Consider the following 144,179-nt stretch of genomic DNA (forward strand, 5'->3'; position numbering starts at 1 on the left):
CGAGAGCAGCACCAAAACAAACCTAAACCAACAGTCTTGACATTATTCACATAATAAAACCGACTGCTTTTTAATGACAGGAGTGTACTGTGACATTCATAAATATAGTGCATCAGTGAAAATGTTGTGCCTGTACTTCATGCTCCGTTAGAGGGAAATTATTTTATTGTCGTTTTCTTCTGTCCAGATCTAATTGTTCAAGCCAAGTCTGGCACAGGAAAAACCTGCGTGTTCACCACCATCGCTTTGGACTCTCTTATATTGGAAAACACAACCACACAGGTATTACTTTTTCCAATATGCAACGGAATGCAATGTAATGTTTTACTAAATAATGTCATAATTTATAATAATTCTAAAACGGAATAAATGAACTATGAACGTTTGAAAGACTCGTTTATCTTTTGATGTTAAATATAGGCACCTAAAACACGAGTGTGTGCCAGTTTTGACAGTGTCGTGTCCCATCAGGTGCTGGTTCTGGCCCCCACTCGGGAGATTGCGGTGCAGATTCATGCTGTTGTCATGGCAATAGGCCGTGCTATGGAGGGCTTGGAGTGTCACGTGTTCATCGGTGGCACACCTGTCAGTCAAGACAAACTGCACCTGAAAAAATGCCACATTGCCATTGGTTCACCAGGTACGAGCTAGTTGAAATTTTTGTAGACCGAAATGTTAGATGGATTACATTTATAACTGTAACTTAGTTTAGATTTGCTAAAATTACACGTTTAGATGTCTTCATGTGTAGGCTTGATAATCTTTTGGCCTTATTAATACATATTTAAAGTTGATTTGTGTTTTTTTGTCATTACCGTCACCAACTGGAAGTGATATAATAGCTTTTTTCACTGAACACAAAATCTCTAGATTCTGTCTTGTAAAAATGACAGATTTCTGGTCTTGTTGTATTTATAGGTCGTATTAAGCAGCTAATTGAGATGGGAGTCCTGACTACATCCTCCGTTCGCTTGTTTGTCTTGGATGAGGCCGATAAACTGCTGGAGGATGATAGCAGCAGCAGCTTTCAGGAGCAGATCAAGTAAGAGCTGAATAGGTGATTTAGATTCAGACTTCTGTATTGTAATTCAGCAGGTTTGAGTTTATTTTCTCTCTGTCTGTCTTAGCTGGATCTTCTCCTCTTTACCAGTAAACAAACAAATGTTGGCCCTCTCTGCCACCTACCCAGAATCTTTAGCACAATATCTGTCGAGATACATGAGAGAGCCGACGTTTGTGCGACTGAACCCGACAGACCCTGGACTCCTCGGTCAGTCTGCAGTCCTGTCTGATTTTTGATGTATTTCTTCTATGTGAATACCCTTTCAAATCTGAATTGAAATGATATATTCTCTCCTCCAGGGCTAAAGCAATACTATAAAATTGTGCCGTCTCATTCATTACCTCATAAAGTCTTTGAGGAGAAGGTTCAGAGTCTCCTTGAACTCTTCAGCAAAATCCCATTTAACCAAGCGCTGGTATTCTCAAACCTCCATACAAGGCAAGAGCTGACACACGTTTCAACTACTTTCATTATTCTGAAAACATGCTGATGTGTGCAGTTAGAAAACCGATACGGTTACAGCACTGCTTATTATTATTCATAGACTTTAAAGAAAATAATTGTGATGTTTATTGAAAGTAATGAAGGACTGAGTTGATCTGTTGTTCTGCAGAGCTCAGCACCTGGCTGATATCCTCTCCTCTACAGGTTTACCTGCGGTCTGCATCTCAGGTAAGCTTCACCTTAGATCTCTTATATCTTGCTGTATAGTGAACAGACTTTTACTTTGACACCTTTCTAATGGTAAGTAAATTATTTGTAATGATGAGCATATTAAAAAACTCTGCTTTGTCACTCCGAAGCATTTACTAATCCTTTGTTTTCAATGAGTGCTTTGCAGCATCATACTTTTAAAACATTTTTGTAAAATGTCAGCGGTTTGATTTTGTGGGTTTGATCTCAAGTGAATGAAGGAGTATTAAATGTATGGTTGTAACTGATCTCAATGATATCTTTTGAGTTAAAGGTCACTAGAATTGTTTTCTTTAATTTTTACAAATACTTTCTTCAAAAATAAGATTACAAATTAAAATTTTCCTTAAAATTGTCCTTAAAAAAAAAAAAGGAAAAGAACTATAACCAAGTAATAGATTACATAAGGGCCATTCACACAGAACATGTAGACTGAAAGAAAATCCTCTTCAAAGTCTTGATGTTTTTAAAAAGTTAAACTTAACTTTCCCCGCAAGCATTTTAGAAAAAAGTTGCTTGCCACCGCCAGCAATTTTGATGATTTTCACAAAATGGCCAAATGTAATGGCCTACAGTATATTTTGCTGTATGAATACTTGAATATGCAATACACCAAAATAAAGATCAAAGCCTCTACTTTTAAACAAAAAAGCATTCTTTTTTTTCAAAGGGGCTGTAAGTAGGAATTACTCCCATCTAGTGGTGAAATTGTATTTTGCATTCAAACTAATTTTGCTCTCCAGCGCCTCGCTTTTTCAAATGCGCGTTGCATCTACGGTAGGCGATATGTACCAAAAAGCTTTGACAGGATGTCTTCTAATGGCACTTCGTTTTGGCGACGATGTTTTCTTCTCCTGTGGCGCGGCATATGTATGGTCCATAATAAGAATGCAATCCAGACTTTTAAACTTGCCGGTGCAGTTTCAAGCGCCTCTCACTGCTCTGCACCTGCGTTTCTGGCCGAAAACGCGTTGTGGAAACGCGTTGGCTTAGTACTTTTTGTCCCTCTCTGCTATTATAGTTTTGCAAGATGGCGGAACTACATGGAAGCCTCCGTCGACCTACCCGTCCAATGTATATAAAGATAATAAATTCTTCATTTACGATGATTAGTTTAAACATTGGCATAGGTATTTGTACACCATTGAGGGCATATTTATGAATAAAAATATTGATTTTAGATAATAAAATACCTAAAAAGTTACTTATTGTCCCTTTAAATCAAACCCTTGAATCGCAAAAAGTTGAGAAAATCACAATTTTATGAAAAACTACATCTGGAAAATATTCAGTACATTTATCAAAGCATAAATCCAGTAAATTACATCAGGTAACATTTCACAACTCCATGCATTGCAGTCTAGAATGGCCTTCTCCATGAAAGATATATGCAGTGCTGCTTGACTTCAAATAAAAGAAGGCATCTCATCATGGAAGATATATTCTGTGATTAGGTTGCCTATCTTTTGATACTGTGTGTGTGCATATAATGCCTTACAATGCAACCCCTATTAGCAGCTCACTTTGTTTTAGATAAGAAGGATATAATTTAGAACTGGGCATTTAAATGAAAGCCCAACATATATGAAAGCCATTATTAATGGTTATGTTTAAACCCCTTAATGTGTGTTTTGCATGTAGGTGGTTTAAGTCAGGATCAGAGGTTAGAGGCGATGTGGAAGCTGAAACAGTATCAGTGTCGAGTTTTAATATCCACTGATCTGGTGAGGCTCTGAACCCATTATAACACCTACACTGGAAAATATCCAACGCTTAATACCAAATAACATTTCATTTGTGTTAAATCTCTCTGTTCCACAGAGCTCACGTGGTATTGATGCTGAGAAGGTGAACTTGGTGATTAATTTGGATGTTCCTAAGGACTGGGAGACCTACATGCACCGTATTGGTCGTGCTGGACGATTTGGTGTGTCCAATTAGAAAACAATTAAGTAGCAATATATGTGAAGCCTCTACTCTATGGTTTTAATTAATGTGTGTCTTGGGCATTTAAATGAGAGTGCTTAATCAGAGATCATCTGCTCTGAGACAGGTCAGAGTCTGATAGGGCGACTACAGTAATCAGTTTCATAATTAGCTGCTAAACACAAACTCATCAAGAGCTTTTTAATGACCGCCGCACTCCAAAATCAGAATTCATAATTGGAACTTGAGCATGTTGTTGTTGTGGATGAATTTAATCTTCATTGTCATTAGAATTCTAGTAATGGATACGATCAGCAGTGTCTTTCCTCTGGCTGTGACCTCTGTCTGTTGTGTTTCAGGCACTCTGGGGGTTGCTGTGACCTACTGTTGCCATGGAGAAGAGGAGAACAAAATGATGGCCATCGCTCAGAAATGTTCTCTGAATCTCATTCATTTACCAGGTACTTCTAAAAAGTCGAAGGATATTCCTGGGTTCTGTGCCAGTTAAACTGAATCGACAGTGTTTGTGGCATAATGGTGAAAAAATGTAATCTAAAATTTAGGAAACGGTGATGCACTCACAATGGAAGCGAGTAGGGTCTGTACAGACCAGCGGTTCTCAATTTCAGTCCTCACGACACCATGCTCTTAACACCTGATTCAGATAATCAGCTTGTTAGAAGTGAGCTCCGTGCATGACCTGTGTTCCCTTGACATGGTCCCTACACGGTGTTTATTGCTCCCTACTCCCTGAGCAGGGGAATTCTGTTGAAGTTTACCTCACTTTGGAACATTAATTCATGGATTTGTGCTGCACAACATTTTCACACACAGACAAGTGTGACATCATATATCACGGTAAATAAATACAATTTAAATTCACGTCTTGCACACATCAATGCACTTTGTATGTAACAAGTACGTTCGCTTCGAACTGGAATCATGGCGAAATATCCTGTGATGTCCACTTCACAGGGCACTTGCATTCAAATAGAACAAACCCTTTTTAGGTGGGTTTCAGCCCCCCATCTGTCACCCCCAAAACTGTATTAATGATCAGGCCAGTGCTTTTTTCATTCTCACGTGGTTTAAGTCTTGTCGTTTTAAACATAAAAATAATTTTTAAGCCATTTAAGCCCAAGATGCGGTACTTACGTGCTCTTATAGAGCGTCTCTATGCGCGCCACCGCACACCTGAAGTGTACAAACCGATAACCTTCTCAGACTGCCAGTGAATATGGCTGTCTTGACAAATATACTTGCATTGCACAGTCGGTTGTTTTAAGTGAACCCAAACCGTAAAGAAAATATCAAATGTACATCAGTATAACGGATTCATGCACTTCTTATATAAGTAATTTGCATTTATATTAATGTTAATAAAGTAACCCGGTGTGAATACAGTACGGGGGGTGGGGGTGAAATTAGTGAACTTGGGGAGGGGGCGATGTTAACTTTACTGTTAACAACTGTTAACTTTAGCTACATTCATTGCAGATCTTGCTAAATAGCGTATTATTAGGAAAGGCAGTTTACAAAGATTCATATAAAAAATATTTATACTCACTATTTCTGTAGGTGAAGCTGGATCACGAATGATTTGCACAAACATAGACATTTAGGTAGATCAGGGGCACATTCCCTCCAAAACCAAACATAATCCACTGTTTCTTCAGCAGCTAAGATGTGAGGAGTAAATGACAACTGCTGTGTTCTTTATTACATCCAACAACAGATCACTTCAGTCGCTTAGGAGACATTCTTGTCTACACCTGCTCCAGCGTCGAAACAAAGGTGGGCTGTTGATGACAGTCTGTGCTGAAATGTCAGTGAAGAATCTGAATGCCTTGATCTGAGAAAGGGGTTATTTATGGGAATTAAAAAAAAAAAAAAGATTTTTATCATGATAGGGTGGTTGTGTATACATACTGCCAACACATTTCAGTTCAAACAACATGTAAAAGTTAATTTTGCATCCGAAGACCTCTTTACAAAATAATGTATATAAATATATCCAAGTTTCTATATAAAAAGTGTAAATAAAATAAATATACACTAAAATACTAACTTAAACATAGTCCCAAGACGTGTTGGTTAAACTTGATTTTAGCGTAAAAAAAATAAAACAGTTACTTGCAGAGTCCTTCAAGAGCCATGGTGAAGGTAAACTAAATGAGATGGGAGGAAAAATTATATTTTAAAGCTTGCAGTCTCTCACAAATCATTTGCGTTCACTTGAAAAACTTTTGCATCCCCCAAGAACCTTTCCACACAACACCTTTTTGAAAACAGTTTCAGTGCTTTTGCAAATAAAAAAGAATGCAAAGTTTCTCAGATGAACTTTGGCTAGTAAATACAAAATATATATATTTTTTTAATTATGTCCTGACACCCAAAGTATTAATTGGCTGCCTGTGTTCTGGGACGGTCTGCACGCTGTCCTTGTGATTTCATGTTCATCATCAGGAATGTCCCCGGACGCCCAGAAAAGAAATATACCCTGGCCTTGACTTTTTCCTCTGAAGTTAACTTTGTTGCCATGGCAACACAATACTGTGAACCCTAAAATGGCTGTAAAAATGAATAAAGTTCTGGTTGAACTTTCAGTGAACCTATACTGTTACTTTAACTTGACCTGAAGGATGTTATGCGTGTTTTCTTACCTTGTGTTACAGATCCAATCCCTCCAGGGATCATGGAAGAGGCTTGTGACTGGGATGTGATAATTGAACCACCTTCAAAACCCACTCAGAAAATTCCTGACATTCCCAAACCAGAGAAGAAGAAACAAGCGAAATTTGAAAAGCCGACATTGAAACCCACCAGGGAGCCTCGCATCTCGACAGTCATCCCAGAAAGGACAACAGGTGATGAATCCTACAGTGGAGCTGAAACCAAGGTTAAAAAGCACTCAACCGAACCTGGAAGGCAAAAACCAATACAGTCAACTACAAACCTCAAGCATGACTCGACTCTTACTCCAAATGAACAGAATCACACCCTTCCCAGAATTCCTCCACTATCGTCTTTTAAGTTGCATGCGCGGAAACCCATGACTTTCAGTGAGGCTATGGCAGATTATGAGAATTTCATAACAGAAGGTCCGGGAAGATCTGTTGAAATCATTCGCCAATATGAAGGATTCAACAGGAGTGGAGATGCAGTTAATGGATTGCATAATGTTCATGATGATGGGGAAGATACTGTTAAGGTTTATAAATCATATGCTCATGAAGAATCGCACTCCCATCAAGATCTTCCTCCACCACAGGAGTTTTCAGAATTGTCCTCGGAGCAGAAGACTCGTACTGTGTTATCTGATGAAGATTCTTCAGAGTGTGAGATGGAGGAGGAGAGTCAATCCAGCTCTTCTGTCCCCGCTCAGTCTTCACATCACACACCGGCTCCTCCAGACAGAAGAGTCTCAGAATTGAAAAAATCTCCTTTACCTTCAGCCAGAGTATCACAACAGACTAGTGGAAACAAGCAAAGGCCTAGTAAACCTCAATGCCAGAATCCTGATAACCACCACAGCCTCTCCCAGAAACACCGGCCGGCTTCCAGCAGGAAGGCTGCCTCGGCAGGACAGAAGAGGAGAAAAAGAGAGACTGATGAACTGGAAGAGGAAGTGGCCGGGCAGGATTATTGGAGTTCATACAGAGCCTGGGTTGAATATTACAATTCATATTATCATCGCTCACCCTATAACTGGATGACTGCGTTTTATATGAATTCTGTCTACATAAAAGAAATGATGAAGCACTAAAAAAGTTGCCATATATATGACTTGAGTTTGGTAATGTTCTCGTTTGCATTGTGCATGTGATGTTCTCTAATAAAAATAATTCTTAACCACTTGAGCTGTTATTTTGATTTTTTGAGAATTAGGCATATGCAATATTGGACCCACCAGTGGGTCCCCAGAGTTGATGTGGTTAAGATGTTACGTACAGTCATCGGAAATATTTTTTACATCTAACTGCAGTTTTATCAAAATATCTGTAACTATAATTATGAGTACATAATGAGCATTTTACATAAACATCTCATATGGAAACAAAACCTTCAGTGTTTTTTTGCAATCAGAGAAACCACGCCCAGCCATCTGAACATCCTGTTGCATAATAGCACTGATATGTAGAAATAAATTAGTGCTCTCCTAATTATCTTCTAGTAATAACAAGAATAAAGGCTAGGTGACCTTTCTAGACCAGTTCACGAAAAGACAAGGACCTTTGAGCTGTTGATAGTACATGGCTCTCTGGAATATTTGATACTGACTGGTCAATTACGGAAGCCCATAATTTCTGTAATGATAATTATATACAATTTGTTATATATTAATAAAAATGTTATGTATAATAAATAATGTTTGAAAGAATAATGACCAAAGTAGTCCTCTTAGGCCTAGTTTTCCCAAATATATATGTGTATATATGAGTTCTGTCTCTATTGTCAACTTATAAAATAATTGAACCATTAAATATTTATGTCAAATCAAGTTGGTCTTTTATGTTCATTTATGTATTTGGTAAGCAGATAATTTGTCAGTCGGTCATTGTCAGTTTTCAACATTAGGATTAGTTAAGCATTTTTTGGAAGTGTTTTCTTCTCACATAAGTTCAGCATTTCTCTATTCAACAAACACATACAACCACAGCAGGCATAAACTAGGGCAATTTGAAGGCAGAATATACAGCCACAGTTGAGGCTTTAAGTTAAGTTAAGTTTAATTTTAGTCTAGATCAAACACAAGCAGTCCTTTGCATGTCAAGACACCACCTTTATCATCTATAATCCCATCTGCATAAACAGCATTATAATATTGTATAACAACACTTAAAGCCTGTAAATAATCATTTTTTCCCCACAAACCATGCCCCTCCACACATTTTTGACTGACTGAAGTACAGTCCCACTTGTTGAAACCATAATTCCTAAAATGGGACCGTACATTTTATTTAAATATAAAATACATAGTTTATACATACAAAGTTATGCTATTTTTTGAAGGACAGCCATTTAATAAGCACCTTAGGCCAAAAAGTTGCAGGATTGTTTTGTTTAAAATGAATGTATCCTTAATATCAAGTTTGTCAAAACTCTATGTCACTGACCTTTGGGCGGTCTTCACACAATGTGCTTCCAGTTTGATTATTCCTCCACCCTCATTTGAGAGGTGATGTGATTTTGATCACCACAGCTTTGGTAACCCAGACTTTCACTGGAATTAATGTATTTATGGGGGAGCTACAAACAAGAAACCTTAAGTGTCCCACATTAGGCAGCATCCCACTTTAGAGCAATTCACCCTAATGATGAGAACCCGCCATTTTTGCTAAAGAAATTAACTCAATACAAGACCCTCATGTCTCATACATCCTCTTGTGCAAATTGTTGCTCAATATGAAATTATTGCTGGTGACATGGGGGAATAAGTGGGGTGGGGGGTCAGAAGAGTCTTAAACCGAACATGCAGGGCAGTCCGACATAATCGCTGATTCATACACAGGTTTATGCGATGGGAAATATAACACCTGTGACGACAACATACTGGAATGAACCATCCAGCACGCGCTTTCTGATCTTTAATTAATTATTCCTTAGTTAGACGTTTTTATTCGGAACCTCAGCAAACGCGCTGGTTTTCTGCGCTGTTCTCAGAAGTTTTGCAGACAACGCGCTGCTGCTGAATTGATCCGCTGTGGCTTTATTCAAATGTTGTTTAGATTCACTGGTGTTTTTATTGGTTTATTGGTTTTAATTGATTTAATTGATTAATAAAATTTTATTTTATTTTATTGGTGAGATTCTGTTGGACATTTGACGTGTTGCATTCAGCAGTTCACTTTCTCTCTGTGCAGCACTGTGCAGTTTCTGACACTCGTGCTTATTGGCCATCGCCTTTCCCTTCAAAAAGAGGACCGAGAAAATAGTGATATAGATATTGTGCATTTGTGTTTGTGGGATTTTCATCGCAGTTCTGTCTCTTTATGCGCGATAGACTAATTCCTGTTACGTGATGTGCCAGCATTTACAGAATGCGCCAGGGTCACGCACGGACACCTTTGGTGTGTAGCCTGTTTCCCGTCTGGGGCTTGTCTGATACTGACAAGTGACAATCTTTCACTATTTCCGCATCCTTTCTGTTGTGACAGCATACCAACAAAATCTCTGACACAGGTGTTTAGACCTTACTTTGGAAAGCATTTTCCTAGTTAGGACAGAGAGGCGTCTTCAGCAGAAATCCCTCAGCTCCTCTGTCACAGACCCGTGAGAAGCAGAATCAGCGCATTACTGGGGCGGTGTGTTTTCTGACCCCAGCGGCCCGTGAGCTGGGCAAGAAGAGGCTCGGGGTCCGCGTGGCGAATAGATTTGGCTACTACAGTATCATATACACAGCCACTGTTTATCATCCTCGTGCTGAACCTATGAGGAGTTTATACAGAATCACGAGAACTAGCCTACAACCCTTTTTTTTATTTATGGTCTCACGACAAAACTAGGCTAATTTTTATTTTTATATGTTTAGGCGGAGCGTGTGTAAGGCTAAATTCAAGTGGCCACGGGGACTTGGGGCAAAAATGTCCCTGCATAAACAAATATCTATAACGTCTGTTACTTACAAAGTGAATATTATGGCGTTATTTTACAAACAAATGTCATTCGCGCATTATTGTAGCGCGAAAGCACATTATACGAGCGCGAGTCTCTCCGCTCGAGCGCGTTATTTCCTTTGCGCACAAAACCGAACGCGCCGCTCAGATATACGCTGTTCTCGCCCGGAGGGAGTGCGCGCACTTAAAACGTGTCTTCTCTCACTCAAACTGTGTCCTGTGCGCGCTCAAATGATCTGGTCTCATGCGCTATAGATATTAATTATTTTCGCACCTGAATTAAACGTTGTCAAAGGTTATCATTATGCACTTTTAAAAAGTAGCCTAGTCTCAAAACAGATTTGTGCAGGGCCTTTCCTTGATTTTTTATTGTTGTATTTTAGTTTTAACATAATGGTTATTGTAGCTACTTTGTTTTACTATATCTCTTGTTTTTGATATTTTCTCTCTGAGATATGCATCTCTCTCGCTGCTTTGTTAACACTGTTTTAAAAGGTACTATAAATAAAGTACAACTGACCAATGCAGGTGCTACGTGAAATATTATTGGCTGAGTGAACTGAACCTGGAATTCTTTTGAAAATCAAAGATGGATCTTAAATTTCTTTCCAGTTTTATAACATTTAGCAATGTTAATGAAATAGAAATGGGCAGGAATTGGGTGCTTGGATGGTTTGTACATAACCTCTGTCCAACTGATTGGTCTATGAGCAGTTTATCTAAAAACAAAATATTATTATAGCCTATGGCCCTAAATACTTTATATAAAACATCAATGTAATGTCACAACATTACAGTCAGATAGATACCTCAAATTAATTTAAAATCATATAGCAACAAATTCTCAGTTGTTATGATGGCATTAATAAGTAGAAACTCAAATCAAAACCAAATATATGTAAATGATGCAAGATATAACAATAAATGCTCTAATAGCTTTGCTGTTTAATTTTTTATTAATTTTTAATCTGGTGTTTGTTTTCAGTTCTGATTTTCTTTAATGAAAATCCACTTAATATTAGAAATACATTCAAAGGCACTTCAATGGCTACAGTAATATGATAGATATTTAATTACATTGTCTGCAAATGTATAAAACCCATATAATATAATGTAGTAATGTTATGGCAAATATGAACTTTTCATTATAGTGTTATATTTGGTCTCCAAATCTTAAGTATAGGTTTAGGGAATAGTGCAACACACACACACACACACACACACACACACACACACACACACACACACACACACACACACACACATATATCAATCCAAGTACACAATTTATATATAGGCCTACTGTATATGACCACATTAGTTTTAAGAATAATATGCTTTTTTGTTTTGTTTAGATAAATTGTTCAGAAGGGTTTAAAGGTTAAATGTTATTTACAAAACATCCAAACACCTGATTCATTTCTAATATTATGACTAAATAGTATTAAAGTAGTAAATTGTAAAGAAATTACAGATTCATCTTTGAAATCTGATCTTGAAAAAAAAATTGAAAGCCTATTTGACAGAGAGATACATGTGCGAAGAAAATATCAAAATACAAGAGATTTAGTAAAACAAAGTAGCTACAATAACCATTTATGTTAAAACAAAAATACAACAATAAAAAAACCAAGGAAAGGCCATTTACACGCTGCTTCAACTCCACAAACTGATGTGAAATTCAGCCAAGTATGGTGACCCATACTCAGAATTTGTGCTCTGCATTTACCCATCCAAAGTGCTCACACACAAACAGTGAACACACACCCTGAGCAGTGGGCACCTAAATCATGGTATTGCCAGCCTGAGACTCGAGCCCACAACCCTAGGGTTAACAGTCAAACTCTCTAACCACTAGGCCACAACTTCCTAACACACTCATCAAAAATGGCTGATGGACAGAAGCAGCTTTAAACATGTTTTTTTCGTGATACAGGTAATTCATTTGTAATGTTATAGTCAGATGTGTAAAAGTAATATAGGCTATAGCCTATTAATTGAATGTACATACAACTTATATCTTAAGAACCACATAATCTGACTACTTTGTCAACTTTATTAATTTTTAATGTGTCACTTAAAAGGCAAGATAAATGAAACATGTAGGTTATGGACAGATGACCCGAAAATAAAAATTTTATCATCAGCTCACCCCATGGATAAAATATTTAGAGAAATGCCTTCACTGTTTTTTTCCCTGTAAGAATGTAGGTTAATGGTAATCAAAAATGTATGGATACCAACATAATCTTCAAAATATCTTCTTTTTCCACAGAAGAAGGAAAGTCATACAGGTTTGGAGTGACATGAGGGTGTGTAAATGATGACAGAAATGTCATTTTTGGGTGAAGTTTCTGATTCACAAGGCTTGGTAACTTTAAGAACACAATCATTTAAATTTTTTAGTAAACAATTATCAATCTTCTATTAATCTATAAACTTTAAACTGCATTACAACATTTTTGTCAGCAAATAAAGTAATTTAAACAGATTTAGATGAAAATATCAGTTGAATAAAGCCTAAGAGGTTTTCCTGATGGTTTTTCCTACCCATAATGTAGGTCCGGAATGGAGGGTAATTGTTACAAATGTTTTTCCCCCCTAAACAAAAAATCAATCTAAAACTCTCAGATTAATGCCATCAGAGCTGCATGTGGCTAATGTTAATAATACAAAACCCAAAGTGACAAAATGGTAGTGTGGCAAATAATGTTTTTAAATGATGCTTTGATATGGAATGGTTTATATATATATATAAGATATAAGATGCTGAGATAAATTCACGTTTATGACGGAGTCTGAAAGGCCCAGTTCCCCAACTTATCTATTTGCTGTGATGTCATATCTATACTTTATTTCATCTCCATAATATTGTTATGAGTTTGTGATTTCATCATTAAACTGTTGTTAGCTTGTGGTTCAGCATTGTTGAAGGAACGAAATAAACAGCAGATGTATTTGTGGCAGATACAATTCATTTATCAGGCGTTTCACAACTGTGACACAAGACAAGATCATAAATAATATTTAACATCTGACAGTGAACAGGAATCTGCTGAATTGAACAACAAGACTATCTATATAAAAAAAAAAGTAAGTGAAAAAGTTAAACAAGCACAGACACACAGAGGAAGAAAGAAGACCCTCAACAGGTATGTAGATGCGCACATACAGATCTCCACTTGGTAGGCTAATATATTCAAACAACCATCTGAAGGAACTGCACAAATGAATTATTACAAAGCTGTTAGGATTCTAGAGTCACTTCTATTACATGATGGTTCTGTAGTGTCCCCTGCTGGGCTGGAAGTAAAGACAAAGCAAAAGAAAAACTCCAACACATTACTGCTCGCCAATGACCACAGGTGATCCAATACTCAACATTTATTATCTTAAAATTTAGAATATATTGGCCACGCCTTCTCCCCCCATTAATTAAACATTAGATCATTTTCTATCTATTATGTACACATGGAAATCACTAAATCACAAAGGGACCAAACATCATTTGGACCATAAAATCAGATCATTAGAGATTTGCTATGGATTGTATGTACAACAAACAGGAAGATAATCATCATATGAACACATGGGCCATCAAAGAACATTTCGGTTAGAACGGTGTGGGCCGGATACCCTGATATTCCTAAATGTCACAATGTGCTTTTCCCTGTAATACTTGTGTCATGTCCAACTCGTGTTTGTGTAACTGGACTTCCACTTCGGCTTTAAAATTCAAGTATAGGATATGCATCTGTTATGCAATTATTTAATCGTATGTTTCTTTCTGGAAAATATGGCTTATTCTATCTAAAAAGGGCCAAAACAAGATTAAATATATGGATATGAGGTCTAGTGTGTGTTTCATTGCACTGAACACTAAAACTCTGGCCCTGGAGCAATAACGTCCTGAGGGGAGGGAGGGATGGAGGGGGCACTTTCTATGTATGCTGGTGTAAGAGGCACAAGTGAGTGGGGTTCAAGGAGATGGGTGGGGTTTAGAGTCCTGGGATGGCGGTTATGGTACAGAAAGTGGAGCTCAGGGGATCATGCGGTTGCTGGCAGTGAGTTATAAACGACAGATGAAACAGGGACTTTCCGCCGACGACCACAAGTTTTCTCATTGGCAATGCCATTCTTGTGAACATGGCTGACAAATAAGGACAAAGACAGTAAAGGAGGGAGAAAAGAGGTGGAGAATATCTCTAATTGATTCGCACGGTTGACAGTTTCTCCTCTAACAGCAACGCAGACTGGAAACCTAGATAACAAAAACATTCACTGTTAATGAAAAACACAAACATCAAAAGTTTCCTACCCATGTAGTTTTACGCAAACTAGACACATTTTTAAATACCCATTGAGCGATAATGACAATAACACTTAGATCAGAACAACTACAGGAAGCAGGCCAGCAGTGGACAGAGGAAAGGGGCGGGGCAGACATAAAGGGACAGGGCGGACCAAAAGGGGGCGGGGTAGGCAGCTGCTCTGGTTTCGCCAAACAATGGCTAAATGTTACAAAATATTCTATCAACAATATTCACAGTTAAACCAAGGCTTGATACACATTGTAATCACAAAATCTCAGCGATGCCTTGTGCTTGTAGTCACAGAGTTTTGAAAAACACTTTCATGTTTCTTCCTCTCTCTCTCTCTCTTTTTGGTTCTATATTACATAGTAATGTCTGATAGGTCACAACTAACGTTACAAAGTCGGCTAAACGTTTTGGACATAGGGAGAGACAGTGGCTTAAAGAAGAAGGAAACTCTCCTTCCTCTGAGAGGCACGAACTGTGTGAGAGGCTGAGAGTTTGAGGGACAATTCAGTAATTCTTACACACACGCTCACACACACGGGGCAGAAACATTCAAGTTAGACCTTATTCTGACCAATCACACATATTCCCAAAATAAAAATTAGCACAGTCTAAGAAACGCTGTCACACTCATACGGTCTCCAACCTAAAGATGATTTTCTCTTATCCTTAAGGAATTTACTCTAGATCAAAATACAACTTAGTTGGGATAAAGAAAGCCGAGGCTTTGAGAGGCTGTCTGCGATGTTGAAACAGATTAACGGACTGATAATAAACAAACAGTACTCACGGATGAAAACAATCAAAATAATAATAAAAAAACAGTATGCTATGACCCAACAGAAAACTAAGAGGAAAAAGAAGAAGAAATGTTTTATGCACAGTGACACCCTCATCTATATGAGTCCTGATGGAGAGTGATCGAATACTCATGGCTGTCCTTCTTTGCTTTCGCCGTCTCTCTCTCATTTACACAAGACGCATCGTAGTTGATCTTCTATTTCTTTTCAGAGAGTCCGAGTCCGTGCACTCCTTCTCCCACTAGGGGGCAGGCTACTCATCAGTTTCTCTTCCTGAGTTCTGTTTTCTCCTACAGCGCAGAGATTTTCACCACATCATTGCCGGTGTTCGGAAGAGGCGGAGCGTCGGGGTTGGGAGGGGGCGGAGCGTCGGGACTGGCTCGATAGTTGTTCGAGGGAGGAGTTGGGATACTGATGATTGCCGTGGTAACCAGTCCACTGCTCTTGCAGTTCAGACTCCCTGATTCATCCGACATCAGATTGAGACTGGAACGACTGAGACAGAGAGAGAGAAAGAAAGAGACAGGTCTTAAAACTCTTTTCATTCTCTCTTGTTTATTTAATTTGGCTGCTAAATGTTTATTAAATGTCTCTTGGACTAACAGAGGACATGCATGTATCCCTTATTTGAATCTAAACCAAAAAATGTCATCTATATTAAAAAAATAAAAAAATAATATATATATATATATATTATTTGAAAATATCTGTGGGTGTAAATTACAAATTTTGAAACGTTTATAAAATGGCAGATTCCTTAGATTTGCTAAGGTTAATTTCAAAGGTAGCATTTCATAAACAATAATAAACACACGTTTTGCCTTATTTTACAGAAATTAGAGCTTGATTGGAAATGATGCATCAAATATGCAGTTATATAAATTTTAACACTCACCTTCTATTGAGACTGACTTTACATTTTATGCTTTGGGCCCTAATAATAATATTAAAATGGTTTATGTTTATTTTACACTTTGTTTAGACTGTCCTAGTTTTTTGAATTTAGAAATTAATATTTTCACATAGTAAGATGTAAAGCCTGGATCTGTGAAAATGGTAAGCAATTACAATTATACATTAAAAAGCATTTTGGAAAGAGAAAAATTATGAAGGCATGGTTATTTGTTTTTGTTATTTATAACAGACGTCATGTGACGTTTATAGTCATCTTATGTTGTAATGCAAAAGTAAGCTATCTTCTGTGAATGAGTGAGACTTCTGTTTATTACTGTCTGTTTATGATTATGATAATACATTAAAATTATATGATAACAAATACCAGTTTGTAACATTAAGCAGCATAACAAACTGTTTTTTGTACAGCAGTCACAAATGGCTACACCTGATCTAATGTGAAAACAAAAAAAACCTAATAACAAGGTGGAAAATATAAAAAAATGGAAGTCTTTTAGCTCTAATAAACATCAATCATTTGAACAATGTTGTGCATAAAATGAGTGCTAACCTGGTGTTTAGTGGTTGCTGTTCCCCACACTGGATGTGTAATGCGCTGAGCTCCTGCAGGTTGTGTGTGTGTGAGTGTGTGTGTGTGGCACTGAGAGGCTGCATGCTCTTCTTGGTTCTCCGAGAGCAGCAGGTGCCAGTGATGCCCTCTTCACTGGAGAGAGATGGACTCTGCGATGGGAAGTTCTGTAGTGCTGTCTGCAGGTACCCTTGTTCATACAGCCGCTCGTCCACAAACTCATGATTCTGTTCACAGAAACACAAAGATTATTAGTTTCTGATGTTTTTTTTACTGTCAAAAGCATTTTTCTCTTATCCCCTTTACTTCAAAGACTTTGCAAGCTTGTTAAACACTTAAATAGAAAGAGAATATGAAACAGCATTGATGCATTTTTACTTCAGTGTTGCATAACAAATGAGAACAAATCAGAATCAAATCAATTCATTTTTATGTCAGTTACATAAGAGTAGTTTGTGGATGTATTATTAAAAGCATCTCTAAAGAGAATATTCAGTGGTTATTATTGTAGGGTGGGACTTGATTTGATTGAATTGGCAAAGTGTGAAACTACTAGATATAATATTGGTTCATATATTTTTTTCATGTCCACATGAAGGGAATTGCAGAGGAAGAGAAAATTATTACATTTTGATGAAAGATTATTAAAACAAACTTTTTTCTATTGTCTTAGACCTGACGCAATAAAGCATAGTCTCTAGAGCAACACCTAGCTACATTTTGTATGTTGTACCTACCTTTAAATATCATCCTTGTGTTTTGTGTAAAGATATTTTATTTATAAATAATATTTATAAATAGTTTTATTGACATGGTTTTAATTTAACCTTTACATTAATTCAACTCCAAGTACTGTGTCATTTACAATGTTACAACTTTATTTCAAACCTTAAAACAACTGAAAAAAGTAGTCTCTAAAATTCTCAATCTATAATTCATTTGCTATAATTTGCGTTTACTTGTTTCATTTATTATTTATAATAATAATAATAATTTTTTTTTTGTGAGAGGCTATTTTCTATAGGCTATTATGTCTTTATCAATGTATGATGCTTGGATTTATTCGATTATCATAAAATTATAATGCCAGTTTGTTTTTTGAAAAGGTTAATTATTCATTCATCGTTCGTTCGTTTATTAAGCCGCTTGTACGACACTTCTGCGGCGTTGCGATGAAAAGTCCCGCCCACACCGAAATAAAATTGGACCGAAATAATCATGAGGTGAGGTGTGATTGATTGTGGGAGTTGACAAACACTGGATTATACACACACACACACACACAAAAAATAAAAATAGGACAATTCAAATCAATTAACTATATTTCTCCTTTTAGTATTATACACACTTAAGTATAAAATTCATTAAAGTAATTAAAAAAATACCTAGTCTACATTATAAAACTGACCTGAGATCAGCTAGACGCTTGTTAATGGGCTCACCAACACAATGGCATCTAGTGTGAAGTCTATGAATTTTGAAATGTTTTGAAACCAAGTGTCAAAACAATATTATGAAGCCTTGTTTGTTGAAACCGTGTGGCATGGCGAGCTCAAGCACATTCTGAACCACTGATTCGAAGCAAAAAGATTTGTAAAGTTTCACGAAACGCTGTTTTAAACGCACTACTTCTGACTGACCGTGGTCTTCTCCAGGCAGTGCAGAAGATGGTGATGTTGACTCTCCAGCAGAGATGTGGTCTTCTTCAGTTGTTGGTCCTCCTCCAAGGAGCCCTGCAGAAACACACACACAGACATTCACAAAATTTTTAAGGAATCAGCTCATTTCATGCATGAATAATGAAGTGGAGAGAGGGACAGAGTGTGTGTTGTTTGGCTCAGTACCTGTGGTGAAAGTTTCATCTTGTAATAGGGGAGCTGCTGTTGTGTAAGAGTGGGAGGGAAAGACATGGAGAGTGGTTTACTGCTTTTGGAAGGAACTTCATCCATAACAGAGCAACACAATATATCATCCATAATTTAAATAAACAAAGCTTGAGAGAAAGGAAGGACGAGGGGCCTCAGAGGATTGGGGGAATCAGAGTGATTCCACTTTTCTGTTTCACAAATCCATTGGTACGGTTACTAAAACTCCACATATCTGTCTCTTTTATTGTAGAGCTTTTGTCTGGGAGCTTGTGCTCGCGTACTGGGCCCTCCGGCTGAACGCACATACACTGCTCCACATTTTCACCACTTCCACAACATCTTAACACGACGCGAGCACCAAAATAACGTGAGTGAGTGATGTGTGGGAGGAGAGAGAGACAGAAGGAAAAAAAAGATATTGATAGAAATGAAGAGAGAGCAAAATTGGGTGTCTTACAGTAACATCCCCCGAGTACTCTTATTCTGAGCAGTCTGCGTGTTTGCATGTGATCTGCGTGGTATTTATGAGCTATTCAGACAGGCTAACCTAGAAGCAGCTTCTTCAGGCTGATGCAAAGTCAGACCACTCTTGGGTGAATCACATTAAGAAACCTCAATTTAACCCCAAAATCAATGGATTCAAGAAATCAGGAAGACAAAGCCTATTTTTAGGGCCGTTTCTAATTTTTCCATTGTGACATTATTTTCATGACAGTTAAGCACATTTTCCACCATTTTGAGTGTTCTTGTGTGATTCACCCACAAGAGCCTGTTTTTTGGAGAGGAAAAACCTGATGTGTATTTTGAACCCTATTTTTTTTCTGTTGAAAAATTGACTGAAAGGGAAAGGAAAAAATTTACTGTTTAAATATTTGGAGACTATGTTATGTATGTAAAATTGTATTGCTTATTGCCATTTCTCTTTTTTTTATATGTTCCCTTGATCTGATCCAGACTTAGTAGACTATTAATAGTCTAATATGAATTGCATTATTTTATGTTTTTTTATAGCAGGAGTCTAATTTGTTGTTGCATAAATTGGATAAAATCTGCCAAATGTAAAAGTGAAAATAAATTAAGTAGTATTTTTTTGGGAGTTCATTTTTTTTTTTTTAATAATTATATCCAGTATTAAGCATATCTATATATATATATATATTTAGTAGCCTATATATATTTGCTTCACTCTCTGGACCTCTCTGAGGATGTTCTGTGAAACTGGATAGCTCTCTTTGGAGCGGCCTGCAATCTGTCTTCGTACTCGCTGTTCAATCTCAGCATGTTCCTCGCTCCTCAAATGAATTCAACGCATTCAGAGAATCGCTGCCTTCTTTTTCCAGGAAGGCATTTTATAGGAGCTGGACAGCCTCAAACAACCGCAGTAATAAAGACCAGATCTCCCTTTCTCACACATATGCTCACAGCCTACTCACTGATGAGGGTGTTTAGCAACACATTAAGACATTTTTTGTTCATCATTCTGTCCTGATAAATTGGATGTCATTGAGTTAATTGAGCTGATGCTTGTGCAAATATACAAACACGAAATCTCATAATCGCTCTTAAGTGCTGAAAATTGGATCACCCCATGTGAATCTCTAGCTTTACACACCTTTAAAGCAAAACAACCTGACACTTTTTGTCTGTGCACTAAAGCACTGTCTACAAGAGTTATTGTTGAAAACCATGCATAATTTATGGCAAACAAAAAAGAAGCCACCAGAAGTCAAACAGAAACAAAATATGGGAAAAAATGAGCATGAATGTGTGTGTGTTTGAATTTGTGAAACAATGTGTGTGAGTGTGTGTTTCTTACCGTTAGCTCCAGTGATTGGTTGAGCCCATTTCGTTTGCTATGCGGGAAGGCGCTAGAGCTGCCACTCTTGGTAATTCTCATTCGGGACAGTCGGGCTTTCTGTCAACACACATACACAAAGGAAGTTACAACTCAGTCCATATCACAAAGGTCTGCGTTTCAATCTGATCCCTGTCGAAAGAGCCATTCAGATCAAAGTACTTGAAGAAGCAAAATGGATTTTCACATAGATTGCTGTTCGTCATGAGATGATGAAAAATTTAAGTGGCTTCAAAAAAACTACTGAACCAATTCCTGACAGCCATGCAGTGAAAATGTGCACATATCAGGGGAGAAGAAAGCGGTTGCTTGCTCACTCTACAAAGCATAAAAGAATGGTAATTTTGAGAAACGCAGCTGGGTAATGGTTAATTACAGTAAACGTCTTGTGTAATGCTGAATTACAGTTAGAGCAGCTGTGTAACGATAAATGATAGAGCAGCGGTGCGCATTCCCTCAGTCTATGTCATTTTTATAGGCACAGCATGGATGATGGGTGGAAACCAGCAGTCAAATCCTCAGCAGAACATCAAATTTTAATATTTACAATGAATGAGAGTATTTTAATCTCCTCAGATCCAGAGGCATCAGATGATCTGATTTTCACTCTCATTCTCTCGTCATCTCATTGAAAACTGATCCTCTCTTTCATTTTGGCTCCCTTAAGATGTAAGAAGCTTTATTGACATGATAAAAAGAGTTTACGTTGGCAAAACATTAATAAATATGATGTATACACTAGTTTTTTTGTGTGCGTGTGAATGTTTTAGGGTGTTGTGGCTGGTTGTTACTTGTCAGGGTGTTTATTTGTGGTCACTAAGGATTTCTGACTGGATTTTAGTAAATTAATTTGCAGTTGCTAGATTAATGTGGTTAGTTTCTTGGGTATTTATAGGATAAGTTAAAAGAGCCAATTTAAGACTTTAATTTATTCATTTTCCAGTGGATTGTGTTGCTCCTTAATATTTATACTATTTACACTAGCGCTGGGAGAGACGCGTAGTAGAGACTTTTTGACGTGATCGACCCGAGTTCGAATCAACCTTTTGCCGAAATAATTCTTCTCCCTTTTCACATCACATATCAGATCAGAAAGGCATTTATTTTCAATAAAATGAAGGAAGTAATTGAAAAGTGGAAAATAAAGTGCCTTACGGGTGTTTATGGGTTAGGGGTAGGTGTAGGGAGGGCTTTATTGTCCCAAGAAGAAGACATCCATTTAATAAGTTTAATAAAAATGATAATTTATACTCAATACGTTATTTTTTTTTTAATGCACTACAATACTGAGGTGCAAATATCTGCCTCTTGCACTAAATAGTATAAACAAGTTCAAGGTCAAGTCTAACTAATCTAACTAAAGTCCGGTCCACACGGAGAACCGTTTAGCTGTATACAATTTTTTTTGTTTGGTAATTGTGTTTTATCCAGACCGATCCGGTGTTTAGGGAACCTGAAACTGCTGAAAATACTGCTATTTTTACATAGTGTAAACAGCATCTATTGCTGCTGCCAGTAATCTCCAGGCAGGAATAATTAGTAAAAGTATTCAAACATTCTTATATTTAAATAAAGAGAAAATTAACAAAATTAACTTTAAGCCGAATGATGCACGATAATATAAAGTATAATATATGTAATTAATTTGATATCTTTAAGATAATTTTTTAAAAAATAAATCTAACAAACTTTAGCAAGGTTTATACCTAAAGCAAGAAAAAAAAAGTGCAGCTAAAACAAGAAATATTACTATCATTTGTCAGGCAAGAATAATTAGTAAAAATATCGAAACATTCTTCAAGGAAGAGAAAAAAGAAAACTTGATTTAAAGCTAAATTATGAAGGACAAAATAGAATATTACATGTAATCTGAGATATGATTTATTCTTATGTATAAATATAAATACATATCTTATATGTAAATATATCTTATATGTTAATACAAATATATATTGTTTTAAAGGAATATTACACCCAAAAATGAAAATTCTGTCATCATTTACTCCCCTTTAGGTTATTCCAAGGCTGAGTTTCCTTCTTTTGCTGGACACAAAATATATTTAGAAGAATGTTGCTTACATATGTTTATTCTTCAAAATATATCTTCTTCAGTGTTCATCTGAAGAAAGAAACTCATATCGATTTGAAACAACATGAGGGTGAGTGAATGGTGACAGAATTGTAATTTTTGGGTGAACTATTCCTTTAAGAATGTCTCAGAGAAGATGATAAAAATGATTTTCTTATTTCCTGCAGGGTGGTATTAGTGTTTTAATAATCTAGCTGTGTTTTCATTCTCTCAAGCACAAAGACGCTTTTGTGTGGCCCCCATCAGGTGTGTAACAGGACCATGTAGCTTGATTTTCTTGTTCATGAAGCTTGTCATCTTCACACACAGGTGGTAAGTGTTCATGGCCTGGACTGTTAATAGCACAGCTAAATGCTGGATTTCAGCTTCATGGGTATAACAGCAAAACACTGAGAGGGAGACTAACAGTGTTTTGCACACCTATAGTCACAGTACGTTGTGAACAACACCACCTCTTGTCCACCTTTAGGTGTCATCGGTTTACCCACCACAACTGATCTAGGCCAATTGGATGCTCTTTCTCGAATGCGGGTACACAAATGCATTTCATCCCGAAGAGGGTTTGTATGCTTGTGTGCATTTTTAAATTATTGAAGAGGAACAAATTGTGTCTCAATTGCATCAGAGACCTCACCGAGATCAAACTGTTATTCTGATGTTCATTAATTTCTCACACACACTTGAACACGGATTGAAAGAACACACACCATCATTAATACCCTCACACACAAACACACACGCGAGTCCCTGTGGGTGAGTGCCAACTCTGCTCTTTTCACAAGAGATTGCCATCACATAATGGAATCAGTTTGGGCCTCTGAGACCGTTTGTGTTTCCAACAAATGCTGCAACAATTTTCGGCAATCGCGGAAAAAAATGAGGGACATTTTTCCTGGGGATCTGCCCCTGCAGAACGTGAGATGGGGAACGGCCGTAGTAATGCTGAGGTTCTTTATCAGTGTGACACAGAATATTGGTGCTGAGAACTGTTGTTCAGGACTAGGCTGAAGCTACCCGCACTGTGCTGAGATCAGATAGGCCAAACAATGCAACAAATTCACAGATTACATTTCAGTTATACACATAAAGCCCTCTGTGGCACACCTCATGGCAGTGGTAAGGCCAGAAGTCTTCTCTCTGATTTCATCAGGAATATTATGAAGTGAATGGCTTTATGAGGTAAATTTGTGGTCTGTGACCAATTTCAATTCACTGTAATCATATCAAAGTGTTCCTGTTGAATTAAAAATAAATTTTTCACACTATGTATTCAACAGAAACATAAAAAAGGCCATAAAAGGCAGCTTAATTTTATTTTCAAGCTATTGTTTTTCTGGTAGATTTGATTGGGTAGACAATACTTTTGTCCAGGTAGATGGTGTTCCTTCCCTTTTGAAAAATAAGGGCCCTGTTTAGCACACTTTTAAAATACTTTTAATATGCTTTAAAATAATATACTTGTGTGTAAATTTAATATAATGTTTTCAGACACTTTAAATTAATTTAAAGGACAACTATTATGGCCTTTTTTTGTTTTACAAGATATAAGTCTCTATATAAGTCAATATAAGTCTCCAGAATGTGTTTGTGAATTTTCAGCTCAAAATGTCCCACAGATCATTTATTATAGCATTTTTAAAATGCCTGTTTTGAGTGGATGCTGTTTTCGTGCATGTCTCTTTAAATGCAAATGAGATGCTGCTACTCGCCCCCTTTTCCAGAATAGGGCTGCGTCTTTACAGCTTTTACTTCAGACACTCTGCCAAAAACATGTTTGGTTTTGATTATAATAGGGCTGGGCAATATGGCAAAAAATTAAAATATCAATTTTTACTGTATGTCTGATCGATTCTCTCATTTTTTTTAAATAGTCAACTTGAAAATGTAACTACAACATGAGTAACGTTTTCTTTATTAAAGAAAATTCTATTCCAAGTACATCGCACATGATGTCAACATGATGCAAATGTTAAACCAATCACTTGTTAAATATCTTTGCAGAAAAGATGCATAAACTACAACTACATCTTGTACAAACTTGTTATACATATTATATGTCCAGAAATAATGTGAGGAAAATACTTAAAAAAACAATAACAATAAATGTTCTGTAAAAACAACAGCAGCTTTCAGCCTGTCACCATGATGCAAATATGAAATATCAGACATACAGTAGTAGTTCTTCACAGGTTTTGTATTTGATCGTGCTACTTTTCCATAGTTTTTTTTCACTGGCATATTGTCAAAGTGTCTAATTCTAACATTTTGTAATATTTCTATTCAAAATTGCAAATCCTCGATTTCTAAAATAATTAAATTGTGTCAAAATATTAAATAATGAAATCAGGACAATCACCAGCCCTAGATTATAATGTCTATCGTGGTGATAATACGCTTTTTAAAGCCTTATCGGTTTAAACTCCTGATGTACGGTTTTCTGAGTGCACACATTCGAAGCATGCAAACCGAAAGCATCTGTCACACGGCATGTGAGCACTAAACTAATTTCTCTTTCACACACAAGTTTGTTTAAAAAAAAACGTGTAAGTTACAAATACACATTAGGTTATGTCATGTGATTTCTTTTCAAATTGTTTAACTTCACATGTTTATATTAGATTTGTGCATTAAATGAGGGCATTTAACACTCTAGCGTGAAGATAAACATGGCGGATTGTGTGCAGCTCAATCAAGGTGGGGGTCTCTGTTAATACAGCAGTGTCCGTCAACAGTTGTCGACGGGGCTTGTAAAATGTGATGTCACAGATTCCGTGAATGGCTTGTTTTGAGCCACTGCTTATGATCTATGTTTTTTTTTTTTAAAGAGTGGGTGAATTTTTATCATTAAAGGGTGGTTGTGTACAAACACTGCCAACACATTTATGTTCAAGTAACAAGTAAAAGGGAATTTTGCATAATAGGGGCCCTTTAAAAGTTCAGTTCACCCAAAAATGAAAACATTTTTGTCAAAATTGGCAAGTTTGTTTATATAGCACATTTTGTACACAGTGATAATTCAAAATGCTTTACATAAAAGAAAGTAAAATAATCATTAAAAAGAAAATAATAATAATCACAAAAATATAACAAGGAATTTAAAAATGATTTAAAATGAGTTAAAGACAGTGCAAAATAAGACTAAGTGAATAAGAATAAGTGCAATCATTTCGGGTTGCATTAAATACAGTGCACCGTACTCACCGTCACATTGTTTCAAACCTGTATGAGTTTCTTTCTTCTGCTGAGGACAAAAGATATGTGGGTAATAAAAACATTGCTGGTTCCCATTGACTTTCATAATATGGAAAAAAATACTACGGAAGTCAAAGAGTTTGTGTGTGTGTGTGTTCAGCAGAAAAAGAAACTCATACAGGTTTGGGACAACCTTAAGGGTGAGAGATCTAGCCCTTGGTGATCTATCCTTTTAAGTGCACTTCTTCTTCACAAGGGTTACTTTGTCTGTATACCTTCAATCTCTACCCTCCAGCAGAATCAGCCGAGTTTTTCATTAAAGTTTGTGCTCAAGTGTTGCTGTTTTGTCCCACAGGATCAGATTTCTGTGGAGTGGAAAAGTGTGCAAAATTGAAACACGTAGACGTCACTGTGAATAGGGGAGATTTCAGAATCTTACACCTTGGATTGTGATTGGATGGTTTGATCATGTGTCACAGTATTTAATTCCCTTTATAAATGAAATTGTTACTAGGGATGCTGTCTAGCATGCGCCATGCACAAGTTGTTTATGCCTGAAGCATTGGCTCTAGTACAAACCACCAAAGACTGGTGCTGAGAGGCGCTTTCTTCATTGCACTGTTCTGTGAAATGACAGGCAGCAGTATATGCTGTACTTAAGCATATATGTTTTTCTGAACAGCTTGCAAGAGTCTCAAGATGCTTTCAACTTAAAGGAGCATTGCGTAGGTTCTGAAATTTCTAACCGTTACTGACACCAGTGGCCGTTAGAAGAACTGCAGCCAGTCTCATGCTCGTTCTCATGTTCTCATCATTTATTTTTAACTTACGAGGAGTGTCCGTGGGTGTCTGAATTGTGCTGGAGGCTGGTCGCTTCTTTCCATCCGCAGAGTCCATTTGTAAACACTATTGCCGCTCCTTACTATAATGGCTGGCGTGCCGTACGGTTGTAAGCCCAAGTAGACGAGAACGCGCATGACGTCACATTTTGTGAATTTTCGCGCCAATTCGGGCCCGACTCCTCCACACACAATTGAGCCTACAGGCTGATAGAGGCAACCGTGGTGGACAGTCGAGGTCTCATTCTTTTTTTTACATCATGGTTGGCTCATACATGTACAAATGAAAACTCTATCTTAAAGATTTTTTTTAAGTAAAAACCTCCACATAGCTCATTTAAATATAAAATTAAATTTATTTATTATTTATTTATTATACAGTGAAGGGTATATTTTTATTTTAATAATTTTACTTAGCTGTTGAAGGTAGTGGCCAAATACTTTATTGCTATAAATGTCAGGAAACATTTTCTTTTAATGTAAAAAAAAATGCTTCTAGCTTGTCTAGCTGGGGCGAGGAATTGGTTCTCAACCTTTTTGACTCCGAAGCCCAAAGCTGAATTATTCAATGACTTCTAGTTTCTGTAAATTACATGTGAGCGTTCCAAAAGATTTAAGAACTTCAATGTTCTTCAAGGTTCAAACGTTTTTTAACCAGTTATTTTGACTTTTCCAGACAAGAGTGAACATTACTTTTCTAGATAAGGTTTAAGAATAAGCATCTGTAAAAGTTCTATTCACAGTAGAATATTTTAAGACTTGGCATAACTAGAAAAATATAAATTAATTATTATGATTGCATTTACATGGCTTTACCAAGTCTAGAAATCACATTTTTTGTATGTGAAAACATGGAACATCTCTTTATTTAAATTTTAAAAAGATTGAAACCAAACCTTTGTTGTTGGGTGTAGTAGAGAACGATACCTAGAGCTGCAATATAATTACAAAACTGGAGGACCTGAACAAATCTATTAATCAGTTCAATGACATCCATAATACCTACATCCTTTTGCTTTACTGTAGTTTCTACAGCCGTGAAACAAAAACATTGACAGAAATGGTAGCTCAGGAAGCGTAAGTGGATTATTTATGTCAATTAAACAAAATCCCTCCATGCTCTCTCAGTGTTTGCTCAGTGCAGTTCAGTCCACAACAAAGAGCAGATATGTTAGATGTCAGTGCTGTGAATATAATTTTGAAGAAAATTATATTGTGAGAGGGTTGTTGTGCTTGCTAAAGTGTTTAGATTATTTTGTAGACTGCTTGGGTTCTTTTTTTAGTGCAAGTCTGTGGAATTTTTTTTGTCTGTTTTATGATGGCTTAGAGAGGCAAGAGCACTTCTCCTTAACAAGCAGAATTATTTGAAGTATTGTTCATGCCCGTAGCTCAAACAGAGCATGACGAGTTTCGTGTGAATCAAAGCTTAATAGTGGAAAAACCTTGCCATAACATTCACCACTATGTAATGATGTTAAAATGAAATCACAGATAATTTGCATTGTGTGTGCATGTAAAGCAAGTACTGAATTAATAATAAATCATTAACATGCAGTGAAGTAGCACAGCTAACACTTCCATTCTCAGGACTAATAATTCAGCCCCAATTACTAGACCAACTTTGATCAAAACTCCTTTGTATCAACCATGAGAGTTTGAGCATAATGAGACCATTGAGTGATCAGTCATGAAAGAATTGTGTGATGTCTAGGAAATGATCTGTTCTTTTTAGTTTGCTGGCTGTGCAATTTTGCATTAGTTATTAATAAGCTGCCCCGGTATATGTAGATTTCTGTAGTCCCTAAAAAAAAAAACCTGCAGCATGTTCGTGAGGTGAGACACAATCAGCCAAAGGAACACTAAATCAGCGTATCAAATCTGAAGCTTTCCCACTTTGATCAAAGTTTCATTAAGCTGATGCTCACTTCGATGGTTCTGCATCAAACCCAGCTGTCATGTCTGCAGTGCTCTTAATTCAGAGTCTTCTGGAAAGCCCTGGAGTGCTCTAGAAGTAGGCTAAAGCCCTTGAACTGAACAAATCTCATCAGGCTAGTACAGATGTGGCAGAAACCGATGATGTTGCGCTCTAACAGGTGTCTATGCAACACTGGAAAAATAGTTAAAGAGGTAGTTCAGCAAAAAATGACAATATGCACTCAGAAAAACTTTTGGAATGACATTATGGTGAGTAAATTTGGACAAACTCTGAAAAAAATGACAAATGCAGTCACTGGGGCAGTACCCTTTCAACAGTTACTAATATGCAATAATATTTTGACATCATTTACTCACCTTCAAGTCATTCAAAACCAATATGGCTGACTTTCTTTTGTAAATCTGGCCTATATTGTGACCCAAATATTTAATTGCTGATGTTGTTATTATTGTTATGCTATTATAAGTCAGTAAATGTTTTAGTACTGCCATAACAACAATTAGTAGATGGTAATAGTAAACACACCCACATATACATATAAATGCACTTCTTCTAACACTCTCACATATGCATATTTTGTTTAACTGCACATGGTTAGGAGAGCTAATTCAGTTCTTCAGTTCATCATATACGGATTGGGATGAATCTAGATTGCATCCAGTAATATGAGATCTGTAATATTAAAGTTTGAGGATGTTTCAGTAATAATGGTCTATTGACTTGGTTTATTAATACAGATACATGGTTTTGGTGCAGTATCATGCTGTTTTTTGGCTTCTGGGCGACAGGTGAGAAGGACGAAGGTCATCTCCCAAAAGTGACTGCTGAAATAAACAAACCCCTCCCCACAGGTCTCGTCTGGGCGAGCTATTTGTGGAAGGACTGTCATTAGGATGAACATCCCTACTGGCTCTCTTTCCCTCTCCATGTCTTCCTCTGTCTCTCTCACATGCCCTTTGGACAGAAAGCACAGCTGTTCCTGTGGTGGAGGTTAACACGGGGCTCGAGGCAGGTTTGTGCACTTAGGCCACTCTCTTATTAGTTAACCATGGGATGTGTTTAAACACCCACCCACACACACAGAGCACATTTTTTGAAGATGGTCCTAAGAGGTTTGGTCGCATCTGGCAGCTTTAGTTTGGACTTGAAACTGAACTCGCATCCCCTGCGGCTGTGCAGAGTAAGGACAGAAAATGTTTGGCGACGGATATTTCACATCAAAACACGGTTTAGGCTGATCCAAGCTGAGATAATGTGCAGAACGGGCACTGCTGCAATGTGAAAGCAAAGAATTCTGGGTAATAATCTGCTATACTGGATAAAGTTTAAATTAACACTAAGTAAAATGCTAAAGCCACTGGGAATCTTGCCTGCGGAGAAAAGGCAGCCCTGTAAACCCACCCAAAACCTTAGCATACATTAATTCCTCATTAGCATATATTAAATCCATGACTGCGAGCATAACATACCACTGAGTGCAAGAGCTGACGTCTATCTCTTTGCACACGCGGGATGTCATAGGAGTTGGCTTGGTGTTGTTTTTCTGTGATCAAGCTAATCTCCAGTAACATTCGCAATTATTAGCATAGCAAAAGCAAGCTGAGAGGCCCGTGGTGATTTAACAGATAATTACACCCAAACTAAATAACCTTCAGAGAGAGATATAGAGACATTTCGGAGGAGGACAGGGAGGGATGGAGTGATAGATGGATAGACGCAGGGCATGTAACCCCATTAAACGAGTGACAGGTCATCCCTTCATTCCCCAGGGGAGAAGAGAAAGGCTTAATTTAACATTAAGGCTGTTTGTTTGAGGTGTTATTTCGTACGAGGACGGGAAAGGATGGCGGAGTAGTACTATTATCCTTCATGCACCCGGAAACAAACAAGTTTAATAACCTTATTCATCAGACAAGGGTAAAGAGCAGCAATATGGCTGAGTGAATATTAACTGAGAAAAGAAATTAAGAGCTATAAAACACTGGTGGTAAGACAAGACGATTGCAAGAGAAGACATTCCCCTCAACCCACCTCAGCTGCTCAGACTATCAAGCTAAAAGCAGATTTGGGATTTTCTGCAAGGGATTATGTATTTTATTGTGAAGCAGGTATAAGATCATCAGTGCCCTGGCAACAATAAAAAAAAGCCATGGCAGTACCATTATATTTTTGGATTCACCTTGATAAATACCATGGAAAAATTAATATGGTAATCATTCAGTACCATGGGATATACAATAGCGTTCAAAATGTTTGTTAAAAAAGTTTCTGGAAGAGGTCTCCTGCATTTACATCGTTGATGTGAAATATTATTACAATTTAAAATAAACTATCTATTGTAATATCTTTTATAATGCAATTAATTCTGTGACGGCAAAGCTGAATTTTCAGCAGCAATTACTGCAGCCTTCAGTGTCACATGATCCTTAAAAAAATCATTATAATATGATGATCTGCTTCTTATTGCTTTCAATGTTGAAAGCAGGTGGTTTTTGTGGAGATTCTTTAATGAATAGAAAGTTCGAAATGTTTTTAATGTCACTTTTGATTGATTTAATGTTTCTGTCCTTGGTAACCCCAAACTTTTGAATAGTAGTGTATTTTAGAGTGGCGTCTGATACTGTCTATCTATCACTTTACCAATGCCGCCACAGGGAAATGACATCTGTCACCTGATTTTACCCACAAACCTCATGTCATTTCTCCACCCTAGGCTAGTAGCTTTCAAAACTGCTCTCGGGACTCTAAGGCAATCACTTATCTTTATTTAATCATAAGATGGAAAAGGATATAATGTAATTTAAAAAGAGCATTACACAGAGGTAAATATTAGTGACCTGCTTCTCAGCCAAAGCAGTTTCGGTCAGAGGAGTCAATGCCCCTCAGGGAGTTTTGAGCACCACTAACCTGAACTTTCTGAGCCCGACGCTTGTCAGCTCTCTGGTTCTGATGGTAGATGCGGCTGAAGTTGGAAACGATGACGGGAACAGGCAGAGCAATGACCAGCACCCCACTGAGAGAACAGATGGAGCCAAAGATCTTTCCTGCTATGGTTTTAGGGACCATGTCTCCGTATCTGCAGAGAAATAGCAAGAAATAGAGACATTAGTAACTAAAATATGTACAAGCTGCTTTTACACATGTTCTTTCTGGCTAGCAGCAATAAAAAGCAGACAGATACATGATATCACACCTACATAACTGTAGCTCCTCGTACTAATTATATTCCATCTGTTTGTATTATTACATTCCAAATGTAATGAATAATCACCAACTCTGACAATGGTTTACACTTTCACATGCCACCCTGTAGACAAAGCAGAAGAATTAGTGTGATACTGACATTAGAGGTGCCAGATTTTAAATGCAATGAATTATTATTGAAACAGGAGGTGACAGAGGCATCAGTGGGACCACACTTTTATTGGAATATCCATTTGTTTAAAGAGACATTAGTCTGCAAAGCTGTTTGTTTGGAAAGTCCTTTATTTTGACAGTGAATTTGGAAAGTCTTTTATTTACTAAACGATTTGTTTGGAGAGTATTGAAAACGGTTTGTTTGGAGAAAGTTTTTATTTTATTTATTTTTGCTAGTAAGCCATTGTTTGGAAAGTTTTTTTTATTTAGGGATCAATTTGTTTTTTTTATTTAGAGATCAAAGTGTTTTATTTCAAAAGCTATTTGTTTGGAAAGTTATTTCATTTGATTGTTTGCAGAGTCATTTGTTTGTTCTCTGTCCCAGAGCCATTTGTTTAGAAACAAAATCTTTGTCTAATGAGAGAGGAGTATAGATGAATAACATGTCCCTCAAGATGAGGCCAATACTATCACCATGCTGTGAACATCTTTTAAAAATGGGATGAACTGAACAGAACAGGAGCAAAAGCCAGCAGAGAATGAGAAAGTCATTTAAGATGTTTAAATTAGGGCATTTAAATCCCTCAATCCAATGCTCTGGCTACTTCAAGGACATCAAATACAATTCGATACAGCTATTTAAAATGAAAATACAATTACACGCACCACTGTAGATCTTCCCCTGGCTTACCATCTGAATTAAGGCAGTGAGGAGTGGAAGTAGGTTTTTTTTATTTATTTATTTATTTATTTTTAGATAAGAAAGTGGTTGACCAAATATCTATTCAAACAAATTTGGTTCAAGGTGGCTTTAGCAAAAAGGAACACATTAATTCAAAAAGCTACAGACTGGATACTGACAGAATACTAGCACAAAGCGAACAAGAAAATAAGACAGACACCTGGTGGAACGGAAACAATGTAAACAACCATAATTTACACATATGCATTGTTTTAAATACATATGTACAGATGCTTAGAACTGAAACAGTTTTCTTTTCAGCTAATCCAAGTCCATGCAGTGACTTCCAGTGAGGATTTAATTAATAATGCATAATCCTGTTCCTTCATTAAATTAACTTGGTGCAAGTGAGGCACAATTCAAACAAACACAATCAGTAAACATGCAGCCAGCCGAGAATTTGTAAAGAGACACTAAAGTTGGAATTTTAAATGTCTCAAATAATAAGAATAGCTCATTAGGAAGCAATGCTGTTGTGGGTCATTAAAATAGTGAAAGAAATATTCTGGGTTCAATACAAGTTAAGCTCAAATGACATACAGTATCAAGGTTATAGTCAAATGGGAATGAATTAAGGGCATTTTTGGAGGATTTTAAAAGCAGAAATGTGAAGCTTACAATTTGGTAAATGCTAACATCAAGATTGTTCTAGGTTATAAAAATTATTCTTCTGTATTTGACCTGTAGAGACATTCTTGGCATTTTTATGGTCATTTTAGAAGTTATGCTGCCATTAGCAAGTTGTAAAGTAAACATTTATACAAAATAGCATTATGTGGCTTTACTATTAAAACAATATTTTAACCCCACATATTGGCCCCATTTACTTCCACTGTAATTGACTTACTGTAACCCAGATTTTTTGCTTTTTTAAAGAAAAGGAGGGACAAGTCTAAATGAATTTTTGTGGTAATCAACATTATGCCACAAGTTATGCTCATTGAATTTAACTCGAATTGAACCTGGAATATCCCGTGCTACTGTTCACATTCACATAAAAGCCCTCCAGTCTGACAGTTGAACACAAGTTAATCACTAGGCCGATGAGGGATGATTCAAAGAACTCTTTGTCAACACTACGACAAAGAAAGGGATTATTCACAAATCCGTGCCATTATTTGTCTTATTTTTGGAGGCTCATTTAACACTTTCCCAAACTAATTTCAAGAGTCGCTTAGAGTGTCATTCTAACAGGACTGGATCGTGCCCATGTGGGAATATTTCTGAGCGAGAGATCTGAGCGTGTGATAGTGTGTTATAGAATCTAAACTAATTTACACTTTACACATGCAGTATAGAAGAAGACAATACAATATGGGACACAGAGATGATACACACACACACAAAAACCACAACTAAACACCCAGCAGGACAGAGTGCTTAACAGCGCAGACTATACAACTAGAGGCCAAACAAAAACTCCCTCTGGACTGAGTTAATGATTACGGCTAACTTCTAAATAACCCCATTTATTCCATTCTCATTCTGCTTTGATCTAAGAAGGCAAATGTGTGTGTCTATGTACCTAGCACTTTTCTAAATTATCAGGAAGTGTATTTTGGACCTGAACAACCTGGAGCGAATCACTGTTTGAGAGAAGAATCGCACCTGAACGGTGTGTTTACCCCAAAAGACAAAAGCCGTAATTGCTTGAAATGGTGTCTGTGTGAAATATTCAGAAGCTGGAATTGGATACGTTAACACAGACAGCAAAATTCAGTGTTTATTTCAGTAGCATATTTTCTAACATAAATAAATGTCATATTAAAGGCGTTAATTTTGAATTCCATTGCTCAGAAATAATATCACAGAGAACTGCATTTCAAAGAGGCATTTGTAATTCAGCTAAATGAGAAAATTGGTTAAGGGTTTCAATGCATTTGCAAGCCATTGTGTATGAGTGCATATGCTCAAAGCAAATGCGCTTTGATGTGAAAAATAGACGTGCAGGCTCTGGCGGCTGATGCGCTTGTGTACGCCGTTCCTTCCATGTCTCGCTTAATACATACGCAGAGACGGTTCAAGTATTTGAGGTTTCTGATTAGGCCGTTGCAAGAGATTTAATGGTGTTTGTAATCAAGGCTTTGACCTTTATTCATTCAGCTGAATCTTAAATGGATACATTAGACGATTAGATCCTCAGCCATGTATTGATTGTAATCAAAATGCAGTATGCAGAATACTAGCTCGTGCACATAGAAAAACTCATCACATGTAATCTTTTTTTTTTCCTCTGCTTTCTTTACATTCCTCTCTGATCCTCAAGTGTATCAGCCTACTGAGGTTTATGCCATATTATCCATTTATTCTACACCTTCCTATCTGCTTTGGATCTGACTGAAAGTGGAATATTAATGGAAGAGTGAAAACAAAAGAGAGAAACAAATGAGTGTTAGTTGTTTTGACTGTCAGAGCAAAGTTATCCACATGCTACACTGAGCTAGATGTTTGTTCAGAGATTTCACTGAAGTTTTCTTTCATTTATAGAGCTAATAAGGAGCTCCGCTCCTCTTGACATCAGGGGACTGATTCAAACCCAACTCTGGATCACAGAGAAGTAGCTCACATTATAGCTTATTGTGTCTGTATAAAGACAATAATGGGGTTTGGTGCAGACTCCAGCTGGTAGATGCCATAACTACACCATTATGGGGGCACAAAGGTAACAGTGTACACTGATGGAATTTTTTTTGTAGGCAATATATAAATTGTAAACATTATGTTGTAGTAGATATATAAAAACACTACTGTTAAAAAAACCTGCAGTCTGCAAGCTCTTTTTCTCTCTAATGCTCACCAGGGCTGCATTTATTTGATGAAAAATACAGTTAAAAAGTAATATTATGAAATAATGTTAAAGATTTGCTGTTTTCTATTTTAATATATTTTACACAATTAACATATTGTGCAGTTGTGCTGCTTAATATTTTTGGGTGAAAACTGTTATTTTCCAAGATTCTTTGATGAATAGAAATAATAGCATTTATTTAAAAATAGAAATTAGGCTAGGTGAAACACTTGAAGATATCCAGCTTTATAGTTGTAAAACAGTTAAAAGCTTAACTTTTGAACTTGGATTTGGTATTTATTGACCTTTATCTTGCTGGTGAATAATCAAATGGCATTTACAGGTAAAAAACACCTGCACCTCCCACCTGTACTCTTAAAAAAAGTTAGCAAAGTTATCTTCATATTTCCTGCTGAGTAACAGTCAAGGACAGCTCCCTCCAGCTATTATAGACCTCCTTGGTCTTCCTGTGTGTATTACAGTGTTTAAGATGCAGGAATCAGCATTTAAACACCCAGGTGAAGGACAGTTTCTCTATAACAAAGTTAAAGCAGCCACATTATTCATGATTTTGAACTGAAACCAATGAAAAAGGACAGATTTAGAACCAACGAGTGAGTGAGAGTGCAAAAAAAAAAAATATATATAATGCTGAACACTTGCACAAGCTGTTCATATCTATAAATTCGTTCCTTGCCCTTGAAACAGTCAGTCCATGAAGCTGCATAGCATATCAAAAGAGAAACCAGAGGATTGTGAAACAAATCTGATGCCAAACTCTCAGTTTTAGAGTCTCACGAGTCTTTAAGCTTTACAAAACCTCGCAGGATCTGATGCAGTTGTCATAAAGGACAGAATCTGAACGTCACATGGAGTTAGCGTCTCTTTAACACACACAGTCGCATACAGTTTCTGTTATGCTTGATGACTGCTTGATTTGACTGCTTTTATTGCTGCTGCGACTCCACTGGTGTGGTAATGAGGAGAGGGATGCTGTTAGACTTTTAGCGCTGCGGGCCACAGACTCACAGTTAGCGAGCGATGCGTTACAGCCTGACTGCTGTTACACAACACGCAAACTCCCAAACCCAAACTCTCATCCCACACACATCTCAAGCTCTGTCCCATCCTCCTCAATCCTTTCTTTCCCTCTTCCCACCCCCTCTCGCTTTCAGATCCGCCTCCCACGGTGAGTCGGTGTTACCCGCTTGGAGCCACAATTCCATCCGAAATTCATGAGCCCCAGTGATGTCTGAAACAACAATTCGACAGCAGATTAGCTCAGTTCATTCACCAGTAAATCTGCTGTATGAGCACAGAAGGATTCCAGTGAATAAACTGAAGTCATACCAATCACCTCTATGTAAACAACCTCCGCTTTTGTGAGGAATTGGACCGGCTGCAGGGCTTCACATGCATTATTGAGCTTTTGAGCAAGAGTCTGTAGTAGGGTTGTTGTCACGGTACTAATATTTCAGCAGTTCATACCAAAAACAGTGAGGTTTTACGATTTTCTGTGTTTTCAGAGGCTGCTTTTATTGTCTTTAGGCCTAAATGTTGTGATCTGGACTCATGCGTGAGTGGTGTTCTCTTTTTCTCATCGATATTTTTCTTCATTAATGTAAACAACATAATGGGCATTAGCAGGTCAATAAGCTACACACTGCAAGACTTGTTGCACAGATCTAATATTTTGACATGTATTGGATTTTTGTGTTTCGCTTGTTTGCATTCACTTCAGACACATTACCTTACTGCTTGTAGACAACTGAAACCCTTGTCAGACTGTCAAGGGTTTTCAAACTGGGGTCTAGAAACAATGTATATCTCAAAAATATATCTCTGTCTTTATAATATTATGCTTAATAATTCAGCTTCATATATAATATTCTGCTTCATATATAAAGTTTTATTCTGTGTGAAAAAATAAGTACCTGCTTTTATGTTTTAGGAAGGGACCCTTACAACGGGACCATGTTTGAGGATCCTTGGCATCAAAATGTTTGAAAAAAATTCCTGCACAGATACTGAATTCTGTCAGTGCTCAGTATTAACTGAAAGATTGGGCTCAGACCTGACAGACTCATCATGTTGATACTCTGGCTAAAGGGATCTAAACCCTAAGGTTGCTCACACACCAGAAATGTAAACTTGCCACCTGCTCAGATCCAGTAAAGTGTCAGTTTCTGGGGCGATTGGCTTCATTTCAGACATGCACACATATACACACATTCTAACATTTGGCATAGATTCAGCCACAAACATTCCTAAAGGACTCGTCAGCTCATCTGAATTCCACCGCCCGCTTAAGTTTTGAAGTTTGTAAGTAGGTTGCTAAAGAAACTAGGCCACTCCTTCACCACCGCGCTCCAGACGCAATTTTTCTTCCTTCTCTGTCCTCCGTCGAGGAGACCTACCACCCCAGTTTTTATTCACCTCATTACACAAATACACACATAAACACTCTCAATCTACTTTAGATGTGACATCCTGGAAAATGGAAAATGCCTGCAATACAGGATGAGAGAAAAAAAATCACCTGTACACATCTGAATACACATTCCACATGAAACCTGTTGCTCAACCCTGTATCTTCTTTATCAGTATTTTGCTTAATTTCCCAGTAAAAATAACTATTTATTTATTTTTCATATTATATTATATTGATTTTATTACCCCCCCACCCCAATTTTAAGTCAAATCACATTTATATAGTGCTTTATACAATAGAAGCTTCACATAATAAACAAGAAAATATCAGTATGAATGCTGAAATGAATACAATTTTAGCTGTAAAGCAGCTCTAAAAAGACAGTAGTTTCATTATCTAGCTCATTTTAGTTAGTGTTTGTTAATTTAATGAATATTGCAAAGTTTACTAGTTATTCAGCAAACACAGTTCAACTATAAAGCAGCTCGAAAGAAGATAATATTGACATTTTCAGCTCAAGTTAGTTCAGTGTTGATTTAAGTTTAGTTCAATAAGTTTTTTAAAAAAGCAAGCGGGTCATTCCGTGTCAACTCAACCAGAGGTCCCTAATTCAAATTTCAGATTTTTTTTCTTAAGATAAAGAAAAACATGTATAGTGAGGAAAGCCAAAATATTAAATGTTGTGAATTCATATTTACGGAGTAGTCAACTATTTTGTAAGGGGACTTTTCAAGTTTTTTTTTTCATTCTTCTCCAAAGTTTGCATAACTATAACTCAAGAAATATTAAGGATAAGGATGTAAAGGTTTATATAAAGGTTATTGGAGTACGTTTACAAGACAGTACTAGCTATTTCATTTGGTCGTCTTCACAATTTAACATTTCATTACATTGCTTGTTTTTTTTTTCTTGTGAAATTTACTAGCAATTTGTGACAGTTGTCTCTTCTTTTGCTGTATGCATGCCTGAAAACACATTTTCTCCATCGTTGGTGTCATCTTCTGTCCCATTCCAGGTCTGAGGTGAGAACCTCATCCATATCATCAATACTCATCTCCAATGGTCAATCCAATCAAGGCTACCACACCCTCTCCTGACAGCAGCGTCTGTGTCTTATCAAATGCAGATGCGTCACAGTCCCGATCTGCAGTATCATGACTAATTCATCCGTCTTCTTTCACTCAGCTAAATAATGCTGCCCTCTGAACCTGTGCTGTTTCTTTTTGGCGAAGGATCGGTTACACATGCAGGTCTCAGTAAAATGATACACAGTCCAGCAAACGCTGGAAAGGAAGCTAATATCCTAGGACACGCATTTTCGGGCCAGTCAGAATGGAAATGTGGGTTAACGCAGGAATCACCAGAGCGATGTGCAGCGCTAATTGATCTTTGACCCAGGCAGCAGCGCAGCATCACCCGGCTCTAAGCCAGTGATCGAATTTACTGATTGGCTTTTAATGAAACCACAGGCAGTCATCAATACTAATCAAAGCAGCTTCAGTTACAGCTACAGATATGCAGTTAGCGCACTGGCGCACACCTGATGCCTCTGTTTGTTTCTCAGCAGATTTCAGCGCCCTTAAACTGGCATGTAATTGGTGATGACAGCCACCTGTCATCTGCCAGAATCTTATCAGCAGTCAGTCAGATTGCACTTATTCACAGCAGGGTTGGCCATTTTACGACATTGTGCACCTTCATGCATATTTGAAAAACTGGCAGGCTCAATGGAACGAACACCGGGTCTCAATAACACGATCCAGAATTAAATGTGCCCGAGGTTGATGATGTCATGGCGGAAGGTTTTAGCACCACAGTTGTCCTGTTCCTGTCCCGAACAGCAATCAAAATGACCTAAGAACATGAATAAACTAGATATGTATTTCCTGATGAAAATACTGTTTGCAAGGCTGAACACAGACCAATGCTTGGTTCAGGAAGTATTCTCCATTCATTTTCTCCACAGGGGGTTTAAACAGGTCTTTTAGTTCCAGAGTTTCAGAGTTCCGAGCTGTGAACCAAGTCAACCAGCTCTGGGATGAATCACAACATTGCAAACTTTGATTTGAAGCAAAAAAAGGTACAGTTCTGTGCACTTTAACTTTTTTTGAGGTAGTGAAATTCTATGGAGCATTGCGAAAGATGTAATGGAATCAAATGGTACACAACCAATGGTATAATACAAAACTGTTGACCCATAGTTTATAATACAATATATCTGAAGCTTATTGCAACATGTGTAAATAGATACAAGTAAATATGTTGTTTAGAGAAGAGTAAAGAAACTGACATGAATCACAATGATTTATGAGAAGGACGGTAGCTGCTAACCTTTGGTGGGACTTATCATTTTAATTATTATTTGGAAATAGCTTTTATTATTATTATTATTATTATTATTATTATTATTATTATTATTATTATTACTACTACTACTACTTTTCATATAGAATTAGTTTTCATTATTATTTTTTGCTTGTGTAATTTTTAATGTTCTGTGCTATTGTCATTTTCTTTAGTTATTTAAAATATATACTGAACTACTTTTAGTTAATGATAATATTTCTGCTTGAATCCACTTTAATACTGCTTAACCTTGGAGATCTGTCTTGAAAGTTTTATTGGGAGCAAGTTTGCATAATTTTAAAGTTTCAAAAGAGTACTTTTAATTTCTTTTTGCATCAGACTGTCTTAATGAGGAAAAACATACTTGGAGCATCTTTTAACTTCAAACCTCAAACCAGGATGTCTGAGGAATGCCCTTTTATGTGCTCCATAAAGGGAGTTTGTAGAGGAGAGGTGCCTTTTGGTGGTGTACTGCAAGATACATATCCCACTTACATAGTGTCGCAGTCTCTCAATGTGGCATGATACATTTGGTGAATGAATATGTTAATTTTTAACAATGCAATTAGTTGCCAAGGTGACAGAATAAGACTGAAGGAAGACTGCTGTGTTATGCTTGTTGCAAGTACCAGAAGCAGCAGTATATTAGAAACATTTGTCTCTCTCTTTGATCTTCTACCTCTGCTTGAGACATTAACCGTGAAAGAAACGGGGGCAGAGGAACGCTCTCCGTCTCCCGTTTCCTTAAAGACAATTCCTCTTGACATCTGGAATCATTACCATGACTCCGATACCCAGGGTCTCAAACACCGGCACCAATCAATACGTGTCTCCATGGTGACTTAAACAGCAGGGGCCTTAGCTGAAACCTGCTCTTTCATCTTATTATGCCGACCATCATCCATAATCAATGATGGCCTGTATCATTCACCCATTCTTACTTTGTGTCTGTGTCCACAAGCGCTCGCCTGCACATATGTGTTTAAAGTAGTCGAAGGTACAGCAGATGCCCCATTAATGGATTCTCATCGATTGGAACGGAAAACGTTCCAACTTCAGCGCAAGCTGGCAACTGATGTCCTTTATCTGTGTCTGTCTTTCTCCTCATTCTTATCCAAGTCTGTCTGTCTGTCTGTCTCTCTTTCAGCTCACGTCTAGTCAGCCTACTCCCAGGGTTTCCTTCGCTCGGGACGAACTGTCTCTGTACGTGTGTGTTTTTTGTCTTTCTACTTCTATATTGACTACATTAAGCGGAAGGTGTTGATCTAAATGAATCATGGGGCTTTATGAATACTGTAACATTGAGGACACATAAAAAAGGGCTGTGAAGGGTGTATACACCATTTCCGACATACATCTTAGGATTTATTTAAAACAAACTCGACTTGAGAATGTCCATGCAGCCAACTTACTGGTGTCTGCATTTTAGTGTCATGAATACCTCAAAAATGCACTTTTCAGTCAGAAGTGATAGGCTGCTATTGACAGTTTTACATATTTGACAGCAATAAGTGAATAAGTGAATTTTTTTTTCACATTCATAAGAAATATTCTATCTGTCTGTCTGTCTATCTATCTATCTGTCTGTGCTTTTTCTTTCTTTTTTCCCCTTATTTTTTAATCTTAAAAAAAGACTATCTAATAATAGTGTAGACAGACAACTCTTGGGTCAAGTTGCCCAAGTTACTAAAATATTTACTATTAGCTAATTATGATGATGATGATTTTTTAATAAAAAGTCAGAATTGCAAGGTATAAATGGGCAGGTCTGACTTTTTTTGATTTGCATGATTTAAACTTGCAGTTATTATAAGTAACAAAGCTGGTGTTGTGTGATATGAACTCAAAAATGAGAAATAAAGTTGCAATTGTGACTTCTTTGTCAGAACTGTGAGATATAAACTCGCAATTCTGAGAACATAGCAGTTTTTTTCCCCCTCAAAATTGGACTTTATATTTTGCAACTGCATTTGTAAGAAAAAAAATTGAGTTTTTATATCATGCAATTCTGAGAAAAAAAAAGTCAGAAATGAAAAAGAACTTGCAATTTCGAGAAAAAGTCAGAACTGTGAGAAAGTTGCAAGTACCTTTTTTGAATCTTTTTTTATTTTATTTTTATTATTATTCTTGTCAAACCCCCCCGCCCCCCAAAAAAAACCAACCAACCCAAAAGAATTCTTAGAAATGTATTTAATAATAAAAATGCACATTATCTATTAAAAATTATATATCTGCTTCACAGTCAAGTGATCAAAAATAGTGGACATCTTTGTGATGTTTGACTGTGAAATGACAACAGGAACCAGTTAAACCCTGGTTTCTCATACTAATCACCAATAACCACATGTTTCATGTATGAGACCCTGTGAGTCTGTGTTGAAGGGAGAGAAAATCTGTCTCTGTTAACCCTTTTACAGATCATTCACAATGTTATTTTTCTGTTCCAATTCCTCTTCCAGGCTTGTGTGTTACTGAAAGCTAATCAATGGGACAAGGAGTCTCTTGAACACACAAACACCTCCACTTTCTCCCCTCTCTGCCCTCTGTTCATTGATGTCCCTGTCTGTGATCTCAACTGATAGAGAGAGACAGGAAGAAAGAAAGAGAAAGAGGGAGCACGAATGTGGTTTCAATAATGCAACAAAGAGCAGCCACACTTGTGGCATAGAGGCCAAAGCGGGATCAGAGCCCGGTGAGGAGCAACTCTCCTGTGTGTGAAAAATAAAAATCTCCTCCCTCATAAAACTGACCTTCAGAAGCCCAGCAGAACATAGAACTGAGACGTCAAATGCAAACACAGTTAGCTGGTGCTATACTGTACAATCATAAGTAACACATTACAGTAAAGTCCCATTCATTAAAATTGACTACATTTGACTACATCAATAATGGACAAGAACTGTTGATTCTGATGACTGAGTGGGATGTGACCCAGACAGATTTGTGTAATGTGTAATGTGAAAATATGAAAAATATCTTGTGCCATAATGTTCCATCAGTCCTCTATCACTGACTACAGCTCTTCACACTGTACTAGTCCAGCAGTTGATCTCATCGTGTTCTAGAATGACAATGTAAGTGCCGAAGAAAAAATGGACACAGATGAATTTGTTGTTATATAATGGTAAGGGCTTTCATTGATGTTTTTTTTTTCATATTAAGCTAATTATTATTGCAAATGTTATTTATTTATTTATTTTTTAACAACACAGCTACAGTAGCCCAATTGGAAACATTTGTATTTTATTTTAATGATGCCATAATTTAGTCTCTTTATTAAAGCCAACCTTTATTTTGTCTCTATGTTATGGTTATTGGAAGGGAGCAGTTGAAAAATAATATTTTTGTGATTTTAGCCAAAAAGGAAACTTGTCTTAGAAGTTGAGCAAGTTATTACACTTTGATAAACTTTTTATATTTCGAATAATGTGCAGTGGAGAGTTGTTTAAGACCAGTAACGAGTGTATGGAAAGTAAACACAATTTTGTCAATGTAGATCATTTCACAGTAGATTATTTCAGACTGTCATTGTGGGGAAATTTGGTTCCCACAAAGACCACCAAACCTGACCCATGGTGTATTCAATGCACATTCTACAGCCTGAGCCCTTAACAAACTATAAACTATATAGATGGAAAACACAAAAATATACACAACCTGACTGTAGACAGCTATTGAGAGGACAGCTCTGTAATTAAACAGCAACCTGCTGTCAAAACATTTCAGCATTACGACTTGAAACCCAAGAGACTGACTATGTGAGTGTGTTTGTCCCGTCTCTGTGTCTGTCTGGTGTGGTGCATTCAGAAAGGTGTCAGTGTGTACTTTCTTTTTCGCTCTCTTTCTGTCTGGATATTGACCGTCTATGGAGAGTGCAGCGAGCAGTAAATAATTTAGCCACTGTCTTCTCTGAGAATCAGGGCGTATGAACAGCAAACATCAAAAGATGAGAGTGAGGCAGCATTTTTAAGTTAGTTTTCTTTAGAAAATTGCAATAGTTAACTCACTTTTTCTGTTATGTTGTAAAAAATATATTTTTTGAAGTTGTAAGTAATAATAATAAACAGATTATTTCAGTATGTTTTACAAGAAAATAGTATTTCAGTTTTTTTTACTTCAATTTTAAAATCTAATTCAGCATGTCCCTAAGTAATATATTTAAAATACTTAAACTAATATATTTATTTCATCTGTGTGTGTGTGTGTGTGTGTGTGTGTGTGTGTATGTATATATATGTACTGTATGTGTGTGTGTGTGTGTGTGTATATATAAAAATATACTGGGATCATCCTAAAGTTGTAACAAGCTGGGGTGTGTCACTTCAGTATTTTTTTATATAAAAATTTAGAAATATTAAGAATTATATAGAATAAAAAAAAAAAATTATTTAAAAGAAAATCCTTACTGTTTTGTTGTTATGATTTTGTGCCCCCCAAAAACATCATCTTGCTCTTATATCTTACCAACCATAACCCAGAAACTGGTTTCTGCACCAAGTCATTGGTATATAATTAATGTGAATCATGTACAGTATTAAAACATCACAGACAGCGTGTGCAAATGTACAACACTATCAGTGGGTTCAGTTTATTCACAGAATTTCCCCTTAATGTGCTTGTACTAGAGAGGAGCCCTGGAAAAACAAAGCTTATTTTATGGTGAAAGGTGAGAGGAAAGGGGAAAAAAAGAAGAGTCCAGCAACACTTCAAGCACGTTCACTTTATGTCAAGAGGTTGGAAATCTAGTGACAGGGAGTCAATACCAGCAGCTGTAAATAACTTTGCCATTTCCTCTTTCTATCTATATCTTTCTTCCTCCATCTCTCTTGCTCTCCTTCTCTCTCTCCTCTCAACCTTCTTTTGAGAGATCCATTAACATGCGGGACAAAGAGCAGAATGTTCCTGTAGAATGTAATGACATTGAAGTGAGAGTCTGAAGCTAAAACTAGCAGCTCTTAAGGTTCATGAGGCCCAGGTGGGAACTAAAACGCTGTTCGGATTCGGCTCTTTACAGAGATACGAGACAAATGTGTGTCAAAACTCTACATCTCGCTGGTCTTTAACAGATGTGTTTGGAGCAGAGGAAGTTTAATGTTTCCTGCAAGAGGAAAAAGGTCTGAAAGCAAAGCACAGTATCATCAGCTGGAAACTCAAAATACTGGCCATTTCAATGGTCTTCAAAAAACAAACAATTTTACTCACTCTCAGGTTTTTAATCTGTTTAATCCTTTTATATATTTTGTGAGCAGCTGCATCCAGGTGATATTTCTATGAAGCGATTCCAGTCAGCTCAGAATAGATTACTGCTGACATTTAACCAAAATGTGTTGGCTAATTCAGTCAAGGGCTTTAGAGAGGCCAGACGGGCCTGGCAGAGGACCAGACTCACACAGGACCGCAGAGCAGAGACAGATCGGGACATTAAGAGAATCTGATAGAACCTGTCCTTATTAACCCAGCAGCTGAAAGGGAGCAGTGGAAGATGTTTTCCAGGATTTTCATGAAAAAAATCTGCTTGTCGGTCACCGATGAATTATGGGTAAAAGCTTTCTCAGTGATCTTCTGATTACACTGGAGATTAACAGTCAGGGAGTGGATTCGCTTTGATAAATCTGACCCGTGCTGGAGAGGTTTAGCAGGTAGAGGTTATCTGCATAGGGCACGAATGCTTTGAATCTTAAAATAGTTGAAAAGTTTTCATACAGGTATGTGTGGCCTAAATTCAGTCATCTTCATTTGCTTGAGGTTACAGTTTTTCATTTAAAACTATAATAAATGCTGATTGTCGTATTCGTCTTTAGATCGAAGTCATTATGTCATTATACAATTTCTGGACTTGTTTTTGACTTTCCTACAAGTCCTTTTTATTCATTCCAACCAACAGGCAAATGTTATTATCGTGAGAAGACCACTAGACCCTCATGATTGCTTGTGGAGGTCAATAGGCTTACGCATTATTATATACATATTTGTACATATTTTTATGTTATACATAATAATTTTGTATTTTTATGTATATTATAAATTCTGGTTTACTGAACAAACTGTTCTTTCTTTAAATAAATTCAATTATAATAAAAATTTTCTTTGGGAATTTTTTTTACCTCAGCTTCTCTCTCTCCTTCTCTCTCTCTCTATATATGTTAATACAATATGAATATACAGTATTTTTTGTTGTTGTTAAAAATATAGATTTAGTATGTAGCCAAGTGTATTCAAAGCATAAGGAAAAGTATGTATTACTGTGTACAAGACAGTGAGGTATTAAAACAAAATAGCAAACAAAAACAAGAAGAAATGTGAGAAATAAAGCAACATGTCCTATGCATGTAAAAAGAAAGAGAATGTAAGAGAGAGAGACAGAGAGTGAGGGAGAGATGCTTGGATAACAGACTGGGAAAAATGTCAGATCCAACACAATCCCAGAGTCCAAAAGTATAAGCTCAGAATGAAAAAGAAAACCTAAAGCAGAACAACGGTTACAGTCTTTCTCTCTGTCTCTCTGCTGGAAGCCATGACCTTTCAGCAGTCTCTCTCTCTCTCTTTCTGTGAGCAGAATCCCACTTCTGAACCATTCATCAATCTTGCTGTTTGTTATTTTGCTTTTTTATTCTTTATGATCTTTAGCTCTTTGCTGCTTTTTTGTTTTTGTTTTTATTGTTGTGCTCTGATTCTGTATTACTCAGACATAATCTGTGCATTGCAATTAAAATAAAGTATACTTAAATATCTACTTTATTAAAGTACATATTTAATTCCATATACTGTAGTATTACCAAATAAAATGTATGATTTAGAATTTCAATGGTAATTTTTTTATTTTATTGAATCTTTTTGAAAAATATGACTTCTTAAAGATTAATTTCAGTTTATATTAATTTCAGTAGGACCTTTTTCTGTCTGAATTTGCACATATATTTGCAGCTGAACATAGTTAAATAAGTCAAAGTGTTTGAAGTAAACAAACATGTAGTAATTTTCTGAGTGATGGGCATTCTGCAGACCTGTTTATCTGCAACTCTGTTTTCAAGAAATATTTCTCTGATGGTACACACACAAACACATTCACATTCAATGCTTTCTTTCTCTTTGTAGCTTTCAGGTTGAGTTTTTTCAAGTCCAATGCTGCTTTATTTGTATGACTGTCAAACCGCAGCGGTGCAAAGCACTGTAGCGTAATCTATGAATTAAACAGCAGAAATAATTTAATAAATAAAATACATATAAATATATTCACAAGCATGAAAAGAAATAACATTAAAGAAAGAAAAATTAATATGTTTAGAAAACAAACTGTGAATGCACTCTTTGAGATTATGTATGCAGTATGGGTATTTTTAATACAGTAAGGGAATTTTTCTATTTTGCATAGTTTAAAAAGTTACTGGCAAGTTTTAGAAATGTTACCTCCATTTAGAACATTTATGGCTATATGTACTTAAATACTTATGAATACTTCAGTTTAAATTTAAGGTGCTCACTAAATCCCCATAGCACAACTCTTATTTATCAGTGACAGAGAAAAAGGACCAAATTACTTTCTAAATGAAATCCAAATTGCACTAATAAAAGTGAAGTCATTTGCATTTTTTTTGTATGGCTGAATTTAGCTTGTTTTACTCAGGTTTGGTGTGATTGCTCTGTTATATGTGAGATCCCCTGAAAAGGTGAACCTTGGTCCACTTCCAAACAATTTATATTATGATAACAATATATTACCCTTATGCCTGTTGTTTAGTATATTTAGGTTTGTTGTTAAAAATGACAGTGTGAACAGTGTGTCAGTGTGAACACACCCTCATTTACTGATTTCTGTGTGTTGTCATAGTGGCTTCAACTTTTTTGCCAATCATACAGAACAGATTAAATCATTATAATGTTGAATTTGGCAAATGTGTGAGCAGCATTAAATAAATGCAATATAAAACATTTAATGTAATTTACTGTAAATAAAACAAAACCAACATTCTGTGATCCTCAAAGAACTTGTAACATTTGTACAGTTCTATTTGTTGTACATGCCTTTAATACCTTGGCATTGTATGTTTCAGTGTTTATCTAAATTTATAAAAATGTATGTATGCTAATAAAACACTTAATGTTCAAATACTGTACCTATGCATGCAAATGAGATTGCGTTGCTCTGACAGACAAGATAATAGAGAGCAATATAAGGCTAATAGAGATTCTGAACTTTCTCCGATTTCTTTTAATTAGTATTGCCACTATGACCTCTGCTCTCTCTGTCTAACCTACAGATGACTGTTTCTTTCTTTCTGACTGTTTCTACCATGCATTTAGCATGAAAGTAAAGTAATGCCTGTTTGAGTTTCACATTGAGCACTCAGCTCTTTTATCTTGATTAGACCACACTGACTTTTCTTTTTTGACCCCTTTTATTCATCCATATCTCTCTCTCTCTCTCTCTCTCTCTCTCTCTGAATTTGGCTTTAACTCTGAGCTGTTCTGTGGCGTGTATGATTATTTTTTATGTTTAATGCTGTACCACTCTAGTAATGTGTGTGGCTGTGTAGGAAATCATGGCCTATGGCTCAATATTAATCCAACAGATGAAAACACTCGAGCGACCCTATATTTCCTGTTTTAGCTGTATGAATGGAGTGTGTGTGTGTGTGGGAGGACCAAAGCACAGAATCTGAACTGAAATAAATCACACGCCGCTTACAGCTGCCAAAAACAGGTGGAGGGTTTAAGTCAGGATAATCACTACGGGAGAGAGAATTTCACAGTTTCGGTTTCTAGCCTGTTAGTGCGTTTCCGTTGGATTTTTCTTCTTATTTGCGTACCAACAGGTTTTTACTTTCTATCAGATCAGAAATTACAGTAAAACACACCTTTTCTCAAGACATTACTTAAATTAGCGATGCGTGCAAGAGCTGTGTACGTGTAAGAAATGCGTAATGAAGATCACGTTTGTTAGAGATGTGAGAGTCTACAAGTGTGGGTACGAGATCAGCCTGAAATATCAGCAAGATGTGTTTCTGTACAGATGACATCATTATTCTCAGCTATGAGTGTCTATATATATATATATATATATATATATATATATATATATATATATATATGAGTATATGTATGTATGTATGTGTGTGTGTGTGTGTGTGTGTGTGTTCAGACAGGGAAAGAGAGAGAATCTTTTGTTTAAGGGAAAGCATTATTAAAGTTCTCTATTTTTGCGCTCTAATTTTGAACTTAACATACATAAAATGATTACTTCTTAAAATAAACTTAAGATCACCCAAGTGTACTTTTAACATATTATCTCCGTATTTAAAATATTTATTTAGTTACATGTAGTACACTTGAACCATCTTTCACACTCAAGTGTTCAACAAGTGGTGACTAAATACATGTTTTAAAATACAAAGAGAGTATGTTAAAAGCTCATTTTAGTTTATAATCATGGTGTCCCAGAATAGCAGTTGAGTACACTTAGATGATCTTAAGTTTATCTTAAGAAGTACTAAAGAATTAATTGTATTATATTAAGTACAAAATTTGTGTACAAACATAGAGCACTTTAAGTACATTATTGGAAATAATAATATATATATATATATATATATATATATATATATATATTTTATCTGGGTACACTTAAGTGGCCTTTTATTTAAATAATAGGTAATACTTTAGAATAGGGAACACATATCCACTATTAACTATGACTTCCCCCTCAATAAACTCCTAATTTGCTGCTTATTATCATGCAAATTAAGGCATTAATATGTGGTTTATAAAATACTTATAAACAGCCAATGTGCTAGCAATATGAATGCTTATACTGTAAGCAACGTCTGTAATAACAAGAATAGGTCCTTAAAATAAAGTGTTTTACCAAATAATATTATATTATATTATATGAAAGTATGTATACGTCTTTTTCACAAAAGATCAGTTGCCAATATAAAACATTTTACATAGATTTTTTTTTAGATAAAACCAATACATTTTCCCTTGGTTTCATAGACAATCTCTTAAACCTAGTCCGGACTAAAATGTAATTCTGAACGATTTCAATTAAAAGAAACTTACACTGACTGATTTTAAAATACTATCAGTTTTTTTTTTGTCTCAAGATGCATTACACCAGTGATGTTTTTTTTAAGGCATGTTAATAAAAATGACTTAAATGTCCTCATTGAATTATGGCCTAATCCTGGTTTAATCTAAGCCCTGTCTGTGAAACCAGACCTATATATTGTTATGTTGTGTTACATCATGTTAGGTAGACTTCCACAAGCTGGTGTAAAGTCATTAAAAGTGGCTTAGAATGTTAATTCTCAGAAAAGGTCTAGAATAATTCATTTGCAGATGCCACCTGGTATTTTGTTATGTAATGTAATGAAATTCATACATTTTAAATTTGACTTGAGTGCCTGAAAGTGTCCACATAATTTGTGAGGCAACTGTAAATCACATCAATGGCCCTGCGGTATGACAGTACCACATACTCTCCAACCAGGAGGCAGGGCACTGCAATAAGCTGTTGAACCTTTAGTTAATATCCCAGACTTCAAAATCGAGTTATAACTAAACAGCACCCATGAGAAGTTTCCTGAAAATATTAAAATGGCTCTGGGAAAGAACAGAGTGGAGATGATGATGACTCTTCTGATGGCATCAAATGGCTGATGGATTCGTTTTACAGGCATCTGTTCAGTTCAAGCCTCAAGTATGACTCTCTGGCCAGAGGATGATTCAGCACGGAAGATTATGTGAACAAAACCCACACTGTCAAAGATCTTTCTACTCTCAGGTTTAGCTGTGGAAAAGCAGATGAAATGATGGGTTCAAACACTCTCTCTCTGTTTAGAGAGAAGTGTTGCTTCCTGTCCTGAATGAACCACTGCTGTTAGCACAATGTGAGAGCGGCACTTACCTGGATGGAGGTTCAGATGAAACACAGCATAGAAAGAATACAGAGACAATAAGGTTTCATCCAGCAAATCGAAGTAAGTGCTCTGTAAAGTTTTAGAACTCGTTCTTTTGAGGAGGGCCCATCTTTCTAGCTTGAAGAACATTTGGTCATGTGTTTCTTCTTTGCTAGTTTTTGGCTTCCTATTTTTTTAACATACAGTCCGGCAATCACACCAGTTATGCTGACATGCCTAACAGTTATGTTTTTTTGACAGTTTAATTTTATTCCTGCCCTCTGTTGATGCATTTCATTTTAAAACACTACGTTTTGGCAGGGCTTGTCCCATGATGCTTCCCAATTCATCTATTTATACTTTGTTTAAACAGTACGACTTATTACAGGCATCCAGTCACAGTAAACTGGCCTGTCAATCATCTTGTCACAGTTAACCTCCTCATATACACATTCCACAATACACGGCAGGTTTGAACTTTCTCACGTTTGTGGTTGTGAACCGAATCGTCCTTCAAAGCATTGGGTTTTGGGCAATATTAGCCGTAAGAGTGTGCATGGATCTGCGCTCCGAAACTCCACCAGAAAAAGAAGACCATCTGAGTATCTTTGGAATACTCATTTCAACATACTATCATTTGGGACACAGTAATTCTAATCTCAGATACTATTTAGGGCAGATAGCATGTGAATTGGGACGCAGGGCCTTTTTTAGGCTTTTAGTTACATCACAGTCATTAACTATCATTTTCAAGTGAGTTGCAGGTGAGGGACATTATCATTTTAGAACCATTTGATTGGACAGTGGTGCAGGATGAGTCATCAATATTTTTCATCCATTATTTACAATTATAAGTGTGAATAAAAAAATGTGTCCAAGCTGGGTCTTTCAAGTGATCTTTTTGTGGTTCTTGGATGTCTATTTTAAGTGCAATTACTGTACAGGAGAATTTTTCTTTTTTATGGACTGAGAGAGTCAAAATAATTATATAGATTGAATTATAGAGCTTAACTTGTGTATAGCCTGCAATATTCCTTTAAATCCAGAAAGTATGTGTTCATCCCACAAATACCTCTGATCCCCACTGTTACATAACTTACACTGGACTTATCCCACATTACAGAACTACACACACACTCGTTGAAGTTTGTAACAGCAATGCAAGCACAAGCTGATTTTTAATACATCCTCAGAAAAAGTCTGGGACAAAAAGGAGAGAGGTTCTGAAGGTCTGAGTATGTGATTATGGAATTTGCTGTCTGCTTGACTAATATCCTGAGAAATCACTTCAGCATAACTGACTTAACTTTTTCTAATGAAATATAAATAAACACAAACTTTTCCCCTAATTCTACGTACTCATTATAACAACAATTCTGTGAATATTCGTAACAGCCTGGCATTAAGTGAAAGATAAAATTCAGCTAAAATTCACTTCTCGTCTCTTCTAAGCTTTTATCAGAACTGGAAAGCCTCTAACGCAGCAGAGTGGATTTTGCATAAGAAATAAGAGTTTTACCCTGTTTGACCCTCTTAAAATCTATGTCTTTTGTATCAAAATCAGATCTGGGAAATCGTTTGTCTCAGTTGCATGCAGTGTATGCTAATTGCAGATTATTAAAACCATAAGCGGTCCATTTCAGTAATAAAATGAATTTCTTTAGCCCTCCCAAAAGAGAATGCTACAGGCAGAACTAGCGCTAACATGCTAATACCTCTTACAACTCTCCATTTAGTGGATTTTAATTTACTACATTCTGGGACACTGATGACATAAAATTAAGCAAAGTACAATTTTCTGACAATGTAATTATCATATTATATTATAAACATACATACAGGTATACTTGCAAATTCATCTACTTCTTAAAAAAAAACTAGCAAGATTGTGTTTGAATAGATATTGGGGTAAAAATGATTCAGACTGTAGAAAAATATTACTATTAATTCAGTAAGAAATAAAATGCTTACAAAACAAATTTTATATTATTTTATATTATACAATTCATATATGAAATAATACATTTATTTATTTACATTTTCTTGTAATCTCAAATTGCTCTTTAATAATTAAAAGCTTGCACTATTGTTTCTCTTTTATGCACATAAGGAAGGATCATTAAAAACTGAATAATGTGAAAGAAAACACTTGGTCTTTATGTATTCAAACTTGAGCTCGTCCTCCAGGGCACTTGAAAGACTTGAGAGGGCATGACAACATTTCCAGTAAGTGAATCCAGGGAGCAGCTGATACTCACTGGCTTTTAAAGTTCATTCTGGGAATTTCTACAAACCCTTTAGACCCTAGAAATGGCCTACTCCCCAGGCAGGGCAATTGCCATTGAACTAGGGAGTTGATTGAGACACACCCGGCATCTTGAAAGACCTCTATTACGAGCGTCAATAGTGCCGATAGCACTCGTACAACACAAAGACGTCTATCTGAAGTGTGCATTTTCATCTGGAAGATGTTATTTTTAGAGCATGTTCTCATCTGCAATACGTCACTACGACACTCCCAGTTGATGTGAGAATGGCATTGAGCAGATGTTTACACAGCGATTATGAATCAGAATGTGTGTGATTTTTCTGTTTTGACGCAATCATGACACTAGAACTCAGTGTGTCTCTGTATGTGTGCATACTAAACAGGAACACAGAATGCCATGTCTCCAATTCAGTACAGTGACTGAATGCATCTGATCCCAGCCATGTAAATGTTAACAATGTTGCCAGACAGAACTGTATTTGAAGTGAAAATAGGATGAGACACAGTTATCTTTGTATTGAGTATGAGGTTAATACAATTCCAGGCTGTGCCATTTCCTGAACCCATCTTCTCCCACGGGCCTACTGCTAGTGAATATGAAGCGTTGTATGTGCTGATCTCTGTCAGGCTGCGATAATAGTCGCATGTATCTGTCCGTCTACCAGGACACATTTCATTTTCAGCTTTTGTCTGTGCCCAAGCCTCATTTTAAAGATGACTATCTAGTAAAGATGCTTGGAGGTAAATATACAATAGGTCAGAAGTATTAGCGAAGCACTCCTCCCTTTTTCCTAAGAAAGAAAGAAAGAGGTATTTAAAAGGAAAACGGGCTAGCTGTGTGCTAATTTTAGCTTCCCCTATCATTAGCATGTTCTTAACTCTCAAAGAGCATGAGTCTGAAATAAACATCTCAAAACGTTACCAGCTCCCTCCCTCTGGAGATCATATACTTCACAGAAAAAGAAAAAAGACCTCAGCTAAGTCCGCTATGCACCCCCACCTCGTTTCTTTTTCTGATTGTCGCTTGTCAGATTGTACGATATGACCTGAGCCAAGGCAGACTATTGCACATTAATACTCTTTTGTGTCAGACTGTACGATATACATCTTAGGGACTTGGTCACGATTGACACCGTCGGCTGGGCGATCAATTGTGTCATGTAACAGACAACCTAATTTACCCATGAAACTGAAATGGTACCATGTGAATCCAAGCAAGCCTTGGTGCAAATTTTTTGCTTTGAATAGAAGACAAAAAGTCAGTGTCTTGGCCAAAGAGGACAAAGTGTGAAAGCACCGTATGGTGCATGTAGTATGGATGAGCTTTCTTTTATGTTCAGCCTGTGCAATTAAATGCTTTTCTGCGCTTTAGCTACTGGCTGTCGATAAAATCATTTGAAGGTGCATTATGGTTTTCAATAACAATCATCCTACATTGGTGCTTCTACAGTGATGAAGTCAGACAGGTTCTGCTGCAGATCAAGAGCTCTGTTATGAATGAAGACTGAGAGTGACAGTGAGAGGTTTGAAGTTTGGAAGTTCAGAGGAGTCAGTGAATATTGCAACACTGGTAACAGAGGTGCTGTATGTTTGCTCTGAGCTGTTTAATGGGCCAAACACCAAACAAACCCAGAGACTGATGAAAGGATGAGTGGTTTAGAGGATTAAATGTACTGAATTTTTTTAGCCGATTTTATGCAACCTGCAGTACTACATAGGGAATTGAATGTAAAAATCCTGCTGCATCAACAAGCTTCGGCAAACATGAAAAATCGTGTCGTAGTTTTCAGATATCACTACTTAAAGGTAAATACATAATACAGCACATCAGCACATAAATGTAGAGTTTTAAATTGTATTTAAATAATTGTGATTATATATATATATATATATATATATATATATATATATATATATATATATATATATATATATATATATATATATATATATATATATATATATATATATTTCCATATACATATATATACATATACATACATACACTCAGAAGTTTGGGGTCAGTAAAATCAGCAAGGCATTTATTTAATCAAAAATACAGTATAAACGGTTGTATTGTAAAATACTATTACAATTGAACTGATTTGTTTTTATATTTTTTAAAATGTCATTTATTCTCTTTCGGTACTCAAAATATTTCATATTATCAGTATTCACAAAAATATAAAATAACCCAAATTGTAACACATCATTTGATGAATAGAAAGATCAAGTAAACAGCATTTATTTGAAATGAAATTATTTAGCAACACTGCAAACGTCTTTACTATTTTCCCTGAACCTACCCAGTTCTTAAATTTAACAACTACTGATTTGCTGCTTATTAATAGTTAGTAAGTTAGCTTATTGAGGCAAAAGTCGTAGTTATTGGTTTGTTAATATAGCGAGAATTGGACCTTAAAATAAAGTATGATTGAAATATTATTTAGAAATAAACAAAATAAAAAATAATAATTAGCACTACGTGTAGGCCAATTTTTTGAAAAAAAAAAAAAATATCTACAATATAACCCAGCATCAGTCAACCTCTTTCAGGTTCTACAGCTTGCAGGAATAATTCAACAGTCTGCAGCTGAATCCATGTTAAGCAGCTTTTAATGATGCTAATGTTTCCTGAATGGCTGGCTGTGGCAGAGCTTGATTCAACTTCATGCACCATCAATTGCACAGTATGTTGCTAAATGTGTCATTTTGCATTTAGATTTAACCTTTATATTTAATATTTAAAGTTTAGATTAAACTTTTCGATTTTTGATTATGCAGGTTATTATAACCTAACTTTTTTAAAGGTGTAGGAAATGCTCTAAAAGCATAAAATATGACATTTAAAAATTGCATATTTTTAATATTTGTTCCACTAAGTCTGGCAAAATTCAGAAATTTGTTTGCAGTGCAATCCATATTTCATGTCTTATTCGTGAGCTGCACACCTTAGTAGAAAAGAATAACACATTGGCTGAAAATAAAACACCTTTTTTGCTGCCCCCCCCCCCCCCCCTCTAGCAGTACTATTTTTCAAAGTCACTTTGAAATGTCCATATTTCCATTACTACTGACTCTTGTTTATGTTTCTACTTTTTTCCTTTTGTACTTGTTTTGTTGTGCCAAAGGTCAAAATGTAGCTTGACAGTATGTCAGAAATGACTGAATGCCAGCGGCTAATGAATCTAAATTGTGTAATTTAATTATAGATCTATATAACTGTAATGAAAACACATTTATGTAATAGGCTCCTCTCTGGGGTGTTTGGAATAAGCAAAATGGCCTTGATATCTGTGTTAATGTCAAAAATAAGCCTCCTGCAGTACAGACATGTGATTCGTTCTAATCGTGTCAAGTGCACCATCAGACAGCACAGTGTCTGACATTGAAACAGCCGGAGTTGCCTTGAGCAGAATGAATTTTCCATAATCTAATAAGAAAGTTATTACATTTCCTTACAACATAAATCACTGTTAGCAACAGCAGTATCAACATCCCTGCAAACACACACAGGCAGAGGAAATTGTCTATGGAGAAAACGTGAGCCCCTCTGTGAATCTCTGCTGAACAAATGAGCAAGAAACAGCACGATGTTACAACTGTGCAAACGCGCGCTGGCTGAGGAACATCAACAGAGCAAGAAAAAATTAGACGTCATTTCTAATAACAGCATAACATGAGTACAACCTTATTGAGCTCTTAGAAGAGAGATCAATCTGTAGCGGGACACACGGTTAGAGGGGCTATGGGGTGGGACACAAGTGCTTCTCAAGAGGGAGAGCCGAGGACATGCAGTACAAATGATTTTTTCAATGTGACCGACCTCCTTTACAGAGATGTGCACCATATAGAAACTGAATTAAAGGAATAGTTACCCTAAAATTAAAAGCCTGTCATCATTTACTCACCCTCACATCTCTTCAAGTCTGCGTGACTTCTTCTGTAGAGTATAAAAGATGTTTTGAGAAATGTCTCATTGTCATTGACTTAAATTGGCTTAAAATGGAGGTCAGTGTTAATCAAAAAGGTTTAGGTTCAAACATTCTTCAAAATATCTTCTTTTTTGTTCCACTAAAGAAAGTCAAACAGGTTTGGGTATAAGGCTGTCAAACGCTTAATTGCAAATAATCACATCCAAAATAAAAGTCTGTGTTAACATAATAAATGAGTGTGCACTGTGTATATTTATCATACTGTATATACATAGAAATACACACACATACATGCATTTTTAAAAATAAATGTGTGTGTGTGTATATATATTTTTTAGTTATTTTGGATGCGATTAACTGCAATTAATTGTTTGACAGCCTGATTTAACTTAACGTTCAATTTGTGAATTTTTATTGAATTCAGGTAGCATATAGGCTGAATTGTTCAAACATTTATAAAAGTAAAATGGAATGAAATCCAAAGTTGAAGCAAATTTTATTATTATATTATTAATGAAGTTTTGGAAATGTTTATATAAATAATCAATTGTATTTAATTAATATTCATTTATTTAAAATGATTTAATGCATAAAAGAGAGTGAGAAAGCACTTGTGATGTTTCTGAGGTGTCCATGTTAACCATCCAAAGAGTGTTAACCAGTTCTCACATTGTTTGGGTGCATTATGTGCGTCCTTTTTGTGTTTATGTATGTGCGGCACATGTTTACAATCATATTTTAGAGAGAGTATAAGATAATGAAAAAACAGTAGGGAAGATGAACCAAGAAATCAGGGATAAAGAGTTCGCAGCCAGGGCAATAAGAAGAAGAGATGAGAAAAGGATGAAGGAAGAGAATCCGGCAAACAGATGGATAAAAAGAGACAGTGTTATTGCTCCAGATCTGTGGGTGGCGTGACATGTCTCTTCATAATGCTGGAGCACAAAGCCAGGAGAGAGGAGGCTGACCCTGGATCAGTGCTTCAAGATGTACTCCAGCTGTATGATCCCTGCAGCTGTCTGGCGGTCAGGGTTAATGTGCGCTCTATAAATAAGCAGCGTTTGGCATTTGATCAACATCTTTTCTCAGAGGTATGTGATCATGGCAGGGCTCCAGTCATTACGAGACCACAGACAGACGTGCACAAAGACAGGTATACGCACGTGATCCGCACACACACACAGACACACACACACACACAAACACAGACACACACACACACACGCACACACACGCACACACACACACACACACACACACACACACACACACACACACACACACACACACACACACACACACACACACACACACACTTCTCACCTCTCGGAGAGCACGGCAAACGACCAAAGCTCCTCTGGGAACACCTGTTGCTAGGACATGAGAGATTACCAAGCAATCAGATTTACAAAATGACATAATAGCTTTATGGTGGAGAAAAAAACATAAAAGGAGACAGATAGAGCGGGACAGGGAGAAGAAAAAAAACGACAATTTGTCTGTCTTGAGGGAGATTTGCTATTATGAGAAGATATAATGCATGAGATGGATCTCCATCAGAGCTTGTAAACCCACAGGATGACAATCATACCTCACACATCCTCTAACTACAGCACCACGAGTTTAGGCACATCTGAGCTGATATAGGTCTCCACGCGATTAATAAAGGATCAGCCGAGACCCTTTGGGGAGCTTCAGTTCTTACTAGTTTCTTGGGATCAGATGATCTAATCCCTGATGCACAAACAGTCTGAATGAACCCAGCTAGCTGGACGGTGCCACACATACACCAATATACAAGTGCCAATGCAAGCTTCATAAGCAGCCATTCAGAAATTAACATAAGTGAGTGAGAAAGAAACTAGCTTTAACTGTCCAAAATAATAATAATAATAATTTAGAAGCAAATATGAGACTATTTCATTTCAAATGCCAGGCAAGAACATATTAAAGGGATGGTTCATCCAAAAATGAAAACACTTTTTTCTCAAAGATCGAGGCACTGGTGTTTCTTCATCATGCAGTTACAGTAAACGGGGACTTAAGCTTGAAGGCAAAAAATAAATAAAAAATCTAATCAAAAAAATAAATAAATGTAGGCCTATATATATAAATATTTCATACAAATAGTCCAGACCTCTTGTGCACAGTTTAATTTGTTATTCACTGAACATTTGGACATCCACCTTGCTATTTCCCTTTTCTAGGAGAGAATCATTCTTTTGATTCAGTTGAATTACAAAACTTTTCTGAAAATCAGGCTCATCCAGTTCTCAAGTTCAGCTCAAGGTTGACATCTGTAAACAGCTGCCTGGAGGAGACATTTACAATTATATAAAACAGTTTACAGAAACAAACAAGTTGAGATGAAATTAAATGCACTTGATGTTAATTAGACACAATTAGTCATAATTTTAAGATGATCAATGAACAATGACTAACTAAATTCTTTGACTTAAATTATATTGTATTCTGTTGCTCACGCACCTCACTTGACTTCAGAAGACTTGAAGTTTTATAGACTGCTTTTATGATATTTTTATGGTGCCTTTGTGTCCTTTTAAAAGGAGTCATATGATGCGTTTGCAATTTTCCCTTTCTCTTTGGAGTGGTACAAGCTCTTGGTGCATGAAGAAGATCTGTAAAGTTGCAAAGACTCAAATCAAAAAAGATATTCCACCCCCCCCCCCCCCCCCCTAAAATGGCATGTCTACGTCACTATGTGGAAATATTTGCATAATGCTGCCCAAATGTTCACGCAAAGAAAGAAGGTGTGGTCTCAGTAACCGCAGTTAGTGTGAAGCACCCATGTCAGGGAGATGCTGTGTGTATTTAGGTGAAAGCAAAATCACTTTATTTGGCCTTCCGAAAGTAGATGCATTTAGGAATCTTTAAGATTACTTAATTAATCACAATGCACTGGGTCAGTTGGCCAATCAGAGCAGACTGCACTTGTCGGAAGGAGAGATTATGTAGGAAATGACACATTTGAGAGAGGCGGGGCACAGAGGACAATAATGTACAGTATTTTAATTAAAATTAAATTTATGCATTTAGCAGACGCTTTTATCCAAAGCAACTTACAGTGAATTCAGGCTAACATTTTTTACCTAACATGTGTTCCCTGGGAATCAAATATTTATGTTTGAGACAGATTTAAAACAACATGAGGATGAGTAATTGATGACATAGTTTCATTTTAGGGGGGAACTTTTCTTAGAATTTCCAAAAATTCTAAATAAATAAATAAATAAAAAAGAAAATCATACAAAACACTAAATTATTAATAAATTATTATATAATTAAATTATAATTAAATAAGTAAATTATTAAAAGACCAAAAGTAGGACTTCAAGAGATCTAAAATCTTATAAATGACAAAAAGATTGCTGTCCTGAAAGCATTCTAGGTTCTGGCTGGTTTCCTGACATCTGAGGCTAAAAGCTCATTACTCCAAATCATACAAGGAAAGTTAAATCTTTAGAAACAGGCGTTTGTGCGAGTGCCTGTCTTGGGGTGATATTTAACAGCATTTTAAATCATCAGATTAGAAGATGTGCTATGGCCTGACTACAAATGGCTGTCTTCCAAATCACTAAATCAAGGAGGAAATGTACTTGTTACTCATACAGCATAAAAAAGAAGAAATACTGAACTTCAGTGAACTAAAAGCATCTGACTCAGTGTGTTATAGTAGATTGTACTGTAAACACATTCAAGCATATGTATTTATGCATAAGTGTCGTGATATGTATTAATTATATTCAGACAGAAATTGTTCTGAACGGTCATTCACTAGTAAACCTAATAAATCAAGACTAGTCAACAACACTGCTTAGTCAAGAACAACAGAATGAGTCTGCATTTTCTTGACATTTCTGTATTTGAAAGCATGTTACAGTATATTAAAGAAGTTTTATTTCAGACATGCCGCAATTGCTGTGTGTGCATTTACAGGTGCTTCTCAATAAATTATAATGTTGTGAAAAAGTTCATTTATTTCAGTAATTTAACTAAAACTGTAAAACTTGTGTATTAAATATATTCAATGCAAACAGACTGAAGTAGTTTAAGTCTTTGGTTCTTTTAATTGTGATGATTTTGTCTCACATTTAACAAAAACCCACCAATCTCAACAAATTTGAATACTTCATAAGATCAATAAAAAAAAAAACATTTTAGTGATTGTTGGCTTTCTGGAAAGTATGTTCATTTACTGTACATGTACTCAATACTTGGAAGGGCTCCATTTGCTTTAATTACTGTCTCAATTCAGCGTGGCATGGAGGTGATCAGTTTGTGGCATTGCTGAGGTGGTCTGGAAGCCCAGGTTTCTTTGACAGTGGCCTTCAGCTCATCTGCATTTTTTGGTCTCTTGTTTCTCATTCTCACAATGGACCAACACCAGTAGATGACAGTGCTCCCCAAATCATCACAGACTGTGTAAACTTAACACTGGACTTCAAGCAACTTGGCTATGAGCTTCTCCATCCTTCCTCCAGACTCTTCCTCCTCTCATCTGAAAAGAGGACTTTGGACCATTGGGCAACAGTCCAGTTCTTCTTCTCCTTAACCAAGGTAAGATGCCACTGACGTTGTCTGTGGTTCAGCAAATTCCTTGACATGTCTGTGTGTGGTGGCTTTTGATGCCTTAACCCCAGCCTTAGTCCATTCCTTGTGAAGTTCACTAAAATTCTTGAATTGATTTTGCTTGACAATCCTGCGGTTTCTCTCAGTTGGTTGTGCATCTTTTTCTTCCACACTTTTTCCTTCCACTCAACTTTCTGTTAACATGCTTAGATACAGCACTCTGTGAACAGCCAGCTTCTTTGGCAATGATTGTTTGTGGCTTACCCTCCTTGTGAAGGTAGTCAATGATTGTCTTCTGGACAAAGAAAGAATATCATGTTGTGTCTTCAAAACAATATTAATATGCTGGGAGATTTGAAAACTGATGCTTTTGAACATTAATATCGTACATATCCAGCTTCACATCTATGGGTTTTCAGGGGCGGTAGGTTTGTTTGGTAGCTCATGGAGTTCAGAGTTGGACTTCAGAGGCGAGGAGCTCTGTTTCGAATCCCATGTAACTACGGTTTGACAAAGCAGTTCAAATCTGCATATAAGTTAGTTGAAACGACATCAACAAATGCATTTTTATATCAGTTTTGCATTTGTTAACCACTTCAGCTGTTATTTAGATTTTTTGAGAATTAGGCATATGCAATATTGGACCCACCGGTGGGTCCCCAGAGTTGATGTGGTTAACACTATCGGGTAGGTTTAGGGTTGGGTTTGGTGTAGGGCATAACTTTTAGCGATGATCCCCTGCAGTGGCAGATCTAGAGATTTTTTCCTGGAGTGGCAAAGGGGTGGCATGAGGTTTCAGGAGGGGGGCTATGGACATTATACATAATTTAACCCTTTCGCACGTGAGTTTAAAATATTCTAGCTGAGACCCCGGTGTGAGTTTTTTAGACGACCGTTATTTTAGAATGTGTGTTGCCTTATTGTTTCCATGGTGACACATCATGCTTGTCATGTGACATAACAACACAGCCGCAATAGATCTGTATGACGCATGGATCGCTTTTATTTCATTTTTCCTGTTTTATTAAAAATGTTCTCAAAACATGCTCACTATATTATGAAAAATCCGATATTCCAATTCTGAAATATGTGCAAGTAAATAAATTTGGTAGCTGAATCCGAGCTGTGGGATTTTCAACACGCACATTCATCCTCTCCTCCCGAAAACGCATAAAAGAAGTCCGCGGTAAACTGGGAGAAGGGCAGAATAAACCTTAGTTACCTACACAATCTGTATATGATATCAATAAAAACATATCGTCAGATTATATTTGTAAGGATCATTATTGTAGAGCTGAAGATATTTGCCCGAACCCAACAGGACCCGATGAGACCCGACGGGTTCAGGCTTAATTTATATCATCTTACACGGGCTCGGGCTTGCGCTCTGGTTTGCGAGGTAAATGAGTGGTCATGTGATGCGTTTCAATTAGCGCGAGAAAGATGCGAAAATGGATGCTTGAGTAGGTGTAACGGAGGCTTGCCTCTGGCGATTACATTTTGGTTGGACCAGCAAAGTCTGAGGTGTGGAAAAGTTTTGACCATGTTTATAATGAGAACAATGAGTGAATAATGACGCATCATCAGTGAGAGCAGGAACGTGCTGAAGCCATCTACAGTGGATTCAATCATTTTCCTCCAAAAAACATGTAGGTTCATCCTAATCTCTGTGAGTAAAGGTTTTTCAAATTATAACTAAATATTCATTGAGTCTAAAATGCATAATGTGGACAAAGTATTTACACTAATGTTGGCATTATTCTTTTATTAAATGTCAGCTGCTAGTGGCGAAGCAAATCCGACGGATCCTTCATCTTAATTTCGTTATTGCCAAATACACATCTTAATTCAAAATGTATCTTAATTTAATTTGTTAAAAAGACTCGTTTTATTGGTGCGTTGGTCTATTTATAGGCTAAATGAACCTATGTCTATTTAGAGTGTTGAGATGTTAAGAAGTCACAGAGGACTTATTTTATTTCTTTATTCCAACTTCCAAGTGGTCTATTCTATGTTAGTTCTGAATAAATTATGTTAAAACGTGTATAAATGATTCATTCTTGACAAAAGGCAAAAGAGCTGTGTGTGTGCGCACATTTGAATAAATGTCGGGCTGTAAATGGGTTCGGGCTTTTAAAAAGCTGTCAATCAAAATGTACTTGACGGGCTCTGGCCGAAACCTGTCGGGCTCGGGTTCTGTCGGGCCTAACTTTTATGGCTCGATTACAGCTCTACATTATTGCCGTTTCCACAGACATCTGCTAATATCTTACAAACTGTAAATGTGTTTTTGCAAGTAGGCTACTCATGTTTATTTAAATGGCTTAAACTTTAAATAAGCATTAAATGGTTGAAAACGCTGAATATCTGTGATAATATGACCAGTGCTCAGCGTGTCCGATCTGGCTCTGCGTCAGTCAAAGCGCGAAAGCGGTTTTAAATTCAGCAGTTGATGTTGTGACGCACTGAAAGTTCTAAGATCGTATGCTTCAGGGACCAGCCACGACTGATCACACCGGCGTGATCGTATGCTTCAGGGACCAGCCAAGACTGATCACACCGGCGTGATCGTACGCTTCATGGACCAGCCAAGACTGATCACACCGGCGTGATCGTAAGCTTCAGGGACCAGCCAAGACTGATCACACCGGCGTGATCGTACGCTTCAGGGACCAGCCAAGACTGATCACACCGGCGTGATCGTACGCTTCAGGGACCAGCCAAGACTGATCACACCGGCGTGATCGTACTCTTCAGGGACCAGCCAAGACTGATCACACCAGTGTGATCGTACGCTTCAGGGACCAGCCAAGACTGATCACACAGGTGTGATCGTACACGTTAAAAGGGGTTAAAATGCTTCGGTTTTCATTGAATGTGTTTTGTTCTCTACACTACACACAAAGAGCTAGACTAATGTTAGACCCTTATCTGACCTGACGATCATAGAAAAATTCGATGAGACAATAAAGTATTGCGGATGTAAATAACGTAACAATGTGGTTGTGGCAGGGTTAACTGTCTGCTTATGGACTTTTTCGACTTGGTGTCAAACTTACCTCTAAACTCTAACTGCTTATCAACCTCTCTTCTCCGAGACACTGCGTACTGCAGACAGATGTACTGTGCAGTCTGCCTGGGCCCTGCTGCCACTGACAGGTGAAATTTCGCGGGGGTTGCTGCTGTGCTGGTGATGGGTGAAACCATTGTGACTGTGAGGGGGAGGAGATTCTAAATCGGCGATTTCTGTTTGAGAGGAGTTTGGTGCGGGTCTCCTTGGCCTTCAACGTGTAGGCTATGAACATAAAATATACTTAAAGATTATCTGATTTATAAATGGGGTGGCAACAGGGGTGGCAAGACTGTATCCCAGGGCTGGCAGCTGCTACCCTTTGCCACCCCGTAGATCCCCCTCTGGTCCCCGGGTATTTGAATTCTGAACCGCCGCAACCAGACGCAACATAAAAAAAACGTAGCAATACGTAACTAGATTAACTAGATTAATCAAAACGGGCCAGTGGTTCACGTATTAAACCTGTGTTTTAGCGCCACTCAGTGTACATTTCTCTTTGAAACTGTTGCGAAACGTGCAGTGAGGTACATAAAAACGGTCTTGCAGAAACGTACTCAGAGGTACGTATTTTTATGAGACTGGGTTGGTATATACATATATATTTTTTTAATTATTGCATATTTTATATGCATTTCTATTATTATTATAGTCTTTGTACAAAAACAAAAGAAGTCTAATGTATGCCTTCATCTAAGAAAACTTGAATGGTGGATCAGATCCTGAAGAGCCCTAGCCCAGAAATAAACACAAACATGAATATGCATTTTACAATACTGTTTCTCTAGTGTGTCTGTGCTAAAAAAGAAGAATACAACACCCTGCTTTAACACCTACTGCATCTTGTCTTGGTACAACATTGAATCGGTTGCTTGGCAACCAAAAGGCAGAGCATACAATATACAAAATGAGGGGGAGATAAATAAGCTGAAAGCAGTTAAACAGAAAAGAGGACACAAAACACTAATATACAGGCTCTAAAGTTCATGTGGAGTAAACAAGCACAATAGTAGACAGAGAGGGACAAAATAAACAGAGAGAGATGGGAGATGAAGGGCGGGAGCAGAGAGATGAAGAGATGGAACTAAGCTTGCTGTGCCCTTTAAATCTGAAGGGTACATCAAAATATCAGAGACCTGATGGAAAAAGAGGGACAAATAAAAAAAGTGTGTGTGTGTATGCAGGCACTCAACATGATCTTTCTGGCCCTATAATCTGTGGAGTTCTTCATAATCATGATGAGAGGACATGACTGCACCAGACTGGAAATGGTGCAGAAATGCATCAAATCCTACTACTTAGTTTGTTTACTGGATCTAACAACTTCTTTGATGTAACAATTGTGAGTGTGATGTTGCTATTATACAACAACTTAATAATAAAAGAGAAATTAATATTGAGAAAAGTATATTTTAGACAAAATATTGCCAGTTAAAGGTGCTGTTCGCAATTTCGTTTGTAATATGAAAACACTAAAAGTTTGCAGATATTTTCAAAAGTTCACATACTTCTCCAGAAAACAATGTTACAGCTAGTAATTCGACTTTGAACTTGTTTTGTATCAGAATGTCTGTTTTGGACTCTATGATTCTTGCTACTCCCAATTTAAACAATAGTATTTCAACTCTCCAGGTTGCCTGGTGGTGGAAAACAGCATATTGTAGCCATGGAAGTCAGAAAACAAACTGTGTTAGAGATCACAAATTCTACCCAACCTAAAAAGCTCTATGACCAGAGGCATATTAAAATGTGACTAAATCTAAAATAACAAAAGGTATTGTTTTCAAAATTATAGACATTGGTACCAATCAATACTGAAATAATAATAATAAAAAAACTAATTTCCTGCTAGAATTTGAGTCCTGTTGAGCGGATTATTAAACACTGCTGATTGGCCAATGTGTCTACACCCTCAATAGACATGACTGTGAAAAACATTTGATTTTTTAGTGCAGTAGCCATTTCATTCGTTAGCTGTGAACACACTGCACCTTACCTAACAAAATAGTTCCACAATAGAATTAACCCCTGCACGTCTCCACAAAAACACAAAGGTTGTGTCCAAAATCACATACTCTCTGAGTGGGTGCTTCTTTTGAGTAAGGAATTACTTTACGGCCGTTAAAAAAGTATACTTTATATCACTTGAATACACTGTATGAATAGAACTCAGACAAAACACATCCATCGTGTTGTCATTGTCATGTGACCTACCAATCCTATCATATGGCCTCATGGGATAACAAAATACAACAGATGAGCACTTTAGAAACTCGCTTGAACCAGTGAGTCAATTTATGCCTATTATTTTTCGAATAATGTGAATTCACTTTTCACATACTGTTCCTCACCTACTGTACAGAAGGGTAGCACAAATTTGGATTCAGCCAAAGTTGTGTTTTTTCATTCCTGAATATGTTTTTGAATTCATTAGATGAGTGAATGATTCAGATTCACTCAGATCACTTGGCAATATGCATCAGACGAACTGTAGGTGGTCTGTAGGTGTTAAGTCTAAGACTAGTCATAGTTGTTATGTGATGTCTGTGCACATTGGTGCTACTGTATGATCATTGGCTGCATATATTGCTATATTTGTAACATTTCTAAATGTGTGGCAGTGGCTGAGCTGCATTAATTTAGCACACATGGATATAATCCCTTGAGATAAGCGCAATCTGGCATTAGTAAATAACACCAGCCATTTGTGTCCAAACAAAGCAATCATTATGTGACTCTTGTAACTAATAGCTCCACTCAGTGAATGATGCCATAATCAGAGAGAAAACCAACACAAAACAACTATAACCTCTGACTTGAGCCATATGGTACTGCAGTCAATGTCTGAGCTAATGTGCAGTAGAGGATAAAATGCCATGTTCGTATCTGTCATGTTGAATCTACATAAAACGAAATGAAAATCAGTTCAGTCATTTATGCTCACAACATGAAACCGAGGTGAAGTGGTTTGAATGAGGGCACAAAAGCCCATGCCCGCCCGCTGTGAGGGGTCTCAACAAGGGGTCAGGCTTTAGTATGCTGACCGCACAAACCACAGGACATGCCTTGGCGGCCTTTTAGCACAAAAGCTCATGCATAAAACAAGATGTGGCTCTGTGTGCATGTGTGTGCCTCTGTGTAGAAGGAGACTGGGGGAAGATGTGTCAGTTAGTGAACTGTCGCACCCTAATATAGAAAAATACACAGATTTTGACCATGAGCTACACGTGACAAGTGATAATAACTTGTTATTCTTATAAACTGTTTTGATGCATCAAAAATAATTATCCAAGGTTCCATGTTATCCAGGTTTATTTATTTATTTATTTAAATATTTCAGCTCTAATACATATATGTGACCCTGGACCACAAAACCAGTCTTAAGTGTCCATGTTTTTCAAAATTGAGATTTATACATCATATGAAAGCCAAATTAATAAGTTTTCCATTGATGTATGGTTTATTAGGATCAGACAATATTTTGCTGAGATACAACTATTAGAAAATCTGGAATCTGAGATAATCGCCTTTGAAGTTGTCCAAATGAATTCTTAGCAATGCATATTACGAATCAAAAATTAGTTTTTGATATATTTATGGTAGGAAATGTACTAAATATCTTCATGGAACATGATCTTTAATGTCCTAATGATTTTTGGCATAAAAGAAAAATCAATAATTTTGACCCATACAATGTTTTTTTGGGTTATTGCTAAAAATATACCCCAGCGACTTTAAGGCTGGTTTTGTGTTCCAGGGTCACATATAACACACACACAAAATATAGATCTATAATTCTGAGTGCCAGATTTCTTTGAAGAATCAGAGATAGGAATGGCAAAGAAAAACTCAACTTTAAAAGAAAATGATCAAGGACGTTTTCCTGTGAAGTTTTGTCTGAAACTACTTCAGACTCATAAAGTTGGAGAAAGTGTAAGGAAAGGAGTATTTTTCATATTTTCCTTCATCTTTGATGGTTGGAATGTGGAATAATAATGACTGTTCTTGTTCTTTATCTATCTATCTATCTATCTATCTATCTATCTATCTATCTATCTATCTATCTATCTATCTATCTATCTATATATATATATTATATATATATATATATATATATATATATACAGTACAGACCAAAAGTTTGGACACACCTTCTCATTCAAAGAGTTTTCACACAAAGGTGTGTCCAAACTTTTGGTCTGTACTGTATGTATATATATATATATATATATATATATATATATATATATATATATATATATATATATATATATATATATATATATATATAATCTTTTGGTAACACTTTAGTATAGAGACCAACTCTCACTAATAACTAGTTGCTCATTAGTATGCCTATTATAAACATATTGGCTGTCTATTAGTTCTTATAAAGTACATATTCTGCATGACCATATTCTACATCCCTAATCCTACCTAATACCTAAACTTAACAACTACCTTACTAACTATTAATATGCAGCGAATTAGATATTTATTGAGGCAAAGGTCTTTGTTAATGGTTTGTGAGTGAGAATTGGACCTTAAAATAAAGTGAGTAGATTCTTTTATATGAAATAATAATTTAATGTTAATAATTTAATTTAATTTTTTTTCTGTTAGAGTGATACTTTGGACACTTATTATTATTATAATTTTATATTCACAATTTTATTTCAGATTCATTCATCTAGTCCCCCAACTTGTTTTTCGGCATGACAGTTTTTATACATAAACATTTTTTTTAGGATGCTTTCTTTAAACTCTGGCTAGGAGACATTCTGAACTATAAAGTATTAATTTAAACCTTGCCCTTTTTCCTTTCATGAAGTACAAATAGTGAAACTTGTAAAAAGTGGCACAGCTTACCCCACACTCCCCCACATATGTGTGATCTGATAGCCTCAGCGTGTTTGTCTTGTGGAGGTGAGATTGAGGACAAAAGTCAGCTCTCCCTCATTAACCTTTGTGGACTTGCAAGGCATTTTGGGATACAGTCGTGTGGGTGTGTTTCTGGAGTGTTTTTAACCTTTTAACCTCATTGGCCGCTCAGATGAGATAAATACAGCAACACTCTTCTCACCCGGACTTTTCGTTCTAAAAGCATTCTGTTTAACAAAGCTTAAACAGCTTGATTGAAAGTAGTTTGAACTTTGATTGTAACCGTGTTAGCTCAGCGTCTGTAAACATTTAAGTGCTAATTAGGTGCTAATTAATGGCAAACATCTGCTAAAAATACCTGTATTTCCGGCACTGATGTTGTCAGAAAGGCAGGGATGAACTTTTCACAGTGAGAAAACACAGAAGAAGAACTAAAGGCTGGTGTCTGCACATTGCTTCAGTAGTTAAGCGCATTGAAGACTTAGTATTAGCGTTTAAGTGTTACCCCGATGGCACATTAGCTGGATGTGCTCCAGTCCACTCTTGATTTCTTATTACTCTCTAATGCAGGGGGCGGGACTCAGTGATCCAGTAATAAATTAGTCGTGTGCACTCTGGGATGGCTGCCGGATGGTTGGGCATGGCTCCAGACACTGTGGCATCAGACGGTGATGGTGGTTTACAGTCACCAGCGGAAGCTGCCCAGTGTGAGAGCATTTCTTCGCTGTTGTACATGTCAGTCTGAACATAAGGGTCCAGATTGTGCAAACACATGCTGCTGATCAGCAGAGCGCTCTTCCCTGCGGGTCCTGTGGTGGTGACCACAAGACAACAACACACAGGTAAAGATGATGATTCTTTTCTGGAACCCTGTCATTCCGACCTCATTTACACACCCCAAACAGACACACACGCACATTCACAAACAACAGATTTTGCCCTGTGTATTTGTGTGTTATGGTCATGGAATTTGTTGCATTCTTTCAAACTATGAGGTATGAGTAATAATAAGGTAATAATGGCAGCACTATTTTTATTATTACTGTAATTATTAATTGTGTAAATAAAAATAAATAAAAATGCTGTTCGATTATAACATTATAACAATTATTTAAAAACATACACACTGTGTTTCATTTGGTATTTTTTGAATCCCATCCCATTGTTATTAATGAAGTGGTTTTACATGACAGTTTGAGCCTTCAGTTCAGTGATCTTTCAAATGTTCGGTGAATAATTCATAGCTAATGTTTCCTGGTAAGATAATGGGAGTGTTTTAGTTTTGCTGTGTCACTACATTGCAAGCGAATGGAACGGCAGCTGGTGAATCCACAGGTGACATTTCTTCAGCACTGCTGTTTGTGTGTCACTGAGAAAGGATGTGAAATATAAAGCATCTGTGGATCAGTCGTACTTGTTTATCTTTAGTGGTAGGCCTAAAATTACTTCAGAAGCCTCAGATCGGTCCTTGCATTGATGCACACAAACCGGCATGCTTATGATTGGTTACTTTGATCAACTGCTGCTACAAAAACATGAAAACAGAACATTTTGATGCAGAAGAGGAAGTAACCTTAATATAAGATAAAAAGAGCACTCTCCAATCGGACAAATTCAAGTCAAATTTCCTAGACCCCTAGCTGACCTTAGTTGACAGGGTTAGTGCTTAATATTATAAATAGATATTCTTAACAGCTCATTTCACTAACTTGGATTAACGTAATGTTTATCTCAAAGACATTAAACTCATTGTACATATTTATAGCTAGAGAGAGAGAATCATGGCATTTGCTTTATGAATCACACTATACAAGAGGCTTTACTAGATTTTAGCCTTAGGGGGACTCAGCCCCACTTAGATCTTAAAGATGTGGTGTAGAGGAACATGGTGCTTCATGTGCAAAACAAACTGAACACTTACATTATTATACCATATTCTTAAAATAAAGAAAAATTAGAAAATGACATAAAAAATTTTTTTGGATACTATCTATTTAAGGTGGTTCAAAGGTGTAGAAAGCTCAGATCTGTATGGATTGAAAAGGCTGATGTCCCCTAAATAGGGTCTAGAATCGCAACACTCTTCCAAAAGGCGGTTTACACAGTGATGCCATAAAAGAACAATTTTGGGTTCCTCAAAGAACCTTTCAGTAAACAGTTCTTAAAATAAAGTTTGTCTTGGTTTGAAGAACATAAAAAAAAAACATTTCTAGTTTCCTAGAAGTTGTTTAGATTACTAGTTCCAGTTACTTTTAAGAGTGTAAACTGAAGTATTCAGTCAAAACTGTCATCATATTTGCTTATTATTTTGAACTCAAGACTAGCTACAGATATTCACTGCACACAAACACACACAATCTGATCATATTTCTGTCTGTCCTCTCGCAGGCAGTAATTACCTGCATTGTTTGGTAATTAATCAGAGCGTCCAGTGGCGAGTGAAATCAGCTTGAGCTTCTGTGGCCCTAAAGGGTTTTCTCCTCTCTCTTTGTTTCTGTTGCATTTCTTTAAATGTGTCCTCAAATATTCGAACCACAATGCTTGTACAGTAAGAGCAGAGAAGATGAATACATTTCTGTTCTTTTAGGGAGAAACAGACTGAAAGAGTAGAGTGGTCTTCAGCGATAGTGTGTGTGTGTGTGTGTGTGTGTGCGCGCAAGAGGGTAGGTGTCATTAGCTCGAGAGCTTGTCTCTATCTATTTTTAATGAAGGCTGAGGCAAGCTTGTCTCTGTTAATAGAGAATTAAAGATGATCAGTGCAACACATGAAACGCGTCTGTTGCAGCACTGCTTGAAGCAGCACCCTGTTCCTTGGTGTGTTTAATGACTGTGGACTGACTTGCATGAATGCACTGAAGACGGTGAAAGTGGTAAGCTTAATGAAAAGTAATAGTCATGGCTGAAATCCGTATCTTTATCTCCTCGTAATGGTGGCTAACATCTAAAGCTCAGCAAGATCTTCGGTCTCTCATCACAGAACTTAATTCAACTCCAGATGTCTCCAGAACTCACGCCGTTATAACAAATGGCATGGTGGCAGAACATATACAGGTACAGTTCCTACAAAGCGATACATCTTTCCAAGTAGCAACTCTGAAGGGAGTCTGTGAATTAGGAACACAATCTGCAGTCTTCTGGAACTCGCAACTCCATCACCAGAATAGAATGAAGGAAGAAGATGAGTTTACAGTACAGTGCTTCAGGAATAAAGCAGAACAATTTTCTCATTATTTATTGATTGATTATTTATAGATTCCACTCAAAAGTTTAAAAAGTGCTCACTAAGGCTGCATTTATTTGATCAAAACATATTCAAAATGAATTAGTGTTTTGCATATTTTAAAAAGTCATGTATTCCTGTGATGACAAACCTGAATTTTCAGCAGCCTTAACTCTAGTCTTCAGTGTCACATAATCATTGAGAAATCATTATAATATGCCGATCTGTTGCCCAAGAAACATTTCTTATTATTATGCTTAATATTTTTGTGGGAACTCTGAACAGAAATCTCAAAATAATAGCATTTATTTGAATTTTTTTAAGGTTTATCTGTAACTGTTGATTAATTTTATTTATTCTTCCTTTTTATTCTAGAGAGGAAAGAAATTCATAATGCATAATTTGCTATGGAAAAAACAAACACACACATACACACAGAGTACCTAAGGTCTTCGCTTTTCCTCAAGGCAGTCCTAAGGGGAATTGGGTCATGTTCTAATCCCAAAGAGCAAAACTGAGATAAAGTGACAAAAGCAGAGAAATAATTGCTGCCCATAGCTTAAGAAGAGTTCAGGATTCCCCTCCGAGGAGCCCCAGCCACTAACAAAGAGCCAGTAAGCAGATCACCCTTTAATGCTGATATCCTCACATCATTCTTATTTTCTTTTATTGATTTAGAAATTAACACTTTCTAAAAAACATTTCAAATGTTAAGAGTAATGCAAGTAGGTGACATGAAAATAAGTGGTATGTCTCATCTCTAGAAGGCATCATGAGCTGCTGCCAAATACATATGTAACCACCAAAATATTCCATCACAGCTGAGTGTCCTCTGTTGACGACTAGATGCCTCAAATACAGCCTCTGAACATATCAACCTCATGACATCAGCCCCCAGAACCTCGTTTCTTTCCATCTGTTCCTCTCTGACCCCTGACTCCTCCTGGTTTGAGTGTGTTGTTCTGTGTGTGACACTCTGTGATCATTCCAAGCCCGTTATTACAATCAGTGGGATTCAATTCTATTCATGCTGTTTCACACAGCAGTTGACCTCGCTGTCTTTGACTATTCTCATCTCCCTATCCGTCTCCTTTTTTTTATCAAGTCTGTGAACCATCTGTCTTAGTCTTTCCTGCCAAAAGCTTGCTGTGCTGTATGAACCTGTACTCAGTCATTTAGGTCAGTATTAACCTTTAGGGCCTTTGGATTCAGCCTGCGCTCACAGTAGCCAGATTCTTAAGTACTGATTCTAAATATAGTATCCCTTGGAAGGTCAGTCTGAGAGTGGAGTTTTCGAGAGAAAAGGCTTGAATTTGACTGGAAATTAATTCACTTAATCAACAATTAAGTGAAGCAGTGCTGATGATAAATAACTAAAGGCAGAGATTCTTTTGGCAGTAGTAAAATATTGCTTCTCCAGTATTTATTTTATTTTAGTAAGTCAAATAAGTGTATCGAGTTGTTTTTCTTCATACTGTATATACTTCTTAAGAAATTGTTATTGTTTATGTTATTGATAGTACAGCGATTAGTGACTCCAAAATATATCTATATAAAGGTACATTGTAACATATCGTTGTTTTTAATTTTTTCAGCTTTTATTTTTTATTTTTATTATTGTTGGAAAAATTTTATATTTAGATTTAAGGATAAGGTTAAGTGATATAATATATATATAATGGTAAAAAAGTAAATAAATATATTTATGATATAAATTTATATTCTATGTTCCAGTATCTGTAAAAATTTTATACTGCTTATGTTTTAGATGATGTCAGTATATTTGTATTGTACAACCTGATCTCATGACCAAACAATTTACCTGTGGGAACTTTATCACAAGACGTGAAATACATAGCTATATGTACGTTTCATGACATATTCGAAGTGAAATGTCCACTGAGTGGTGTTAAAAGAGTGTTTGTTTTTTCCCTGGAACAGATGAACGTACATGTAGTATGTTTTATGCGACGTTGGTTTTGTACGTTGAAATGTCCATTGAGTGGTGCTATAAGTGTAATGCTCCGTGACGTTTAAAAATAATGTACCATCTGCATTACACCTAAACATACCCAATAGTATGAACAAAAGCAAATGTGACATAAAAACGCAATTGCAAGCATATAATTTTTGCTTCTTTTTAAATCTCTCATCTTGCAGCTCTTTCATTGTGAAAGCTTGTTATGTTCGGAAAGTGAAATGTATGGAGTTGTAATCATTACAAGTGCTCACTGTTTTACCTCTTCTAGAGTTAATTTTTGTTGGAAACTGCAGTGATATGTATCTATTGGTACATATTTCATGTCTTGCGAAAGTTCCCACAGGTACGTTTTTATCATAAGATCAGGTAGGTATTGTACATTTCAGCATCTATACCCAAATGTATAAAAATTAAATCATGTACAAATACACCAATAAGTGCTTTGGTAAATGGTTATTTTTTTCACTATGTTTTCTCATTGTTTATGTAAACTGGGTGACTTTCAGTTTTATTAGTTCAGGTTTGATGATGGCGCCCTAATTTAGAAAATCCTCATATCTGATAAATACTCTACTGATTCTTTAAAGTCGACATAAAACATTGTTATCCATTTTATGTCTGTTATATGATGAATTTCCAAGTGAAACAGGATATTAAATGGGGAAAAATTGGCAGGGTTTGATTTTATCAAGTGTAAATGGTTTGAATCATGAGAACTGGGTGTTCCATATCAGAATTGAGTCAAATGTAATTATGCCCTGAAACAATGAGTTTAGAGCAGACTAGCTGACCAAGACACTGAGGCTTAAGGCAAGCTTGGCAAGCTAAAGCTTTCAACTAAACCTCCCCGACACTGCAGTAGAGATATTTTTGCTGCTAGCTTGATGAGTGCTTTTGCTAATGATATTAGACTAATTTTGCTGTTTCCCTGACAGTATTAGGGAAGATAGATCGTACTAAACGTAAACGTAACCTCGGTTCTCTCTAGAAGAGCGAACGAGTACTGCGTCTTAGCTAAGACGCTACGGGAAAAGTCTCTTTTCACGATATACTGAAGTAAAAAATTATCCTTAATTTTGTATTTTTGTAAAGCGCATTTGCAGCAGTACACAGCCATAGGCGAGACGGCTCGTTCGCTCATTGGCTTGTTCTGCGGCAACTGCACAGCCTATCGAGCGCGGGCTGATGCAACATCAGACCAATAAGGGCGCTTCGCGCCATTCTTGCCACTTCCCGCCGAAACGGGTGTGGCCCAACCTATAAAAGGAGCTCGAAAAGGCTGACTCACCTGATTTATTTCATCGCCGAAGCGAACCAGAGTGAATCGTGCGCACGGCAGAGAACGCAGTACTCATTCGCTCTTCTAGAGAGAACCGAGGTTACATTTAGTAACCGAGTACATTCTTTTACGAGAGCTCTCTCGTACTGCGTCTTAGCTAAGACTAAGCTAAGACTCAGTCACCTGAGGGACTCACAGAGAGTCCAGGACAGAAAAGGGAAAAAGCCCTCCGTCCTATATCTAGCAGCATCCGTAGATGCGGCAATATGACATCACACAGCCGAGGCAAGGCCTGACCAATGTGGCAATGCGGGTCTTACGCAATACTGCCCATATAACAGTCGGCAGCGCATAGCGCTCGTGAACTCAGAATTCCCCTCAGGGCCCTGATTTGACTATACCGACAACAGCCTTGCTGGCAAGGCGGGGACCTCCAGGTTATAGAACCTGATAAATGTAGACGGCGAGGCCCAACCTGCCGCCATACATATATCCTGCAAGGAGATCCCAGTAGACCACACCCACGACGAGGCGACGCCTCTTGTGGAGTGTGCTCTGACGCCCAACGGGCACTGAAGGCCCCTGGAAGCGTAAGCTAACGCTATGGCGTCAACTATCCATCTGGATAGAGTCTGTCTCGAAACAGCCATTCCCTTGGAACGTCCACCGAACGAGACAAACAGCTGCTCCGTCTGCCGAAAGGCAGCAGAGCGAGACACATAAGCTCTTAAAACCCTGACAGGGCAAAGAAGACTCGAGTCTCCATCCTCCCCTGACACCCGGGCAGGGCAGGCAGGGCAATAACCTGAGCCCGAAATGGTGTGTTGAGGGATTTCGGCACATAACCGTGCCTAGGTTTGAGTATGACCCTTGAGTCATTGGGCCCAAACTCCAAGCACGACTGGCTCACCGAGAGCGCGTGCAAATCACCCACACGCTTCACAGAAGCGAGAGCCAACAAGAATACTGTCTTGAACGACAGATGCTGAAGGCTAACCGATTGGATAGGCCGCGAGGTAGTTCCTGTTTTTAGCATCATCAGTGTGGAGAATGCTAGTGAGTTCGCGCTGAATATGGAGCGTTCCAAGCCTTCGCCACCTCTTCGTGAAGCTCAGGAAGAAATGAGGCGGGCTTTGAGAAGTACGCTCATCCGAAAAGGAAATACCATCCAGCCGGGAACGAGAGGGGGGGCGCTGGTGCAAACCACTCGCGGCCGAGACTCATCGCGGCCAACACGAGCATTCGCCCTGGCTCCTTCTCGATGTCAGCTCGTCTGCTGGGCTTCTGAGCAGAAGGCACGAGATCCTCGGAGCTCGCCCAGCCCTCACTGCCTGAAGCTAGCAGAGAGCGCGTGTCCTCTTCCTCCGACGCGGCCCTGAGATCGACTTCCTCGGACGACGCGCCGGCAAACAGCGGGCGCCGGCAAACAGCGGGCGCTGCCCACCGGGAAGCGATGCAGGGGGGCCGGTGAAGCAGGGCGAACCGGCGAGCTCGGTTGAGCTGAAGACGGTTCCGGAATCCGCTGGAAGCGATGCTTTTACGGCGCCTCAGCGCAGCGGAGAATGCAGGCTCAGAGAAAAAGGCCAGGCGAGTCCTCAGAGTCACCATGGCAACAGCTCGCAGTGGGGGCATCCGCCGTCAGCAAGCGCGAGCGCTGCATGATCTTCACCCAGGCAGGAGACACAGATGACGTACCGGTCTCCCTCGCTGAGTGGGGCTCTGACGAGCCGCAGGAAGGCATCTTAAAAAAGACGCGAGCTCTTTTACGAGTGTGTGTCGCAGGGCGAACACACACACACACATAAAGAACAGCTTGGATATAACAGAATTGAAAGGATATAGGCGCCGGATAGCGCAGCAGGAACGGCAGTGGAAGGCGGCGATGCCAGCAGCTTCAGAATGGCTCGTCCTGCTGATGTGCTTTCTCAGACGGCGCTTGCTTCCTTCGTGATCCAGCGATGCGTGAGCTTCGCTGAAGAGAGGAAAAATCAGGTGAGTCAGCCTTTTCGAGCTCCTTTTATAGGTTGGGCCACACCCGTTTCGGCGGGAAGTGGCAAGAAGGGCGCGAAGCGCCCTTATTGGTCTGATGTTGCATCAGCCCGCGCTCGATAGGCTGTGCAGTTGCCGCAGAACAAGCCAATGAGCGAACGAGCCGTCTCGTCTATGGCTGTGTACTGCTGCAAATGCGCTTTACAAAAATACAAAATTAAGGATAATTTTTTGCTTCAGTATTTCGTGAAAAGAGACTTTTCCCGTAGCGTCTTAGCTAAGACGCAGTACGAGAGAGCTCTCGTAAGAGAACTGGTCTTTACTCAGAGGTGATGCCCTCCACAATGTTCAGTGATGGTTAAATCTTGGACTGGCTTCTATTATCCTCTATATGTCTCTTTGTCTTACTCTCAGGCAAGTGTTGCTAAGGAGAAAGGGTGGAGTGTAATTTTATTTTATATAATAGGCTCATTGGAAAAACATGCATCTACATTTCTGCAAAACTCCAAAAATGTATTTAGACATACAGTTCAGTGCAGTTTCCAGCTAAAATGGACACTAGAGGCAGTAAAATACCAACAAATGATGACTTCAGGGCCAGATTATCGACTAATAAAGACTAATTTTTACACAGTTCCTTGCACAATGCTATTTTATGAACTCAAAACAGTTTTAGTATTTCCTAGTGCATGATTTATTAACTGCATCACATAACCAGCTTGACTTTTTTTTGACACTTGCTTGATAGTTCACCTGGTACAGCACTGCACTTGCAATGCATGAGTCCCGTGAAACACAAGTCTCGATTAAAGAGCTCAAATGCTTATAGAAGAAAGCTAAAATGGCATGTTTGCTTTAGCAAATTTGTTGTTACAGAGTTTACTGTAGGTAGTACATAATTTTCAAAATGCATTAACCTTTTAGAGCCATTCACTGGACAGTTGATTTTTAAACGTCATGATATGCATCACAACAAATGCAATAGAAGATGTCAGTTCCATGTTCATCTGCTGGTAAACCTAAACACATTTTAGCAGCACTTACAGGACATTTTACTTTGAAAGTGTCATAAAACATGCAAGAAGCAACATAATGTCATTTTTCAGATATGTCATCACAGGGAGGTTTTTTGCTGGGTTGGGAATTTCACTGGGACAATGCAAGTAAGCTTGATAAATCTAATGCATCTAATATAGCAATTTCTGATGCAGTTGGTAAAAGTCTTTGCAGATACTCTACCTCTGCCAGGTGCTTCATTGTTGGAGGAGGCTGATTTTACCAGGCTGATTCTCATCATACTGACTCTCTCTTTTTGTCAGGTTGTAGTAGATGGGAACCCATTAAAGATGCATACTTAGGGAAATGGAAAAGTCAGACTTTAGTGCATTAAAATTACGCTCTATTATTTGGCTGTGAAGAAACACAAAGGAACAAGACCATCACAAGGCAAAATGCAGCAATGAGGTGCATTTTCAACATCTTTCCTACATTCAGCCTTTGTCACAATCAAAGACACTGAATGATTCTGATGAGGCGAATCAAGTTTAGGCCTAATATTCATGTGAATGATATTTTAAAATAGAACATGAATATTTTCTTATAGATCATCTAATGTCTAGTGGGAAAAAGTTTGTTGGATTTCCGCTTTGATTATTTATAAACATACTTTATGCTTGCACATACTTACATTTAGTTTTATTGTTTTATTGTATTTACTTGAGTAAGATTGACGACTTTTATGACACTTTTTTGTGGCTTTTTTATTATTTTTGAAGCTCAACGGGCCTGGTCACTCACCATTAACTTTCATTATATGGAAGAGAACAGCATGAACACCCTGTTAAACATCTCCTTATGTGTTTCACAGAGGAAAGTAAAAGAGAGTGTAAAAATAATGACTTTTTTAATGAGTTGAATTTTTGCCTGAATTATCAGCTCAAACTACTAAAACAAATGACTTTATCAGCATTATTATAATTAACAAATCTGTATCAAATTTTTCCAAATGTTTATGTAATTAATAAAAAGGAATACTAAAACTACGAAAGAACTACAGAACTAAGAATTGCATAGGAAAAATACTCTAGTTCTTGTGTTTTCAATCAGTGCTGAATAATGTGTCATGATCTGAGCTGACAGGAACGGCGTGTGTGTTGCAGTGTGACGACTTTTCATCTTTGCCACTTGCATGTTTTCCCTCTAACTGGAGATGACTTACAAGAGTGGAGCAGTAACTCTCAGACAGCCATAGTTGAGCTGACTGTACATACGAATACACACTCCAAACTTTACAAATGTTTGAGTCCCTGCATATAAATGCAGAAGGCTGTGCGATATCAAATCAGTTCATGAAGCCCATGGGTGTTTAGCCAGTCAGAGCTATGGGAAATTAAGGTGTTTGACCAATCAGAGCGCAGGAGCCTCAGGGTACCCGACTAATTCGCCAGAGCTTGATAGGAGTATTACATCACTCTGTGAACCGTATATCAGGCACTGAATAATGCAAACCCTGCCCATTCCAATGAACATAGCGAAGACAGAAAAACGAGTCCCCTTGGTCCGTTTTCTCAGCGAGGGAGAGAGAGAGAGAAAAACGAGAGTGAACGACAGGATAATCCATCATTATTATTGTGCGGGTGACACTATGACAAAGTCATGAATGTAAGGATGTTTCTCCTGTCTGATGAAATAAGCAGAGGATTATGTAGCAATATAACATTCGCACTGTATTTGCAGGACGTTTGTACAGCTGATGTAATTAAAAAGAAATCCTGCTTCAAAGATTACGATGAAACTTCCAGCACCACAAATTACACTGCTGACTGTGATATTTAATATTCATATTAAAAATGTTTCTAATTGAATATGAATGAGAGGTTATGCACAAGCACCGACAGCAGTGAACTTTCACTGTGTATGCGCTGAGTCTTTAACACACATTAATTAAGACACTCAGAAGACAAAGAGAGAGACACTGCGAGGGAGAGAGAGAACAGAGACCTAACAGAAGAATACAGGTGTCTAGATGAGGAAAAGAGAAATAGGCCAGGACAAATCAATACTGGGAAAGAGCCAAGGTGGATTTAGCTCAGAGTGGAGGACAGGCCAGTGCTCGGACAGATGGCTTCAATGTAAAAATTTACTATTATATTCAATATCTATGGCATACTCCATAGGGGTGAATAAACTGATGCACTGATATAAAAAAATCTGATCATTAAACCACTTTTTTTCCCTTTTCATATTATGGCCAACATATGGCTCATATGAAAACTTTGTAATAATGTTTACAATTTAAATGAAACATAAAATAGATAATTTTAGATGCTACAAGGGAATTTAGGCACTGCAACAATTGATATAAAAATGTGATATTGTCTGATAAACTCAGAATTATTTTCATGTTATGGCCAATAACTGAAACAATTCTATAATAGTATAGAAAATAAAACACTACAAAATTTGAAATCGGTCATTTTAATTACTACAAGTGAATTTAGGCATTGCAGCATTCAATATTCTGAAAGATAAGCCATTTATTATTTTATTTTATGGCCAATAACTGATAAATGGCCGATATTAAAATTCTATAATAATTTGTCAAAAATGAGACACTAAGATCAGTCATTTTAAATGCTATTTATGCATTGCTATACTGTACATTATAAAAACATTTTTACTAATTTGTACATTATTAAATCTGAAATTATTTTGAGATTTAATCAAATTACATTTTAACAGTGTCGTTAAATTAGCAGTGTTTTTAAAGATTAAGTGAGCATTAGATGGCAAAAATAATCTAAATGTAGAAAAGGTGGAAAATGAGCAAATAATTAAATATTATATACAGATATCAGTATGCAGTGCAGTATTATTTTATTTAGCATCTGCAATACAGCTTCACCAGGTGCTAAATCCTCTGAAATGGAATTTCCTTCAAATCCTCTGTTTTATCTGAGTCTGAATATATTTGCGGTGATTCTGAGTATGTATGTATGTTTATGTGTGTGTGTGTGGTGGCTGGGTGAGAAGGACAGAAGATTGAGCAGATAGAATCTTCAGGACTGATGAAAGCAGCATGTGACCTTTAACCTCGGCTGCGTGTGAAGCCTGAGGTTGCCACACTATTTTTAGCATCTAAAGAAAAATCATTCTGAGCCGAGAGCATGTGTGCAAAAGACAGATAGAGAAACAGCGAGATGGAGATAGAGACAAAAAAGGGACCTCCAACCTACTTGGATCTCATCTAATGTGTGTGTCTGTGAGAGTGAAAGAGAGATGAGAATGAAACAGAGAGAATAGGCAAGAAAAAAATGTGAATGCAATGCAGTGAGTAGTCCATAAAAGACTTAAAAAGGAAAAAATAATACATTCAAGATAAAGTAATTAGCCTAAGACTAGTCCAGGTCCAGGTGTAAGCGTGCCAGAGACTCACCATGAAAAAGATTAAAAACTGAAAAGCTGATTTGATGACCATTTTATGCTGCATGTGACTGTTTTATCTCTCAGGAATATTCTATGAGGAAAATCAGGAGATGTTTTACCGCCTTGATCAAGTTCTTTTTTAATCTCTTATTTATTTAATATAAAACAAGGCAACGATGGGGGGAAAAACAACAACAGAGCCTCCAGTCGCCACTGCACCATTATTTTAGAATTTAAATGTAACTTGAACAAAGTGTTTTTTCTTTAGAGATTTACACATTAGTGGTCAGTAAACTCTACTTTCCTTTAATAAAATTAAAGAATTAAAATAATAAAAGACACAAATACACTGCACAAGTCATGTTGACTACTTTCAGATACTTTTATGCCTTTACATCCTTTTAAAGCTTAAAAGCCTCAGTTAAAAGCCCAATTTATTGCAGCTGGGATTTATTGTAACTTAACTTTGACCGAACATGGCCAGATCATTTATTAAATCAAAATAAGAGGGCTAAAATAATAATCATAACATATTCATAATGACCTTATATTTAGAATACTAAAAAACTGATTATGCATGTATGTATTTATACAAGCGAGTGTATGTGTATTTTAGTTGCCTGTCAGTGCTGCCCTCACTTTGCCATGTTTAATAGAGAGCAGTGAGATGATAGTATAAAACAGCCATCGTCTTAGCAAAAGTATCTGTCCACACACACAGTCCTCTTTGCTGTGACTGCTGCAATGTTATCACAGACCCCTTCTAATTAAATACTGACAGCCGGGTTTGGATTAACCACACTTTCTCTCTCTCTTAGATACACACAGGCAGGAAGAGATGAAAAAAGAGAGAGGGAGTGATAGAGAGAGCAAGAGAGACAGAAAGAGAGATGAGTGGGTTTGGGTGCATTGAGTTTATTCTTTGCTTCTCTGTGTTGCAGCACCTTTCATTCTCTTTCCCTCTCACGAACACAAACGGCTGGCTCATAGTAAATGTGTAAGAGTGATGTATGACTGCATGTAGACGAGTGTAATTATTATGAAGGTTTGTGAATGTGTGTTCAGTGTTTAAATCGACTGTCACTGAATGGAAACTACATTTTCAAAATATCTTAAGTCATTCAAGTTAGTTACGTTATGGGTAAATGACAGAATTATATATTCTGAGTGAAATGTCCCTTTAAATCTCAGAGACGTGTAAGGTAACATACAGGTAAGCAAGTGTTCTGTCATCACATACAGTACTCATTATTGGCTGTGTGCTACTTTACCTCACAGCATTATTCATTAGCTGTTATGCTGGGGAAGTGCTATTTTCGTATTGTTTATATGTATATATTATATATATAGTTTTATAATTTAACTGCAAGTATTAGTAATTTTATCTGCTTTTCTCATTTTTATTAGTTTATATATTTCTATGTAGCTTTATTTTTGTTTTTAAGTTTTAATATTTATAGATCTAATATTTATAATCTACTTTGTTTCAGCTTTATTTCAGTTAAAAATCATTATTTTTGTCAGTTTTTTTTTGTCTTGATTTCCAGTCTGAATATGTAAACATCCTTAAAAAAATACCTAAGCAAAATAATGCAAGTTGACATAACATGCCACCAAAAACTGACATGGTTTAGCATCCCTAGTAAAAAAGTAATATATTTAAAATAGAATTTTCATACTAAGTATAGTTTTACTTGTGCACAGTTTCTTAATATTAAGTCTTAAGCGTGTTTTAATCTCACTATTATTATTATATGATCTTTGAAAAATGTTTGTATTTAAATGCAAGATATTTAAAGTGTACCTGACGTATACTTGCAATAGTTCCACTTTAGCACAATCAGATATATTTTAGTAGTATAATGTATCTTTAGTTGGACTTAAGCACTATTGCCACACTTTAAGTATACCAATTTAGTATACGAAAAGTATTGCAGGGTATTTTTAAGTATATAAATATATAAATGTAATTGTAGTGTACTTGGCATGAAATAAATATATTTCAAATATATTTTAGTATAGGATTTGGCGGTTGACTGTGTTGATCACTAACAAAACTTCAACCAGAAGCATGGTCTTTCTGAAGTCCACCTCAAATCCACCAGATTTGTTTTACCTGTGTCAGATAACTGAAGTTTTGTCAATAAATCTGACCTTGCAGCTATTGAACTATCCAGCAGAAGTCGAACTCAATTAGTAAGAGCAGTCTGTGGTTTGGGAACCTGCATTCAGAATCTATAGTCTGTGGATTTGACGGGGCTAGAATTCATCATTCGTTTGTTTTTTTACTCAGTATATTGTACATTTGCAATGTTATGATGCATTTGCAATCTACTTAAAGCGATTAACAATAATAGGACATGTTATTGGTTCAACTCCTTATCTGATTATTAATTAGGTAAACCGGAACCGGAAACACTTCCCATAACACCCTATGTACTTGCTACATCATTAGAAGAATGGCATCTACGCTAATATTTGTCTGTTTCTCTCTTATTCCGAGGTCACCGTAGCCACCAGATCCAGTCTGTATCCAGATCAGAGGGTCACTGCAGTCACCCGGATCCAGTACGTATCCAGACCAGATGGTGGATCAGCACCTAGAAAGGACCTCTACATCCCTGAAAGACAGCGGAGACCAGGACAACTAGAGCCCCAGATACAGATCCCCTGTAAAGACCTTGTCTCAGAGGACCACCAGGACAAGACCACAGGAAACAGAAGATTTTTCTGCACTGCCTGGAATTGAACTGGTGGTTTCGTCTGGCTAGAGGAGAACTGACCCCCGACTGAGCCTGGTTTCTCCCAAGGTTTTTTTCTCCATTCTGTCACCGAAGGAGTTTCGGTTCCTTGCCGCTGTCGCCATTTTCATTTGCAATTCATTTGCAGTGATATCGTTGACTTGATTGCAAATAAATGCACGGACACTATTTAACTGAACAGAGATGACATCACTGAATTCAATGATGAACTGCCTTTAACTATCATTTTGCATTATTGACACTGTTTTCCTAATGAATGTTGTTCAGTTGCTTTGACGCAATGTATTTTGTTTAAAGCGCTATATCAATAAAGGTGACTTGACTTGACTTGATGTTGCTAAACAGGGTCTGTATATTACCTTGAGTAAGTTGTTATATATTTCCTATTGATTAACATAGAATCTCGCCATTTCCTGCAGACCAACATTTAATTCTGACAGTCAAATCTAATCAGTTTGAGAGTCAATGGAAAATCGTTTACAGAGATTAAAGCAGAGATAAATAGGGAGAAAAAAATCAATCAAGGGTTAACCAGTGGTGTCAGAGATGTTTCCACAAGTGAGTGAAGAAAGAGGAAGTTGAGGCATATAAGTCCATTCAGAGGATGTGTAGCAACAGCCCAAACATTTTAAAATTATAATTGAACTGTTTTTATCACAGCAATAAATATCCTCCTAATACATATCCTGCTAATAAAAATGCAAACAGATGGCCATTAAGTGCATTTACATGCACTTTAAAAGTTTAAATTCAATCAAATTAAAAAGCAATTTAAAAGCAACAATTTAATCAGTCTGACTGAAATCATTCCAGTCTGGTTTTTGTAAAGTTAGACTATGGTCCAAGACAAGACTAGCCTTCGTCCAGCATGTATACCTATTAATTAGACAAAAACTTGCCTTGTCCGTGTGTTTTGAAAGACAGATGTTACAAGCGATGTGTATTTAATCCTTCAGATATTCAATTACTTATGTGTCATGTATACAGACAGATTATAACAGTGCTTGTAAACATATTATTATTAATCTGGTCTGAGATCAGATGTGCTGCATCTGCTTTGATTGTTCAGTATTTATCCTTGAATGTGTGACCGGGATCAGCAGTTTTTGGCTGTGGAGATGGACACGAGATCAGGAGCAGAAGCGGCCCATCTGCCTGTTTACAAACGCATTTGGTGCCCTGGAGTGTGTGTGTTTGTAAGTTTATGTAAGTGAACGTGCATGTTTGTGAACGAGTTTGGCTGCTAAAATAGCAGCAGCTTGGCTGAGAGAGTGATTTGAATATCTGTAGTTTGGCAAGAGTGTGTTTATAATGTGCATTCTGTGGACGTGTGTGTGTGTGTGCCTTTTTGCAGTGAGTTCAATGCAGGGCTTGAAACTTGCTCAACTGACAACATTTTTAAATAAACATTTAAAAGAAGCATCTGTTTGCCAGTAGATGAATCAGTAATGGTAGCAAATTTGGTTGCTTTTAAATTGTGATTTCACTGAAGCAGAGCAGTGTTTGGAATTATTTATATATTATTATAGTGTTTTATTATAGTATTTTAAATTAGCTTTAGTTAAATTTTTGTAATTATATTATGTGCTTCTGCCATTTTTATTACTTGTTAATATGGATGGATGCACTTTATTGACTAATTTTGCACTGTTGTACAACCCCCCCCCCCCACCCCACCCCATGCCATTACAAAGCTTGTAAGAGCAAGGAAATTTTTTTTTTTTAAAGAATACATTTTTTTTTCTGAAAGAAGAAAAATCATATATAACTAGGATACCTTGAGGGCGAGTAAAACAGACTAATTTTTTTATTTTTGGGTGAACTAACCCTTTTATTTAACAAACTATAGTATTTTTAATGATTGTAGCAACTGTTTTCAGCATACCTAACTCCCAATCCGTAATCACAGATTTCTAGGGAGGCTGAGATGAAAGACAGAGTGCTGAAACCTTCCTAAATGTTTCTGAACAAGCGTTTACCTAAAACAAAAGCATCACGTGACTGATGATGTGTCATGAGTGCATTTGATTGGATCGAGCTCTGTGCGTCATGGATGATGTTGCGGTTCTGCTGAAGGTGTCAGTGGAATTGGCTGCATTTTGACCGGCCTTGTGTGTTTGCTTCAAGCTGTTTAACCACATTTGTGTGAAGCAGGGACACCTGAGAGGACAGCGTTGTGACCGCAGAGAGATGAGGTCCCACCGGGATACTGATGTTCAGTTTGTTTGACCAGATTCACCTTGACTCACCGCAGTCCAGCTACTGATACTGTACTGATGAAGAGAGAACAGGATGATTGTACAGAAGGAGTATAAATGTGCAAAAAATGGTCAATGGATACAGATGCAGTTAAAAAGAACAGGATGTTGTGTGCAGATGTCCTGTGGTGTAATTGCGTAATGCTTAAATAAAGATAAAAGCTGTGGAAAATAACACAGGTGAGAGAGAAGTACACTTGTGTTTACTGCTCTCAGTTTTAGTAATAAATAAAACCACACACATATAGTCACAATCTCATAAACTCAAAAGCAAATTGCAAATTGTAATCTGTTACTGATTCCTAATTACGTGACAAAAATTGTAGTAAGTAAGGGAATCCATTATATTACACATTTTAGGTAACACAATCACCGTACTTTTAGATTACTTTTGACCTATATCGTTTTTCACAATAATTTAAATAGGATAATATTGTACCGTACTGATATAAAAATACAAATAGTAAAAAATATATTCCATTTGTTTTTAACAACGTGAAGTGCATTAAACATGTATAATGTCAAAGTTTCCCAGACTGGGTTTGTGAAGGAACTGCAGGGGGTTTATGAGTTCAATGAAAAGCTAATAATAAATTAAATCATAAAAAGGTTAAAGTAAAACAAATAGTTCTAAAATGAATCAAATTAAAGCGCTTACTGAAACTCAGTTAAACTTTGTTTACCTGCATGTCATGTGACCATGACCAATGTCAGAGCACCATGAACATGCAAATGTGATACTTCATTATTCAAATATTTATTTTACTACCCAGCTCTGCATACTATCTTACTGTTTCTGCAATATATACTGTAGCATGAAACAAAGTCAAATGAATTTGGTGTGCATAGACTGTATGGACAACCTACATTTGCAAAATTTGCAGTACACTGTTAGGAACATATGAGAATGACTTTTTTTTGTTTAACTCAGCTCTGTATTAAATTAAAATAAAACAGCAATTTTAAACTTTAATAATATTTCACAATTTTGTTGTTTTTAGTGTATTTTTTAATAAAATAAATGCTGCCTAGTTGAGATTTCTTTCAAAAACATGAAAAAATCTTACCAACCCCAAACTTTTGAACATTAGTTTAAAAAATACTGAAGCATTTTAAGATGAAGGTGAAGATAAGTAAAGATGTCCTCTAGATGACACTCGCAGAAACCTACATGTTCCAGCATAAAAAATTTAGCTGTAAACACTTAGATTTATACTTGACAGTGGGGTAATAAAAGTAAACTTAAAGGGTTAGTTCAGCCAAAAATTTAAATTAATTCATAAATTACTCACCCTGAAGTCATCCTTGGTGTATATGACTTTCTTCTTTCAGACGAATCGGCTGGAGTTATTTAAAAAATTGTCTTTGATCTTTCAAGCTGTTTGATGCAACTTAGCGGGTGTTTAAAGCGTTAATTCACCCAAAAATTATGTCATTAATAACTCACCCTCATGTCGTTCCAAACCAGTAAAATTCCAAACCAGTAAAATGTATCTTCGGAACACAGTTTAATTTAGTTTAATTTAATTAACAGTTTTAATTTAGTCCGAGAGCTCTCATTCCCTCCATTGAAACTGTGTGAACGGTATACTGTCCATGTCCAGAAAGGTAAGAAAAACATCTTCAAATTAGTCCATGTGACATCAGAGGGTCAGTTAGAATTTCATGGACAGTATACCATACACACAGTTTCAATGGAGGGACTGAGATCTCTCGGACTAAATCTAAAATATCTTAAACCAACCCTTTAATATTTAAGTTTAATATATAGCGGATCTATTGAAAAAAAAGTGTCTCACGCTACTCCGGGTGTTTTTTAAGAAAAATGTCCATATTAAAAACTTAATAATCACTTTAATCTAGCTGGCACTCACTTTTGTAAAACGGAAGCAGTTCCGGAGGAATGACGTGTGAGGCCAGTGTTGCGTATGCGCCGGTGAGTCTCGTAAAAACCACTGTTTGTTAACAGGAGCAAAGGAAACTTTATTTTAGTAAAGAAAAACCAGTCTTCTCTTGGCATATATCAAAATCCTCCGATAATCTTCTTTACAAATCCTCGTTCTCTACTTCTAATTATATGAAACTTCTCATGGACCGATGGAGTGCAACACTTGATAAGTTGCATCAAACGGCTTGAAAGATCAAAGACAATTTTTTAATAACTCTTACCGAATTCGTCTGAAAGAAGAAAAGTCATATACACCTAGGATGACTTCATGGTGAGTAATTTATGCCTTAATATAATTTTTGACTAAACTAACCCTTTAATTCAAGATATATTCAGCTTTTTTCTACCATTTTCTCCAAAGATCACTAAAGGGTTGGTAGGTGCAACAAACCACATTTTCACTCTGGAGTCCATCTGTTTAAAACTAGATATTTGTTTTAATGAGCACTAGTTCAGAGCAGCAGGAGCTATCACTGCAGAGTCATTAATTAATTTGTTATGTCTGTATTATGTTAACTAATATCAGGAGTAAACATAAACACCACACAGAAGTGATGATTGTTTAGTGACACTAGCACCAGCATCAACCAGCTGGGGCCGGAAAGGATCCACAGGAGACAGAAGTATAGCTGCGTGTGTGTGCTTGCATGTGTGTCTGCGAGTGTGTGTTGGCTTGTGCGTCTGCATCAGTATGTATGAAGTGTTGCTGCTGCAGTCATGTGACTGTCAAACCATCCATTTCACGTCTCTGAACGAGTCACTAATGATGATTAAACTGAAGCCCAAAGACAAAAACAACAGACATTTATCCCAGTTTATTCAATGCAGCACAAGCAAAGTTTTGATCCCGTCACACACATATGCACATAAAAAACACACACACACACACACACAGAAACATATGCACAGCCCAGAGCAGCAGCAGCTGGTGGTGGTTTGGAGTGAAATCATTATTCAGTGTGACAGTAGCAGATTCATTACCAGCAGTTAAGATGACAGTGGTCAATGACCAAGTGCATTAAACAGAAACATTGAGAGGAAGAGACATTTATTTCTGTCAGTCACAGACTCTTCCTCTTCCTCTGTGCATTTCTTCTTACTCTCTTTTAGATTTGAATAGAAAAGCATAGAATAGAATACATTGGCATATGACTAAAACAATCCTAGCTTTTCATCCTTATTCTTTATTAATACAAATATCTGTCCTAACCAGCAAAGTTGCCTCACCTACACTTCAGACCAGATCAGAAAAATGTCAAAGATCCAGAAAAATGTCAAATAATTGAATGTAATAATAATAATAACAATCACAATAAAAGCTAAATGCATAAAATATTATTTAATGTTACTATCATTGTTGTTATTATTATAATAATTATTATTCTAAAATAAGCCAAATTTGACATTTATTTTTGTTTCATTCTAAATAGTTCTTGGATCATAAGACTAAGACAATTATTTTAATCTACTGACAGCTGTAGATTTATCTTTTTAGGTATTCAGGTTTTTAAATGTATATTTAATCTTTCCATACAATGTGATCCTATCTGTCAAATCCAAGCTCAAGTCTCAAAACCTAATTATGAGAAAACAAGCATCAAAGTGTGATTTCAATCATTAATTTGACTATGATTTCAGTCTTTGACATGGCCTTACTTATATTAAAGATATCAAGGTTACATTTTCATAGAATGTTCTTTGCCTTATGAAAGAAGATTTTATGTAGTAAATATTTTGGGATTCTGTGGCATCAGAAAATCTGAAAAAGGTATTAAACATCGCACATGGATAAGGGGAGATTGATTCCTTATAAAAGCCTTAAAACAATATTTTAAGATATTTTAGTTCGTTTTTATTTTACTTGGATACAGTAAAAAACAGAACCTGTATTCTGTAAAAGGGAGCGCTTTTTCGGCAATGAATTAAGTTTTGAAATGTATTCACTATGCTGTCTTTCCATGTCGTGAGACTAATCTGTCAGACATCTGCTCTTAACTACTCTACGTGTTTGAGTGACAAATAACCTTCTGAAACCTTCACGATTCAGTGTGTAGATCAGCTAGAGAGACAGAAACCCAGACACGAAGAGATTACAGTCGAAAATAGCACAGGAGAGAGCAAAATCATACGTTAACAACACACACAGAAAGGCTCTCAGGGGAAAATGTGAGTGTCTGTATGTAAGCAGGACGATACTGTTATTGTCATATTTAAGATGATCACACAGCTGTGTAACTTTAGCACGGTCATTTGCACATAGTGGCACAAAAAAAAATCATCAGCATCATCATTCATTCATTCTCTATGTAGTTTTAATGAGCTTTTTATGACAATGAACACACAGATTCTCTCCATACAAACATTATGGGTTAATGAATACTCTCATATATGACTTCCAAGAGCCTCTATATATCAGCTTATGGGAATTTCCGCAGGAAACAATGATCATTTCCCGTGCTGAGAAAAAGGATGTCAATTTGTATACCTGTCATAAGCACTCTATATACAGCATACAATCAGGGTCGGGGCTACAGGGGGGCATCCACGGGCATTGCTCCATCAGCCATACCATCAAAAATGTCATATTTGACCAAACTATTATGTCTTTCTCAATGCATTTTACTCTATTTAATAGCCACAGTGTGCGACTCCTCTACAAAATGAATGCATCAGTAAATTATTTGTGCAAGAATTTGCTATGAGCAGTGGCGGATCCTGGCATATGCGATATACTGTACAGAGTGACCTAGAGCAGTAGCGTTCTCTGGGGCAACGAGGGGTGCACACATACAGCTTTGAGATAAATATTCGGGCAGTTTGACAGGACTGAAAATGAATTGTGTCCTAGTGGGTATCTTTCTCTGAGCAGCTCCCTAGGCTTTAGTTCACTGCCCCCTTACTTCGGCTGCTATGTGTCTGTTCCATAGAAATAGGATAAGTGCTCATGAAAAAAAAGCCTCTTTACCTGCTAGAAGCCTAAAATGGAAGAGAGATGATAAAAGCGGCATATAGTACAGGTCAAGGTTATCACAAACTTGTTCCCCGACAAAAAGGAAATGGGACTTGAAACCTTTATCAGTCTGTAGTGACATTCACACCACTGTATCAGCAAGAATCAATGTGACTTTATTGATAATCCTTTGTATTTTTTACATTTCTAATTGCATTTATTAATCTTATTCCTATGTATTTAGCTAGCACAACAGAAACATATGGATTTTAGTTGAAACTTAGGCTCAAAATAAAACAAAATAATATAAAGAAAATGAAGAAATATATGTGTAGGGTTTTTATTTTTGGATGCCAACTCTGCGCACATTTTACAGCACAGTATCATTTATATTTTCACATCTCTGAACTCAGAGTTGATCATCAGAGTTGATAGCATACTTGGATTTTTCTGAGTGGTATTTTTTTGAGATTTCAAAGGTCAGATGTTCCTTTGACTGTCACTTTCCTCCCAAGACCTTTCATTAAAGTGGAGAGCTTGACCTAACACCTGTAATCTTTCCTCATACCTTCTGTCGACAGCTTTAAATGAGTTGAAAGCACAAACAAAGGCACGGCAAATCGGTATAAAACCCTCCGAAATCCAGACATCTATGACCGGTGACCACTAGATCAACTGAAATTGGCATTGGGTTGAAAGCTTGTTGAAATAAATGCACGGGTAATGGATTTAATTCTCTTTTTACTGGATGCAGGGTAACAATACCTTCCTTCATTGATGCTCCCATTACATGTCATCAGATCAGATCGCTAATGGGGGAAGTGTGTGTTTATGGAAGGCTGATGGGATGAAACGGCGGCAATTTGGCCATCATAGAAACTCTAAACCTCCTGGAACACAGAGCCTTTGAATGAAGAGAGGCAAAAGCCCAAACAAACAAATGAATCTTTATCTTTATTTTTTCTCATTTGAATTTCATAGATTCTCTCTGTGCTGCATGATGAAATGCACCACATGAAAATTGTACAGATAAAGAGAGGCTGCTATTGACTTAATTTTATTTATTTCTTTTTTTACAGATGGATAGGGATATGAATGTAGCATCTAGAGAGCTCAAGGTTAGAATTCACTATGCGTGGGGGAAGAACAGCCAGTCGTTTGTTACTGCTTTAAAGGATTAGTTCTCCCAAAAATGATACTTCTGTCATTATTTTCTTAAACCCATATGAGTTTCTTTTTTCTATGGAATACCTTCTGAAAAATTGTGCAGTTTGATTTCCCCCCATGCAGGTACATTGGGCACTGGATCTCTGAAGCTTCAAAAACATGAAACACAACGAATAACAAGAAACTTGAAACAACATGAAAGTATTATAAAAGTGGTCCATACTACTTGTGCGCTTTATTGCAAGTCTTCTGAAGCCATACTGTCTGATTTGTCATTAAGTATTGCAATCTGTAGTGTAGAAGATGCAATCAGTTTTTTCACTAAATTAACTGTAATTGATATGACTGATCATTGATAAATTAGACAAATACTGATACCTGAAAGACCTACTATTGATTTTCATTTGGTAATGAGTATTTGATGATTAATTCAACATTGTTCTTAAAAAGAATCACTATTTTAATGTTTTTGAAGTTAGTTATGCTCAACTAGGCTGCATTTATTTGATAAAAAAACAAGTAAAATGGAAATTTGTGGAGATTAAGTGCATTGTGAGTTCAACAAATCGAAATGCATTATTTGCAAATTGACTGTTAAGATATACATTTTGCACAATTTGTTATATGTAATACAATTATAGCCACTGGATGCCTTTATTGCTAAGAAATTGTCATCACACATACATTTATTTTATTACATTTAGATTTGGATATGTTTAGATATTATAAACGGCTGTCTTTATCTGTTTTTTGTTCAATTGTTTTGTTGTTCTTGTGTCAGTTATTGTTTTATTATTTCAGTCAAACCTATAAAACCCTTTACCTCAAACTACTGTACATTTAAAAGCCTGATCAGTGGCATAAAAGTAATCAGAATGCAGCTACTTGTTCCTTTGTTACTCATTAGCATGTGAACTTCCCCTTTAAATAACATGATGATCTGCCCTCTATGTGTATGACGCTGTTCCCATCAAGTGCTATTGGAAGCGAAATAATCAATTCAGCATTTCGACACTTTCATAAAGATGCATTAAATCCGACAAAGCGGTTTAATAAAGGATGTATTGATCTTGTGAATTAAAGCAATAAGCCCCAAGAAGCTGTGGTTCACAATGAACTTATCGACACGAAGCGGAGTGCCTAAAACTCTCTTAGCTGTTATAAAATCACTGTAAATCACGGCTTCATTGTATTTGCATTGTATTATTGTATTTATAAAACGGTTATTCCATATAAGTAGTAAGGTTTCACAGAGTAAAATAAAGTGTAATTATATAAATAAAAACAGTATTCTTCCAACAAACAATGTAGTTCCTAAGAAACGGTGTAGTTCCAACAAAGTGGTTGCCAAGCAACACACAGGTGTATGTTTGTAGTGTAATTTACAACAACTTTGAACTCGGCTCAGCCAATCAGAATCAAGGACCGGAACTATGTTTTATAATAGCAAATTTTACCACACCAATTATTATTAAAAAAAATTTTTCGTTTTAAATGGGAATATTACACAACACACTGATTCTTTAACAATGTATTGGTTGCACACCTTTTGGACCAATTGCACAACATGATTTCTCGATTGCCACAAATACTGCCTAAACAAAATACTAATTTTGTGCACTTTTTGGGGAGAGTCTTAAAAAATTATAAAGAATATCTATTTGGATTTGAGACTTTAGTCTTTGCTACTTTACAGATCTTCTTTATGCACCAAAAGCTTGTAACACTCCAAAGAGAAAGCAAAAATCTTCGCATCATATGACCCCATTAAATTGGTCTTTGAACTTATCTTTATTACATGGCACATAAAAAGCCTTACCTTGCCAAAGCACTGACAGAACCCATTGATCTAATGGGATTGTTGAGTGCTCCAAATACAAACTTTGCATACAACAATCAGAGGCAGCAATTGACAGCACTCTAATCCAATGGCAAATAGGCATCATCAGATTGAAAGTACTCTAGTCAAATGATGTTGGGGGATCCAGTGGGGCAGCAATAATATTTCAGGATGGCTGTGCCACTCTTTATCATAACAATGCTAAAATGTAGCACCAGTATGCACGCTCATTGGTGCCCCCTCCATCTGGTGGCACCCTAAGCAACCACCTACTGTGGCTTGCCTATGCATAGAAATGGTACTGTCTCACTTTTTTGGGGGGAATTATAAGACCCTGAAGTATTTTGTACATACATATACATACATATATATAGGCTATATTTCCATTTAAACACACTCACACGGTATCTGCTTCAGAGCATGATGTTGAGAATTTCACATCTCGATGTACTGCACAGCAGATCAAGAGCATTAGCAACACAAAAGTCTCCTTCGTGTGACTGGAAGTCGATTTCTACTGATTTTTGTACTCTGCTGCTCCTACACAACCCCTGACAGCAAACATCATGAGAGAAACAGCTATTCTGAACTCAGTGACCCCCCACGCACACACAGAGACATATGTTGCCTTACCGATCCGAAACACTTCGGTTTGACACCCTGCAGCTGTGGGTGATTATCATCATTCACCCTGGCTAATGGATTTAACCTCATTCCTCTGTCTGTCCCTTATCCTCTTCTCCCTCATCCTTTGTTCATTTTAATCAATGTTTCTGATCAGTATCCACAGAGCATGTTCACCTACTAACAGAGCAATAGAAGCAATGTTGAATAAAGACAGAGTCAACCATGTATTGGGGCAGAATGGTGAGTTTGGATCTATTCAAATGACGGCGTGAATTTTGAGTGTCATGTTAATTAAAGCTTGTGGTAACAACTGAAAGCCCTCATTAGCAGGGTGATTTTCTTCACAGCAACATAAGCGTGCTGAATGCATAGGTCCGTAACATAGGGAGCATATCTAAAAAAAAAACTACTACTGCAAGGCAAGAGGCTGATAAGGTACCAATACACAGAATTCGAGAGAGAGGGGGAATGAAAATGATATTTCAGGTGCATCTCTTATAAGTCGCTGTGTTGTAAAGCACACTAGAGATTTGTGTTTCTCTTTAAAGGTCATTTTGAATATGCTACTCCACTTAAAGGTCAAAACCATCTTATTAACACAAATAAATAAATCAATAAACAAACATCCATTCTCTGTAAATCCCCAATCCCCCAGCAGCCTCCTGTTTTTACAGAAGAAACACAAGTGTAAAACCTCAAAGTAATTTCAAAACAGACTCTGCCCTCATACGGTCCAAATCTCTCTCTCTTTAACGGCATTAAAACACAGATAAAACCCTGCCTGGATCTGACGTGGATGTTCCAGCACTGTGTTCAGGGCCAGATTAACAAATGGACCATGATGCAACTGAATCAGTGCTTGGACAATTTATGCAACACAAAATCTAATGTTTCACTGTAGGACACGCAACATAGGGTTCGCAGTCATTCAGACTCATTCACTCATATGCCAAAGGTTAATCCCGTAGCAAAGAAAAATCACAAAAGAGATGACATTAATATCTCAGTTGTTTCTCTTAGATAGCAATGTGATTATATGGTGAGCAAATGGAGCCAAGAGTCCCCTGCTGTAGAAATGTATTTTATAAAAATAAGAAAAAAACTTTGCACACAAAGTTTGCAATCAAAAAGATGAAGATTTCAAATATTTATCAAATTCTTCATGTTTGTTTGAATTAGACTTCACGTTGATTTTTATTGCACTGGACTCTCATTGTATGTCAACAGTCTCATTACTGTACTTTTTTAAAATTTCTTCTATGGAATTTTAAGAGACTTAATTGATTTTTCAGTAATGCTTGTGTTTAAATATCAGCTTTGTCTTTGTTTCCCCTAAACTTCCTAGGGATGCACTGATACTTCTCGCTAATATTACTAAACTTATAATTATTTACATTATAGCTGATAACCCGTAAATGCAAATGTAAAATGCTACAATGTCGTCTAGTAAAAACAAAAACACTAAAATCAATGGTTTAACATCAATCTAGGCATCACATTATAATTCACAGTATGAAATTATTTTTTTTATATTTGTAAAAGATTTATTTTACATTTAACAGTGTTATTAAATTATTAGTGTTTTAAAGATTAACTTTACATGAGTGTTAGGCAGCTAAGGTAATCTAATTTAACCTAACCCTTTAAATATCCAATATACCATTAAAGTGGTCATATGATGCTTTTTTAAAGATAATTATTTTGTGTATTTGGTTCAAAAGAATAAGTTTGATGACATGATTTAATGTTCAAAAAACACATAATGTTTTTAAATACTGTACATTATTGTAGGTCCTCTATGCCCCGCCTCTCTCAAATGTGTCATTTTATACAAAGTCCCTCCTGCTGACAAGCGCAGTCTGCTCTGATTGGCAAACTGACCCAGTGCATTAGCTGAACACCGCAAGCACTCATCGGAAATGCTCCTTTTCATAATCGTTAACTTCATCTTTCAATATAAATTTAAAGACAGTTAATAATGTCCTTAGTTTTACCATCAGTTCAAGCCCGAAAGGGGAACAGAGTAACATGACAGACACAGCGATGAAGCTCATATGTGTTTGCAGTACACAAGCCACAGACGGTTAAGACAGCTGACTCCACTGTGTGACCCAGTCTCTCTCTCTCTCTCTCAGACACACACACAAACACGCCCACACGCACACACACACAACGCTCAAAACTCTGCATTTGAACATTCAATACCCAGAGGTAGTAACGAGTTACATTTACTTCGTTACATTTACTTGAGTAATTTTTTGGGGTAACGAATACTTTTCGGAGTATATTTAAAGATGGGTACTTTATACTCTTACTTGAGTAAATTTTTGGGGAAAAATCTGTACTTTTACTTCGTTACTGTGGGCGACGCTGCTCTCAGTTACTTTATCTTAATGCAATAAATGTTATAAATGCTTCAGTTTATTCCAAACGCGCCGTCTACTTTTCTCTGGGCAATGAGCGATGCCCATTCGCGAATGATTCATTCTTTTGAGTCAATTCTGTTCAAAGGCTTGATCAAACCAATTAGCAAACGAGTGAATTGGTTCATGAATCAGTTTGAATGAGTCGTTCAGTTCCCTGCCGCACGCGCTGAGCGTCTGAAGTGGTTCACTCGGAGTTGTGACGTTTAAGAACAGAAAGAGCGTTGAAAACGTGGCTGGAACTGCACTAAATTGAAATCTGCAAAGGTTATTATTTGCTAGCGATGGAGATCCTTATTAGATGAACACCGCGTGTGCTGTCTACTGTTTAACAGGTAATAACTTGGGCTACATTCGATTACAGTACACGATACCACTGTGACATTAGTTTGTTGTACGTGTGTGGCTTATAACAGAGGGGAGTCAAGTTGAATGCAGCTTCCAAAAGACAAAAAATAGCCGATTAAGATTTTATTAATTTTAATACAATCACACTGGTGCAAGTACGTTCAGCGAGTCATATTATCAGCTGCTAAATTCAGATCTGTGATTGCTTGCTGGCGCTTTGCCAGAGATAGATGTGTTTATACAGCGCTGCGCATTATAACAAATCACACATGATTCTTTTGAGCTTATTATAGCATTGGCCAATCAGAGGCGTTCAGATGAGTCATCGCTAAAATGCCGGTGATTCCTTCACTCGCTCACTGACTGAATACCTCTTTCTGGCGAATTCTCTCGCAGGAACAACAAAGTGCAGATGTGTGTACGAATCTTTAATCAAGATATTGATTTCACAGTGTTAACAGTTTCAGTGATTTTAATGGGAGTTTCTGAGAGTGATTGAAATCTAGACTGTCAGTGAAAATTATCTTTAATAATGTAAATGTTATTTGCTCTCTTTCTGAACAATGAAAGATTAGTAGCAATAGTTATATCACATTAACTTTCAATGTTAAATTCACATTTAATATAAAGTCAGTCGTATTAAAAATATGTTATGGCATGACACCTATATCTGTTACTTAAGTAAACAGACAGGGTTTTATAATAAATTACATAAATTGGAGTAAAGGCTGATGAAATATATACATTTATACACGCACACATACATTACATACATTTTATCTATATATCTAAATAAAAATAGGCTCAGTATATATGACCCAAAGTAACTAGTAACTAACTACTTGAGTAGATTTTTTATCCGATACTCTTTTACTCTTACTCAAGTAACTATTAAAGACTAGTACTTTTACTTTTACTTGAGTTAATATTTCTAGAAGTATTTTTACTTTTACTTGAGTACAGTTTTTGGGTACTCTACCCACCTCTGTCAATAGCAAATACTTAAACTAATAACAAAACATACTGACAGTAGCTGATTCAGAAGTGCCAGATTGTCATAGAAAATTCAGAATTACCTCCTCTCCTAGGTTCACGAAACGGCCGTCCATAAAATTCGTTGCTGTTCTGTTGTAAGTAATCTTAAAGATTCCTAAATGCATCTACTTTCGGAAGGCCAAATAAAGTGATTTTGCTTTTGCCTAGATACACACGGCATCTCCCTGACATGGCTGCTTCAACACTAACTGCGGTACTGAAACCACGCCTTCTTTCTTTGCGTGAAATTTAGGCAGATTTAACAAAATATTTCCACATAGTGATGTAGACATATGGGGGCGTGTTAGAATGAGCTGTTTTAGAGGGGCGTGACAGAGTCTTAACTTTGATAAAGAATATCTCTTTGAATTTGAGACTTTAGTCTTTGCAACTTTACAGATCTTTTTCATGCACCAAGAGCTTGTAACTATCCAAAGAGAAGAGGAAAATTGAAATCACATCATATGACCTCTTTAAATAAATAAAATACACATTAAATAACTGACTAATAAACAATAGGGTTCAAATATAGCTTATCATGCATCCCTAAAATAAGTAAGAGCAATGTCCAAGCAATACAATTTTCTTTCACCCTCTCTTCTCTCTTGCAATCTTTTGTTTTACTTCAAGTCTTATCCAGCCGTCTTGCAAAGAGAAAACACAGAGCCATGAAATTCAACAGTAGAACAGCTAAATTAAATGTTACCGGTGTAAACAATACAGAGGAGGAGGAAAACACTTCAGATGACAGGACAGAGAAGAACAGTTAACCATTCACTCACAATATATGCTGGATATTTCTGATTAACTGATTTGATTATTGCTCTAATGAGGACTAGTTCTCCTAGCTGACATGCTGAGTGTTCATAGGGCAGCAGGTCCGTGTTTTATATGGTAATGCAATGTCTCAGTCTAACCAGAGAAGCTGAATTGCAGTGCTGTATTTCACTCTGACTGAGTGAGTTGGAGACCGCAATAATGTGCACATCAGTGTGAAAGAATCAATGAATAAAAGAAGCACCAGGCGTGAAAATAACACTACTGCATTGGTCAAGAGTACAGACGGGATGCCTCAGAATCAACAGGTGTGTTATGATGGGATACAAACCTGAACCGGCTGGCACAATCAACTGTGCAAAACTGCTGGGATGCGAAAATGAACCCTTATATTTGGATTGAGCTGAATGGGAAACACTCCCACACACAGGCAGTGAGAACACATGACGTCAGTGGGGTTGGAAATGTCATAGTGGTTTACATTGTTCAGCACATGTACCTGAGAACATTAGTCACAGTGACACACACTTCTGCAGCGTGTTTTATTGATGAGAAGAGTCTCTCTCGCTCTCATCTCAGGTCAAGTCTCAGATGCGAGTGGAGACTGGATCTCTGGTGTGAATGTAGTATTGTGTAATGGGATCTGCGCTATCCTGAAATCTATGTAAAAATAGCCAACACATTAACACAACAATAAGGACAATATGTAGGGTTATAGTTCAACATAATGCCCACAATGGCCTGTTAAGAGATTCGGTCATGCACATATACACAGATAGCTCTCAAACGAAAGCCTAAAGAAGTAATTATGTGTCTAACCATTTGTAATTCTACCTCAGAAAAAGACAGTCACCTGAACACAGACCCAACTGTATTCATCAATGACCAAACCATTTGGCAATGTAACATTCATGAGTTACTGTCCACAATAAGTGAAGTCCTTAATCTTGTTGTTTTGGGGTCACAGGGCTCACCGACCTCACACAGGTGCTTCAGCCAATGATCATCCATCTAAACAGGAAGTCAAAGACTGTTTTGACTTCAGCTCTGCTTTCAAAGCCACAGTGACACAGCAGCTACATATAGTAAATACAATAGTAGCTGTAGCAGCATATATATAGCTGATTACTCAAGTCATACACTATAATCACTCAAAATAATCACCTAAATTAATCCTCCACATTTTCTTAAAACCAACTGTGTCAAACGTCTATTCGCATCAGTCTTGAACACACAAATAAATGGTCTGTGAATTATGAGGGGCAGGGTTTAAGTAAATGGGGCTATACAGCTCTGCAGTTGCCTTCTGTTGTTAATGTGTGGGAGAAATGCTGAAGGATGTTCTTCTGCTTGCTTCACACATGCTTAAATATTAATTGGTGCATAATAGGGATGAATAAAGTCTTGCCTGGGGCAGCGAGTTAAATCCAAACCTACCGCTGCTTCAGGCAGGCATGACTGCAGTCAGCAATCATGGTCATTAGGGTTAGATGCTAATAGCAGTTAACTCAGAAAAGAAAGAAAATCCACAAGCTGCAGGGAAACGGATTCTCTTTCGATGAGGTGTAATGTTATACTGTAAACAGTTGTGTTTTTTTAAGTTGCACTTTGGTGGTTTAAAAAACCTTGTACATGGGTGTACTTAAAGGGATAGTTCACCCAAAAAAGAAAATTCTGTCATCATTTACTCACCCACATGATGCTCCAAATGTGTATGACTTACTTTATTGTGCATAACAATAAAAGTTATATGTACCCCTAATATTCTATTTTGAACCCCTTAGGGGTAAATAAGGTACAAAGTTGTCCCTTTAAGGTGGCACGCTCCTCTACCACTGAAGGTACAATTTCTGCACACAGTGATGGGTGGACTATCCCTTTAAGCCTTACCCTCTAAATTGCATGAGGGGTGTTACTTGATGTGCATTCAGGGTTAAAAAGTGTAAAAATATACAGAGAGAAGTCATTCGGAGACAAAATGACTCACCCCAGTGTTGTCATGGTTACAATGGTGTACCAGAAGGAGGCCGGGATGCTGGTGAACTTGCTGGACGAGGAGCCTTTCTCAGCGTAGAACATGACTGTGGCAAAGATGATGATGGCCATGGTGAGGGAGAAGAGGAGGAAACCGAGCTCGGATGCACAGCTCTTCAGCGTGTAGCCAAGGATCCGGAGACCCTGGGAGTGGCGGGAGAATTTAAAGATCCGGAAGACGCGGAACACCCGTAGCGTGACAAAAGCTCCGCTTACGTCCTCGTTGTTGGTCATGACGAGCCCAATGTAATACGGCAAGATGGCCACCACATCGATAATGCTCATCACGCTTCTCATGAAGCGGTACCTGCTGGGCGCCGCGAACAGTCGCATCAGATACTCCACCGTAAAGATCATTACGCAAGCTGTGTCCATGCAGAAAAACGCCTCTGTGTAGCGCTCACCGCAAGGGATGTCTCTCTGGTTCGGCATATAACCGCAAGGAACCGTTTCAACCACGTTGGTGATGACAGATATGGCGATGAAGAATCCGGTTACATAGTAGAAAACCAGCGCCATGGTGCTAGTGTGTGGGTTCTCAAAGGCCCTCCACATGGTCTCGCGGAAAGTCATGTTGGGGAGTTTGCTGTCTTTGTTGTCCTCAAGGTCATCCATAAGACGCTCCACGTTCTCCCTCTTGCGGTCCTTGTACTCTTCATAACAGCAGTCGCTGATGATTTCGGGAATGATTCCAAAGAATGCCAGCTCCTCGTCGTAAGCAGAGATGCACTCATAGCGTGGGTAGTGCAGCTTTCCTGTGCGGTAGAAGTTAAGAATACTTCTGAAAACATCCGGATCTCGGTCAAAGAAATACTCCCTAGTTTCCTCATTGAAGAAGAATTCTTTTTCAGAGCTCCCCAGGAGTGTATCAGGGTAACGGTCTAGCGTGTTGCGCCAGGTCTGGAAGCGTCGTCCACTGACGTTGAGGATAATAAGTTCGTCCTGATGCTTGTTCTTATTAGACGGTGCGACGGGCATGGGCAGGTTGGCCACGGGCATCCATCCTATGGCCGCCGCCCGAGCAAAGGGGAGCCAGGCTGCCACTCCAGCAGCCATGGGGACTCCGGCTGGGGTCGAGGGGACCAGATCAAACACCTTCACAACCAGCTTGACATTAGATTAGACCCCATCTACATAGAGAGAGACAGGAAGATGGGAAGATAGGAGCGAGTGAGAGGTTGGCAAATGTGGGAGGACAGGAAGAGGAAAGAGTTCCAGTGGGAGAGAGTGAGACAGATGTGAAATGGGAGTGAAAAGATGGCAAGAACGAACAGGATGCCAGAAGAATAGAGAGGCAGAGGTAAAGGGGAAGCAATCCTGTAGAGTACAGTAAAAAGAAGTACAGAAAAACAAAAATACAAGATATGGACAGGAAAGAACGGGCAAAAAATGGTAGACTCTATCAGACCTCAAACATTAAACCTATTATTTAGAATCACGCTTTTTCCCTCAAAGCAAAGTACAAAATAGATAAAACAGCAAAACAAGACAGTTGTCTATTTTTATCATTCATAGCCCATAATTTGCATTAAAGGGTGCAGATAAAACAATGCATATATTCTGACACTAATATATTGTATTCTAACATACTGTGACTCTGCAATAATAGTATAGTTTTAAAGACTATTGAATAACATCTGTTTTACCAGACAGGTTTTACCATGTCTGTTTTTATAGTAACAGCCAACATACAACATTATAGAACACATGCATCATGACAATTCGTAAAGAAAGCTGATTTTAAAACTATTTATTCTCAGCTCATGTAAGAGAGACCCCAGAGGGTAAGAGACGGTTTGTGCTCGAGACACAGTGCCCTTCAGCAACTGCAGTTAGAAACAGATGCGAACCTGTTGAGTTTAATGCAAAACAATAAAACGCCACGAAATATCGGTCGCTAAACACTGACAGTGCTGTAGGCTAGTTCGTACTTTACGAGCATCAAGACGGGCACTGTTAACACTTTTACTGCTGTTATCCGCAGCTGCGCCTTAATAAATATAGTATAATATGAACAAGGCTAATCAATAGTATTGTTATTACAGTAATTATAATAATGATAATAATTATTAGTATTAATGGTCCAAATGGTAAAACACAGCAAACTCGTTTTCAACAGTTGAATTTTTAGTTACTTACCCATGAAAAATCTTTGAACTTTTCATTCATTCAGCTACATTTATGACATTTCCTCCTGACATCACTTCGAAACTGTTCGCCGAAACATCCGCACATTAATGATGAAAAGAGAAAACAAAAACCCTGGTGAAAGAAAAAAACAAGTGACTAACCAGCGTAATTGGGAGCGGTGAAAAATAATACTTTATTATTTTTTTTTCTGGGTCCCTCAGTCACATCCTGCGCTGTTTAATGATCCATTTGCTCGGACGGGCAGAAATGCCGCACCGACAGCTCGCGCGCTCGAAGTGACTTCCCCGAGGATGCTCGACTGATGGATAGAGGTGGTAGTCTTTTTCCAACCTCTCTCTCTCTCTCTCTCTCTCTCTCTCGTTTTCTTTCTCTCTCTCTTCTCTACATACACCAGCACACTCCCTTTCTCCCGCCCCGAGGTCTCTCCGCTACCAGGTCTCGCGCTCTCTAGTTAGAAGCTGCGCGCACGATCCGTGTTCGTGGAGCAGAGAGAGCGCGAGACGCACAGAGGCAGTATATACTCGCTTTCGCACCACTCACACTGTTTGACAGCGAGCTGATTTCACCTTACTTTATAGTGGGCTCACCCTGCTTGCCGCAGCTGTGTTACCTGAAAACAATATAAAAATGACGACGAGGTAATTGATTTGCAAAGTCATTCGCAGCCCAGGTTTTAGCTATCCATATTCTAAAATGACATTTAAAACACCCTGTACGACTTCTCGATCATTTTATTCGTTATGCTAAATTTAAGAAAAGCTTAAATCAGAAAGTATTAAGGCAGATGTATCAGAAGTAAGCTAAACTGTAAGGATTAAAAAAAGATTTGTGCATGTGTAACTTTAAATGTAAAAAAGATAATGTTCATCTGAGTGTTATGGTGGTCTCGCTCAGCCAGACCTCTGACTAGACTTCAAAAGGTCGGGTCGATAGCTTATTTTAGCCAACAGCCGCCCACTTATACAGAAAGAGCTGTTTGAGTGATGTGGGTCCCAATCAATCACACTTCGTTTTGCTTATGCATGTTAGGTATGAGGGTTTTTGAATTATTTTGTAAGGCAATTATAGGCTGATATTCAAAAAATACTGAAATAATGACGCAGCTGTAACTGTCACCCCCCATTTTTTAAATAGGCATTGTATGTGCACTATCCAAACTAAAATTACTGTAATTTATGAACACTTTGGAATATAAACATAAGGTTGGTCTCTTTTTAAAGAAGAAAATTAGCAGATTAGTAGAATTTCTTCAAAAAATTGAAGTATCAAAAAGTTATAGAAGTTTAAATGTACTGATAATAATATGCGCTATATTTATTTTATTTTATTTATTATAAATATTTTACATAACAGGTTTTACTCTAAAATTGGTAAAAAATTGGTAAAGCCTTGTGTCTAAATAAGTTATGTTATAAATTTGAAGTTGATATGAAAAAAAATGAGGTTCCTGTGAGATTTTATTTAGGGCGTCATACCACACACAGCCACTAGGAGTCATCAAAACTATTTTGAATTTTGCTTAACGAATTTTTCTCTAGATTTCTCTGTGAATTTTGCTTCTATCTCATAATAACTACCAAATATGAAATCCTGAGACTCAGACCTTTCCAATGATATGTTTGTTGCCAAGATTATAAAAAGTTTTGGTTCTAGAAGACCGTAATGCATTATGTTTTATGACACTTGACCCTGCCCACTAAGGGGGAGGTGACCGCCATTCGATTTTAAAGTACCATTTCCATGGTAAAGCAATGTCCGATTTCAAAATGGTTCATTCACAGGATGAATCTTGGGCTTCTAAGCTTTCAAATGATAAATGGGTTATGATGATTACTAAAAGATTTTATAGAGAAAAAGACAACAACGAGTGCCAAGCGTCCCACAGGTGGGACGGTGACAGTTATGGGGTTAAGAAATAGCCGAAAATGTGTAAATACTAGGCCTATTATGTTGTGGAAAAATAAGTAAACAATTCATAAAACAAATCATTCTCTCTAGTTTAATTGCTATTAAGTGCCTCAGGCAAAACTTATTATCTTTTAAAGATTTGATGTCACTGTCTTGACAAACTTTGGAAAATCCAGTGATTATTTTGCTTGTATCCTGGAATAATAATTCTGTGGGCATTCGTGCATTCATAATTATCCTTCTGCTGTCATTTAATAGCAATTAATTTGTGTTTTTGTACCAAAATCTTAACCAGTCCTGCAAATTAATGAGCAAACACAAAGTTATATGCACTGCTGTTCTCCAGGCCCAAAATCAGGCCACTGGAACTTCATTTCCGTTCTCTTCATATTGTGTACGTATGAATTATTTATATCCTTCTTTTTTTCTCTCCTTCAAACGTGGCTCAATGGATGAGTCCTCAGCAGTTATCAGCTTTGGAAATCCTTGATGGATTTAGCGTGCTGGCGTGCCTTGTGATGGAAGCGTGTTGTTGAGTGTGGAGCGGGTTCTGATATGTGTATCCACAGATTCGCTGCTTCAGTAAGCAAAATAAAGCCTAATTAACTCTGCTGGGACTCTTAGCTCTCAAAGTGGGCCTGAAGGTTCTGAAGAATACCAATAAACTCAGATCAGTGGCGACAGTGTAAAAATGCACCCTAATGCATACTTTTTCAGTTGAGTAAACTGCGGTACTTTTTCTAAAAGCACTCACTTAACTTGACACTGGCGAAGAAATACAACTACACAAAATATCTTTGTAATACACTTATTAGTTCCTGAAGTATTTATAAAGCCTGTAGTCTAGTGTAACTTTTTTCGGACAGACACAAGAAGGCAATATCAGAGTAAGGAAAGAGTTTTGCCTGAAGGCCCCTCTAAAATATCCTGTCAAAGAGAATAGACTGATCAATAGCATCCAACAATGTGTTTAAATTTACAATCACAGGCATGGAAACACGTCCACTGTCTGCGGTTAGAAGGAAACCAACCATTAATCAATTTAACTACAGCCGTTTCAGTGTTCTGACAGGGAGCAAACTCAGACTGCAGTAATACACCTAATTACAGGCTGTGTAAATGATCGTGGTAATATCATTTAATGTTTTAATGTAAATAGTAAATGTAAGGTTAGGTGATGGGTCCAGCGAGGGTGTGACTGATGTTTTAGCTTCCTCTGAAGATGTATATTCAGGCTCTTTCCTTCAGTAGGAAGTTTTAAGGAAGAAGTAAGGTGAGCAAACTCGGTTCAGTTGTCTCCTCTAACCTCGCTGTGAACACACCAGGGGCCTGTCGTAGACAGATCGGTCACTTTTAGTGCTCTGCTGAGAGTGACACATCAGAGCAACGGAGTGCAGTTCAGTTGTGATTCATGCTGATGTGCATTTAGCTCTGAGTCACAAATTCATAAATTCAGATTTTTACATCACAGTGGGCAAAGTGAGACACAAATAGTGCCCTCAAAATACAGTGCTAAATTAGTGCACTAGTGTATGTATGTGTGTGTGTGTGTATATATATATATATAAAAAATAATTTATTCCTGTGATGCAAAGCTGAATTTTCATCATCATTACTCCAGCCTTCAGTGTCACATGTAACATCCAGTCTATCACATGATCATTTAGAAATCATTCATGATTTATTATGAGTGTTGGAAACAGTTCTGCTGTCTAATATATTTGATGAATAAAAGGTTAAAACGAACTGCATTTATTCAAAATAAAAAAAAATTCTAATAATATTCTAATAATATATTTTCTTTACTATCACTTTTTATCAATTTAACACATCCTTGCTGAATAAAAGTATTGATTTTATTTAAAAAGAAGAAAGAATTACTGACCCCAAATTACTGACCACTAGTGTATATTGTTATTACAAAATATTTATATTTTAAAAACATAGCTTTTTTTATTTATTTGTTATTCATCAAAGTATCCTAAAAAAGTATCACATGTTCTGAAAAAAATATTAAGCAGCAGAAATGTTTCCAACTTTGATAATGAATCATCATATTAGAATAATTTCTAAAGGATCATGTGATAATGATCCTAAAAATTCAGCTTTGCATCACAGAAATAAATGATAATTTAAAGTATAATACATTTAAAAACAATTATTTTAAATTGTCATAATATATCACAATATTAATTTTTTTTTCTGTATTATTGATCAAATAAATGCAGGCTTGATGAGCAGAAGAAACTTCTTTCAAAAACATTAAAAATAGTAATGTTTCCAAACTTTTTGTCTGTACTGTATATATATATGTTTACTGTTATAAATGTTATAAATATTTACTGGTGGTGGTTGAGGAGAGACCGCCCACATGATTATAAAGCGCTTTGGGTGTAAAACAATACACAATAAAGCACTATATAATTCATTCATTCATTCATTCATTCATTCCCAAGAGTGCTCGCTTCATTCATTCATTTTATTATGCCTTCATAACCTTTTTGGATCTTTTAAGTTTTGAGTTTTAAAATATCTTAGTTTGTGTGTCAAATATTAATCAAAGTCATTTGGAATGACTTGAGGGTGATTGCATTAAGATTTTCATTTTTGGCAGAACTATAACTTTATTAATTTTATTTGTGAATATGAGGTAGGGTAAAGGATATAAAATATAATTAGCTCAGTATAAAAACAGTCTAAATCAGTTGAAAGTCTCCTCTATGGTAGAAAACGTGTGTGTGTGTTCTTAAAGCGAGGAGTAGAGCAGATATCCATCAAAATGGCTAAATCTGTTTTGAAATGTCATGCCTTTTACAGTATATGCCAACTTTCAAGCACTAGACCCTAAAATTTTATTTGGAAATTTCCATAAAGGTTGCTAAGTTCAGTTGAATAAAAACATTTCAGCATGATAACTTATCTCCCTCTCACAGATCTTCATTATGGCAGTGTTTCTCAAGCTTTTTTTTGACTTACGTACCCCATAGCCCTTTATAGGTCTTTATAGACAGAAAACCAGAAATATATTCATCGATAGACTTCATATCCTTCAGCACAATTATTAATATCATTAAAGTGGCCATATTACAAAGATTCACTAAAGGAGTCGATACTGTGGGTACTGAAAAACAGGCTCATCAAATACCTTCTTTTCTGATTAATGAGACACCTGTGCTTGTTTGCCAAAGTTTTGACAATTTTATTTAAATCAAATACAATTAAGTAATCATTTCTGGTTTTATAGGCTTATGAAAGATTTGTTAAATGTTTTTGAAATAATTGTTTTATGCTTATAGTACCAAAGATGCACTGTATGATGATGCAAATTGCAATACAGTAATATTGTGAAATTTCATTACAATTTTAAATGACTTTTTTTTTTTTTTAAATGTTGTAAAATGTAATTTATTATTTTGATGGCAAAGCTTGGCAAATTTTGAAAAATGTTGTGATGTTTAGATTTTTTTTGTGGATACTATATCTTTTTTTTAAATGTTTTTCCAGGATTCCTTGATGAACAGAAAATTCAAAAGAACAGCATTCATTAAAAATAGATTTATTTTCCAACATAACATAAAAAATAAAATGACAAATCCAAGCATTTGACTGGTAAGTGACGTTTATTTTTACCCATCAGTCCATATATACAGTACATCCTTGTATATGGACTCTATTGGTGTGACATTAAACAATTTCATCTGTTCATATAAATGGTCATGTTAGCCATGACATTGTTGTGTCACATTGTATCTTTTTTAATGCATGCCCTGTTTCCACATTGCATAAGTCAGAATAACCTCTGTGTGACCTTCAGGCTGTAATTCGTGTTTCTCAGCAGAGATCTGGGGACATAAAGCTTTGATCATATGCAGCTATATTAATAGGTGCGTATGTGCTGTGCGTCTCTCTGATAACTGAAGTACAGTGATGTTCCCCGCTGTGAGGCTGAATAAATAAGCTGCAGGGAGACCATAGGAGCCACAGCTGTGGCGAGTCTGTTAAAGGTTACTGTATTCAAGGCCCAAAGGCACTGCGTAAGTGTGTATATTAGTGTGCAATCAAGAGTGTGTGTGTTTCTCCACGTACACGTGTTGATTTGCGTCAGCGCAAAAAAGCTGTTTTGGCACCCAGGTGCACGTCGTACGCGGCTCCTCCTCTCTTCCCAGACCCAGACCACACACGTGCGTGTATACACATATACGGTGCGTTAACCTCTTGAACAGCAGAACAGTATGCTGAGGACCCTTTGCTGGCTTTCTTACTCTATAAGGGGAGAAAGCAGAGGCAGAACTGGCCCTCTGTAAACACACATATCACTCTTGTCATACGAAATGGAAAATTTTGTCCTGTCACACAACCAATAAGCTGACCCAACATTACCTCGACTTCATGAGTCTCAAAGCTCCATAAACAGCACAGCACCGCCGGCACCGCACAGACTTCCTCTCCTAAAACATCATATATGTAAACTACTCAGAACTGCTGATGACCAAATATAATCTAGTGCAATTCAGTGAAACCCTGCATGACATAAGTCACAAGCTCATGTAGTATCCATAACAACAAACCAGAAACTGGGGTGGGGATCACTAATGTTTCTTTTCTTGCACTGTCCGTGATGTTTTAGCATCCAATTCACTCAAGGAATTATGCAAATCGGATCATGGCACAAACAGACCCAAAATATTAGTAATTAATTAAATTTAGAAGCTGTAATTCTTAAATAAAACCACAAACAACATTTAAATTTTTTTTAAAATAATGATGATGCTGATGATGGTAATAATATATTTATATTTATTTACATACTATCTGTTTTCTGAGTTTTGTGAATGTAGCATATTCTACAAAAAGCTGAATTTGCATTGAAGGGATGTTTGCACTAAAAAGTATGACAATGACTTATTTCCTCATTGTGCAGCACTATTTGGTGTGTTTTAGAGCCTGGTTAAATTGAATATTGGATGTTTAGAGACTTTGTTTGTTTTTGTTGCAAAAGATTATTATTTCAAATGCTGTTCTTTTTAACTTTCTTTTTATGAAAGAATCCTCATAAAATGTATCATGGTTTTAACAAATTGATCATATGCAAGTCAGCATATGAGAATGATTTCTGAACGGTCATGTGACACTGTGACTGCAAAAAATTCAGCTGTGTCATCACAAGAATAAATTACATTTAAGAATATTTTAAAACTGTTATTTTAACTGCGACTTTAAATGTTTATCACAATACATTGTCTTTTCATTTTCCTCCAGTTTTTCTCCTGTTTCAACTCACTGTCTAAAAATGTGCTTGTACATTTAGGGCATTAACCAGGCGCTTATCCAAAGCAACTTCAAAGAGTTTTAACTTCAATGGTGTATAAATGTCAAGCGTGCAACTCAAAAAGATGCTGGGAAACAATCATTACTACCTAATATAAAGCACAAGATTTCTGTCATGATCAATTTTATATCAGAAAAAGATCAGTACTGTCAGTACAGTAAATCAGTATTATTTTCTTGTTTTCTAGCAGAAATATCTAAACAGCCTTAAACTTAATTTAGAGGAAAAGTTCATCCTAAAATGAAAAATTGCTGAAAATGTGTTTAACTTTAGGCCGTTTAAATTGTAGGTGATTTTGTTTCTTCATCAGAACAGATTTGGAGAAACTTAACATTACATCACACAGAAGTCACAAAAAAGTCCAAACAAGACTGAATAAGAATGAGAGTCAAAAAAGCTGATAAAAGCATCACAATTAGTTAATGGCTTGTAAAGTGAAAAGCTACATGTTTGTAAGATGTTTTAACTTTAAACCGTTGTTTCTGGCCAAAATATCAGTCTATAATCTATAATAACTTTACTGGAGAAAGCAATATTATGTATATAAGAATAGCATTTTAGCCAAACACAGTGTTTTGAAGTTAAAAACATCTTGATAATGAATTTGTTTATTACAAGTATGCATCTTTTAACTTGATGTTTTATATATATATATATATATATATATATATATATATATATATATATAACAAGATGTTAATTGTGTATCTGATTTAAAGGAGAACTGGATTTTTTTTTTACAGGCAATAAGACCAAAATTCTGTTTTTAATTTTAATTTTTTTTTTTTTGCCAGTCACATGCTTTGAAAGGGGTGACTTTTGCTGTTCACACATGTACAGAAAGTTAATTCCACCAGCGGGGTTTGAGGACAGCAAAGTGCTTAGTCTTGTTTCAGAGGCTATATGAGTTGAAAGTGTGATGAGGCCCATGGAGGTGGTCGGTCAAAGTGGGTGCGTCATGGTTCAAGGGATCAGTGAAGAGCAGTGCGAGAAGAGGGGCTCTTTGTTTTGAAAGTGTCATTGTCACTGAGTGGAGAGGATGCATGCTGTGTCATCCTAATGTAGCTTACACACTCTCAATGTGTTTTACAGGGAATATTCAAATGAAGCTTGCATGCAGTTTTATCATTGATCGTAAACCAGCCTCTACTGACAGAGCCAGAAAACCGTAATTGAGTATTAAACATTCACTGACGAAAGGAGCGCACCGTAAAACATATTACGTTGTTATTGACCCTGGAGAACATTTACAGCATGCTTACATGCCCATTAATTCATATGTCATCACTGACCTGCTGCTGTTAATGATCATGACTCATTCATGATGACTTATTTATGGCATCTAAATTAAAAACTGCTCTACCAAGTTGAGATGCGAATAAATGTTTAGTAGTACACATACCATGCAGAATAAACTTTACAAAGCATGTTCAGTTTTCAGCTCTTCATGTCCACATAAAGATATTTTGGCCCATTTTTAAAGCATTTCATCAGGTCATTGATATATTTGGACTGTTTTGCATGAACCACTTGCTTCAGGTTTTGCAGCACCAAATCAATTGGGATAAGGCCAGATCTTTGTTTTTTTTCACTACTTAATTTTGCTGTTCATTAACACTAAAGCTTACCGCATCATATTTGATATGCAAAAAGCCTCTAAATTATCAACATGATCAAAACTTTTCTATCTTCTATTTGCCTTTATTTTATAGATAAAGTACAATTCTTAAAAAACTTTTTTACACGGTTAACTTGTGAGTTTAAGATCAGTAGGATAAAGTCAGAGGTAATGGATGGACTGATTTCTCCATCCAAAATTAACTTCCTATCAATGACTGATAGAACCAGACATCCTCATAACAGGATACTCTCAGCATGACACATTACAGTTGTAATGAGTTTGTTTTGTCTCATTATTATTCTAACTGCTGTCTGAATGATCCAGGTGGTATTTGATAACTTTGGATATGCGGCATTATTTTTGGCATTCAGAGCATTCCTCTAACTCAATGAAATAATGACCACCAACATCAAGCAATTCAAGACATTTCTGGGTTATTCTGCAGTTCCGTGTGACCTTCAGAAATACTGAACGTGTAGTGATGGTGGTGAATTTTGTAGGTCGTACACTGATGGCTATAACTTCCTGATAAAAAGTAAAACTACAGAGTGTTTAAAATAAATTGTAAGACATAGATCATAAGAGTATAATAGTCTATGAAGCACAACGGAACATTTGAAATATCCCTATTAAAAGGTTTGAACAGAACAGTAGTCATTAGAAAAGAGAAGATTTAGTTCGAAATTGATGTTTATTCTTTGTTGAATAACATCCACTCTATGATTTAGACACCCCGCTCATATTTTTAGCTAAATTAACACAACACCAGTGTGATAAATGGATCTCAACCCCTCTCATGCTCACCGAGGGGTCTTGTTGTTTTAACAAAATTTATCATTTTAGCATTTTAGTCAGAAGCTGCACTCATTAGACTTTTTTTTGTGTAATGGATGTTTCGTTTGTGTCAAGTGTATTTATCTTTTGTAAAAAAATTGTTCCCAGTGGGATTTGCTTTCCAAACATTGTACAGTGAATAAACAGTGGCATTATAGTTGACTGAACTGTGGTTGGACTGATTAGATTTGACTTTTGTTTCAGCTTTGAGAGAGAGAGAGAGAGTTGTGCTACCTGACAGAGCTCAGGATGTGCTCGCATATGGGATAGAATGACCTAGATACTTACTCTCTAGAGGAGAGGGAAGTGTGTGTGTGTCTGTCTGCTTCTTTCTTTCGGAGAGATGAGGTGTTAGAGTGTGGAGTGTGGACTATAGGGGCTGTTACGTGTCTGTCAGGGCACAGGGAGGTGAAGCCTGGTCTCTACAGATGCCACTGGTCCAGTTGCTCCTTACATGCTCATTGAAATGATTTTAAGTTTCGCCACCTTGGAATTATAAGGTTCTGTCTGCATGCCTTCTGAGCAGTTTTGGGATATTGAGCTTCAAAGTTTTAGCATTTCATAGACTTCTGTAGATAGAACGCTTTTTGTTTTATAAAAAAGGCACAAAAAATCTACACAGCTTACAAAAGAAACACACAGTGTTAATAAGTTAATCACAGAATAAGAATATGTGAATAACTCAATTTTAATAAAAATGTCAGAACTGTATAATTCGAAGGCGATGGTTTAGCAAAAGCAGATAGACTGTTATAATTCAAAACTGAGGGGTTTGGGAAAATGTTTCAATGTTTTTTAAAGGAATCTCTTATTCTCACAAAGACTGCATTTATTTGATCAGAAATGCAGTAAAAATAGTAATATTCTGAAATATTATGATGATGTAGAACTCTTTACTATATTAATGTATTGTTTTTAATATACTACCATATTTAATTTTCATATGCTTTTTCTATTTTAATGTATTTTACAATTTAATATATTAAAAATATTTTATACATTTCATGTGAAAATAAATAAATGTATAAATAAATAAATACATTTATATATTAATATTTTAAAAGTAATATGTATTTGTATTTTAAAAAGGAAATTTATGCTGATTGCAGAGTTTAATATGATTTTACAGAAATTTGTAAAAAAAACAATCTTACTGGCCTTAACATTTTAGTAGTAGTAGTAACACACACACACACACACACACACACACTTTCTCTCACTCTCTCTCTCTATATATATATATATACACACACACATATTTGAGTATGCAGCCTTAGTATGATAAAAAGAGAGAAGCGTTATATTCAAATGCAGTGTCGCTTTAATGCACATTGTCATTATGATTCTGATCTTGAAACTCCTTTGTAGAAACTTCCCTGGCACACTGTATTTACTTTTTTAAATGTGGCACTAACATCTACAACTGCAGAAGCCCTAAACTGGCTCACAGCTATTTCGAAGGATCATTAATCTCAACAAGGGTAACTTTAAACGAAACCCTGTATTTTTACATAAAACCACAAAACAGAACAATTAACTGATCTATAACCCATATGAACTCTAATTAACATTTATTTATTGTTATTTATTTTATCGTTTACAGTTTTTCATTTGGTGTTTTGACACAAACCTCTCTTGGGGGCGGGGTTAACAGTGATCTACTCTGATTGGATAGTGAGCTTTTGATGGACAGGTGCTCTCTGACCGGGAAGTACAGACGCCACTCAGTGGCGAGCATATTGGAAAGCTCTCGTGGTGATTAAATCTGGTCTCTACCGCAAAAAATTATTTTTCACAGACAAAGTGAAATTAATTTCTTTTAAGCTCATACACAGGTTCTACCCTGTAAAGAAGTTTATACAAAGATTTAAATCTGACATTGATCTTACATGCTCTTTTTGTTCGAGTTCTGAAGAAACTGTACACTTAATTTGGTCATGTCACTACACTCAGAAACTTTGGGATGATATTTGTGTGTTTGTCAATATTGGTAGTGTAAGATGTTGCCAGGCTTCTCAGTACATAAAAAAAAAACATATTTGGGACTCTGACCCCACAAATGAAAATATCAGTTTTGTTATTAATTTAATTTTTTTCGTAAACAAATTTCACATTCACAAATGCAAATTCCTCAACTGTAAACCTGTCTTCTCTGTTTTCCTAAATGAAATGGAAAACTATTTGAATGTAATCTTAGTATATACTAATAAGAAAGCTATAAGGACTGTTAATTTGCTCTGCCTTTGATCTCCTTGTGTAATTTTGTTTAGATTTTGGCCCTCTTTTCTTTAGTTCTATTTTAATCTTTTTTGTATTTTTTGTTGTTTTTTTGTGGTTGATATTATGTAATGTATGTTTATACTTTTGTATGTTCTTGTTCTCTGCATTAATAAAAAAAGACAAAGAAAAAGAAAAAAAGCTCTCACGGTGATTTGTATGCATCCGCATTCCTTCATCCGCTTGTCCTTCAAGGCAGCTTGAAGTAAGCTTGTGTTACTGAAGTAACCAATAACATTGATACAAGTTTTTCATGTTACAGTGTGCTACAGTTTGTTGTGGATTATTATTGTCATTCAGTAACACAAGCTTACTTCAAGCTGTCTTGAAGGACAGGAGCTCATCTTTACGGACTGAGACGATCGAAGGCCAGATATTATTTACATATTTAGTAATACAAATCACCGCGAGAGCTTTCCAATATGCGCGCCACTGAGTGGCGTCTGTAGGCTACTTCCCGGTCAGAGAGCACCTGTCCATCAAAAGCTCACTATACAATCAGAGTAGATCACTGTTAACCCCGCCCCCACGATAAGTTTGTGTCAAAACACCAAACGAAAAACTAGGAAACGTAAGCGAAATCTGTGCCAATGCATTCAGAATCCATGATTAGCGAAAACCAATCTTTGAAAAACATTAACAAAGAATGAAGCATATTTGAAGGGCCTGTTAAATTTGTGTGACTGAGTTCATTTTTTTTTTCATTTTCATTGTGTTTTTCTTCTTTTGTAATGGCATATTTTTGATAGTTTCTGAAAAAGTTACGTTGAGTTTTATAAAGTTTCGTTCATTTTTATTGAAGCAGATGTAATTCCATAAATGAGCAGCAGCAGGGTTTTTTACTTGACAGTTGCACATTTGTTGCATTACATTGCAATAAATAAATAAAACATAAAAACAATGACAGGAATATGTCAGAAACATATTTGATCCAAACTCAGCAAAGGCATGAAATCCTACGGGTCAAACAGACTCTGTCCTAATGATGGACATTCATAACACATTGCTGGTGCTATTGAGATAAAATGAAGGGTAAAAAGTGTGTCCTCAGATTGATGTTTGTCCTGCTCATCCCTGCCTCATTATTTTCATGTCACACAATTCCACTGCATTTCACTGATGGTGTCATAATAGGGCTTGAGGGAACAGCTGCTCTCTGTCAGCGAGAGTTCTTGAGTGCTGCAAGACCAATGGACGGTCGCTCGTGTCGCTGATTGATGGATCCATGGGACAGTTCCTTTCCTCAATGCAGCCGAGACAGAAACCTCACCATGGCAACCTGATAAAGCAAGTTATACCTGTTGAAATTATTCATTGTCCTGAATTCTATTATGATTTGAACACGTCTTTGTCTGTAATTTGTGCCAGTACGTTTGTAATATTATGACAATCATCGCTAATGTTCTTAAAGCCTGTTAACACCAAGCACTATAAAAATAACTATAACGTTTTAAAAATCATTCTAATTCTGTGAGAACAGAAGAGGCCAATGACACAAAGGATGAAATCATCCAGTCAGAAACCCTCCGACTTTAAAGAGCTCAATCATTTAAAATGTCAGACAACCTTATAGTTATGGTGTGAATAGGCCTCAGCAATGTGCATCAATGGAACTTTTCAAACACCTGAGTCTGCAACACCAGAATCTCTGTTTAATATGAGCAATTTCATAGCCAAACTAGCTAACAGTAAATATGAACTGAAATTTTAATGGAATAGTTCAGTGCTTCCCAAACCTGTCCTGGAGGCCCCTCTGCCCCCTGAAGCTTAGTTTGTCTCCCTTATCTGACACACCTGATTCCACTCTTTAGATCATTAGTAGAGACTACAAGAAATAAATTGGGTGTGTCTAATTAGGGAGACGTACAAAATGTGCAGGGCAGGGGGTCCGGGGGGGGGGGGGGGGTGGGGTGTGGTGTATAGTTCATCCAAAAAAATAAAATGGTGTCATTTACTCACCTTTTCTTCCATGAAGCTCAAGGGGATGTTTTTTTTTAGCCAAAGAAAAAAATTCATTCTGACGGCACCCCTTCACTGCAGAAGATCCACTGGTGAGCAAATTATGTAATTGAAAAATTCTTAATTGAAATTGTAATTAAAATTCTTGCCTTGAAAATCTTGCTTAATAGCCTGGTCACCATTCACTCTCATTATATGTAAAAGAGCAGCTTGGATACTCTGCTACTGTATAAGTAATTTATTTTGTGTTTGTAATGATTTAAAACTTCCTAGTCATCGGCAAGAAGGAGGCGGGAACCGGCGGACACTCAAATAACATTTTATTAATACAAAATAAACACAAAACAGCGCACCAGCCCCTCACGGACGACTGGTGCGCTCAAATAAAAACCAAAACACAACTAAAAGCCCAGGCCTGGTCCTCTCTCGTCCTTCACTGTTGTCGCTCCAGTTTTATATCCTTCCATCTCCTCTGTGGGCCTCGAGCAGGTGTAGTTCATCTCCAATCACTCCACCGGCCTCGCTCTTACGTCCCTCGGCCCCGCCCCACTCGTCACAGTGTTCCATAAAAGAAAGAAAAAATTAAACCGGTTTGGAACAACATGAAAGTAAATAATTCAGGGTTTTTTTTTTAATGGAAATGCTTTATGGGTATTGTTTGTCAACAAATTAGGCAATGTGTAGAAATAACAATAAATCACAAAAGGAAAAATCATGCTTGTATCATTAGACAAACAGTCCTTACATTCCACATTTGAAGGGGCTTTCAGGGAGCTTACACACTGGCAGTTTAGTCTGGAACGGGGCACAGTTCGCATGAAAAATCGCTAATGTGAACTCTCTCATCGGACCCTGGTGCGCACTGGGGTACCGAACCCGAGACTATCTGGAGAAGGAGTTCGGTTGCTCCCGAACTGTGGCGCGGTTTGCGTGAATGTGCAAGCAACACAGACTCGGGTGTGCACTTGTTCAGGAAGTAAAGTATCCCGCGCATGCGTAACACTGTCGATATCATTGTTTTCTCAACACACGAGAGAGCCGAGGTTGGCCCTGTCCCAAATGGCACACTCCGGACTTGTGGACTTCCTCAGAGTCCACACTTCGGTGACGTCATGTAGTGCAGACCTATAGGGCCCTTAGCGCGAGTCCGCGAGGGTGCATTGAGAGGTATTTTGGGACCGACTCGATCGTCACGCCGGAAACAGGAAGAAGGTCTGGTTGACTTATCCCTCTCCATACGGAGCTGAATAAACTTAAAGGTCATCTCATCAGTCCCTTTATTAGAAAAATATCACAAATATCATTAAACAAATTACAGTCTTTAGCATAGAGAACAGGATTAATTTTAATTTCCCAAATAATATGTCCATGTGAAATACACAGCCTGCTTTTACAGTTCTATAATTGTAAATGCCACCTGGGCATTAGAATAGATGTCATGGTTATTTAAATGATAAATACATTTGTACATAATAATACATAATGTTAAATTTTAACACAAAATTAAAATGAGTTTAAGAAAAATGTATAGGTTTCAATATTCATACTACGTTTATATGACTCATAAAGCCATGACATTCGGTTCTATTTATGTAATGAATCATAATGCGATCGTATTATTTAACGCCCTATTATTATGTTTGAGATATCAACTGGTCGATAATGTTTGTATAACTGTAAGTAACAACTGGTAAAATGTACGTCTATGTCATAAAAAACATTGATACTTTTACACTTAAATATTCTCTTCTCAGCCATGTTTACAGTCCGTGAGCGAAATATCCTCCCATCTGTTGTCTGATTGGTCTTTCGCAAGGATTCCTGGGTAGTTGAAGTGCGTGGAGCCTGCTTCTATGCGGGCTTCGCGGAAGACCGCTTCAAGGGTACAAAGGGGGCGCTGCTGAGCACACTTCGGAGTGTTAAAATGCTGAATGGGACGGCCTACGGACTCGTAGACTCGGCGAGCACGCGTATTTCAAGTCCACGAGACCGAAAGTCCACATGAAGTGCGCGATTTGGGACAGGGCAGTTGATTCCACACACTCCTAAAAGTCAAAAGTAAATTAATTAAAATTAAATAATTTAAATAAATTATTATGCTGTGCATAATAGCACCGAAATTAAAAACAAATTACAACTATGCTCAGTCGCGTTGTGGTCTCCATGCATTTTCCGTGTGCGTTTGCGATGACGTAAGGTGAATGCAAACACACCTGGTTTTGATACAACTATTGAGTGTGAAAGCAGACCAACGCGGCAGGCACCGGGAACAATCGCGTTCGTGCTCGGACCGCAGCAAACGAGCCCATGTAAAAGCTAATGTGAACGCTGTCATCGGACCCTGGTGCGGACTGGGGTACCGAACCCGAGACTACCTGGAGAAGGTGGTCTGATTTCGGTTGCTCCCGAACTGTGGCGTGGTTTGCGTGAATGTGCAAGCAACACAGACTCGGGTGCGCACTTGTTCAGGAAGTAAAGTATCCCATGCATGCGTAACACTCTCGATATCTTCTACGAGCAACAGAAACACGGCATCCCCTGGATATGTGGAAAAGTGAAAGTGACGTGACATACAGCCAAGTATGGTGACCCATACTCCGAGTTTGTGCTCTGCATTTAACCCATCCAAAGTGCACACACACACAGCAGTGAACACTCACACATCGTGAACACACACCCGGAGCAGTGGGCAGCCATTTATGCTTCAACGCCCGGGGAGCAGTTGGGGGTTCGGTGCCTTGCTCAAGGGCACCTAAGTCGTGGTATTGTCGGCCCGAGACTCGAACCCACAACCCTAGGGTTAGGAGTCAAACTCTCTAAACACTCGGCCATGATTTCCCCGTGTGCTGAATTACACCATAAAATGTACATAAACGCAGTTGCCCTTCACTATGCTGTGCAGAACAACACCAAAATAACAAAAAATTTACAAATATGCTCAGTCGCATTGTGTTCTCCATGCGTTTTCCGTGTGCGTTTGCAATGACGTAAGGTGACTGGAAACACACCTGTGGGTTCGATACAACTATTGAGTGTGAAAGCAGATCAATGCTGCGGGCAGCTCCGGGAACAATCGCCCTCGGGCTCGGACCGCAGCAAACAAGCCCAGTGTAAAAGCCCCCTGAGATAATATTTCTCATATGCATACATTAAAAATGTCTTCACAGAATTGTCCACTTGGAGCAATTTTTTTTCATATGAAAATGTATTATATACAATATCCAGTAAAAAAGGGAGAAATGTTGTTGGAATATTATAAGGGTGCATCATATCTCAATAATGATTTTATATCTTTTTTTCTTTTTTTGTGTGTGTGTGAAAATAGTTCATAAACAGAGTTGCCCCTTCAAGTAACAGAATTGTAAAGTAACTAACACTATTGTCACCATTGTTATTCTACCTTGGTAACGGAGTTTGACGGTAAAAGAATACTATTTTATTTTTGCCAAAAACTCCACTAGCTAAAATAAATGCTATAAGAGCACATGGCACTAATGAAATCGTGATTAAAATACCTTAAAATAACCCAATTTGTGATGAGTAATACATTTTGTTTTCCATTTGATATTGTGGTAACAGTGTTGAAGTTCTTCAGAATAACTCTTGGTATAAGAACTTTGCAGAGTAATATTTTCTCAGAGGGAGCACACAGACTTTTCAGAGCTTCAGATCATATCAGTGAGGGAAAGTGTCATCATTTCCTGTATCTTACATAGTTCTCAGAGATAATCCCACCAATTTAAAAGCAAAATATGGTATGGTAACAGAGCTGACGCAAGATTTATGGACACACATTTTTATAAGAAAAAAGTATTTTTTAAACAATTGAACGATGTATAATTAAGTAAATTAGTATTAAAGGCTTTTATAAATAAAATGAATGAAACATTACAAAAAGAAAAGCACAATAAAATATTTTGATTACAATGATACATGATGGAAAAAAATGCACTGACTATTGGACAACAAGAAATCATGATTTTGAGCTATTTAAGACACTTTTTTTAATACAAATTATTATATAATTCATAATAATAATTATTATATTGTTATTGACTATTACATCTTGTAATTAATAACAATAAGTAACCAATTATAATAAATAATTATAATAATAATAATAAAAAAATATTTCGATTTGAAAAAAAGCTAAAAAAAAAAGTATTACATTATAAAAATAATGACTTCAGAAACCAAATGTACCTGCAATTATAGAATCACCTATATACATATAGGCCTATATGGTACATATAAAGTTTGTGTGTGTATATATATGATTCGGAGTCTCAAAAAGCTCTGTTGATACTGTGTACTTTGCACGCTTTCACTATCTAATTGATTCATTGCTTGAATAACATAAAATCATTACAATTAGTAGGCCTAACTTACTATGTTTTTAATAGGTTGTGATCACATTTTACAGTTTCAGTCGTATTAAAAACATTTCATGACATGACACCCATTATATGGTACTTGCCTAAAAAGAGGGGTTAATGATGTGCGTTATTAACCGATTACTCTAACATTAGGTTATATGCTATAGCCTCACCCTTAGCCTACCTTCTACCTATGGAGAGAGAAGAAAAGTTTTCAAATGCACCCCCCTCCCCTACTTTTTTTCACAAATGTATATGAATGTAGCAGAGTGGGGTATAGACACAGTATGATTGGCTGGTGTTAACCGAACAGGTAAACCTATCAGTGTTTGTACTTTAATCGTGGTCGGTCAGTTGGTTAAGTTTTATGAGCCAATTAGTGCCTGTGTTTTGCAAATGAAAGGGGGAAGTGTTTGGTTGCTTGGGATGCATCATCCTTGGTACCGCCCCTTTGTGACATGCTGTGTTTTGAATGAGTGCTAGCAGTTGGGTTTATCCTCCTGTCTGTCCTGTGCTGACTGTTGGCCAGTTTTCTGGTTGGTCCCTGTTATAAAAATGCCTTTTTGCCTGTTACCTTGTTTGTTTTTAGGTATGGGCCTGCAAGTAGCTGTAATCCTGCGTGGTGAGCGACCATGTGTAATGCTGCATTGTACTAGTTTCTTGGTAAAAACAGATCATTATTATGTTCAATTTTTTAATTCTGACATTGTGAAAAGTTACAAGCACATTAAATTTTCAGGATGATGTCACATGCACAATATGGTGAAAATCAAGATCTGGTACGAGTCTTCATCCTGGATTGAACGTCCTCTCATCAGAGACAAACGAACTGTCACTACACTGAGTGTTTCCTGCTAGTGAGATGTAACGGCGCGATAGACATATTGATCACATGTCTCTGACTGAAGATTCACATAACTCTATCAGTGTTTATCACCCTACAGAGTAAGATGTTACAACATCTTACTCAATCACAGAATCAATACTTGCAGCTCCTCCCTCCCCCATTACAACCCATTAATGGTGAGTTGTAGGCCGATGGTGAAACGTTCTTCCTCGACAGCCGTCATTAGTAGAGACTCAGACTTGTTGTCAGTTCTGTTCTGATTTCACCCCACAGCTGATGGATCAGACAGACGGAGAATGCCAACAGGCCATCGGCCCCTTCTGCCACCCAGGGGACAAGCCCACATCACTCAGGCAGAGGATTGATTGGGTTCCTTTATTTCAAGCACTTCCTTTACCAAGGAAGGATCAATGAGAGTTTCCTGACTGGCTTTGGCTCCTGTCTGCTGTGGGACTGATTTCTCCATGGCTGTCGTAGTGTGTTAGAGATTGTGCCAAACAGGTTGTTCATTAGCTTCAAGCTAGTCAGTCTGTGCCAGGATCACCAAGTATCATTTGCTGTTACAATAGAAGATGTCACTGCAAGCTGAGACTTAGGAAGGATGAGCTCAGACTGAGATAGTGTTAAATATTAAAGATAGCATGATAAGTGGTTTGACTGACATTTTCTAATTATTTATATATCTACTTAAAGGGACAGGTCACCAAAAAACTTAATTTGAACCCTCATGTTGTTTCAAACATAAGCTATGGCTTCTGTGTAACACAAAGTAAGGTCATTAAGGAGATAAAACAGTTTAAATTCTGCCACCTGCTGATTGGAGTGTGAACAGAAGAGTAATGTCATATAGCGATTTTACAATACAATTAAATAATGCTGTGTTAAATATTGGGTTGTTTTTCACTGAAACCAAAAAAAAAAAAAAAAAAAAGGAAGCCAATCACCATACTTGATGTACTACTACCACTGTTTTTATTATTATTACTGGAGTTGTCTTGAGAAAGCAAACTTACTAAAATGCTATTTAAACAGTTAAGTTGGCATGAAAAAGCCAACTTACTGATATTCCATTTAAGCTTATTATTGTTATCTGCTGATCTGCTATTTGAGCTTCTTATTAAATTGGCTTGTAAAAAAGATAATTTTTTTTCTAAATTGGGCTTGGGCTCAAATGGGGTTGTGCTGGTTATGTAATTTATAATGATATTATAATGAAACTATACAAAACACAAAATAAAAGCATTTTTATTGAATCGTCAAAGATCTTTGGTCCTCCATATAGTCAGAGAAAATATGTTGTGTTTATATATATCATATATTTTTTTGGTAACAGCAAAAGTAAAGAAGCATATAAGCAAACCCTCAAAAATGCACACCCTCACACTGTCTAATCTACTCTCATGATGTCTCCTGTGGTTTTGGCAGAGGGCCTGTGCATTTTGGCCATGTGTGGGTTAAGCAGGAAGAGTCAGGGGCTGAGAGCACTTGGGCTGGATCCTGTCTACTTTCCTGTTCCCTGGCAGGGCTGCCGAGCTCGGCGTATAGAATCAGTGCACTTGACTGTATCCAAGCAACCATTCATTAATGCGGCCGACCCTGCATGGGGCTTTGTGAGTCTCAGTTCAGAGATGTGTGCTATAGTCGCCGTACAGAGTAGTTAAGAACCAGTGATTACCGAAAACATGTCCCCACAGGAGCTGTGAAGAAAGGCTGGCATGGTGGCGTTGAGCACAGACTTCACAGAATCAGGGCCTTTTAAAGTAATTGCGCTAGCAAAAATAGGATTTATTTTTTTTAATTTAGGATACAAGGAGAAATATGAGGCAGTAGTGTTTTTCATCTTTTGTCAATATACTGCATTTTTCTAAAAATATTTGAACAGCTGCGAGCGGTTGATTTTAACAGTTCATTAAGCAGTAAAACTGGTTATGTAATTATCGCTCCATCAGAAAATTGCTGGTGGCTGTTGGATTTTTCTGTGAGAAACTCTGTATTAAATTTTGAAGAAAAACAAAACAGATAACCCCCACCCCCCACCCGCCCCAAATCTAAACCGAAATTAAACCTGATCCAGACATTTCCATGCTTAGGCCAACAGGGCTGGGTCACACAGGTGTGCCGGATCCCTAGTTGGCCTGATTGAAATAACAACCAGAAAGACTCTCCTGGTTCCAACACTCAACCTTTTCGCTGAGTTGAAAACATTTGAAGTCTTCTTGAATTATTAATGATTGGCCCTTGGCCATATTCCCAAGATAGAGTGGACAAAGGAAACTGAATTTGGGAAGGACTGGAAAACCAGAACACAGGCTGGAGTTTGGGAAAGAGATGTGAGAAGAAAAGATATGGAAAATATAAATATGCAGGTCTTCCTGGGTATTTGTGTAATCAAAAGATCTTCTTTGAATGTATGGTATCATGAATCGTAACCATCTGGGATTCCCCTTGACAAATAGAGATCTCTAGCTCTGAATTGTGTTTTATGTGTTTATTTTGAAGTTCTCTGGCCCATGGACTTTGTTGATTGTTCTTGTTCTTCTTCCCTCTGTGGTACAGCTGTATCCACATGTGTCTTGTTTACTTACTAGTTCAGGTGTTTAAATACCCACTCGTTTCTTTAGTGTGTTGTCAGGTCTTCTTTTTAATATGCTGTACACATTATAGTTGAGTCTTGGTTTCTTAGTTCTTGTGGTTTTTGTACTTGATTTGGGAATAAAGATGTACTGGAGTTCAAACTTGTATTCATCTGAGACCCTTTGTGTCATAGACTAAATAAATAACTAATGGGGTTTGTCCTCTAAATTGACTTTAACATCTTCACATCTTAAATCATTGTTTGGCTTCAGATTCCATCTGCAGTCGCACAGACCTAGACATAAACAGTCCCAGTGAGCATAGAGATAGGAACGAAAAAACAGTCTCCTGTATATATATCTTGCATCCACCGTGCCACGGAGGTAATCCTGTCCTCTCAGAAATGAGTTTACTAGAGGTGACAAAGCATTAGGGTGCAGTTATTAAAAACTGGTGACAGTTGGAAAAAGTTTGTGTGAGTCTACAATATATGCAGTTTCTTCAGATTTTATACTGTACGTTTGTTCCAGTGTTTTATGCCTGAAACAACTCTTCAACGAACACAGCACAAGCCGCAATGTTCGATTCAGAGCAAGCTGACTGACTGAATCCCTCACTGAACCGCAAGTCATTTTTTTTATTTAATTTGGGTTCACTAGACTTACATATCGGCCTTTTTACTGATTGTTTGTTAATATGGCAATGTGATAAAAGATTCTAAGTTTTGTTGTAATAAATAAATGCTATTCCTAAAAAACATTGAAAAAATGACCAAAAATGTTATTGTTAAAGGTACAATTTATAAGATATTTGCAGTAAAATATCCAAAAACAACTAGGCTAGTGTTATATATTTTGTCCAGCTGATTACTAAGAATATCTCTAATGTTTACAACTACTTGTAAATCATGAGAAAATTCCCATTCTAAACAGTGACACGGGGCAGTGTAGTCACCTGTCAATGACGTTAGTTACCCTTTGTTACCGCCTTTACTAACATAGAAACCACATGACAAAAGTTTCGTGGAAAAATGCGGAAGTAGCTTTGCGACAAACTTCAACTAGAAAGAGATGCCGATCTCGCTTGTGTTTTACTCGACAGGTGAGTAGTTTTGATTCGAATCTTTACAGAAAACGTATGCTATTATAACGATCAACAAGATTAATATTATGGGGCATATACGCCAAACGCGGGATATCGCATCGCGTCTCTAGACCCGCGCGAGAACGCGTCTGATCCATAGTCTGATCGCGTCTTTGCACTGACTTTGTATGTAATCTACTCGCGCAAATTGTTGAACTCGCGTTAAATCCATAATTTATCTTTCCATCTGATTGATGGCCATCAGCGGTTGGGTAGAAGACAACAAATCCAATAATTCCACGCTCCTTCTTAGCGTCATCAAACCATGCGATTGTTATTGTTTTGATAGTGCGCCCTCTCGTGGCAGGTCCTACAACCTGCACCTTTAACTGATGAGTTCCTATTGGGAAGTAGGGAAACAGTGTTTTGTTATGTTTGCTTTGTTGTTTTATACATCAGAAATATTATTTTGAATCAGTCTCCTATTTGAGTTACTGTACCGCAACTTTACAGCTCCTAAAGATTTCATTTTAGGAGCCACAGGCTTTGTAGTTTTTTTTATTTTTTTATTTTTTGTATTCTGTGATGCAGATTTGAAAAATAAAAATAAAAAAAACAAACATGAAGATGTCACATAGAACTAGGCATCATTTAATAATACAGTATATAAAATATAATTAGGTGGGGGTTTATTCAGAGACTTGTAGTCTTCACCCACTTATTTTTATTTTATTACCATTTAAATAGTGAAGCAATTAGACTATTCTTGAGGGACATGCATTTAGTATTTTAATTTGATGTATATTTTAATTAGACGCTAAAAAAGTCATGCATTGATTATTCATACAAGTTTTCTTTTAAGCATCCCTCCTATACTATACTCGGGTAGAAATTTACATGACGTTTTGAATGCATGTTTATAAATTCTAACCACAAAAAAGGCCAGCCACAAATGTAGTGCATAATGATTTAATAATAGTTTGATTGATGCCATTGATATGCGCCCCTGTGGTGTTTTGAGCTGTGCTGATGAATGCCCTTTTGTTCCCTCATGCTGACAGCTTCTACTGTCTTCCATAAAATGTGAATAAGCAGAAGTCAGTGTCAAACAATTAGCTTAATGACTTGTCATTTAGAGAATGCTGTTCATTTAGAATGCCTTCCTAGTATATTAATTGCAGGTGCAGTTCAGGGAAGCAACCTAGGGTTAAGATGTGCACAATGGTGATATAGTAGTGACTCTACAGTTTATATATATGTATATGTATATATTAAGCTTTTTGAGATTAATAATGCTTTACCAAGCCAAACAAACAAAAACAAAAAAACAAAGAAAGAAACTGGGAAAAACCAGCTTAAGTTGGAAGCTATGTTTTGGAACATAGTATTGTATACTATCTTTGACTTGCAAAAAACAGCTTAAGATGCTCAAACTTGCTTTGGTGGCTTGACATACAGTAAATGCAGCCAGCATTATTATTTAGACTGTCATCTCTAAGCTGTGGATTTATATATACCTGGTGTGCTTGAATTAATTTGTGTATTCTGAGATTTCAGTCTGTTGGAGACATCTTTGCTTGAGGCAAAGATGAACATTAAAACACACATAGGTTAAACCTTGTCATGTTTCATTGTGTATTGTCATGTATAACTGATAGCAGTATACTTTGTTTCAGTGCTTTATTGTTGTTGGGAGCTTAGTTGGTTAGGAGAGCAGGGTGACTCTTCCCCACTAAAGTGCTGGTTGGCCAGCTTTGCAGATTTAATAAGGTTTAATCATTCCCAAATTACCTGTCCATTGTCTCTGTCCTATGAACCATCTGAACATATATCAAATATATAATCCATCACTAACACAGAGTAGTGGAAACGGTCACAGGGCAATGCCTGCACATGCATAAGCCAGAAAAAGAAGAGGGATGAAAGGAAAAGATGAAAGAATGCAAGATGTGTGCACTATACTGCTCTCTTTTCATGCTGATTTATCACTGAAGTCTCCAATGAAATTCTTTCACACATGTAATCTTACATGGGAAATAAAAATGATAAATAAGATCTATAAAATTTCAGTCTATTTTTCTGAGACAGCATGAAGTTTCCTGCTTCTTGGATTTTTTCTCCTGAGTAGGAGATCTTGGTAATTTCACACATATCTTAGAGTTTATGAGATCATCAACTATATGCTCCAATTTGACAAGACTCTAAAAATGTAAAATTTAAAAATAAACATCTAAATTTATAAAAATATAAAATAAAAATGATTTAAATATAAATTAATCCATATTTCATAAAATTCCTTCAGCAATTATTTATTAATTTACGTATTCACTATCTATCTATGTATCTATGTTCTGAATATATTAATTTATTTATTTTAAATAAACCTTTGTTGTTTTTCAGTTTTCATTTTAATATGTTTCAGCATTTTTTTTGTGCTCTTTTCTTTGTTATTTCTTTTCCTATTAGGCTTTAATTGATTTTTATTTTATAATTTTAGCTTCATTTCAAATATTGAAAACAATTTTAATGGTATTCATTTAAGTTTTAATTACAATAATGACACTCTCGTAAAACCAAATTATTTGGGTTTTTCTGTAATTTTATGTCTCATTTGTTTGTAGTTTATTTCTCCTAATGAAGTTTTAGTAGAAACATTGAAGACCATTAAGCCTCCTGAGCTATGAAAATGATCCTTTGGGTTCATTGATCTCTCATGCTGGAACCCAGCTGGCTTAATTCCAGCCTCAATCTGCCACTCAAAGGAATAAAGAAAAATTATTAACACAAATATTGGAGAGCGTTGCTGGAATGTGTCCATACTGTTGTTCCATAAGGGTCTAATTATGCAATGCCAAAGTAATGTAGATTAGAGCTAGATGCCAAATCAAATCTACTTTATTGTTATTCGTCTGATCACAGGCCTAGATTGAAACACAGCTCGCCTTTAACAACGTAGCACAAGATATCACACAAGAATGACAATGGTAGCCAAACTCTGTGACAGCTGGCTCTAGATGCCAAAGTAAACACTAAACTGAGGGGCTGTAATAGACACAGAGGAAGAATATAGTTAGCGTTGTTATTGCCGTACAATGAGGTCTTGTGACGAGCAGAGAACCTATGATCCATAAAATAGACTGAGTGCTAACTGGGGTTATGGGCAGCATCATTTTCACACGGCAATTACATGTGAACACAAGCGTGCGCGCACACACACACACACACACACACACACACACACACACACACATACACAAATTCAAACCCCTTTGCTACCTCCGTTCTTGTCTAATCAAGTTCTGCCTGGACCACAGCAGTGAAGCTCTGTTCTCTAATTAAAGGCACCCATTCAATATTAATACACTTATGCATTCCTGTAGTCAGCCTTTTGTGTGTGTGTGTGTGTGTGTGTGTGTGTGTGTGTGTGTGTGGGTGCGTCAGTGTGTTCTCTCTGATTGAGGAAATGAAACAGCGCTAAGCCATTACACAGTTTCAGATGTGACCTTGAATAAGCTTCGTGTCTAGCTCGCCGTTGTTCATTTAAGTTTCACACGCACATGCGCTCGAACACTCACGTTTGCGTTTAATCATTCACATTCTGTAAATCCCGTTCCTTGTGGTTAAACATGGAACAATGTTATCTTTGTAAGTGAATTCTGCAGAGGAAGACCAGAATAGGCTCATCATTTAGTAATAAGCTCTTTTGTTAAGGTTTGTCTTTTGTTTGGTGACACGATGTCAGTTCAAGGCTGCTCTCGTTTTAAAATCATGACTGATTTATGCTCCATATACTGGGGCTGTATTTCACTTTGTATCAAGTGTGATTTGTTGCTGTAAATGGATAGCTGACATGAAATACTTTTGAGGCATTCACATGCTGTGTGACATGCTGTACTCCATCTAAAACAGCTTTAAACTGTATTTTAATATGCATGCAGCTTTTATGGGCATGAAATATTTGTACTCCTGAATGGAAAATGTTGCATTCATGCAGCTCAAATGTCAAGCATTGTGATGGCAATGGCAAATGTCATGGGTTTGCTTTCTGCAGAATTAATATACTAAATTATGAATCTTGAATGTAATGTAAGAATACATTACATTTTCCACAATACATTACAAGTTTCCACATAAACATAAAGCGGTTGATGATGATAAGAAATTGGTCCCACTTTATTTTAAGGTCCAGTTCTCACTATTAACAAACCATTAACTATGACTTTTGCCTCAGTAAACTCCTAGTTTGCTGCTTATTAATAGTTATTAGTTAGTTAAGTTTCGTTATTGGGATGTAGAATATGGTCATGCAGAATATGTGCTTTGTAAGTACTAATAAACAGATAGTTAATAGTGAGGATTGGTGGAATTAGTGGAGAATTTTGAGAATTCATCCCTATACTAAATTGTTACCAAGAAATGTTTCTTGAGCACCAAATCAGCATATTATAATAATTTCTGAAGGATCATGTGACACTGAACATCTGTCATCACAGGAATACATTACATTTAAAAATATATATGAATACAAAACAGTCATTTAAATATTAATTACTGTTTTTATAGTATTTTGATCAAATAAATACAGTAAAACAGAGCATATTAGAGACTTCTTTCAGAACCATTGAAATTTTTTATCAACTGCAAACTTTTCAACAGTAACATACTACTACTAATAGTAATTATTTCTGTTGTTGGTGGTGTTACCATGAGTCTTGATGTGGATGAAACAACTGTGAGGTTTCTGTTTAACCCTCAGAGGAAGAAGGGAGTGATGGATTGATGAGGAGATGAGGTGAGTAATGGATGTTTTTGGTAACCCGCTTGCTGGGATGAGAACTGAGATACTGTTGTTTATTTATAGAAACGGAAAAATGTCATCATAAATAATGAGAGTGGCATTCAAGAACCAATCGGACAGGAGAAAGAACTGAAACTTGAACTTTAAATGATGCAAAACTTCCCATAAAATCTCAACCTACTGTATACTCCTTCCTCACTCATTTCCAAATTTCCTCTGCCTCACTCCTGTCATGGATACCTGTGCTTTGGAATTATGTGCGCACGTACAATCCTAGCCATTCCATTATTCATGATGTATCCCTTCCTCTTACTCTCTCCTCCTTGTTATATATGTTTCCTAGTTCCTAGAATTGTGTCTGCTGTTGTTTTCAGATGAAACTAGTATGACCACTTCATCTTCCTGCTTTCTGAAATACAGTACAGTATGTCTATTTTTATTATTCAGTTTTTATTATCAGCCCAGAGCCCATTTGGCATTGTTTGCTATACACTATTTCAAAAATATTCAGCATTTATCAGTCCGTAGGACATTTTGATGAAGAATGTCTATGGAAGTTTTAAAGTGATGAATGTTTTATTGAACATGCTTTTATTAATGCTGTCTGACAACAAACCTTGTACAGTTCATACTTGCTTTTTCTTGCTTTTCAGTGAAAGTTTTGAAATATATCAGTATAAAAAGAAACATTCCAGACTGTGTCCTTCTGATTGAACCAAGTCTGAAAGTCTGATGTGAGCATTATTTTTAAAATTAATTCTACAGAAAGACAAAAGGAACTGCCAGATTTTCATATTTTTGTAAGAAAACGTTCCACAGTTTAGTTTGAATCTCATTATTTTCTTCAGAAGAATGCGTTTGCTGTCTGACATCTCTCCACAGAAGTGAAATTAAACGGCTACTGTGGTCTGTACATGCTTAAAATAATTTTAATTTGATAGCACGTCCACGCTTCCATGCGATTCCTTTGTTCTTTTATTCAGCGAAAACGTGACGATCCAGTAATGACTCCTCAGTTCTTAATGCTGGTTTGCACCTCATGCAATTTAAGAGATGCATTTATTTAGATGTCAGACTGACATGTTTTAAGGCCAGTGGGTGTGAACTCTTCAGTTGAAACCAGTCTAAGCTGGTTTGCTGTGCATAGTTGCTCTCCCAGCCTGGCCAGATTGGCCTGGATTACTGGTTTTAGAGAGGTTCTGGGCACCTTTCAACAGCTGAACACCACTTTAGCCAGACTGGGAGACGAGCATAAACCACCAATCCCAAACAAACCACTTTAAGTTTTTTTGTTCTTCAGCATGAAATTAGTTTGTGGTGTTTCTTACGGTTTTAGTATCTTGTGTTGAAGAACAGAGGGATGGACAGCAGAGCTTCTGAGGGGTTCTGCAGTCTTTGCCTTGACTTTGAGAAAATCAATTATGACAATTTGTTCCTCTGTGAAAAGATCGTTAACTTAACGAGCAGTGGGAAATTGGCGGGAAAATGTCTGATTAGGACATCTCACTGTGTGATGGTCCTGCTCTCTGATTAGATTACTGCACTAATAGGCTAACAAGAGCATTAACTGCAGTCGACATGATGAATTTGATCGACTGGTTGGGGTAATTGGGGCAGCCAATAAGAAACATGAGGGGTGAATTAACAGAACCAGTCACTGTTGGTCCAGCATGCTGTCTGATGCAGGGTGTGCTTGTATTTCCATGCTGTGATCATACAGTAAACACAAAAACACCTATCTATCTGTGTGTCTGTCTAGCTGTCTTTCAATCTAGCTATCTATCTACTACAGTTCATATACAAAAAATTAGAAAGGCAAACACAGGAAACACTTGTTAAGCAGAACTTTCCTTTTGCATGCAGCACTGTATGAGGAATTGCAGTGCAGTCTGTCTATACCTCCTGACGTGCCGGTCTGTTGGCACACAGATTCTCATCTACATCACAACAAATATCTTCCCTTGCAATGCAACGTGGAATTGGAGTCAAGTGAACCATCTAACAACTTCATATATGTTGATGAGGCTGGCTTCAACCTGACCGAAAGCAGAAATGAAAGCTTTAGCATAAGTTCTGCCAGGAAGACTCAATTGTTAGTGTCACCTATTACCTTCTCAATTGTCCAATCATGTTCTAATAATAGAAGTATAAAAGAACCTGTGCTTACACTTGTCTGAGTTTGCAGATGCTGAACGCTTCACTCACCACCACCCACCCCTCCACCACCAAGATGGGCTCCTCCCTCACAAATAAAAAGCTTCTTCTCTGCATCTCCCTTACCACCGCAGGATGTTCTTCCCCTCCAACCACCCCACCACCACCAGGATGGTCCCTCCTAAAACCTCACGGGGGTCGGCTGCGCCCCTGCCTTCATCTTCAGGCAGGAAATACCGAATCCGTACCCTCGGACAGCTATTTACGGATGGGGCCTACGCCAAATACAACCATATAGCTTGCTGGGTCTTAAATAAATGGATGAATTGTTACAATATCTTCTCCGAGTCTTTCTGGTAGAAATGTCATCGGCCACAGAGCTACTGTTGATTTGTAAGGGAGAACAGGGAGAAAATATTCATTGTCAGACTTTGTAACTCCTGTGTTGTCATATGTCTATATATGCTTTCCAATTGAAGATTCAGGAGATGCACCTTTGAGCTATTTCAGAGAACTGGTTTGTCATTAGCTGATCTACTATACATTCTCTTCATTAGTGAAAGTCAAGATTTACCTGGACAATTCATGGCAAATTTACAAAAAGTCCAATAGAAATATGTAGAAAATATGCTTGACAGTTAATGACAACTAGATAAATCATTTTGCATTTAATGACTTATACGACAAACTAATGCCTATGTTTTGGGGGATAGACTGTTGCACAGATAACTATATAGTACATTTTGAGCAACATGACAGTAGCAACTGATAATGTAGGAAACCGCAGACAAATGTACATAATCCATTGCATGAATGTATCAAAGCAATCGCAACTTGTTTAAAAGAATGAAAAACTGCTTTAATGATGTGCACAACTAACTTAATGATGTGGAGGTTGAACAAGTATTTTTGAGAATTTCATTTCTGATCTAAGAAATGCATTAAAGTAATTGAGGAAACCTGTATATACGTTTTCAAGTTCTTTGCCAAAGCTTGGAATTTATATAAAATAAATAAAGATTAAAAAAAAAAGATTATTAAAATGGATCAAAACATTAGAAGAAAACATAACATAAACCAAAATAAACATTGTAACAAATTAGAATGCGCAAACATTTGATATCTGTTTGTCTGTCTATCTACCTTTCTGTCTAATTCTTTATCAAATGTCTGTTTGTCATCTCTCATATCACCTATCTATCTGTCTGTCTTTTAACCCTCTGGGCTTCTTCGCCCGAAAACGGGCGAAAACTTGAACGTTTTGAAATGTTTAATTTTTTTGCTTCATCGGATGGGTATGAAACTTGGTGACTTTTGTTGTATTACCTATATGAACACACAAAAAAATCAAGGAGATGATTCTGATATGTTAAAGGGTCGTAAAAAAAAAAGTCACACTTAGCTTCCTCCCGCCCGAAAACGGGCGACATAGGAAATGAATGGGAAATACGAAAAAATAGGAAAACTCAGAGAAACTTTTGGTGGTACAAGCTACAGATCAGCAACTGTGCTGAAAAAAAGTGTACAGCAAAGAAGGGGTGACACTCTAGAACATCAAGAGTGCAAATAAGACCCCCCCCCACACACACACACACCCACGCACACAAACACACACACACATACACAGATAAACTGGCGACTGCAACAGCAAATTTGTAGAATATTCCACATAAAATCAATAAATGAAAAAAAAAAAACTTGCTCAAATGCACACACACACACACACACACACACACACACACACACACACACACACACACACACACAGAGAGAGAGAGAGAGAGAGAGAGAAAGAGAGAGACTGGTAAGACTGCAACAGCAAATTTTGAGTATATGCAAAAATAAATAAATAAAAAATACAAAAAGAGACTCTCGCTCAAATGCAACACACACACACACACACACACACACACACACACACACACACACACACATTGTGTTCCCTTTCTAACCAAATGCTATAGTTTGATTGTAATCATAATGCAAAACCTGATACTTATCTAAACATTTTTGTTAAGAAAATAAAGTAATCATCTTTTAGAATATCTAAATGTATATCTAAATAAAATAAACGAATAAGATAGAGAAATCATGTCTAAAACAACAAAAGGAATCAAATAGTCTTTCTACATAGGATATATAGGAAGCTATAGACAGCCTACAGGCTGGTACAGGACATTACACAAAAGTGGCTATTTTTTAAACCACTAGATGAAGTTCTTCTCCTGGAACATTTTTTTTTAGGCTGGCACTCTATTTTGATGTGAAATGCTGCATTTATTGAATTTTTTTTTTTTAAATAAATATAAAATAAAAAATGATATATTAATTCTAATGGAAAAAATAGCTCATAAAAATTATATAATTAATGCAAAGTATCATAAAAAATTTCTAAAAAAATTTGAATAATAATCAGAAAACATTATAGAACAAAAAATATATTTGATTGGTTATCCTGGGAAAAAGTAAAGTACAATTTTAAGGCTTCGCCCGTTTTCGGCGGGAGGAAGCTAAGTGTGACCCATTTACGAAGAAGCCCATTTTTCTGTCTTTATGTCTCTACTCTTTCAAAATCAATCAATCTTTATTTCAAAGATTTATTCAATATTTTGAATCCAAATGTTCAGTGTTGACTGTACAGGTGTGTGGTGTTTTGTTAGTGAGTGTGTACGATGTAGTGTATGTGTGTTGGTGTGTGAATTAAGTTGATGCTGATTGGCCGATGCAGGGTTCAGCAGTAAAACATGGCAGTGGCAGCATGCTGGACAGACAGAGACAGATCACAGTCTACACTCTCTCCATTATTCATGCCGCTCTGACACCTCCTTCTCCCATTCTCTCTTCCTCTCTCTTTCTCTCCACAACACGGCCATGTTGACAGGCAGCGCAAGACGTCGGTCCATTTATTAATACAGGTGAACAGCCTTAGTGCAAGAGAGAGAGATGGTGAGATATAGGGAGAAGGACAAAGGGAATGACAGAGAGAGAAAGAGAGGAATAAGAGCGGTATGAATAATGGTGAGGTTGTTGTTTTGTTACACCTTCTCAAAACTCAGGTCACAGATCTCATAGAAATTCACAGAAACCAGTCGGCTGGAAGCTGAGCTTTCAGTATGCTGACAACATGTACCTCAGTCGCCATTTATATACAAATTGAAGAAAAAAAAGAATTCCCATGTGTGTGCTTAACACGTGACATCTTGTTACATGCGTTACACATCTTGTTACAAAGAACATTAGCACTTTTGTTCAGCTTTGCTCAGATGATCCATGAACAGCCCTGAACTCTAAAGCCTGGAACACTGTTACCAAATTACATTTTGATTTACTTCTGCAATGATGAGTTTGAGGCCATAATGTTGCGTTTCTGTGTCCTAAAAGACCTTTAAATCACGACTAATTGTGTAGTACAGTGACGGGGTCATTACATTCAACTATACTTAGTGTCCGGGGAGACGGCCAGTGTGAATGGTCGGTCCAGTCTAGATGTTTTAGTTTTATGTGTTTTGTAGCTGTACTTTATATTAACGCTGCAGTCGCTGTGGGGGACAGTTGCCCAGATGAATTGTGAAGGGATTGGATATTTGAGGTGTTTGACTAACTCCACATCTACCGGCAAAATGATAGGCTTACCTTTCAAATTGAGCCGGTGTGAGGCGACTGCTGCCTATGCACAGGGTTTAGCATCTGCTGTGACAGGGGAATGTGGAACAGGAAGGCCACTCTTGTCCTTGCTGTCTAAACGGATCTTCTAAAGTGTCAGCCAGGCGCAGATGAGCTCGTTTACAGGCGAATGAGGTGTGTTTGTGACTTCAACAGCTGTTTATTGGGGAAATCTCTCTCTACAACTCATTCCACTTTTTCATCAGTGAGGGGATTCAGGAGATTAAAGTTGCTGTGTGCAATTTTTTCAGTGTTACTGTAAAATGCTTTCTACCACAGCAGTTTAATGTGCAGGGACAACTATAAGTAAGCCATCCGTGGATTGATTTAGCCGGAAATTAGGAATCTACAGCATTTTAACATTGAAGATTAATGGAAAAATAAGAGTGTTTATTTATTTATTTATTTTTACAAACATGAAATTATTCATAAATAACATTTATAACAAGTTTTTTTGGATTGTTCAGCATGACATTTTACAACCTAAAATTCATTAAAAAGGACAAATGATCTAACATTTTCCAATAATTACTGACCTTGGGGTCATTGCTATAATATCTCTCATTCTTTTATAAGAACAGTTGGCTCTCCCTGATGTTTTTGAATTTATGCACCCAAAAATATTAAAATTCAGAAGTTAAAAATGTTCATTTATATGTGAATTAAAGTCATTTCATGTTTATATTCCATTTTTAAATAAATATTTTATATGTTAATAGAACATTTCATAAAAAATAATTACACTCTGCACATTTAACTGCTTGCTGTAAATGTTAACTGTGACATTGCTGTTGAGAAATATTTCCCTCACGTTCAATAAGACTCTGTAGCACATTTAAGTGTGCCTGGGGTTGTGACCATTGCAATTTATGAATGACTGTTTCTTATTAAGGTATACAACTTTAATGAATATGGCATGTTCTGAAATAGGGCCATTCAGCTAATTTATGTTTAGGGAGAAACACAGGAGATGAATGCTCAGCTTGAGAGTCCATGTTGATGCTAACTCGAGGCATTTTCTCGAGGTCAAGCAGGTTTTTTCTCTTACATATATATATAGTTTTTTCATAAAATATTTCATGTCCATAACAACACTGATATACAGTCATTTGATCATTATCGCAAAATAAAGCTTTTAGTCATGATTAGGTTTCCTATTGCAGCTCACGGTTGCATCATCCCTCTGTTGCGGGTAGATAATTCTGCAGTGTTAATTACTCTGCTGTTAGACTATCATCCTGCAGGCAAAAACTTACATTCTTGACCACTTGTCATAGTGAAAATCTATCCTTCTCTCTCTTTTCCCTCTCTCTCATGCTTCGAATCCTGAGGCAGCAGTCAAGGCTTTAATTGTTGTTTGGATGCCTGTCAAAAGATCAGAGGCTGCTGCTGATTTTTATAACCGCTAATGTGTTTGCCCTGTATGCTCTGTACTGTTCAGTAACACGGATGACTGGAGGGAATGTGACAGAAATCACTGGGTAAAAATAATTGGAATGATCTTTACTTGTAATGTGAGGCATGACCCAGACATGTTCAGAGAGCTGTGCTGCAGAAATGAGCATTTGAATGTTTTAAGGTTGGATTGGTTCTGTATTGTCGGTTTAGCAGTAGATGTCAGAGGCTTATGAATGGTGCCCAGAGAGCAGTAATGTGAACATGAGAGATCTCAAAGCAACCCGGAGTTCAATTTTGTTTGCGAATGCTGTTTACCCTCTCTCAAGACCGTCTAGTGCTTTTTCTGCTGTGTTTTGCCGCACCATCTCAGTAAGTTTGAGAGAATAGACGATAGAAAGGCAGAGAGAATCTAGTGTTTGTGTTCTATTGAAATACATAATCAATAAAAAATAATTGAATATATTAATGTTCAATTATATAATATTAAAAGCATTATAAACATATATAATTATAACTTTTCCTTCAAATTATTTTAATATATTTTATCTATTTTTCTTTTTTTTCTTTTATCAGATATTATTATTGCTCTAACCATTTGTTTTATCAAAAAATAGGCTGTTTTATTTTAAATGTGAATGGTATATATTTATTCCAAGTAATGTTGTCTTCATTTGGATTCAATAGGAGCAAAACACGAAAAAAAAAATGAAATGAAAATAAAATAAACTGACAGGAATGTAAAATATATAGCCTAATCTGTAGATCAATCTAGTAATGTTTGCAAAAAAATATAGCATTTTATTCATTTTTTGTATTTGAGGTACCATAGGGTCTTATTCAGAACCAACCATTTTTTTAATAAATACCAAAACTGAATGGTTTTCATGATTTCAGTTTCATTATAAATGTCCCACACACGTTCTTCCATCAGTAGGGATATAGCACTTCACTATAGTAAGTGCAACAGTGCCTGCCCACTCTTTCAGTGGTCTTGGTTCCAGAAGTATTTTTCCCAAAGGGATTTTTTTAAAAGTATTGGAGAGCCAAACCAACCAGTACATACTTTGATTGTTTTTTTATATTAAGTATATTTTTAGTTTATTCCAAAATATGCATATGTAAACATACATTTAAATACTTCAATTAAATGATTCATGGTGCTTTATGGGAATGGGTGGTTCTTTTGGTGCAATTCACGTGTTTTGATTCTCTGATCAGTGGATATTTCTTTAGAGATTTGTGGGTAATTCAGCTTTTCTTTTGGAATTCCACAGTTTAACACAATTAATAAAAAAAATAAAATAAGTTGAAATAATGTGGACTGATGGGTTCAACAAAAGCATATATTATAGGGGTCATATGACATTGCTAAAAAAGAACATTATTTTGTGTATTTGGTGTAATGCAATGTTTATGCAGTTTAAGGTAAAAAAAAAAAAAAAACACTACCATTATTTTCCACATTCTATACATTATTGTTTCTCGTCTCATGGCATAAACGTACCTGGGTGCACATTTTAGAACATTTTTCTTTTGGGCTGATAATTTAAGTGAACTACAAAAATAATGCATGACCATTGATGTCTGATTCGGTTCTCTGATTCTGATTCTTTGTAGTGAATCACAAACACTTGATGTATGTCAATTTGTAGTTAAAGATACACATTATAGTTTTGTCAGTCATGTTTTTATAAAGATAAGAGAATGAATTGTGTTATCAAGTTGATTTTTAATATCAAATAATCAGTTCAGAAAAAGCCATGAAATAAATAACAGCTCGATTCTTCAATATTTAGTATATTTTTCAAGTTATTAAAATGGCCTTGGGCTTTTTCAGAAAAATTGATTAAAGAGGTTTTTTTTGTTTTTGTTTTTTTGCTTAAAATTTGTTTTTCTCTCTACTCTCTCTTGTCCAACTGGGTCTTTGGAGCACTAAATATATCCAGAACACTTTCAGAACCATCGCCATGCAATGCCTGCTGATGCCATCATCCCTGGCTACAGATGATTCAGTGAAGACTTTAAAAACAAATTCAATTCATGGAAACATCAGAAGGTTCTGCTCAGGGAAACGTTCATCAATTTTTCTAAATTTAACCATCACATATTTTTGCCCTGAATGAAGCTGATGGATGAAAACCAGCCTGAGTGTATCTTTTTGTGGATCATTTCCCCAAAGGGAATCAGTTGAGCTGAGAGCTCTGTATATGTCTGTCAGGAGAAATCAATGGACTTACAAACTTGCCCAGCGATGAATAACAAACAGTACCCACACTACAACCGACCTCATCTACACTATTTACACAGTTTAATTGCATTTTGAAAATGTCGGAGCTCAACAGAAACATGTTGGCAGACTTTCTATTATCTATTATGTTAGAGTGAGAGTTTGAAACATTTTGAAATGTATGTAAAATAAATGCTCTCGTTCTCTTTCAGAAATAGCTTGTATAGATTGTACAGTTTTTGCCCCTTGTTTTTTTTTTAAGTGTCTGAGCATGTTGCTTTTATTTTAAGCCGACCAAGTTTGACTTGACTGACACAAGAATCCCAAAACTGAAAGCCTTTTTAAAAATACACATTGTGACAGTGCACTGTGTTTCGTTTCTCACAGACTGAGGTGATGAAGGATTTCAATCTCTCACTGTCTACACAACAGACCTTTAAAACAGAGACTCGCCTGTCAATGCGATGCCCACCCCGCCAAAAAAAATTAAAACCCTGAAACCCTGGCAGCCACCAATCTGTCTCCTCCCACAAACACTTGCTGCTTCAATAACCTGACATTTACAATTAAGATTTTTAATTGCTTTTGTTTCGTTATTGAGGGCTTTGCACAGATTGGAGAGCTAATATAATTCTCGTTAACTTGAAGGTTGTGTCTGCCTCAATTAATTTCACATTTTCTTTAAATTTTCCGATTAAATTTAAGATTTTTTTCACTGAACCTGTTATTAGGCATTTCACTGCAGTTTACAGTAAAATTTAGAACAAAACATATCAGAATTTATAAAAGATTCCCAGTATAGCTGGTCACCAGCGTATGTTGATGTGTGTGCCATAAGATTTCTTAGATTAAACAAACTGAACAAATAACCACACTGTAACATATACCTATCAGTTGTGCAATGGTGTTCTGAAATCAAATGGACATCAAATGTAAATTCATGTCCCAGTCACATTTTCTTGGTTAAATAAATATTACACTATCAGAAAAAAAATTGAGTGAGTTTTATATTTTTACATGAACAATGTAATCAATGTTCTATATATTAAAGCCAAGTTTTAAAGCATGATACATATATTTTTCCAAATTAATAACTCATGGTAGTAACAATATTTCGCACAACCCAATCACAGCAAAACAAATCCAGTCAAATTCAGTCATATCGCATGTGACATTCCCCCATAAACTCAACGCACGCTTTAGGGGGTCTGTTAAAACTCAATGGGCTCAGGGGAGGCACAACAGATGCAGACTCTCGTAGTAACGTTACCTGCTGGTGTCGCTGTTGGACAGATTTACTTTAGAAAAACAAGCTTTTTAAAGTCATATTTTGTAATATTTGTTTTATTTTATTTTTGTACTACAAATGTTTTCCTTGTCCAATATTTTGAGGAGACACCGCCTCCCTTGCCTCCTTGGAGGAAATTTATGGGATGAAATTAGACTCAAAATGATTTAGGGCCCTATTTCAATCAAAGTGTAAAGCACACGGCGCAGGTGCACTCAGGGCGTGTCCAAATCCATCTTTGCTATTTTAATGACGGAAAAACAGTTTGCGCGCCCGGGTGCATGGTCTAAATGGGTTGTCCCTATTCTCTTAATGAGCAATGGGTGTTTTTTGGGCATAACGTGCAATAAACCAATCAGAGTCTCATCTTCCATTCCCTTTAAGAGCCAGTTGCGCTCGTGCCATGACGGATTTGCTCTTTACACGGCGGAATTTGGCCAGCGCAAAGACAGAACATGTCTCCGAGATGAAATGGAGCTGCTCGTGTGCGAGCAAATATATAGCCTAATTCTGATACATGCAATGACTATCCATTACGCTGCGTAGGCATTTATATATATTTAATTAGCCTATAAAAAATTCTTATGCATTGCAATTCTTATATTGTTAATATTTGCCATGTTTGTGTGCTGCTGTGCATCC

At 36.9% G+C, this 144,179-nt stretch overlaps 2 protein-coding genes across 4 annotated transcripts in view; one reads left to right on the forward strand and one right to left on the reverse strand.

The window, feature by feature from the left end:
• The window catches only part of LOC132097680 (probable ATP-dependent RNA helicase DDX20), a 7,837-nt gene extending 303 nt beyond the window's left edge, over nt 1-7,534 (forward strand). Inside the window, exons 2-11 of the mRNA XM_059503550.1 lie at nt 188-282; nt 472-640; nt 919-1,042; nt 1,128-1,270; nt 1,363-1,501; nt 1,677-1,735; nt 3,398-3,480; nt 3,578-3,683; nt 4,042-4,143; nt 6,358-7,534. Coding sequence (XP_059359533.1) covers nt 188-282; nt 472-640; nt 919-1,042; nt 1,128-1,270; nt 1,363-1,501; nt 1,677-1,735; nt 3,398-3,480; nt 3,578-3,683; nt 4,042-4,143; nt 6,358-7,448 — 2,111 coding nt within the window. The 3' untranslated portion in view covers nt 7,449-7,534. The remainder of the gene's footprint in view (nt 1-187; nt 283-471; nt 641-918; nt 1,043-1,127; nt 1,271-1,362; nt 1,502-1,676; nt 1,736-3,397; nt 3,481-3,577; nt 3,684-4,041; nt 4,144-6,357) is intronic.
• A 5,718-nt stretch (nt 7,535-13,252) lies between these two features.
• On the reverse strand, nt 13,253-105,803 carry LOC132097681 (potassium voltage-gated channel subfamily D member 3-like). Of its 3 annotated transcripts, none has more exons than XM_059503552.1 (8): nt 105,190-105,802; nt 103,004-104,180; nt 31,588-31,756; nt 20,586-20,684; nt 18,746-18,778; nt 18,542-18,634; nt 16,884-17,128; nt 13,253-15,913 (listed from the first exon to the last, which is right to left on the reverse strand). In XM_059503552.1, exons 2-8 carry the CDS (start codon nt 104,104-104,106, stop codon nt 15,709-15,711), a joined length of 1,947 nt encoding a protein of 648 aa, XP_059359535.1. In that variant the 5' UTR covers nt 104,107-104,180; nt 105,190-105,802; the 3' UTR covers nt 13,253-15,708. The 3 variants fall into 3 exon arrangements, with proteins under 3 accessions (XP_059359535.1, XP_059359534.1, XP_059359536.1); XM_059503551.1 differs by having other exon boundaries at nt 18,746-18,781; nt 105,190-105,798; XM_059503553.1 differs by lacking the exon at nt 18,746-18,778 and having other exon boundaries at nt 105,190-105,803.
• Nucleotides 105,804-144,179: the final 38,376 nt, after the last annotated feature.

This window comes from Carassius carassius, chromosome 21, assembly GCF_963082965.1.
Source record: "Carassius carassius chromosome 21, fCarCar2.1, whole genome shotgun sequence".
NCBI classification, from domain to species: domain Eukaryota; kingdom Metazoa; phylum Chordata; class Actinopteri; order Cypriniformes; family Cyprinidae; genus Carassius; species Carassius carassius.

What these genes read in the sequence shown, in the direction of transcription:
- LOC132097681 (XM_059503551.1), bottom strand. Translation starts at nt 104,106, where the DNA reads ATGGCTGCTGGAGTGGCAGCCTGGCTCCCCTTTGCTCGGGCGGCGGCC. An exon ending in GTCGGGCTCAGAAAGTTCAG is followed by an intron (nt 20,685 to 31,587) that starts GTTAGTGGTGCT and finishes GTGTGTTGACAG; the next exon opens with AAAGCCCGACTGTCCCGAAT. An exon ending in ACCAATCACTGGAGCTAACG is followed by an intron (nt 18,782 to 20,585) that starts GTAAGAAACACA and finishes CTTACACAACAG; the next exon opens with CAGCTCCCCTATTACAAGAT.